The 141515-nt window shown below is 32.5% G+C and overlaps 10 protein-coding genes, 1 non-coding gene and 2 pseudogenes across 19 annotated transcripts in view; 3 read left to right on the forward strand and 10 right to left on the reverse strand.

Moving 5' to 3' along the window:
* LOC107913091 (uncharacterized) overlaps positions 1-1286 on the forward strand; it is a 3122-nt gene extending 1836 nt beyond the window's left edge. Inside the window, exon 2 of the mRNA XM_016841535.2 lies at positions 579-1286. Within this exon, the coding sequence (XP_016697024.1) occupies positions 579-1187 (609 nt within the window). The 3' untranslated portion in view covers positions 1188-1286. The remainder of the gene's footprint in view (positions 1-578) is intronic.
* A 24546-nt stretch (positions 1287-25832) lies between these two features.
* On the reverse strand, positions 25833-27338 carry LOC107911072 (toMV susceptible protein tm-1(GCR26)-like; annotated as a pseudogene).
* A 5117-nt stretch (positions 27339-32455) lies between these two features.
* On the reverse strand, positions 32456-33530 carry LOC107911353 (uncharacterized). Its single transcript, XM_016839203.2, has one exon. It carries the CDS (start codon positions 33330-33332, stop codon positions 32619-32621), a length of 714 nt encoding a protein of 237 aa, XP_016694692.1. The 5' UTR covers positions 33333-33530; the 3' UTR covers positions 32456-32618.
* A 23126-nt stretch (positions 33531-56656) lies between these two features.
* LOC107913090 (putative pentatricopeptide repeat-containing protein At3g47840) lies at positions 56657-59714 on the reverse strand. The gene has a single exon (XM_016841533.2). The coding sequence runs from the start codon at positions 59604-59606 to the stop codon at positions 57474-57476; it is 2133 nt and encodes a 710-aa protein (XP_016697022.1). The 5' UTR covers positions 59607-59714; the 3' UTR covers positions 56657-57473.
* A 661-nt stretch (positions 59715-60375) lies between these two features.
* Positions 60376-62545, reverse strand: LOC107913089 (mannan endo-1,4-beta-mannosidase 7). The gene is made up of 5 exons (XM_016841532.2): positions 61973-62545; positions 61669-61863; positions 61463-61585; positions 61123-61325; positions 60376-61038 (listed from the first exon to the last, which is right to left on the reverse strand). The coding sequence occupies exons 1-5, from the start codon at positions 62297-62299 to the stop codon at positions 60582-60584; spliced, it is 1305 nt and encodes a 434-aa protein (XP_016697021.1). The 5' UTR covers positions 62300-62545; the 3' UTR covers positions 60376-60581.
* A 4760-nt stretch (positions 62546-67305) lies between these two features.
* On the reverse strand, positions 67306-76703 carry LOC107913087 (auxilin-like protein 1). Of its 8 annotated transcripts, XM_041106496.1 has the most exons (12): positions 76058-76703; positions 71980-75361; positions 71826-71901; positions 71632-71702; positions 71489-71554; positions 71310-71399; positions 70891-71067; positions 69037-70785; positions 68744-68778; positions 68328-68439; positions 68063-68154; positions 67358-67595 (listed from the first exon to the last, which is right to left on the reverse strand). In XM_041106496.1, the coding sequence occupies exons 1-8, from the start codon at positions 76486-76488 to the stop codon at positions 70750-70752; spliced, it is 4329 nt and encodes a 1442-aa protein (XP_040962430.1). In that variant the 5' UTR covers positions 76489-76703; the 3' UTR covers positions 67358-67595; positions 68063-68154; positions 68328-68439; positions 68744-68778; positions 69037-70749. The 8 variants fall into 8 exon arrangements, with proteins under 8 accessions (XP_040962431.1, XP_040962428.1, XP_040962430.1 ...); XM_041106497.1 differs by lacking the exon at positions 68744-68778 and having other exon boundaries at positions 67306-67595; positions 70017-70785; XM_041106498.1 differs by lacking the exons at positions 68063-68154; positions 68744-68778 and having other exon boundaries at positions 69037-70318; positions 70697-70785; positions 71310-71389.
* A 6417-nt stretch (positions 76704-83120) lies between these two features.
* Positions 83121-87254, reverse strand: LOC107913086 (gamma carbonic anhydrase 1, mitochondrial). Its single transcript, XM_016841527.2, has 5 exons — positions 86941-87254; positions 86627-86770; positions 85581-85706; positions 85348-85499; positions 83121-83713 (listed from the first exon to the last, which is right to left on the reverse strand). The coding sequence occupies exons 1-5, from the start codon at positions 87053-87055 to the stop codon at positions 83435-83437; spliced, it is 816 nt and encodes a 271-aa protein (XP_016697016.1). The 5' UTR covers positions 87056-87254; the 3' UTR covers positions 83121-83434.
* Positions 87255-89926: 2672 nt separating this feature from the next.
* On the forward strand, positions 89927-90796 carry LOC121223160 (CENP-B homolog protein 2-like; annotated as a pseudogene).
* A 70-nt stretch (positions 90797-90866) lies between these two features.
* On the forward strand, positions 90867-91187 carry LOC107911071 (uncharacterized). The gene has a single exon (XM_041104247.1). It carries the CDS (start codon positions 90867-90869, stop codon positions 91185-91187), a length of 321 nt encoding a protein of 106 aa, XP_040960181.1.
* Positions 91188-99541: 8354 nt separating this feature from the next.
* LOC107913084 (putative glucose-6-phosphate 1-epimerase) lies at positions 99542-102551 on the reverse strand (the record flags this gene model as incomplete). Its single annotated transcript, XM_016841526.2, has 10 exons — positions 99542-99786; positions 100155-100236; positions 100320-100427; positions 100605-100702; positions 100958-101056; positions 101258-101395; positions 101665-101716; positions 101935-102048; positions 102232-102345; positions 102460-102551. Coding segments are annotated over 10 exons (963 nt in total), but the record flags the coding sequence as incomplete, so codon positions are not given.
* A 2998-nt stretch (positions 102552-105549) lies between these two features.
* LOC121223989 (small nucleolar RNA R71) lies at positions 105550-105656 on the reverse strand. The gene has a single exon (XR_005921453.1). It is a non-coding gene; the product is annotated as a small nucleolar RNA R71 (small nucleolar RNA).
* A 6807-nt stretch (positions 105657-112463) lies between these two features.
* LOC107911070 (laccase-11-like) lies at positions 112464-113183 on the reverse strand. The gene has a single exon (XM_016838963.1). The coding sequence runs from the start codon at positions 113181-113183 to the stop codon at positions 112464-112466; it is 720 nt and encodes a 239-aa protein (XP_016694452.1).
* Positions 113184-116529: 3346 nt separating this feature from the next.
* On the reverse strand, positions 116530-120792 carry LOC107913083 (U-box domain-containing protein 5). Of its 2 annotated transcripts, none has more exons than XM_016841525.2 (6): positions 119937-120792; positions 119710-119793; positions 119270-119411; positions 119010-119117; positions 117744-118906; positions 116530-117538 (listed from the first exon to the last, which is right to left on the reverse strand). In XM_016841525.2, the coding sequence occupies exons 3-6, from the start codon at positions 119405-119407 to the stop codon at positions 116779-116781; spliced, it is 2169 nt and encodes a 722-aa protein (XP_016697014.1). In that variant the 5' UTR covers positions 119408-119411; positions 119710-119793; positions 119937-120792; the 3' UTR covers positions 116530-116778. The 2 variants fall into 2 exon arrangements, with proteins under 2 accessions (XP_016697014.1, XP_016697013.1); XM_016841524.2 differs by having other exon boundaries at positions 119270-119455.
* Between the last annotated feature and the right edge of the window lie 20723 nt (positions 120793-141515).

The raw sequence follows: 141515 nt of genomic DNA on the forward strand, positions 1-141515 counted from the left end.
AATCCCTGATAAGTTACCAGTCAACTGTGGCCTCTCTCAAACCAGTTTGAAACAACTCATTCTTATTTTCATCAATCCAGTTACTGTTTTCCTGGCAAGAATTTCTGTTAACTCTTCTCCGACATCTCTCCCCATCCTTTTCAGCTCAAAACTAGCTAAGGCATAACCAAAACCTTTATTTTAAGCTTTTTGTACTATTTTCTCTAATGTTTTCAATAGTCTAACCTGATTTTTGTTGTGTTTGTTGGTGGAATGGAGTAGAGACTTATGTTTGGGCCATGGTTTTGTTTTTTTTGTTTGTTTGTTTGCCATATGTTTTCTAAATAATAGTTCAATTTGATGTTTTAAAACAAGAAAAAAAATCTTACCTTCTTATTGTTTTTTTTTAATTTAGCAAAAATATTTTCTTGGATTTATTTGCTTGTAGACTGTGTTGTGGTGTTTTTGAAAAAGTGTTAGACAGTATAAAACAAAGGTTGGATTCGGATATAAAAATCTTATGTTTGATCTGTTTAGAAAAAATTTTATTTATGAGGTTATTGATAATTGTTGTTATTAAATTATCATTTTAAATGTAGGTTGTGCTTGAAGCTCAAAAATTTCAAACTTCGGGCATTGATCCCGAATTCGAAGGGAAGTTGGATCAAATGTTCATGGGGATAGTTGCAACAGGTGATAAAGCATGGGCATCTTCTTCTGATACACTCCGGACTGATTTTTTTGAGGATGTTACCAACGAAATACCTGAAGAGAATGAAGAAGAAAATATGAGAAATGATGTTCACATTTTAAATGATATTCACATTTCAAATTATGTTCGAATTGATGGGAACGGTCAAAAAATAAAAAACCCTGAGATATCAAGTTCACATTTTAAAACTGGAAGAAAGAAATCCTCAAAGAAAATTGGAGGAGCTGCAAGATTGTCCAGTCAAATAGAAAAATTATGCAATGCAGCTGACAATATGAGTCAAGCCACATCTAGTTTGACTCCTGTTATGGATCCATATGGTATTCCACAAGCAGTTAAAGTGCTTGACAGCATGTCAGAAGAAGTTCCAGAAGCTAGTCCGCTATACTTTTTCACACTTAAATTATTACTCAATAAGGACAAGCGAATTATGTTTTTATCAATTAATCCCAAGATTAGAGCTTTGCGGCTTAAGTCAAAAATGGAGGATAGTTGAACATTTTCTGATCTTCTAGGGTTCAGAGATATCTATTATGTGACTAAACAACAATGCTAAACTAGTTTTATCAATAGTTATTTATGTTTGGTTTTTGGACATTGAATTTATGTTCTACTTATTTATGTGTAATTTAGTTTTATTAATAGTTGTTTATGTTTAGTCTTTGGATATTGAATTTATGTTCTACTTATTTATACTAAATTAGTTTTATCAATAGTTGTTTATTTATGATTTTGGATATAAAATTTATTTACAAGTGATGAGTATAGTTGAGAATTACAGCGGTGATGAAAATGATGATGAAAGGGAAAAGAAAGAGATTTTACAACACATGGAATGTTTTAATCGATTATTTGTTGCTGCATCTTCTTCCGTGCAATTATATTACGAGATGTATATATTGAGGCAACCATGCATGGATTCAAAACAGTCAAGTGAGACATGGATCTAAGAGATCCTCGACAGTCATGAATCACGTTATGTAATTAATTTTAGGATGTCTAAAATGGTATTCACAAGTTTGTTGAGAGTTTTGGAGACAAGATACAACTTGCAAACTTCAAGAAACATATCTTCTACTAAAATGTTGGGAATTTTTTTATACATCTTGGGCACCGGCGCAAAAGTTTCCCAATGTCGAGAAAGATTTAAGAGGTCTGGATCAACAATAAGTCGACACTTTGCAATTGTGCTTGAGAAAGTTTCAAGGATGGCCACTGATCTAATTGCACCCGAAGATCCTTTTTTTAGCTCAATACTCGAACAAATACGTAATGATTCTAGATATATGCCGCATTTTAAGGTAAAAATTTAATTTTATATTATTATATTTTAATATATTTGGTTGACTAAAAATATGCACGACAGTAATATAATTATTTGTTCAGGATTGCATTGGTGTAATTGATGGTACTCACATTGCCGCTATTCTTCGACCAAATGAACAAATTCCCTATATTGGAAGAAAATGTATCCCGACTCAAAATGTTATGGCAGTATGTGATTTTAATATGTGTTTTACCTTTGTCATGTCTGGATGGGAAGGATCGGCACATGACACTAGAACATTTCTTGATGTAATTCGAGATTCGAAATACAAATTTCCGCACCCACCAAATGGTTAGATTTTTTTATATGTGATTTTTTAAATAATAAAGTATAAGTTTTTTAATTTATAATTTTAATAAAGTAATATGATTAATTGTTTGTTATATTATGACTTGTAGGAAAATATTATCTTGTTGATTCTGGATATCCTCAAATGAAAGGTTATCTTGAACCATATAGAGGTCAGGGATATCATTTACCTGAATTTCGTAGAGGTAGACCGGTATCTGGTAAAGAAGAAGTATTCAATCATTCACATTCATCATTACGTAGCGTGATTGAACGAACTTTTGGTGTTTTGGAAAAAAATGGTACATTTTAAGGGATATGCCAAGTTATAGTTTTGAGAAGCAAACGATGATCGTTGTTGCTACAATGACGATACACAATTTTATCCGAAAACATGTCGGTCGAAATGATGCAGATTTTATGGAATACGAAGATATTAACTGGGCATATGAGAATATTATTGATTTAGAAAATGCGCATGGTCGAGAAAGTGATGATGACGACGACGACGATGATGATGGTGACGATGACGATGAATCAAACAATTCAAGTGGATTTGAAATGGAATTAACAAGAGATGCTATAGCATCTAGTTTAATGAATTCACTTTAAATTGTAAATGCTATTGACAAATTTTTAGTATTTATATTTGATATATAAATATTATCCCTTTTTAAAACTTTAATCCAAATATATGTAATATTTTAATTCATTAGGTTTATGTTTTTTATGTTATATTAGTATATAATATGAGTTATATATTCAAATATATTTTAAAATAAAATAATACAAATGTGTTAAAAGCATTAATTAAAAATAAAAAATAATTTTTATAATAATACAATCGTGTCAATATCTAATTACAAATATTTAATTTTTATATTTAAATATTTAAATATAGTTTATATATTATAATTAAATTTTATAAATAATTAATATTAATTACTTAGAAATATTTAAAATTAATATTATATATTAAAATATTAACAATAAGTTATAATAAATTATTTCTTTATATTTTTTCTAAAATATCATAATATTAACTAATTTGAACATTATTTAAATACATATTGTTACTTTATAATCTCATGTCTAAAATGGACATTTTATTCTTCAAAAGCACTTTTTGACAGCAATGCTAAACACTCAAATTTCTCAAAAGCACTTCTGAAAAGCACTTTTCAAAAGCAATAAAGAACTGGCCCTAAGAAAGGAAAAGAAATTGAAAAAGTGAAATAGAAATAGAAGAAAGTTAAGAAAAATAAATAATTAAAATTAGTAAAATAAAAGATGATAAAAGAAACAATTTTAATTTTTTTTGTTTAACTAAGCAGGGAAAGGAAAATGAATTGATTTTTTATAATTAGATTTTTTATAAAATAATAAAATATGTAAAAAAAAAGAAAAGAAAGAAAGATAGTTTACATTTTTAGTTTTCCTTTTATTTTCCTTTCACTAATTTTTTCTAATTTGGGTAAAGAAAATTCAAACATTTTAAGATAAAAGTAAGGAACGCTATACTTCCCTAGTTTTTCGAGAGTGTTCGCGCATTTGGTTCCATACAAAGAAGGAAGTCCTGAGTAAGATGCTTTTAAAAAAACGTCGGTTAGTACTCCTTATCAATTATGATAATCTGATTATTAGTGGTATTGAAAATTTTGGTTAATAACAGTTTGAAACATAGTTTCGTTCTAACTACTGTTGGAATTGAATCTAGGCAGAATTAGAGAGCTTGCACAATCAGTTCAAAGTGCAAGCGAGTCAAAGAGATAAGAAAAGAGAGAATCGACACGCGATATCTGTTAACGCAGTTTGGATTCCCCAATCATACCTCTACAAAGTCTCGCTCAGAGAATGATTTTATTCATCAATTATTTGGATCACCTATTGGCTTAAGCTCAATTTACCCTTACACAAAAAAGTAATTGCAACCCCAATATCGACTCTAATTGTATAAATCACTCTCCCCAAACATCTCACATTATATAATCTCTCTCCATAACAAATCCCTAGACGAGGGCGTGTCAAAGACACCCCACACGGCTGAAGAATAGTGTCGATCAATAACCTATTCATAGGCTATTCAACGTGATCAGTAAGCAATGTTTTGATAAGCTTGAAACACTCCTTTAAAGATTGATTTTATTCGTTAATTATCTTCAGTATTTTTCTCATAATAGCTTTCATAAACAAGTTTCCCAATTGCGTGAAATACTCCCTTGATTAAATTTGACGTACATCTCTAAAAAAATAACACTTTAATCACCAAGAGATAAAAAAACTTTCATACTTATCAAACCACCTCAAAGCATTCGATTGAGAGATTTAGTAATCAAGTCAGTTTATGTTTTTGTTTTGTCTAGTATACTATGTTCAAATGGACCAAATTCAACTTAATCAAAACTTATACAAGACCCAAAATGATGGCACAAGCAGAGAAACAAATTCATTTTAACGGTGTAATACCCAATTTTAGCCCGGGCTCACATATGAAAACATAATCTTCGAGGATATGCAATCTTAAATATGATATGCATTCTTAGATATGATATATGCAATCTTAGATATGATATGTAATCTTAGAAGACATGATTTTGTAATCTTAGAGATTTTATTTGTAGATACTCTTTAATCTTAGCCGATGATGTAATTAATCTGTACCGTTGGATTTGGGGAGACTCAAGTATAAACAGAGGCCTCTCCCTTCATTGTAAAGGAGGAAAAGAGGGAATCAATAAAAAAAGGGAGAACGATTGGCAGTTTTTTAAAGGTGGCATACTGTTTTTTTTCTTTTTCGATTATTTTTTTACTTATTTACGATTTTAAAAAAGGGAGAAGGTGATACCGCTGCGAATTTTATTTATTTATTTTATTTAGCCCTAATAAAGTGACGCGTTTCAAAGGATGGAGATATTTTCCCATTCGAGCCCTATGGGTTATTCGCACCTTTTTAATGTTTTACAATTAGTTTTTCTTATCTTTTTAGAATTAACCCTTTAATTTGCTTTCAATTTCAATTTAGCCCCGCTAGAACGACGCCGTTTTAGAGGAGAGGAGAAAATTTCCCTTCCAGCCCCTCTATGTAATTCGCGTGTTCAATTTAATCCTTTGAGTTTTATTTATTTGCAGATTTCCCCCAGATTTTTCATATTCAGTTCAATTTAGTTTTTTTTTCTTTTTTTAAAATTAATTAACTTCCATAATGTAATTATTTCTTTTATTTTTTAATTAGTTTTTATTTATATATATTTGTTGTTTTTATTTATTTATTTATTTATTTATTTTAAAACAAATATTTTTATATGTACGTATATTTATTTTTTAATATTGTAATTATTATTTAATATTTTTATATATATACTTTTTATGTATCCATTTATCTTCCTATATATATGTATATTTTCTATAATGTAATTATTATTATCATTATTTTTTATATGTGCATGTGTATATATATTTTTAACAAATGTTTTATTTCTATCCATATGGATATTTATTCTTTTTTTAAAAAAGGGGCTCAAATATATATATTTTTAAATACCTATTTTATATTCTATATATGTTTATCTATTTTTCTTTATATTCATAAATATTATGTATTGCATATATATATATACGTTCCATAACCCAAAAATTTATTTGTAAATCATATGCATATTTTAATCTTCATAATTTCTATATTCATATTATATATATTCTTTTCTTCATTTATTTGGTTGGCTTTCCTCCTTTCGTTAAATAATTGAGTTTACATTTAATATTTTGCATGTCATGGATTATTGTTATCGATTTTGTTTATTCATTTATTCATATTATTTCTATGCCATCGTAATATTTATTATTGCATTGTATATTTAATGTAGCATCACATCATTTTTCACTCGATTTCAAAATTTTCAAAATTGAGATAATGCTTGTATTTAGGATTTTCAAGGAAATTGAGCCCTAACGTATTGGGTTCCGATTTTCTTCGTTAAATCTAACAATCGAGCATTTCTCTTTAATCAAAAAAATAAGAACTCATTATTGGGAATTCAACACGTTGTGTCCTAACGTATTGGATGTGACGCATTGATTTCTCGAAATGAAGATTTTTCTAAAAAATAATAAAGGAAATATTCCGAGTTTGGGATTTTGGAGGAACTGTGCCCTAACGTATTGGGCCGCGATTTCTTAAATCTTGAATAAATGGACATTCTTTTAAATTTTCATTACACAAGTATTCTGGCCTAATTCATTTTTTAGGAAATTAGAATGTCGTGCCCTAACGCATTGGGTGTGGCATTTTCTTTCTCTGAAATGATAAGGGTCTTAATACGTAACGTTTAAGAGTTTTTGCTAAGGATTTTATTTTTCAAATTTTCGACATTAAGACATTAATTAATTAACTAGGTACCAATTTTTGGGCGTTACGAGGGTGCTAATCCTTCCTCGAACGTAACTGACTCCCGGATCCATTTTTCTAAAACTCGTAGACCAAAGCCGTTTTTTTAGGTGATCCAATCACACTTTAATAAAAGATTGGTGGCGACTCCCAATTTTCATTTTTTAAAGTCGACAACCTAAATTTTTTATTTTTCAAAAAAATGGTTTCGACAGCTTGGCGACTCCACTGGGGATTTTTTTTAAAAAAAATAAGAGAGTCGAGCCACAAAGTTGATTCATCATAAAAAAAGAGGTGTTGATTCACGTTCAGTTGCTAAATAGAAAGCTTGTCATAAGGAAATGGGTTTCTTGATAAAGTGGATGACAATATGGTTGTCTGAATATGGTCTAAGAACACATGATAAGAGAAGGATGATAATTTAATGGAGGACTACACGATTATGGCTAGTTGCCCAAAGATTTAAGATGACAAAGATTATTCGAGAGCCGCTGAACTTTCTTAAAGAGAAGCCAACGAGTATCACGAGGATAAGTGAGTAATGAGTTAAGGCCTGGATCGAGCAAAAAGGAGATAGAAGAGACGTCCTTTTTGAAAAGTTCGTGAGATTTATCTTAACGCTCGAATGAAGAAGAGGATCGAATGTCTTCGCCTATGAGGACAATTCCGTATAAATATTCATTTTATGTAAAGAGATTTGTCTTCTAGTAAAGTTCTCTAAATGGAATTGAATCAGAATCAACGTCTCTTTATGCATTCATTTTATGCATTCGCATTACATGATATCATAGCATTAAAGTCCACTAAAAGACTCTAATTGATATAAATCATTCCTTAGTTAATCTGGAAACCAACCAACCCACCACACACCGCTACGGTATTCGATCAAAAACTAGGGACATGGATCAAAGGATGGAAAGGTTAGAACAATTCCAAAAGGAAATGCAGGAGCAGCTTCAACAGCAAATGAATGTGCAGCAAAAAATGATAGACAAAATGATGGAATCTTAAAGGAGTATGATGACTCAGTTAACTCAATGGTTGAACAAGGGAACTGATAAAGGAAAAGGCTCTGTGCTCAATGTTGAAGAGGGAGACAATGAGGGACCTGTCTATCCTCCAAACTTTACCCACAGCAAGTTGAGATATACTCGCGTAGGTTCTCTGTTACCATTAATCCTCAGCAATTTCAGGACGACGCTGCAACGCTAATGAATCTTCAGGAAAGATCAGGCTCTAACCCCGGAGCCAACCTTGTTAATCCTGCTATCCCTAACTTCAATGAAACGGCTGGAAAGGAAAAAATGAATGGTGAATTGCCAAAACAGCTCGAAGAAAAGTATAAATGGCTGGAAGAAAATTTTAGAGCGATGGAAAATAATGAAAGCTATTATGGGGTTGATGCTAAAGAATTGAGCTTGGTTCCTGATTTAGTGCTCCCTTGCAAGTTCAAAATGCCTGAGTTTGAGAAGTATAATATAACTAGTAGCCCCGAAGCTCATATAACTATGTTTTGTAGGCGGATGACTGGGTATGACCAGCTGCTGATACATTGTTTCCAGAATAGCCTCGTAGGGGCAGCATCTAAATGGTACAATCAATTGAGCCGTACCATGATTGGTTCATGGAGGGATTTAACGCAAGCATTCATAAAACAATATAGTCATACGACAGATATGGTTCCTGATAGAATCACCTTACAGAATTTGGAAAAGAAATCAAATGAAAGCTTTAGGCAGTACGCACAGAGATGGAGGGAGGTCGTCGTCCTAGTTCAACCACCGCTCCTGGAAAGGGAAATGACAATGCTATTCATAAATACATTGAAAGCTCCGTTCATCACACATATGTTAGGGAGTGCCACAAAAAGCTTTTCTGACATAATCATGAATGGTGAAATGATTGAAAGTGCCATAAGGAGCGGAAAGATTGATGCTGGAGGAAATAACAGAAGGCAAGCCTCAAATGAAAAAGAAAATGAGGTGAATAGCGTGAACACGTACAGTAAATTGATTACTAATCAGCAGGGTTCATCAAGACAAGAATTATATGTGAAGCAAGGTACTGAAAAACTCCAGTTCACGCCAATTCCAATGTCATACAAGGACCTGTATCAAAGCTTATTCGATGCGCATGTTGTTTCACCTTTACATGTGAAACCTCCACAGCCTCCATATCCCAAATGGTACGACGCAAGTGCATAATGCGATTATCATGCGGGAATTACGGGACACTCTATAGAGAATTGCATTACCTTCAAAAAGCTAGTTGAAAAATTCATCAACATGGGTATTGTCAAGATGGATGGCTCATCTAGTACCCAGTCATGATTGAATGCAATATATGAAGGGGTGTCGAGAAATGTTCACGATGAAACAACTAAAGAAGAGACCTTGTCAGATTTTCGCCCTTATAAACTTGGGAGTGTTCTAAATAATTAGGCTGCAGAAGAAACCCTTGTAGTATTTAGAGATTATTCAGAGTAATGTTCAAAACACACTTGTTGCCTTCAGCCTAGAGGCAATAAGAATTCCTTTATGAAATATTATGAAATAGGCACATGTCTGAATATCGTTATTCTAATAAAATACATCTTTGCATTTATTTTTTTAAGCCAATATTCTTTCATTCTTTTCGAACAATTATACTTTCGTTCTTTTGAATCTTCTTCCATATTATTCTTTTATTTCATTCATAATTGTACAAATGATTATTCATACATTCTTTTGTATATTCTTTGTTACCTACTATGGTCCCCGAATATCAATGACATGAGTGATGCTGTTACGGACTCAGAAGTTCCTTTTGAGTGGGATTTATGTTTAGAGGGATCTCATGACTTTAAAGATGACATAGATTGTAGCCTATTTTCAGACTTGTTGAGGATGGTAGAACTGTTGGATCGCCGGCACCCTTATGGCGCAGCGAAAAATAAAAATCCGGCGATCCTAACCAGGGATCCATGTGTGAGGAACGAATCGGGGTGAAAGAGGTTGTGAAATTACCTAATGTTTATTCAGAGTAGACAGCAACACCTCAACAACGAGTAGTCTGATCTGCTGTCAAACCAAACCGCAATCTATCGTGATTCCGGCCTCTACGTAATCCACCCAGTTGACTACAAACGGAAGGAATTCCCAAAACAGTTTTGAGAGTTATTTTTCTTTGACGACTGCTAGACCCAAACAAAGAAAAACAGGATTATATATATCCTTTTGTTTTAGGGTTTTTTTTAAAATTAAATAAATATAATAATATTTTAATCCGAAAATTATAATTACATTAATTATAATATAATTTTGGTAAACCATATATTTATTTGAATTCTTATGCTAACCAAATTCATGTCCTCACTATACGTACAACAACCTTGTACATAATGTGTTAGAAATTTGATTACCGAATTAAATTAATTCTATAATTAATTTAATTCAAGCGACCCCAAAAACAATACCAACTATAGTTTATTCCGTTCATTTCAACTATAGGGTGTGACCCTGTAGGTTCTTGTAACGTTAGCAGTAACACTAGAACGATTCTAATGCTACGAACAATGAGTGGCATCTAGCAATGCATCATTGCTACCTAAGTCATAAGAGATCATGATTCAACATAACCTTTTTATGATTAACCTTTTATGCAATAATCCTTAAGTCCTTTATCTCTGGATTGGACACAAGTCATGGAATAGTCACACTTGCATTGTCCATTCCATGTTCCTTGATATCTTAAGCAAACTACGATATACAAATAAGTATGACATCTAATATCAACTTATTTGAGCATGGTCATGCATTTCTAGTCTCACTTAATCAAGTGGCCTAAGATATTACTCACATTATGTAGGAGGGGCTTATCCTATATCGACCAACCATATCCCTCTACATAGATTGTGGTATATCCAACATCAGCCTTTATAGAACAACCAGTTACGGTGTATGTTTGACTGTATCAAAATATACAACTCACGATGTTGGGATTATGATGATCTCAAGTCTAAGGATCATATAAATATTAATCATTATGAGTAATGTCATGACAATTACATAATAATCCAAGAAACATACTCATAACGGGTCAGTCCAATATGTTGTTCTCTAACACACATATTCATGTAATGATTCTGACATTTCATATCAATGACAACTCTTTATCATCAATCAACTACACGTTAGTCTTAATGCATTATCGTTGTCCTATCCAACAATAATACTTGATTAATGAACTTTTAAGAATAATCATATTATTCTCAGGACATTATTATAAAACAGTTTATTTATATACACAGAAAAGAAACTGAAATAATAATGGTAACGCCTTATATTAATAAACATGATAAATTAAGTATGTTATTACAACCATCTCATGATTGATCTTTGGGCATACTCTAACAATCTCCCACAGCACTAAGACCAATCACTTATATATCTAATACCAAGTGACTTAGTGTGACGATCATGCTTCTGCTGTGTTAGAGGCTTGGTCAAGGGATCAGCAATGTTATCATCTGTAGGTACTCTGCATATCTCTACATCCCCTAGATCGATAATATCTCGAATAAGATGGTAGCGCCTAAGTATATGTTTGGATTGCTGGTGAGATCTAGGTTCTTTAGCTTGTGCAATGGCTCCATTATTATCACATCGGAGTTCTATAGCATCTGATATGCTAGGCACAACCCCTAGTTCAGTAATGAACTTTTTGATCCAAACCGCTTCTTTTGCTGCATCACTGGCTGCAATATACTCAGCCTCTGTTGTAGAATCAGCTACTGTACTTTGCTTTGAACTCTTCCAGCTCACAGCACCACCATTAAGGCAAAACACAAAACCTGATTGTGATCGAGAATCGTCCTTATCGGTTTGGAAGCTAGCATCAGTGTAACCTTTTACACTTAACTCTTCCTCACCTCCATATAGTAGGAAAACATCCTTAGTTCTTCTCAAGTACTTAAGGATATTCTTGACTGTGGTCCAGTGACCTTCACCGGAATCTACTTGGTATCTGCTCGTCATGCTTAAGGCATATGAGACATCTGGACGGGTACATAACAGGGCATACATGATAGATCCAATAGCGGAAGCATATAGAATTTTACTCATTCGTTCTCTCTCCTGTGGAGTTGAAGGACACATTTCCTTTAAGAGTGAAATACCATGTCTCATAGGTAGGAATCCTCTCTTAGATTCTTCCATATTGAACCTTTTCAGTACTTTGTCTATGTATGTACTTTGGCTTAGACCTAGTAGTCGTTTTGATCTATATCTATAGATCTTTACTCCTAAGATGTAAGTTGCTTCGCCCAAGTCCTTCATAGAAAAACAACTTCCTAACCAAGTCTTACTAGACTGCAAGGTAGGTATGTCATTTCCTATGATAAGTATGTCATCCACATACATTACCAAGAATGTTATAGTGCTCCCACTAACTTTCTTGTAAACACATGGCTCATCTTCATTTTTGATAAAACCAAACTCTTTGATTGCATCATTAAAACGAAGATTCCAACTTCAAGAAGCTTACTTTAATCCATAAATGGATCTTTGTAGCTTACATATATTTCCAGCATCCTTTGGATTGACAAAACCTTCAGGTTGTGTCATGTACACATCCTCTTCAAGTTTCCCATTAAGGAAAGCTGTTTTAACGTCCATCTGCCAGATTTCATAGTCATGAAATGCAGCTATAGCTAGCAAGATCCTGATGGATTTAAACATAGCTACAGGAGAAAAGGTTTCATCATAGTCAACACCATGAACTTGGCGAAAACCTTTAGCGACTAATCGCCCCTTCTATGTTTGTACATTACCATCCATGTCGGTGTTCTTTTTGAAAACCCACTTGCACCCTATGGGCTTAACCCCTTCGAGTGGGTCAACCAAAGTCCATACTTGGTTTTCATACATGGAATCCATCTCAGATCTCATGGCTTCAAGCAATTTCTCAGAGTCTGGGCTCGTCACCGCTTCTTGATAAGTCCTAGGCTCATCTTGATCTATCAGTAGAACGTCACCATGCGTTGTAACGAGAAATCCATATCTCTCAGGTGCTTGGCATTCCCTTAAAGATCTACGCAGTGGTTGTGTTTCTACAGCAATTACTTGTTCCTCAACCCCTTGTGGAACTTGCTGTTGTTCTATCTCTAGTTCAGTGGTATTTTGCGATTCTCGAACTTCATCAAGTTCAATCTTTTTCCCACTTCTTTTTCTAGAAATAAATTCTCTCTCTAGGAAGACACCAGTCCGAGCAACAAGTATTTTGTTCTCAGTGGGATTAAAGAAATAATATCCTTTGGTTTCTTTTGGATACCCCACAAAAATACATTTTTCAGATTTGGGTTCAAGCTTAGTAGACGTCTGACGTTTAACATAAGCTTCGCAACCCTAAATTTTCATAAAAGACATACTGGGACGTTTCCCAGCCTATATCTCATATGGTGTCTTTTGAACCGATTTAGAGGGAACACGATTTAGTGTGAAAGCAGCTGTCTCAAGTGCATGTCCCCAAAAGAAAGTCGGCAGATCAGCATGACTCATCATGGATCGAACCATGTCTAACAAAGTTCGATTTCTTCTTTCAGAAACTCCATTCCATTGAGGAGTACCAGGAGGAGTAAGTTGTGAGACAATCCCACATTGCTTCAAAACATCATCAAACTCTAAGCTCATATACTCCCCACCTCGATCAGATCGAAGTGTCTTGATAGTTTTTCCTAGTTGATTTTGTACTTCATTTTTGAATTCCTTGAACTTTTCAAGGGATTCAGACTTATAGAGCATGAGATAGACATACCCATATCTACTGAAATCATCAGTGAAAGTGATGAAGTAATGAAATCCTCCTCTAGCCTGTATATTTATTGGCCCACATACATCAGAATGTATTAGGCCCAATAAATCACTAGCTCGTTCACTTTTACCAGTAAAAGGAGACTTAGTCATTTTTCCCAATAAGCAAGATTCACATATTTCAAATTGTTCAAAATAAATGAATCCAAGAAACCATCTTTATGGAGCTTGGATATGCGTTCCTCACTTATGTGGCCCAAACGACAATGCCATAGATAAGTTTGATTTGAGTAATTTATTTTTGATCTTTTAGTATTTATGTTGTAGATGGGATTCATTTGATCTAAAACATAGAGGCCATTATTCAATTGTGCCGAACCATAGAAAACATTATTGAGATAAAAGGAACAACAATTATTCTTAATAATTATCTCAAAACCAATTTTATCTAAACAAGAAATTGAAAAAATGTTTTTAGTCAAACTGGGCACATAATAACAATCCTCTAAACATAAACCAAGTCCACTATGCAAAGATAAATTATATGTTCCCACAGCTAATGCAGCAACTTTTGCTCCATTTCCAACTCGTAGGTCCACATCTCCTCTAGCCAAAGTCTTACTCCTTTGCAGTCCCTGTACAGAAGTACAAATGTGAGAATCACAACCAGTATCTAATACCCATGAACTAGTAGTTGATAAATTAATATCAATAACATAAATACCTGAAGCAGACGTTCTGCTTATTTTGGCCTTCTTGACTTCCTCAAGATAGATAGGGCAGTTCCTCTTCTAATGTCCAGTCACACCACAATGAAAACAGTTTCCTTCCTTAGCCACCCCTCATTTAGGTTTCAATGCAGCCTTTACTTTTCTAGGCTTGGGCCTAGCTTTGCCCTTGGGCTTTGCCTGAACTTTGGCCTTTCCCTTGCCCTTATTATTACGGACCATCAGTATAGGCTTGGGTCCAACATTTTTCATGTTGCCTTCAGCAGTTCGTAACATACTGAGCAACTGTGGCAGAGTCTTATCAATCTCATTCATATTAAAATTGAGGACAAACTGGCTGTAGCTATCCGGCAACGATTGCAGAATAACATCAATGGCCAACTCTTGGCTCAATGGAAACCTAAGCTTAGACAGGCTTTCAATATAGCCAATCATCTTAAGGACATGAGATCCCACTGGGCTTCCTTCAGCCAGCTTACATTAGAACAGGGCCTTAGAGATATCGAACCTCTTTTGCTGTGCTTGCCCCTGATAAAGTTCTTTCAGGTGCTCAATCATTTCATAAGCAACCATGTCCTCATGTTGCTTCTGAAGCTCAGGATTCATAGTGGCAAGCATAAGACATCTAACGTCTACCATGTCATCGAGATGCTTCCTGTAAGCATCTCTATCAGCCTTCGAGGCATTAGTGGGTGGCTCGTTAGGAACTGGTTGTTCAATGACATATAATTTCCGTTCTTGTTTGAGGACAATCCTCAAGTTACGAAACCAGTCAAGAAAATTTAAACCATTCAACTTGTCCTTCTCAAGGACCGATCGCAATGATAGTGTATTTGTGTTTGCAGCCATAATATATCTACAACAATGAAATTATGCGTGTGAAAATTTATCAAATTTATATTAATCATTAAAAGGACTTAATTAAATGATGCTCCTACTATTTTACTACAAAACTAATACCCTCATACGTTAGTTTCGGAAAGGCTTTCTTAAAAAGCATTTCAAGTGGGTTAAGGATCCATATTTCACCTCCTTTTAAGTCAGCTTTGGCTTTACTCTCAAGATTATGGTTATCTAGGTAAGCAACACTTGCTAATTACATCATATGTAACTCCTAAAGTTTGGTGAACAACTCTTATTCTAATCATCTTATGATTTATCCAAATTACTTGCCTCTAGGTTTCTAATCCTATTAGAATAACCTAGTCAAGTCATTCACCAATTTTAACCTGCGAATATCACTTGTTTATTTTTCGCGTTTAACCAAGATAAATACTAGTACTTCGCTTTAGCAGAACCTACACAGTATTGGTCGAGGCCTTAACGAGGGCAAAATTGGAAGGCTATGTTGACTTAATATTTTAATAGAGGGATTTTATTAAGATCGTTTCATCTCACCAATTATGATTTACATTAGTCCATTTAGCCATTTAATTGATCTCATCAATTAATGTGGTTCATTATTATCAAATTTTAACATGTTTAAAATTTGGCATGCTTTAGACATCCATAGCATCTCATACATGAATAAAGCAATAAATAAATGCAATAGTTATAGCCCATAAACTAAGGTGGCGCAACCCAAGCCAATGGGAGAACCAAAAGGAAACCTAAAGGTGTAAGCCAATTTTCAAGCTATCAGTCCACACTAGTTGGCCCATCTTCCATATCGGCTAGCCCACAGCAACTCTTGTAAATTACAATATGTAGAAACTCATTTTACATATGAGGGAGTAAGATGATAAGAGAAATACAAGAGAATAGTAGCAAGGCACGACACGCAGGCCGTATTTATAAAATTACAACCTTTTTTTATCAAATGGGCTGTTGGGCTATAACTATGCATTTCAAACACCGTGCATGTCAGAAATAGCATATACAAATAAACACTTTTGTTAAGGTGTATTAAAACATATCTTTTCAACTTTATGGCCCACCAAGTTTTATTTATTATATATAAAAAATACTTTAAGAAGATGGGGGCTGAGGCGGTGAAGGGAGCGGGCCTTCGGACCAGGGGTGCGGGGACGGAGCCCCTGCGGTACGAACCGTATACCCCATTCAAGTAAAACCTCACGATTTGATAAATTTTATCAACATAATCGTGTTTTCGAGATTTTAATCCCTGAGGTTTCATGCTGGAACAACCCTTGTTCTACTAACCAGTTAACTTTTACTGGAAACTGTCAACACCACCGTCGCACCATTATAGATCTGTTAACATTTAACTGTAATAACATAAAACCAAATAGGCCATAACATCATGATAAACATTTAATTCATTGTCAAAAGGAACGGTTATCAGGTTACTATTAAACGATTTAAACAGTCAAAATTTACTAAAATTAAAGCATGCATCTCATACAATTGCATCACCCAAGTATTTAAATCTGAGTCCGTATCACACAAGTGGCTCTGATACCACTGTTGGATCGCCGGCACCCCTATGGCGCAACGAAAAATAAAAATTCGATGATCCTAACCAGGGATCCATGTGTGAGGAACGAATCGGGGTGAAAGAGGTTGCGAAATTACCTAATGTTTATTCAGAGTAGACAGCAACACCTCAACAACGAGTAGTCTGATCTACTGTCGAACCAAACCGCAATCTATCGTGATTCCGGCCTCTACGTAATCCACCCAGTTGACTACGAACGGAAGGAATCCTCAAAACAGTTTTGAGAGTTATTTTTCTTTGACAACTGCTAGACCCAAACAAAGAAAAACAGGATTATATATATCCTTTTGTTTTAGGGTTTTTTTTTTAAATTAAATAAATATAATAATATTTTAATCCGAAAATTATAATTACATTAATTATAATATAATTTTGGTAAACCATATATTTATTTGAATTCTTATGCTAACCAAATTCATGTCCTCACTATACGTACAACAACTTTGTACATAATGTGTTAGAAATTTGATTACCGAATTAAATTAATTCTATAATTAATTTAATTCAAGCGACCCCAAAAACAATACCAACTATGGTTTATTCTGTTCATTTCAACTATAGGGTGTGACCCTGTAGGTTCTTGTAACGTTAGCAGTAACACTAGAACGATTCTAATGCTACGAACAATGAGTGGCATCTAGCAATGCATCATTGCTACCTAAGTCACAAGAGATCATGATTCGACATAACCTTTTTATGATTAACCTTTTATGCAATAATCCTTAAGTCCTTTATCTCTGGATTGGACACAAGTCATGGAATAGTCACACTTGCATTGTCCATTCCATGTTCCTTGACATCTTAAGCAGACTACGATATACAAATAAGTATGACATCTAATATCAACTTATTTGAGCATGGCCATGCATTTCTAGTCTCACTTAATCAAGTGGCCTAAGATATTACTCCTATTATGTAGGAGGGGCTTATCCTATATCGACCAACCATATCCTTCTACATAGATTGTGGTATATCCAACATCAGTCTTTATAGAACAACCAGTTACGGTGTACGTTTGACTGTATCAAAATATACAACTCACGATGTTGGGATTATGATGATCTCAAGTCTGAGGATCATATAAATATTAATCATTATGAGTAATTTCGTGACAATTACATAATAATCCAAGAAACATACTCATAACGGGTCAGTCTAATATTTTGTTCTCTAACACACATATTCATGTAATGATTCTGACATTTCATATCAATGACAACTCTTTATCATCAATCAACTACACGTTAGTCTTAATGCATTATCGTTGTCCTATCCAACAATAATACTTGATTAATGAACTTTTAAGAATAATCATATTATTCTCAGGACATTATTATAAAATAGTTTATTTATATACACAGAAAAGAAACTGAAATAATAATGGTAACGCCTTATATTAATAAACATGATAAATCAAGTATGTTATTACAACCATCTCATGATTGATCTTTGGGCATACTCTAACAAGAACATGAATGAAATCTTACCTCATGAGGAGACAATGGAGATTGCTACCTTAAGGGAACGTGCATAATCGAAGAAACGAAGCAGAACATTATTGAGTTACTTCAAAGAGTTCAAAGATGTCTTCGTATGGTCATATCAGGATATGCTTGGGTAAGCACTGACATTGTAATCTGAACAACAATACGATATCAAAAATTTACAGTATGTTCAAGATTAACATTATGAACGATGCATTTAGGATTCTTTACCGGGACAATGCCTTTTTCTTTGGCTGATCATGGTTTAGCCCGTCGAAGTCAAGTTGCCATTTCTCCGTTATTGGATTTCATCTTAATTAAAGGGGAAGATCCAAAGTTTTCGTCATAGTTAAATTTCGCCCCAAAAAGCTCTATGAAAGAAATTTGGTTCTGATCGAAAGGGATAACGAGGACTTGCCTAATCCTATGAGTTCAGATAAAAAAAAAAGGGGTCAAAATCAAATTATAAAAAAAGAGAAAAAAGAAAAAGAAAAAGTGATAAAAAGAAAAAGAAAAGGAAAATAGAAAGGCCAAAGTGAAAACCCGCAAAAGGCGCCTTGAGATCAAAGGGGATTTGAGTTGAAAACCCAGAAATGGAGGCTCAAATATTGATCGGAATGGGGCACGAAGTGATTAGAGCAACTCAAATTTTAACCAGATTGGGGCATGTGGCAATCTTGCTATACCTGAATTATCAGGAAAGAGTAGGCAACATCTTGAGGCATTGACAGAGTACTGTAGATCTCTCAAACACATGTCAAACTCAGAAGGGTCTTCAGAAAGTTTGTACAGAGAAGTTCAAGCTGCGATATCTGGGGCACCTCGTCTCCATACTATTTATTTTGAATTTTTTGTTCTTAGAATACTTCATTCTTTTCCAAGATACGCATTCTCAATCAATTTCTTTATCCTCCTTTACTATTTTTAATTATTTATTCCTTTCGAGCTATGCTCAGAGCTAACTTTATTCTTATCCATTGTTATGACCTTTTTCGCAAGCATGTTGCATTAGAATAATGAGTAATGGACTAATAAGACTTTCACAAGGGAAGTTTTGCATATTACTCTATAAGTTTCTAAATAATACAGGAGCCTGAAACATGACTATTATTTAGAACGCACCAGGTTTAAAGGTTGGAAATCTGAAAAGGAAGAGTCTAAACTAGGACTTTCTCTTAGGATTTTGTTGTCAAAAACATTGGTTGAACCAAATGATAAGATGTCAGGTTGGTGACAAAGCTAAAATAAATAAGCGAGCAATGATCACCAGGCAATAGGAAGAGGTTTTCTCGGAGAAGAAAGCCTTCTTTTGCACATGAGCCTTTGGTGCAACACCTTATGCATGGTGTAAAGGACCAAAGAACTTCATAGTCTATATCCTTGAATTGTGATAGGAGTGGATAGAGAAAAAGCCATATATTTATACCCTCGGGTTGCAGTGGGAGAATGATGGTACAAATTTTTACATCCTAGTGGATTAAACTTTAAAGTTTACAGTAAAGGCAATCTGACTAAATAGAAATGCCAGCTGAGCGAAGGCGTTATGGCCCGTTAGTGATAAAACCTTAATAAATGTCGAGCAATGATAACTTAAGCGATAAAGAAAGATCGCTGTAAAAAAATTGACATTCTGCATTCATGCAAACATCATTCATACATACCTAGTTAGGAGTATTTGACTCATTCTGATCATGACATCCTAATCACTAGGCATGATTAGGTTCATAAAATGAATTATACAGGTTATGTTCCCCAGAGAACAAACCGGTAAAACACTAAGCCTTGTCTCCCTGAGCAACAGCGGAGTAGGTTGAGGATCGTAGATCTTATCTCCCTAAGCAATAGTGGAGTAGATCGAGGACGGCAAATCTTATCTTTCCAAGATAGTGGGAAACAGATTTAAGCTACTAAGCCTTGTCTCCCTGAGCAGCAGCGGAGTAGGTTGAAGATTGTAGATCTTATCTCCCTAAGCAGTAGTGGAGAAGGTTGAAGACGACAAATCTTATCTTTCCAAGATAGTGAGAAGCAGATTTAAGCCACCAAGCCTTGTCTCCCTGAGCAGCAGCGGAGTAGGTTGAAGATTGTAGATCTTATCTCCCTAAGCAGTAGTGGAGAAGATTGAAGACGACAAATCTTATCTTTCCAAGATAGTGGGAAGCAGATTTAAGCCACCAAGCATTGTCTCCCTGAGCAGCAGCGGAGTAGGTTGAAGATTGTAGATCTTATCTCCCTAAGCAGTAGTGGAGCAGATCGAAAACGACAAATCATATCTTTCCAAGATAGTGGGAAGCAGATTTAAGCCACCAAGTCTTGTCTCTCTGAAGTTGCAGTGGAGCATATTAAAACTTTGGATCTTATCTCTCTGAAGTTGCAGAGAGCAGATCGTATCTAGTCTTATCTCCCTGAAGTTGCAGTGGAGCAGGTTAAGCCGATAATCCTATCTTCCTGAAGTTGCAGTGGAGTGGATTAAAACCTTGAATCTTATCTCTCTGAAGTTGCAGAGAGCAAATCACATCAAGTCTTATCTTCTTGAAGTTGCAGTGAGGCAGACTGAAGATGGCAAATCTTATCTCCTTGAAGTTGCAGTGGAGCAGGTTAAAGCCGATAATCCTATCTTCCTGAAGTTGCAGTGGAGTGGATTAAAACCTTAGATCTTATCTCTCTGAAGTTGCAGAGAGCAGATCGCATCTAGTATTATCTCTCTGAAGTTGCAGTGGAGCAGACTAAGTAATCAAGTTTTATCCTCTTGAAGTTGTAGTGAGGCAGACTGAAGATGGCGAATCTTATCTCCCTGAAGTTGTAGTGGGGCATACTAAATAAACAAATCCTGTCTCCCTGAAGTTGCAGTGGAACGGATTAAAACCATAGTTCTTATCTCTCTGAAGTTGCAGTAGAGTAGATCACATCGAGTCTTATCTCCCTGAAGTTGCAGTGGAGCAGACTCAAGAAAGCAAGCCTTATCCCCCTGAAATTGCAATGGGGCATACTAAATAAACAAATCTTGTCTCCCTAAGTTGTAGTGGAGTGGATTAGAGTGATGAATTTTATCTCTCTAAAATTACAGTTAAGCAGATTAAAAGTTACGAGTCACCAATCCTATCTCTCCGACATTGCGGTGGAGTGGATCGAGACATCAATTCCTATACCTCTGAAGATGCAGCAAGATGGATATGGCTGCTTGAAGAAGAAGAGTACTAAGATCCAGCGTGACCGGGCAAAAGTTGGCCATTTCTAAAGTTTTTGCTCCGTTCCTGTTACACGACAACGAGCAAAGAGGGGCAGCTGTAATACCCAATTTTAGCCCGGGCTCACATATGGAAACATAATCTTCGAGGATATGCAATCTTAGATATGATATGCATTCTTAGATATGATATATGCAATCTTAGATATGATATGTAATATTAGAAGATATGATTTTGTAATCTTAGAGATTTTATTTATAGATACCCTTTAATCTTAGTCGTTGATGTAATTGATCTGTACCGTTGGATTTGGGGAGGCTCAAGTATAAATAGAGGCCTCTCCCTTAATTATAAAGGAGGAAAAGAGAGAATCAATAAAAAAAGGGAGAACGATTGGCAGTTTTTTAAAGGTGGCTTACTGTTTTTTTCTTTTTCGATTATTTTTTTACTTATTTACGATTTTAAAAAAGGGAGAAGGTGATACCGTTGCGAATTTTACTTATTTATTTTATTTAGCCCTAATAAAGTGACGCGTTTCAAAGGATGGAGATATTTTCTCATTCGAGCCATATGGGTTATTCGCACCTTTTTAATGTTTTACAATTAGTTTTTCTTATCTTTTTAGAATTAGCCCTTTAATTTGCTTTCAATTTCAATTTAGCCTCGCTGGAACGACGCCGTTTTAGAGGAGAGGAGAAAATTTCCCTTCCAGCCCCTCTATGTAATTCGCGTGTTCAATTTAATCCTTTGAGTTTTATTTATTTGCAGATTTTCCCCCAGATTTTTCATATTCAGTTCAATTTAGTTTTTTTTTCTTTTTTTAAAATTAATTAACTTCCATAATGTAATTATTTCTTTTATTTTTTAATTAGTTTTTATATATATATTTGTTGTTTTTATATATATATTTATTTATTTAAAAAAATATTTTTATATGTACGTATATTTATTTTTTAATATTGTAATTATTATTTAATATTTTTATATATATATTTTTTATGTATCCATTTATCTTCCTATATATATGTATATTTTCTATAATGTAATTATTATTATCATTATTTTTTATATGTACATGTGTATATATATTTTTAACAAATGTTTTGTTTATATCCATATGGATATTTATTCTTTTTTTAAAAAAGGGGCTCAAATATATATATTTTTAAATACCTATTTTATATTCTATATATGTTTATCTATTTTTCTTTATATTCATAAATATTATGTATTACATATATGTATACGTTCCATAACCCAAAAATTTATTTGTAAATCATATGCATATTTTAATCTTCATAATTTCTATATTCATATTATATATATTCTTTTCTTCATTTATTTGGTTGGCTTTCCTCCTTTCGTTATATAATTGAGTTTACATTTAATATTTTGCATGTCATGGATTATTGTTATCGATTTTTTTTATTCATTTATTCATATTATTTCTATGCCATTGTAATATATTATTATTGCATTGTATATTTAATGTAGCATCACATCATTTTTCACTCGATTTCAAAATTTTCAAAATTGAGATAATGCTTGTATTTAGGATTTTCAAGGAAATTGAGCCCTAACGTATTGGGTTCCGATTTTCTTCGTTAAATCTAACAATCGAGCATTTCTCTTTAATCAAAAAAATAAGAACTCATTATTGGGAATTCAACACGTTGTGTCCTAACGTATTGGATGTGACGCATTGATTTCTCGAAATGAAGATTTTTTCTAAAAAATAATAAAGGAAATATTCCGAGTTTGGGATTTTGGAGGAACTGTGCCCTAACGTATTGGGTCGCGATTTCTTAAATCTTGAATAAATGGACATTCTTTTAAATTTTCATTACACAAGTATTCTGGCCTAATTTATTTTTAAGGAAATTAGAATGTCGTGCCCTAACGCATTGGGTGTGGCATTTTCTTTCTCTGAAATGATAAGGGTCTTAATACGTAATGTTTAAGAGTTTTTGCTAAGGATTTTATTTTTCAAATTTTCGACATTAAGACATTAATTAATTAACTAGGTACCAATTTTTGGGCGTTACGAGGGTGCTAATCCTTCCTCGAACATAACTGACTCCCGGATCCGTTTTTCTAAAACTCGTAGACCAAAGCCGTTTTTTTAGGTGATCCAATCACACTTTAATAAAATATTGGTGGCGACTCCCAATTTTCATTTTTTAAAGTCGACAACCTAAATTTTTTATTTTTCAAAAAAATGGTTTCGACAAACGGTACGTGAAATGAGTAGATAAAAACCCTCCAACACTATTTAATGCATGTGTTCCCATACATAAGAGGGAAGGCTTGGGAGGAATGGGAAGTTTTTGGATCCAATCCCATTTAAGCTGAGTTTGGTGACCATTTGAATCGAGAAATCCAAAGGTACGTAAGTAGATGGGTGGATTCAAGAGGACGAGGAGCAATTCCAAATGAGGTTATCTTCGCTATCATTAAAAATAGAATAAGTAATGGCTTTCATTGGTATTTAATCGTAATAAATCATTTGGGAAGCAATGAGGGACATTGTGAATTATTAATAAAAAGGTAAACCATACCTAAAGTTATTAAATTATTAGTAAATTTACGTTTTGGTTGTTTGACTTTAAAAAATTACAAAACGATTAAATTATTCGAAAGTTTTTATTTAAGTCAACAGGTTGTTAAAATAGCTACCATATGGCCTTCTTTGTCCTCACCACTTGCACTAATCAAAAGCTCTCATTTTCATTCTCTTCTACAATTCATCTTTTTTTTCTTTCAGGAAACAACTTTGAACATCACGAATCTGTGAATCAAAATCCAAACAATTTTTTCTCCAATCTCTGACACTGGCCGCTAAATTGACCTAGATCTAAAGTATGTTCTTCTACTTATCGTTGAGATATATGATCTTAACTCTTTCAAAATAAGCTAAAAGCAAATAGAAAAAAAAATCATTGCAATTAATTTAATTAATTAATTAACTTTATTTTCCATACCAAATAAAACCTAGAATTATTTTCTTCACTTCTTTACCCAAACAAATAGCACACAATGAATTTAATTAATTACAATAATTCATCTTTGTTTTTGGCTTAGCAGGGAGGATTCGAGATTATATAATGAAAAGAAATTTAAGTTTCATTGACAATTATTAGTATGAGCTATTTGAGTATAATTTAGAAACATAAAATAAAAATTTAAAATTTAGAAGGAGATTAAATTAATTAATTTCAATATTATAGTAACAAATCAGTTGACATTAATAAAAAATTTCAACAATTTATTTAATTGAGTTTGATGTTTTGCAATTTAAAATTTTAGGATTGAAAAAAAAAAAGAATTTAGAATTTTCGACAATGGAGTAAACAAATACGATTTGACAAATTTTTAATACATTATTTTAGTTTTTACCACTCTTTCACTTTAATCTTAATTTTTTAACCCGGATCAAGATATTAAAAAAGATCTTTTTCGGTGACCAAAATAAAAACGGGTGACAGAAATGAAAGTATAAACATTATATGGACATGATTTGGCATGTACAAGGTACTCACTATTAAGGATTTAACTCTTAATTGACTAAAATGAAAGCGTCTTAAAAATTGAGTGGCCAATTAAGGAATTTGCCCTTAAAATTAGAGTAAAAATGGTTGGAGGAAAGATTTTAACTCAAGTCACCCAAAAAAAAATCATTCATATATTTTACCAACAAACCAAATGAAATACTAAATTAAGTAAAAGCATATTATTTTAAAGGCTTTTTCAAAAATTACATCCTAAAAGCACGTTTTTGCCCCCCCTTAAATCTTCTCAAATTTGATTTAAACTTCAATTTTTCTTTTAAATCAGCATAATCGGATTCAAATAATTTTAATTTTTTATAAATTATAAATATATTTTTATTGTGATTATAATTATTAGTTTTACTATTTATACCATGACAAAGAAACCCCTAAAATTACGTTTAATAGAGCTGAAATGAGATTAAGCAAATTCAAATATTTTTAAAATTTTTAAAAGTTATAAATAATTTTTTTAGTCTCAACCAATCAAGTATATTAGAAAACGAATCATATTGGTGCCATGTGTATTAAAAAAGAAAAAATCATTTATTTCTTTTAATTTTTATTAGTTAAAAATAAGCTTTGTGGGTGAGATACCTAAAAAAAAATACCAAGATGAGTTACGGTTTCCAAGTTTAGGTACCAGTTAAGTCCAAAAAGAAAAATTTAGATGCTAAATAAGTATAAATTATTAAATTCAAGTACCTCCATGTATATTAACCCTTAATTATATACTAATATTAGTGTAAAATTCAAATAATTTCACACTTGCATACATTTTTGTATAATCCTCTCCGAGAATATATACTTACTGAGAGAGGAATGGATTTAGTCATTTGTAAACTTTTTGTTTTTGTTTTTTACATTAGAGCCTTCTCAGTATTTGTAAACTCTGTGCTTAGCCCCTTGTTTAGTTGTTTATCAAACTCATACCAACTTCAAACACTTAAACTAAAGATTTAAGAACTCTAGAAACAAATCAGACAAGTAACCCTTGATGCAATATACTGCATATTTACAAAACGCAGATGGAAAAGGCCATGAATCGCGGTTCATAACCCCGACGGCTCAAAAGGTCATGATCCTTATCTATGATTCTACGAACAGATCGCCATAAACGAGTCGACCAATGCGTTCGCAAACTCAGGGTCATTGATATGATAAGGATACATCTTTACCTATAAGTAGACACAATTTTCTAGCTTCATAAGGAAAAATTGTGATGCAACAACAGACATGATATATATAATGAACCACAATTTAGTCCCCTGTCTATCTTCGTTTATCTGAATCAGTCTCTGTAGTTCATTTAAAAGAGTACCAGTAGCCTCAGGATCATAGAAGGGCTTTCCTGAAGCATCCAATGCTGAAACACCCTTTAATTTGTGGCAGGCAAACACAGATCTTTGTTGAAGATTGTTCAGTTTATCTGCTATAAAGCCTGCAAATTTTTTGTTCTCGTCGACCGTTGTTCGCATGAGCGATATCTTCAATCACCCATCATTAACACGTACAAAACACATTAGGCAACAACAAACATGGACAATGCTAAAAAAGGTGGTATAAAGACTCATCATGATCACCTGAGCATTGTGGATGTGAATATTCCTTTGCTGAAAATTAGTAGGTACGGTATGTTTAAGTCCAAAGGTCACCATATCTAAGGCTCTGACACTGAGGACGAAAGGGATCTTCTTCTCTATAATAACATCGAAACAAGAGCTGTCACAAGGCACCACACCCCCAACTACATAATCTGCAACCTCTGTAGTTGTAATGTCCAAAACTCCCTAACACATGTGAAAAGAATTCACATTTTCAATGAAGATTTTTGGAAGCAAATAAATGATAGAGAAAGATATATAATATACCTGTATATACCCTTCTCTAACCAGTGATTCCATATCCTTTCCACCTACACCAGTGGCATGGAAAATGAGGGTTTCATAACCCTCCTTTTTTAACCTTTCATTCACGACATTAACACATGGTGTTGTGACCCCATACATGGTTATACCCACTGTTCCTTTTTTACCTTCATTACAAGACTCTTGGAACCTCTCAAGCCTTCCAATCACCATACCAGCGAAAGCAGCTCCAGCATTTGATAACACTACTCTGCTAACATTGTTGATCACACAGATATCCACGATTGATGGAAACAATACCAAATCTGATGTTTTAACGTAAGGTTCAATTTGGCCACTAGCTATAGTAGATACGATGATTTTCGGCACACCAAGAGGGAGAGACCAGAAAGGTGTTGATAACAAAGATGTGCCACCAGTGCCTCCAAGGCCAATAAGCTCCAGCAACAACACCATCAGCCTGAGCTTTCTTAATAAAATGTTGGAGGGCTTTGCTCATAACACCAACAGCTTTACCTCTATCATCTGGAAGCACAATGGGGTTTTGGCCAACTGATTCAGAATAGCATAGAAGAAGTTCAGGCCACATCTTTACAAAATTAGATAGAGCTGTATATTGGAGGGCTGGGCCGTACTCAAGTTCAGGCCATGCCCTTTTTTGAGTTGGGTTGATCCGGTCCATTAACCCCTTTTACTGTTTACAATAAAATAAAATATTTTTATTATTAAATTTAAATTTAAAAAATATTTATAATTATCTAAATAGCATTAACGTTTTTTTTACAAAATAAGTTTTTTTTTAAATATTTATAATTATCTAAATCGTATTTTGAACTAAATTATAATTAAGCTGGCTTGAAACAATAACACTGGGCGGGTTGGGTTTACTAAGTCTGACAGGTTACCTAACTCTTCAACGATTTTAAATCTGAATTCTTTTTCTGCAACTGGATTTTAATAGAAATAAATTGGATCATATTTCATCATATTTTTTTTTTGAGAAATTTATTTTTTTAATCATAATTTAGTTCAAAATGGATTAAAATAAAAAAAAAGTTTATAAGGGTCGAAATGAATATTTTTATTGTTTCTACTTCACAATCTTCAAATTGTTTGACATATAACATAAATGTTTCTTGATTTTAAGATCACTTTTCATATAACATAAACAATTGCATTAATTTTTTTGTTACTGTTTTGTTGCTAGTTACAAGTTAAGTTGTAACCACAAAAATAATTAAAAGAGTAAAGTAATAAAAATGTGCACGAGAGTTCATTACGTAACTCAGAACCGTTTATTTATCGTAGAGTCTTATCTAAAAAGTAATCCACTAAGATTCAATAATATAAGTAGTAGTGATTTAAGTTCAACTCACTCATAAAGTTAAACCTTACTCCTATACATGAAAATTGTTTATTTACCTAGTACTTTGCACTTACAACAAGTTCATCTTAATGAAACAAATAAGTACTCTCTTAATTCGTACATAAACAAATAAACTTCTTTAAAATAGGGAATCGTAGACTAGTACTTCCCTAGATAGTATGATCAAAAGACACCATCAAAATTATACTTCAATTGATCTTTAATAAGGTTTGAAATAAGAAAATATCTTCAGCATCTGAACTTACGTAAAAAGGTCTCTTTAAATATGATAATTAGATCATGCTAAAACACTTGGAAAGAACCCTGGTTTGTTTGAAAAACTCCATTAATTAAAAAGGCAATCACAATCTGATCTATTATTATTTAAAATCCTCAAAGAAAGATAAAAGGTTATTAATATGCTAACAAATATGACAAGTTGTATATGGTCCGTGTCGAAACTATTCTTTATTTACTTTTATTTTAAAAAATGAAAAATGGGAGTCGCCACCAATCTCTTTTTTATGATGTGTGATTGGGTCACCTCGTAAATTGGTCGCTTTAATAAACGGTTTGCTTTACTAAAACAAAGATTTTTCGTCTACAAAATTCACGAAACGGGTTCGAGAGTCGGTTATGCGCGAGGAAAGATTATCAGCCTCGCAACGCCTGAAATTGGTACCTAGTTGATTAATTAAAGTCTTAAGTGCCGAAAATTAAAAATTTGAAGAGATTAAAAATACGATCTTTTATTAAAACATCACTAAATTAATTTTTATGAAAAATGACTTATTTCAAGTTAGTCGAGAAGAAAGGATATCATGTCCCGTAAGTTAGGACGCAATGCCTTAAACCCTCGTAAACGAGAATAAGCACTAAAATTTTTATTTTTATTTACTTTGAAATAGATATTCAACTATCTCAGTTTTAGAAGGGAACCATATTCCGTAAGTTAAGAACACGACTTTTCTAATTCCAAAATAATGAACATGTGCCTTGGTTTAAAATTTTCCCTTTTTTATGCATCGCGCGGAAAAAACGAACATAACAGTTGAAGCGATATGCATTTTACTTATCCGGGCATAATTCAAAAATAGATAAAGATTTAAATATAATATGTGGTATAATGATGATAAAGTGATGTGGATAGGACATTTATATTAGAATAATAAATAAGGAGTAAATGGATAAATACCATGGTAGTGGTAAAGTGAAAACGGCAATGAAAAGAAAATCAATTTATGACATCACAACATAATAAATGGAGTAAAAAAATGAAAATGAGAAGTGGAGTAGTGTCCAATTCTAAATATTTAAAAGAAAGGGGATAATAGGTTGATGAATAGATGAAACAAATAACATTAAATTGAAGCATTTAAAGAGCAAAAGAACCAATAAATAAATAATTAAATAGATAAAATAATATTATATTTAAATGTTTTAAAAGTAAGAGAATGATAAATAAATAAAATAATATTACATTTAAACATTTAAAGGATAACAGAATAATGAGCAAACAAATAAATAAATAAATTTAGGTATTAAAGAGAATAATAAATATATAAAATAAATATAAATAATATTAACTTTAGGTATTAATATACAAATAATGAAATTAATCGCTGAATTATTAAAGTCTGGCAGAGAGAATAATTGCATGATTCTTGGGAGGAGCTCTTAGGAGAGCTAATGGTAGAACAACATGATTTGGCAACAACGGAGCTATATCTTCTCTTACCCAATTTACCCATCAATTTAATGCCTTGTTCATTGTTGATCGAGGAATGGATACTTGAATGTGATGTATTAGCTATTGTATTTTCAGATATTCCAATAATAATTGAATTATTATATGAAATGGGTTCAGAGCAAATGCAGATATTAATTTTTGGATTATTCAAATAAATTTAATACAAATTTGAATCCATTTGCACCCACATGGATGATATCCATTGATTTTGACTGCAGATTTTTTACTTTACAGAAAATGAGCACTTAAATTAATATGATTTTATCAAAGACTATAGGAAATGTTACAAGCAAATACAGACAAGATCCAACTTACCTAACCTTTATCACCAACCATTACAAAATGCGTATAAATTTCTCTGTTCTTTTATACTAATCATTTAATTGCTTTGCAACACCTGCATAAAGCTCCAATGGCACGCATGCTTTGGTTACGTATAGGGAATAGCAGAAATTTGAACCCATAATCTTACTATTATATGCATTGCTCTATAAATTCTCCTTGATTTCAGAGTATCTGGAAAGCGATGTTTATTTTTATTTATTTATTTATTGAATTGAAAAAAGGATACATATTTGCAAGACATATGGCATGAGACATAGTGTGGGCACAATCTCCTTTTTAAGGTTACTCTAATTGGTTTCTTGTCAACTACAACAAAGACAGAGTTGGAGAATTGAAGACATATTGTGTTCAAGCTTCCAAGCTTTTGGACAATTGAACTACATAATGCTATCTGTAAGGATATTTTGTCTCAAGCTCCCCTGCAGTTGTTAGCTCATGATTGCTTGCTATGGGGTATTCAAGCACCCTTTGAAATTTGTTCTGATTTTTGGGTGATGAGGCTTTGAATTTGATGCTCAAACTTGATTTTCTTTTCCTGCAAAAGTGTATATTTTGGGAAACATACATTTGTAGAAAATTTTCTCAGGGTGGTTTCAGATGTGTGCCATGTTTTTAACAAGCAAAGCAAAAATTGTGAAGCTTTTAAATATATGTTTGATCAATTACGATATAGAATTCAATCAGCATAGCAGACGAAGAATTAAACAGAACCAGACAAAACCCGTAACATATGGGGGACTAAGAACTTGTGGATGGTGAAATTCAAACTTAAACCTCTTCTGTTGTCAACTGTACTAAAACCTCATTAACATAGCGTGAAGAAACAAATAACTATATTGATCTACATTATCTGGATCAACAGCTCTGAACTTTAGGCATTGAAAGAAAGGAGAGGAAAAATGGAATTGATTCTCAAAATTGGTGGTAGTCACTTTCAGGAATAAATTGGGGAATAGAATGCCATCTCTTACAGTGATTAAAGCCTCCAATTAAATTATGGGGAAAAAGGCACCACATCATTATCCCTAAATCAAATAGATTTTGTGGCCCCTTCGGAGCTATCTTTTCAAAAAGTCTTAAACCTAATTTTTTTCTTCTCCATCTGCTTTCTTCCTTGAAATAATTAATTAAGTTAATATGAATAAGGGGTTGGAGAAGATAACCATAAGCTTTTATGGTCTATGATTGTTTCGGAATTACCAATGTGATGATTTAATTAAATAAATTATTAAAAATTATTGAAAATTAGATAAATTAATTTAATTGATCCGATTATCAGTTTAATTGATTTTTTGATCTAATTCATATTGATTCACAAGTTAAATGGTCTACTATTTTATACCAAATCGATACCTCAATCAATTGAGCTGGTAATTGACATTGTTATTTTAAAAATTAAAAATAGATAACTCGGTTGGTATTTGCATTGTTACTAGTGCAAAAAAATATAAGTTTAAGCATGTTAAAACACATTTATCCTCTTATTCAAAATTGAGAAAGATTATAAGTGTTTAATTTAATTCCATGCAATTTGAATTATTAAAGTGATCTTTTTCACATTTTTATATAGTTTTTAAATAAAAAAATTAAAATTAACATATCTAGAGAGTTTGAACCTGTGTTTAATCGATTTACAAACAAATTTTTTACCATTGTACTAATAATAATACTTAAGTAAACTTTTAAAAAAATTAACTTTAACATAAAATGTTTTCTGTCAACATGTGTATATAGATAATATTACTGATTGAGTTAGTGTCACAAATTAACTCGACACTGACTCACAGTTGATGACTACACCACAGTAAATAATTGTAGTGCATTTAATATTGTTAATATGGTGTATTTATGTGTTTGAATTTCATTTTACTTATAATTTAATCTAATTTTTATTTTAATATCGTACATATTTCATATGTTATTATGACCAATTAGTTTCAAATCATACGTTCTATTACTCATTGTATGATATTCTTAAACACATATTTTAAATTCGTAATTTCCACATGCACGTATGGATGATAGAATTTCTTATTAATAATGTTGTTCATTGAATTAGTGTCACCACTTTTTATTTTAATATTAAACATATTTCATATATTATTATAATTAATTATTTTCAAATTAGATATATTTATATTATTTTTAAACATGTATTTATTTATATATTAAGTACTAGAAATAAAAGAAATAAAAAAATAAAAAAATGGAAAAAACACTTACTAGTATTTGTTAACAAAAATGATGGTAGTTACCAGTTCCTCCATTCTCGTTGTATCACTGTACAGCATACCATAACCAGGCTATTAGCGTTTTTTTTTTAACAGATAAAAAGGAAAACAGTCCAGTAAATAGCCATTTTCCTATTTTTGGTGGTTAAACTTTTCTAAAAAGAAAACTCTATTTTTTCAAGCTTGGCTATGAAGAACAATAGACAGAGACTCTTCTCGGCGAAACCTCAACTGTTTAGCAATAAAGTCTTCGATCGCCCGTTGAAACTCTTCATTGCTCAAATCGTCTTCAGGAAATAATTTTTCGTCCATGTTTTCAATTTTTCGGCACTTCTTCTCGCTCTCCGATCGTCGTAATTCCTTTTTCACTTTCTCCCTTTCCAACTTCTCCGATTTACTTCTCCTATACACTCTCGGATTATCGGCTTCAAAGTCAGAGTCTGACTCTGGCTCCGGTTCTGGTTCCATGTCTTCGCACTTGCGAGTAGATGTGTTCACTTCAGAGATGATCTCCTTATCTTGATACACAATCTCTTCTTGAGACACCGATTTGGAGTAAGTGTCTGCGGTCTTGATGATTTCCTCGCAGACTTTGGAATCGGCATTGCGAACGACGGAGAAGATACCGGACTTAGCAATTAGAGTGATGATGATGACGTTACAGATGAGGAAAACGAAGAACGGACTGGCGATGATGCCGCCGAGTTTCAATACAAACTTGCCGGAGATTTTGACGGCAAAAGGCACGCGCTCGGCAGTCCACGCCAAAAACAGCAAAGCCGAAAGCACTTCAAAAATACGAAACACCTTTGCTATGCTTCGAAGACGATTGTATTTCCTCATCGCCTTAACTTTCTCTGTTTTCACGTTATGGAAATAAAAGGAATCCATAACAGCAACGTTTCCGAGGCATTCAACGGTGAAAAACCGATAGGAATTTGGAAAGTTTCAAAAGTTTCGTTTGGTTCTGTGGAAACTGGTTTTTAACTTCCCGGGAAAATAAATGTCGGATTTGAAAAAGGATGGAGAGAGGGGGTACGGTTTTGGAGTTGCAGAGTAAGAGCATTGAGGTTTTTCCTTCTTTTCAATCGTAGGGTAATTGCTATTATATAGACCGATGACATTATTTTTATTTTATTTTTAATAAGAATTTTGTTAATGGACGTCAATTTTGGGCAATTTACCAATAAAAGTTTTTTTTTCAAAAATTATCGAAATGGGCCCATTATTTAATTATTTACCGGAATGGTCCATTTTCCTCGAAATCGCATTCACGTCAGCGCGATGTCAGGGTACGCGCCAGGAAATTCTGTCTCGCGCTGACGTAGAAGCAAATCGCTCCCTCTAGAATGCGATTTGCTGCTGTGGGATAAACAGTTTATGTTTTTTAGCTTGGAAAACTTTGAAAGGCCATAACTTTTCGCTCGGTTGTCTGATTGAGACGATTTTTTTTATTTCGAATAAATTTTCGAGATCTACTCGCTGATAAATTGCCGAAGGCGGTTTGCCGCAGTTTTCATCGAAAAAGATCATTTTTTACCTTTAAATTTTGATTTTTTCGGTTTAAAATTGAATTTTGAAACATTCAAATCATTATTTTTCTTATTTATTTGAAGTAAACACCGATTTTTTTTACAGAATTGTTGCATTTATTTGAATCTTTTTTGTACTTGTTGCATTTATTTTTTTAATCAATTAACTGGGTAAAATACCAAAAAAAGCCCTATTTTTTTAAAATTTACTGAAATGGGCCAAGTTAATTGATTAAAAAAATAAATTCAACAAGTACAAAAAATATTCAAAATTATTACCAACAAGATTTGAACCAAGGTATTAAGGGAAAAGAGCAAGCATCTTAACCAACTAAACTAAACTAATTAATTGACATATTATAAAAATACTGCTATTATCTTAATTATATTACTTACGTTCTAATGATTTATCGGACTTATTTCATACACGTGTCAAATCAGAAAAAATAATACAACAATTTTGTAAAAAAAATCCGGTGTTTACTTCAAATAAATAAGGAAAATAATGATTTGAATGTTTCAAAATTTAATTTTAAACCGAAAAAATTAAAATTTAGAGGTAAAAAAGGATCTTTTTCGATGAAAACTGCGGCAAACCGCCTTCTGCTGTTTGTCAGCGAGTAGATCTCGAAAAGTTATTTGAAATAAAAAAAATCGTCTCAATCGGACAACCGAGCGAAAAGTTATGGCCTTTCAAAGTTTTCCAAGCTAAAAAACATAAACTGTTCATCTCACGTCAGCAAATTGCGTCCTAGAGGGAGCGATTTGCTTCCACGTCAGCAACTCGTGCTGACGTGGACGCGATTCTTGGCGTGTACCATGACATCGCGCTGACGTGGACGCGATTTCGCGGAAAATGAACCATTCCGGTAAATAATTAAATAATGGGCCCATTTCGGTAATTTTTGAAAAAAAAGTTTTTATTGGTAAATTACCCGTCAATTTTTTAAAGTTTAAGTACTACAAATATAAATATAAATATATATCTATTTAATTATATTATAAAACATACGAAAAACTGAACAAAAGGCCAACTAATTAGTAATTACTATTATTTACAGTGCATTACAATTCATAAAAAGACTATTAATGACTAGATTTGGTTAAAAAAATTATAATAATATATTATAAAAAATTGATATAAAATAAATGAGAATTTAATTAAAAATATGTTAAGATATTAAAATTTACGGGGTCTTTTTTATGTGTATTTTTCTAGATTATGCATAGAAAATAAAATGACAACTTAAATATAAAATAACAAATGTTCGGTTTTTTTATAAAAGAAATAAATGTTTTGTAATTTTTCAATTAAGTTGAGACTCAGATTAATGAACGACCAATTTAGACATAATCTATACGAATATTTAAAGTTTTAACTGAATTGGTGTCACTGTCAACCGAGTTTCAACTCAGTTATGAGTTTACTAAAAAAAAATTATATTTTACAAAAGGTAAATATAATACATACATATGATATGATTCGAACTCAAAACATTATAAACTTTACTCTTTCTCTTTTGATATAATGCCTAAAACTACTCACAATCTCTTTCCAACCTTTAATTAAGAGGACAAATGCACTTTAACATGCTCGAACTCACATCCTCCTATATTGACAACAAGATCAATACCAACTGAACCAGCATAAAATCTATTCTCTTAAATTGACAATCTCAGCAAAAAATCATATTTCATATTTATATTCTTTTTATAAATTTATTAAATAATTATTTTTACCAACATGGTCTGTAATAATTGTATAATATATGTTGTAATTTATTATTAAATACTACTATAAATAATAGGAGAGTTAAGCGAAACTTTTTCAACTTCGTAAAAAAAAAATTTAACAGGGGCTTAAAAACACTTTCGAACAAAATCATTTTAATAATATAATAGGTTTTCAAAATTTTTCTTTCTTTTTTTTTAAATAATACAATATTTTTTAAGATTTGATTTATAGCTAGATTACATGCCACAATGTGTTTATAAAAAAATATATTAAAATAAAATGTAGCTCTAGTTATAAAGGTAAAGATTATAACATGTTAAATTTAGACTTATAATTCTTTATACGTGTGAATTTTTTAAATTTATCAAAATATAAAAAAAAATCAATATCTTTAAAATAATATTTTATTACTTTATAAATAAAATGATTTTTTGGTAAATTTACATCTAAGTTTAGATCGATTAGTTGATGACACTATCTCAATTAACTTTTTAAATATTTATATATATACTTAAATTTAAATTTGATAGTTTTAATGCATCAAAGATAAGCCTAGAGAGAGGGATTTATTGAGATTAGCCTCTCTCTCTAGGCTTTTGTATTGTGTGATTTAAGTTTATATTTAGGTAAAATTCTGTCATAAGTTAATTTTTTAAATTTAAAATTTGATGTCTTAAAAAAATGCTAAAAAGTATTTTTTTTTTTAGTTTTTCAATTTAAAAAATTAATTTAATCATTGGGTAATATTTTATCAAGGATTAAGATTTATAAATAAAAAATTAGCAATAAAACTTTTTAAATACAAAAATTAAATTTGAAATTTCATTCAAATATGACTTAAAATTTATATTAGTACATGGAGAATCAAAGCTTTACTTGGAGTTATGATCTATATGTAAAATCTTTGGTTGAGTTGGTATCATGAGTTAATTGGAACACTCACTTAGTTGGAAAATGATTAAAAACAATTCTTTTACAAAATAATAATATGTCATACCAAAACGAGTCGATTAATTCGTCCAAATTTCATACCAACCTTCCGGATCATAATATGCTATATAGAATCTTTCACAATTGCAGTTTATGTTAAATCTCATTATCAAATTTTATATTCTAACACTGTCCAATACATTATAACATGCTATTATTACATATATCATGCATAACAAACAAAATCGAGTCTAAGTCGAGCTTACGAAAGCTCTAAAATTGACCTGGAAACAAACAGGGATCAAAATGTATCATTTTCAATAGATAAAGGTAATTATGCAAAACAGGGGTCACATGGTCATGTGTCCAGGACATGTAACAAACTGAGGTCGATTGAAACTTAAATGACCAAATCTACAGTACTCACACAGGTGTGCAACCAGCTCGTGTGAGAATCGAGAACTGTGTGGGTTCAATGTTTCCTAATTTCCAATGGACACACGACCGTGTCTATAATATGTCATTCTGTGCCTATCTTGTGTAAGACAAACCAAATGCTCAAATTATACATTTAAAGCCATTCAATCCTGCACAAAAGCATTCCAAAAACATGTCTAAATATTCATTCAACCAATATGCCACAATTGACACCTCAAACACAAAGATTACATAAAACTTTACAAGTCTTCCACATCATTCGAACAAAACATTTAACAAAACTTAAACACCTATCATATTGTCATCAAGCACAAGTATTATGTGCACATCATAACCATTAACATCCAAATGATACTTGTAATAGCCCATTTTTGCCCGGCCCATTCAAAATAAGACCAACCCAAAATCATTTGCACAGCCCAAATTAAATACAGTTAAACCCAATAAAACTTGGGCCAAGCTTAACCCAATTATAGGGCCCAATTGGCCTAAAGGTACAGAAACCCTAAGCAGCAGTTTGGCGCCACATGCCCCACATCGCAGCACGCCCCACGTCGTAGCAACCGCCCCTGGCGCAGCAACCACCCACGTTCAATAGCCCCGCACGTTGAGCACACCTCTCACAATGCTCGTACCTACAACAAAAAGAACCGAAAACAGCAAACAAATGGGGGGAAAGTTGTTGATTTTTATTTTTAGGCTATTAAAGCCAAAGAGAAATCTGTAAAAGGGGAGACGAATATTGTAAAGAAAATATTGAAGAAATACAAAAAAACAAAGAATCAAAAATAATTTTTGAAGGTGATCGGTTTTGTTTTGTTTTCTCTTTTCTTTTTTCTATTTTTTATTTTCTTCCTTGTTTCTTAAAACAAATAAACGAAAAAAGGAAGTAAAGGGGGGACTTACCGTCGCGAGCAGCGTTGGGGGATCTCTTCATTTCGTCGTCGGAACGAAAGGAAGGTGGAGCGACGGAGAGCAGAGATGGCAACAGCGCAATTGGAAATGGCAGAGGAGTTTGATTTTTAGGGTTTTAAGATGGGATTTTGTAGGGCTTAAAACGACGTCGTTTGGGGTCTGCAGTGACCCCCAAAATGACGTCGTACAGGCCATGCCCGTGTGCAACCCGATCTGACCCGGGGAGGATCCGCGCTTTTCTTCAAAGTGGGCCATTTGCGCAATTGGTCCCCCTGCTTTTACAGTGTTTTTAAATTATTTTTTATTTCTTTTAAATTTCGCAACATATTTTATTACTGTTTCAATTTGGTCCGTGTTGCTGCGCAGCGTTTCGGAAGATGGGGTTAATTTACCTTTGAATCCTCCTTCTGTTGCGCGCATTTTTATTTAATCCTTTTTAGTATTTTATATCTTTAAGTTCAGCCTTTTAATTCTGTTTATTTTACAGTTTGATCCCTAATTGATAGCTTTAGGTTTATTTTAGTTTTTTTTTATATTATCGATATTGTTATTGCATTATTATTATTATTATTATGTTATTTATTATTATTACATATATTTATGCGCATATGTATCTTATTATATGTATGTGTATATGTTTTAATTTTTTTTATTAATATATATATACATATCTTATATTTTATTACTATTTTATTTTCTTAGTTTTATATACATATATATACGTACTATATTTATATTTTATAATATTTATATAGTTTTTATATATTTTATAATCCAAATATATATACATTTTTTATAATATATATACGTACATTATTCAAAATTATTATAAATATTTTTTTTTCGCATGTTTCTTATATATAAACATATATATATTCATAATTTATTAACATATTTTATTTATTTTTATTTATTTTTATTTATTTCTATATATATATTTTTAGATACCTATACATATTTTTATATTTTATTTTTATAACTTTATTATATATGTTTTAATATATCCATATACATATTTGCAAAAATTCACTTATATATCATACTTATGTATATGCATATTTTGTAGATACATATACATGAATAATTTAAAGTACGTGTTTTACATTTTATCATACTTTTAAAGAAACATATATTTTGGTTTCCTCAAAGCATTAAAATTATCATATTTTATAAATTTTCAAAATATTTGGCATTTATGATTCTCGAGAAAAATTATGTCCTAACTTACTGGGTTGCAATTATTTTTCGACGAATTTAGAAAGCCAAGTATTTATTTTGGCAATAAGTTCACACAAATTTCAAATAAAAGCTTATTCTCGGGAATCCCAAAATATCGGGTCCTAACTTACTGGTCATGATATTTTGTCGTCTCGAAATAAGAATTTCTAAAACAAAAGGCCATATTCGACATTCGGGATTTTCGAGGAAATTAAGCCCTAACGTATTGGGTTCCGGTTTTCTTTATTAATCCTAAATAACCGAGAATATTCTTTATTCAAAGTGCATAAGTATAAAAATCATTTTCGGGAACTTAATTTGTGGTGTCCTAACGTATTGGGCATGACATATTGTTTTCTAGAAATGAAGATTTTCTTTAAAAGCTAAAAAGCGGTATCCAAAGTTCGGGGATTTTGAGAAATTGTACCCTAACGTATTGGGTCTCGATTTCTTTATCTAACTTGAACATTTAATTATCCTTTTTAGATTTCATCATTTGAGTTTTTAAAAAGAATCTTTTTAACCTTCGACACTAAGACACTAAATAATCAATTTGATACCGATTTTTGGGCGTTACGAGGGTGCTAACCCTTCCTCGTGCGTAACTGACTCCCGAAACTGTTTTCTCAAATTTCGTAGACCAAAATCGTTTTTAAGGTGAGCCGATCACACCTCAATCAAGGATCGGTGGCGACTCCAATTTTTATTTTTTAAAGTCGACAACTAAATTTTTGTTTTCAAAAAAAATGGTTTCGACAATACTTATACGTATTAAGATTTCTTGACATGAACCATTCAACCAATCTAAATTCCAAGCCATTCATAAGTTCAAGTATTACCTTTGAGCCTTCAAAACTTTTTCATTTTTATTAATGTTCATATATGCTTCGCATTATGCCCAAAACACATAAGACTCATATCCTTTCATGTAACAAAGGCATGATTCATTTAAACTAATTAGCATATTTACCTAACTACTAAATCCAATCACTATTATAACATTTCAAGCCTATTTATAATTTATTTATACTTAACCAAATACGCACCAATTCATATCACCATGAACCATTTCAAAACCTTTCTATCACCATACCAATATGCTCAAAATCTACCATTGAGTTCCATACCAATATTAAAATAGTGACTATTCCACTATTTTTCCTTTTCCACTAGTATCTATGAAATCTTGATCTAAAATATAAAATTACTAATTTATTAGCATATATTTCATTTCCAATCTATTTTACAATTAATATCCTTTTATTTTTTAAATTAATGAAATTACCCTAAACTTTTACATTTTTTGCAATTTAATCCCTTAATTAGTTAATCTATCAAATTAACTAATTTTCTTAAATCAATAATCTATCCAAATATTCTAGGCCCTCATACAGCCCCTAATAAATCTAAAATTCACTATCAAACCCTAATATTTTGACATTTTCTAAATTTAATCCTAAAATCAATATTTAACAAAAATCACTTTACAAAATCATCACACAACACAATCAAAGCTCCAAATCAATATTATTCATTAAAAGAATCCAATATTTCTCAATGGAAACTTTTAAAATTTTTAACAGAATCAAAAACGAAGGTATGAGTTAGCTGGACCTAGTTGCAACGATATCAAAAACATAAAAATTACAAGAAACGAGTAAGAATTGAACTCACATAGAAGCTCCTATGCTCAACTGATTCTCCAAGTTATTTCTATGGTGTTTCAGCAATGACAAAAGAAGAAAATGAAGAAGAAAACCTATTTCTTCTTACTTTATTTTGTTTTAATTTCAACTAAATTACAAGTTTGCCATTATAATTTTATTATTTTATCCTAATCCATCAATTTGTCGTCCCACTATATTATTTAGGGCTTAATTATCACTTAAGTCCTTCCTCAGTTAATAATTGCACCATTTCATCACCTAATTGCTATAATCAGTAAGTTTTGCACCTTTTTCAATTTAGTCATTTTTCTTTAATTAACTAACTAAACATTAATATTTCTTAACCAAATTTTAATACAACTATAATGACTATAAATATTCTAAAAATAATATTTATGAGTCGATACTACAGAAATTTGTGGTCCCAAAACCACTGTTCCATCACCACTTAAAATCGGGTTGTTACATTAATGATATATAAGTCAATATATCATAAATATGCAATAACTAAACTTAGTTTCAAGTCATAGAAATACAAACTGAAAGCTCGTATCACCCGTCGTCGACTCTCACCTTCCTTTTCCCTTTTGACAATCTTGTATCGTTTTTAGGTACAAATAATAATTCAGTAATGGTATAGTATCAAATTCTATTCAAATCACATTCAATTTCAAGTCATACATATTTTGCAAATTATTCAATTTAATCCTCTATCTCGATAATCAATCAAATTCATACTAATCGTATCTAGTCAATCATAATCAAATATCAATTCATAAAACATCTCAAATTGTAATTTATCATATTCAATTTATCAATCAATTTATCATTTTTTTATGATTTAGTCCATACCACACCTTTTTGTACTAAATTGTAAACAATTCAAATTACAACTACACAGAAACAATTTCATAATTCAAGAATATGTTACAATTATATATAACCATAGCCTATGAGCTCACCTTGTTAAAATAGTATACAAGTTGAAATTTTTGTCTTTTCCTCGATTATTTCTGATTTGGTCAAATTCCCGATCTATGCAATTATTCAATTCAATTTATCAATTTCAACCATCTTATTTCTTTCTATTATAAACATGTATCAGCTCAATTTCATTTTTTGAATGCTCCCTAATTTTTTCATTTTATTCAATTTAGTCCCTAAAATCGAAATAGTTATAGCTTTCGAACTTGAGCCTCGATTTTAAAACTGATCTCAATTTCATCCTTCTACAGTCGACTACTATCCATAGTTACAAAAATTTCATACCAATTTCAAAATATTTATACTTTAGCCCTTATATTCAAAACTAACAACTTTCTCTTTACAAACTAGTCACTTTTCATATCTAGACTTTAAATCTAACCATTTAACACGACAAGTTTCAAGATTTAACAATGAAAATATTTATAAACTTTAACCTTTTTAAAAATTAACATAGGTTAACTAAATTAAACTCCCAAGACCTCAAAAACATAAAAATTATAAAAAAAAGACTAAATTAAACTTACCAATTTAAACTTCCAATTTCAAAACCCTTAGACCGAAAGCTTCATTCTTTCATCTATGGTGGTTTGGTGCATGGGAAAAAAGAAGAGAAAATGCTTTCTCTTTCTTTCCACCACATTTGTTTTATTTTATATTTTATACATTATAACTTTAATTTATAAATTCTATATAATTATAAACTATAATCACCCTAACCGCCCACTTAAAATCCATAATGGTATATTTTTCATTTTTAACTTTGATTTTATTACTACCTAATCTTTTAGTAAATAGAAATCTAGAACAACTAATTTTTACCACTTTTATAATTTAGTCTCTGTACCTTAGTCATCAATTCAATGAAATTACCTATCCATGTAACACCCCTAACCCATATCCTTTGTCAGAACAGGGTTATGGAGCATTACCGGAGTTTACAAATTAAATAAATAGATATTTCATATAATATAAATTTTATGTCAGAAACCAATTGAAATCAAACATTTTGTCCCTTATACGAGCCCTCGGGGCCCAAAATATGCGTTAGAAGCAAGTCGAGACTAAATCGGGTACTCAAAGAATTTTTCTGAAAAATTAAAAAAATTTCAAAGTTTCAGGGGTCATACGAGTGTGTGGCCAAGCCATGTGACTCACACGGTCAGGAGACACGCCCATGTCTCAGGCTATGTGGGCATTCGAAATAGGTACACACGATCGTGTCCAGCCTATGTCCATACCCGTGTAACTCTCTGACTTGGGTCACACGGCCAAGTCACACGCCCGTGTGCTAGGCCGTGTGAGCATACTGGCTTGCATTCCTAAAAGATACAGGGGACACACGGCCGTGTCACCTGGTCGTGTGTCACACACGGCTGAGACACACGCCCGTGTCTCTACCCGTGTGAACGAAAATAGATCATTTTCTAAGCCACATTTCTCACCCATATTGACACCAACCTAGCCTCAACAAATTGTACATCAACAAGCCTTTACAAGACATTCAGCACAAGCTAAAATCAAGTCTTAAACATGTATTATCACCACATACAACTAATAAACCCTTAGGCACCTCAAATGATAAACTTAGAAAAATGTCAACCAAGTATCCAACCTTACCTAATTAGTTTATCTAACCAAGTTACTAAAGTTCACTATAACTCAATTATATACATACATATATCACTTATACTAACATCATAATCATACCTTAATTTCATACCGATATGTAAGTTGGTTATATAAACAAAATATTATTCATAATATTTACATAAGCTAAACTTTGACTAAGTTTGTACGAAAGCCTATACATGCCATATAAACCGTATTTAATGTTTCAAAAACTACCGAGATAAGCTGGATAGTGTGACTTGAGTGCTGATCCAATCATCCAACCTTCTTGAAAATCTACAAAAACATTAAACAATATAAATAAGCTTAATGAAGCTTACTAAGTTCGACGGGTTAAACAAAATCTTACCGAACCTACTATAACAAGTCAAATAAATAAAATCATTCATGTCAATTCTCTATCATTCACTATCAATTTCCTGTCATTCACAACTTCTATTGATAAAAACATCCGCATTCAAATCAATATAAAAATAAATAACACGTCTTTCAAATTCATTTAATAAATCACTTTACCGAAAAAATTTTCCATTCGAAGAACGACTTACGAATAAGAGTATATCGTGAACAGAAGCTCATAAGAGCTGGTCCATCTGAATATGCCAACAGAAGCTCGAAAGCTGAACAGAAGCTAAAAGCTGATACACCTAATTGCGCCAAACAAAAAGTTAAACACGAGAGTTTATAACAATGTTGAACCTCGGTTTATTTGGGTAAAATGCTTATATCTCCCTCCAATACCATCATACACCAAATTATGAATGTACTTAAATCTCGCGTTCAATTCAATCTGAATATCTAATTCAATATTATAATTCCAATAATAAAACCGAATATTGAGTTTAATATTATAATTCCAACAATAATTCATTTCCAACAATAGAATAAATAGATAATATCATTCATCAATTTATTCAAATGTTAAATTTTTAACCGTACGAACTTACCTGGATTGAATTGTAGTAATTGCAGAAGTTCAAGGGCTATTCTGCTATTCTTTGACTTCCCGGGCTAAAATTCTCACTAGTTCTTCCAAATACATCAAATTTGGCTGTAGCTCAATCTCATTATGAGAAATCACATGTGGAGGATTAGATCTGTACCGTCTCAGCATCGATACGTGAAACACATTATGGACTTTCTCTAGTTTAGAGGGCAAAGCTAATCTATAAGTTTTAGGGCCAATCCTTTCAACAATTTCATACGGTCCGATAAATCTTGGACGCAACTTTCCTTTCCTACCAAACCATAACACTTTCTTCCATAGAGAGACTTTTAAGAATACTCGATCACCAACAACAAATTCTATATCTTTTCTTTTCAAATCCGCATACGATTTCTGAAGATCAGATACAACTTTCAAATTGTCTCGAATAATCCAAACTTTATCCTTAGTTTCTCGGATCAAATCAACCCCTACCATTTTGGATTCACTCAACTCAGACCAATACACCGGTGTTTTACATTTTCTCCCGTAAAGAGCTTTAAATGGTGTCATTTTTATACTAGATTGATAACTATTATTATCTACAAATTCAGCTAACAGTAGATACTTTTCCCAGCTACCTTAAAATTCAAGTATACAACATCTCAACATATCTTCCAAAATCTAAATCACTCGTTCTGATTGCCCATCAATCTGAGGATGAAATGTTGTGCTGAAATTAAGCTTAATGCTTAGAGCCTCATGAAGTTTGCTCCAAAATCTTAATGTAAATCTCGGATCTCGATCTGAAATAATGAATATCGGAACTCCATGTAATCTCACAATCTCATATATATATGGTTCTGCTAATCTCTCAAGTGTAAAGTCTGTTCTGGTTGGAATAAAATGTGTCGATTTAGTCAATCTATCAACAATCACCCAGATTAAATCTTTCTTTTTCAGAGTTATAGGTAAGCCAGATACGAAATCCATCGTAACTCGCTCCCACTTCCATTCAGGAATCATAATAGGTTATAATAAACTCGTTGGTACCTGATGTTCTGCTTTCACCTGCTGACAAATCAAACATTTAGCTACAAATTTAAAAATTTTCCGTTTCATACCCGACCACCAATACATCTGTTTCAAATCAAAATACATCTTCGTGCTACCTGGGTGAATAGAGGACGTGCTACTGTGAGCTTTAGAAAGAATATCATTTTTCAAATCTAAATTACTCAGAACACAAATTCTATCGCAATAACGTAATGTACCACTAGTATCAACACTGTACTCGAAATTCAAATTACTCTGAACCATCTATCGTTTCAACACCAACTTTGGATCATCATCTTGCAATTCCTGACTTTCGTTGTAGAAACAAGGGTTTCGTTTTCAACTCCGCTAATATAGAACCGTCTTCATTAAGAGCTAAATGAGTATTCAACGCTCTGCAAACAATGATGACTTTCGACTAAGTGCATTAGCAACTACATTAGCCTTTCTTGGATGGTAATCAATAACCAGATCGTAATCTTTCAGTAATTCTAACCACCGTTTCTGTCTCAAATTTAATTCTTTCTGAGTCATCAAATACTTTAAACTTTTGTGATCTGTAAACACGTAACACTTCTCGCTGTATAAAAATGTCTCCAAATCTTCAAAGCAAATACATTCGTGGCCAACTCGAGATCATGTGTAGGATAATTCTTCTTATGCGACTTTAATTGTCGAAAAGCATAAGCTACTACTTTTCTTGACTGCATCAGTACACAACCCAAACCATTGAGAGATGCATCACTATAAACAACATACACTACTCTAGATTCAGGCTGAGTTAAGACTAGGGCTTCCGTCAACATTTTCCTCAGCTGATCAAAAATCTGTTGGCACTTATCGGTCCAAACAAACTCAACATTTTTCTATAATAATTTGGTCACCGGTGAAGTAATAATCGAATTTTTTTTAACAAAACGTTGATAGTAACCTGCTAAACCTAGAAAACTTCGCACTTTTGAGACATTTTTCAGAGTTTTCCAATTTATCATTGCAGAAACTTTGCTCAAATCAACTCGAATCCCATCAGCTAATACTATGTGACCCAAAAATCCAACCTTGCGAAGCAATAATTTACATTTACTAAATTTTGAGTGCAACTGCTTTTCTCTCAAAGTTTGTAGGACGATCCTCAGATGTTGTGCATGCTCGGATTCTGTCTTGGAATAGATTAATATATCGTCAATAAACACAACAACAAATCTATTCAAATGAGGTTGAAAAATCCGATTCATTAAATCTATAAAAGCAGCAGGGGTATTAGTTAAACCAAATGGCATTACCAGAAACTCGTAGTGACCGCAACGAGTTCTGAAAGCAATCTTTGGCACATCACAATCTTTAACCTTTAATTGATAATATTCAGATCTGAGATATATATTCGAGAACGCTGCGACACCTTTCAATTGATCAAACAAATCGCCGATACGTGGAAAAGGGTATTTATTTTTTATTGTGACTCTGTTCAATTGTCTGTAGTCTATACACAATTTCAAAGAACTGTCTTTCTTTTTCACAAACAAAACAGGTGCACCTCAGGGAGGCATGCTTGGTCGAATAAATCCTCGATCTAATAACTCTTGTAATTGTGCTTTCAATTCTTTTAGTTCAACTGGTGTCTTGCGGTACAGTGATATTGATATTGGTGCAATTCTAGGAATCAAATCAATCACAAACTCAACTTCACAATCAGGAGGTAAACCCGACAATTCTTCAGGAAAAATATCAACGAACTCATTAACAACTAGTAACTGATTTAACTTCGGTTCTGAATCTCGAGTATCAATGATATATGCTAGAAATGCTTCGTTACCTTTTCGCATCAATCTCTGAGTAGAAAAAGCCGAAATAATTCTAACGACATCTTTCGAATCCTCAGACTCAACTGAAATCATCTCTCCTGTTTGACATTTCAAATCGATCCGTTTCTGTCTATAGTTTACCACAGCATCATGTAAAGATAACCAATCCATACCTAGAATAACATCAAATTCCCGAAAGGGTAACAACATCAAATCAGCAGGGAATCCACAGCCCTTAATTTTCAGTGGACAATTACAACAGATTAAATTAACTATCACACATTGACCTAGTGGGTTAGTAACTTAAATATCATAATCAATAGATTCAACAGACAACTTCTTTTCTGTTACTAATGCAGTGCAAATATAAGAATGAGTTGACCCAGGGTCAATCAATACATACATAGTAACATCAAAGAGATAGAATATACCAATAATCACATCTAGAGCAGTAGCTTCCTCTCTAGCTCGAATGACGTAGGTATGAGCAGGTGCTTTAACCTCTAATCGAACAACAGTGTCCATCATTCACGAATGAGTAGTCCCAGTAGCACTATTCTGGCTCAAACGTCTACTTTTCTGAGAGGTGGACATTTGATTTTCTTTCTGATCTTCATCCTCTTTTGGCAATTTAGGATAATTACGAATAAAATGATCAGTTGATCCATATCTATAATAGGCTCTCGTTTTACCTTTGCACTCACCAAGGTGATATTTCCCATAATATTTACATTTGGACTTCGGAGCATTTTGTACACTACCCACACTATCAGTCGGTCTAGTAAATACTCTGAAATCATGTTGAATCGTCTTATTTTTATTCTAACATTCAGGCACTGAGGTAGCTCGGCTAAAATCATCTTTAGATTTTTCATCGGTGATGCTAAAAATGACTTGGAAGAACCTCTCTTGTGAAATTCTCGATTTTGCCTATCCCATTGTATCTTACGGTTGTACACTTCTTCCATTTTCTCTACACGATCAGACAAGACAACAAGTTCTCATATTTCATTACCTCCAATCATCATTCGAATTTCATCGTTCAAACCATCTTCAAACCGAATACACATTTTTTTCAGTAAGCACAATTTCTCAAACATATTTACTAAGATATACAAATTTTCTCTCATATTCAGCAACCGATCTATTTTCCTGACGTAACTCAAAAAATTCTCACTTTTTCTTGTCCAAATACCTTTTTTCCGACATATTTCTTTTTAAACTCAGTTTGGAAAAATTCCTAGAAAATTTTCTCCTTCGGTACCATAGCTACTATCGTCGACCACCAACTATAGCTTCCTCTTTTAATAATGAAACAACACATCTAAGAAAGTCATCAAGGGAGCAAGCTATTTCTTCAAAAGCCTGTAATATATTTTGAAACCAGTACTCGGCTTTAACCAGATCATCCTCTGATCTACCCCGAAATTCTTCAACACTACACTTTCTAAGTTTCTCGATTGGAATACGTTTATTAGGTTCAATCACTGGAGGAGGTGGAGGTGCAACCAGAGGTACAACATGTGGTACAATAGAGGATAGATGTTGTTAAGTCGGATTTTTTTCTTGCATAAACTCACTGAACCATTGGTTCATATACCCAAAGAACATATTTTTAAGTTCACGTTCCTGAGCTGAAGGAATCGAGACATTTTTACTCGTCCTATGTTCAGAAGTCGGTACTTTACTGTTAACCTCATCATTGTCAGCACGTTCAGATCTGTTTGACATCTTTACAATTTATAAGAAAACAAATGTTAGATCGAATCATACACATCACACTATCACAAATTTATATAGCATGTATTTCTAGACATTTCACACGCTACGTTCAGTCCGAGAATCAATTAAACTATAGCTCTGATACCAGTAAATGTAACAATATAAAAAACATAAAAAAATTACAAGAAACAGGTAAGAATTGAACTCACATGAAGTAAAAATATGAAAAACCAACTTAAAGCTCTTTCCCTATGTCAGTTTTGGCTAAAAATTGAAGAAGAAATGCCTAGAGAACTTTAAAATTCAATTTGTGTGTTTTAATTTCACATAAATTACCATTTTGACATTCAACGGCTTTATTTTATTATTTTCTCTTCTTATGCTGCCTCATCTTTTAATTTAGGTTTATTTATTACTTAAGTCATTCCTCATTTATTAATCAAACCATTTAATCACTTAATTATTATAATTAGCAAATTTTGTATCTTTTTCAATTTAGTCCTTTTTAATGAATTAATTATCGAAACGTTAAAATTTTTCAACGAAACTTTAATAATACCTTAATGATACTCCGTCAATATTTATAAAAATATTTTAGTCCCAGTTTATAGAAACAAGGTCCCGATACCTCACTTTCTAAAACCACTTGACCTAGTGTCTTACCACTCGAACCTAATAAATCATTCTAAAACATAAATTACCAATTTAAAAAGCTTTTTTAAAACCATATTTGGCTCATGAATATTATTATTTAATATTTATGATCTTACTCGCAGAATTTGGTGGCATCAAATCACTGTTTCCGACACCACTGAAAAATTCAGGTTGTTACAATCCAAAATTTGATTCATCTATGTAATACCTCCGTAAACATTTAATAAAAATATTTTTGGGCTTGTTTTATAGAAATAAGGTCTCAATACCTCATTTTCTAATACCATTGACTTTAGGCTCAATACACTTTTATCTTAACTAACCATCCAAATAACAAATTTGTCAGACCAAAATTCAAATTGGGCCGAATCTGGTGATGTCACATTGTAACACCCCTTACCCGTATTCTACGTTGGAATAGGGTACGAGGCATTACCAAAATAAATACACTTATAAACATATTAAACCGAGTTATAAAATTTCATCCAAATTAAAAACTTTCAAATTATTATCTTCGAGTCGCTAATTAGGGTTTACGAGGCCCAATACATACCCATTCATATGCTCAATATATTCGTTAAATCAATCCAATATTAAAGGATCCACTTTAAGTCAGAATCAATATTACTCATAATCATAAATCTTTTCATGTTATTTTCATATATCACTAACTGAACTTTGAATGTCAATTTACGAATATGTAATTCACTAACACATTCTGGTATATACAATGTTTAATTGATGAAATCATTTAATTGAGCTAAATTTCATATTCACTCCAAATTTTCTTCTATATCCATAAATGCTTTCATTTACCATTTACCTAACCAATTTCTCGAACCAAGCTATCACACAACAATAATACATCACCTGTGCTTCATGAATTCAATGTTCGAATCTTATCATCATCAAATGCATGTCATTCGAATACTTAAAGTTTATTCAAGCATATATTATTACGTTTCATATACCAAGCATATGCCAAAATTACGAATACGCAATTATTTTATTTGTCATTTATTTAACTAGCAAATTAATCTCAAAATTCAAAACATTCCATTACTTAAGATATGCCATAAAACACTCCTTTAACATAAACTAGCACCATGGCCGAATTTTCAGTATGCTATTTATTCCCCTTTTTCCGAATCACATAGCAAAATATTACAAATATGTATATATTTGAATACTATAATTATGCATCAACTTACCAACATGAGTTAATTCATGAGCCACTCATGACATCATTTCATGCCAAATATACCACACGCATATGCTATGAAACTTTATTTTCTCTCATGAGCTTACCATGACCAGTAATGCACCAATATAAGCATCACTCCTATTTCGACATTTATCAATTATAATCAGACATTTAACCAATTATACACAATTCATTCATATACTTTATTGTCCTCCTCCTCCTCTCCATCCCACATCCTTTATGTATATAACATGCTTAAATAGCATTATACATAATTTCACTATTCACTTATATTTAAATTCAAAGCTGTCTAGTCGAGTTATAGTCACTAAATTATTTTTATCCGGAGCTACAGAGCTCCAAATTAAGTTCTACTAATTTTCCCCAAAACTAGACTCACATATCTTCTTACCATAAAATTTTTAGAATTTTTTGCTTAGCCAATTAGTACAGTTTATTCTTTAAAGTCACCACTATTTCACTGCTCAACATCTCTGACCTCTCTTCACTAAAAATGAATTACATTGTACAGAATTCAGATGATATTTCTGTTTATTTCCTTTGAAAATAGACTCATTAAGGATTCTAAGCATATAAATTATAACTCATAACTATTTTTGTACAATTTTTAATTATTTTCCAAAGTCAGAACAGGGGATTCCAAAATCAATCCGACCCTGCCTCACTAAAATTCAAATATCTCAAAATATATAACTCTTTTGCTTGCTCTATTTCTTTTATGTAAAAATAGACTCATTAGGCTTTCATTTTATATCTTATTCACTCTCTAATTAAATTTCCACCATTTTTGGTGAATTTTCAAAGTCACACTATTGTTACTGTCCAAAATTGTTTTGTTGCTAATTTTACTTTTTCGTAATTTCACTTTTCACTTTCAATCATTATTCAATTCAATTCCACACATATATTCATCATTCAGTCACACTTAACCGTTACATGATCTCATGTATTTTCACTTAGTCAATTTCCCGATGAACATTTAGGAATAATAACAGTTACAAGATGGATTCAGCACACAACAACCACCCTTTGTAATCAATGATATCCGGTGGGATCAGCACATAGCAACCACCTTATAATTAATGATACCGGTTCACATAGTAGCCTGCACATAGTACTACACACGTGATTGAAGCTATCCAGTACGCATAGTAGCCTACACATAGTACTACACATGCAACCTATCATTCTGGTACACGTAGTAGCCTGCACATAGTACTACACACGTGACCATCACTTTCACTTTCACATAGAGGCCTACACACAGTCCATGCCACACATGTGATCATTTCTGTCGCTTCATTCGTATCCCTTTTATTCCGAATGTTCAATCAGGAAATTTCTCACTTTTTCTCATTTTTTCCTTTTTCACTAATAAAAGTCAATTCATTGTCTTTCTTGACTTATAATAACACATTTAACTTATTTAACACTCACATTATTCAATCCAATCCAAAAATCACATTTTGGTTACATTTTTGCCCCTAAAATTTCACAAAATTATGATTTTGCCCCTAGGCTCAGAAATTAAACTTTATTCCTTTTTCTTATGTTTTATGACATGCTGAACATTTTTCCCTTCTATGGCAACATCAAATTCTCACTCTAACACTTATTTATGAACATTAGGTATTTTTACCGATTATGTCAATTTACTCGTTTTCACTTAAAATCGGTTAGGAAAAGTTATTTAACATAATTTCAAGCTTCATATTCTATCATAAAACATCAAAATAAACACATTTCACCTATAGTTATTTTTCCAAATATGAACCCTAGGTTAAATTATTGCTAGAATAAGCTAAATCAAGTTACCGGGACTCTAAAAACGTAAAGAACATTAAAAACGGGGCTTGGAATCACTTACTATGGAGCTTGGAAGCTTGAAAACCCTAACTATGGCTTCCCCCTTGCTATTTTCGTTCACCATGGAGAAGATAACACCATTTTTCCATCTTTTTCCCATTTTATTTCTTTTTATTACCAAATGACTAAAATGCCCTTACTTAAAAAAATCTATTTCACTAATTCTATGCCCATTTTTGTCCATCAATTAACTAATGGTCTAATTACCACATAAGGACCTCCAATTTAAAGTTTCATAGAAATTGGACACCTCTAACATATAGAACCCAACTTTTGCAGTTTTTACGATTTAGTTCTTTTGACTAAATTGAGTGCCCAAACGTCAAAATTTTAGAACGAAATTTTCACGAAATTTTTTCGTGAAATTGTAGACCATAAAAATATAATAATAATTATATTTTTCCTCGTCGAATTTGTGGTCTCGAAACCACTGTTCCGACTAGGCCCAAAATTGAGCTGTTACAATTATAATTAAATTGTAAATATTAATTAATAACATATACAGATTCGATCATCGAAGAACGGGATTCTGAAACTACCATTTCTGACACCACTGACTTTCATATCGTTATAGTTATTGTCAAATCCGATTGCTTAAGAGTTATCCAGATACTTCAAGAAAGCTTGAGTTAAACTTGGGATGTGTTAATAATCGTAGGGGATATAATTTTAATTTCTGCGAATATTTAATCCATTTAATTCAACCATGTACTTAGAATCGAGAATAAAGTGCTTAACTGGGTGATAAAGCAAATCGTGAATGGCTCTTTCCCCCTTAGCTTAGTTGAGACGGTTACTATTATAACAAGTAAGAGGATTTAAATTCGAATATGTTTAAGTATGTATTATCCTCTAATTTAAATATTTGAAAGATTATCCTCCAATTTTTTACATAGTTATTTGAGTCCATAGTTATTTGAGTTTCAAGTATTATTTTCAAGTATTATTTGAGTTTCAAATAACTATGTAAAAAATTGGAAAATATTTTCTTTTACATACCCACATGGTGTCATATAATCTAATAGTAGTGTGATGTTGTAGTGTCTTTTACGTGCCTTCCAACCAATGAAACACGATTGATTATTTGATTTATGGCAGCATTACAAGTTCAATTCCTTTTTTTGGAGAAGGTGAATTAGTGACCATGTCCGTACATACCATCACAGACCATAACCAGTCAGCAATCACGTGGCCGATCACTGAACTTAAGAGAGAAAAAAAAAAAAGGAAACCCAGCCATGGCCATTACTGCACATTTCAATCTCCTTCTTTATAAGAAGAAAAAAAAAGGACTCTTGTTTTGACAAGTCTGGTTCTGGGTGTCTTTGGAACTTGAAATAGAGAAGACGTGATTGTCAGACACGCGATCATGTTGTGCGTGCCCTTCCCCCTTTTTTCTCTCTGTGTTTTTTCTTTCTCGTTTTAAATGATTTGTTGTGTCTCAGTTGCCGATGATGATTTCTGTACATTTTATGCAAACAGACGTCTGTTATTATTGCCATCGATTTGGCCACTTCTTTTGCAAATAAGTGCAACGACTTTCATATGCTTTTGTTAAGTTACACATCCCATAAAGATTTCTGGTTCATAGTTGCATGATTAAACTTTGAAAAAGGAAAAAAACACTTGAACCCGAGTTTTGACCCGGCTTAACAATGGCATGCACGTGAGAAACAACTATCACATTGCTTATATGCAAATATATATCTGATTGAATCCTGCTGGTGTTTTAATATTATGGACTTTTTCACAGAGTAGCGTTAATTTTACTGTGGTTTTCCTATCAAAAGAAGGGGTGAAGATGATTTGAACTTTGTTAGAGAACTTTCTTTTCAACCATTATTATTATTTTTAATTGGTGATTCTTAAGCTTTGGAATTCAGAAACTTTATTATTTTATAAAAAAATTAATTACCAACGTTACCAATCACTCATGCAGAAGTACTTGAAAGTAAAAATTTTAAGCAATGAGTGGCAGGCTGGCTCTCTGTTCTACTCTGCAGCAGTTGTGAATCAAAGTCGATGGAAATCCCTCCTTTCCCTTTCACTGACCCACTATCCCTTTCTCTTCTTCTCTGAGACTGATACCCTGAGAGGGTCCCCTGATAGATACCTCCCTAATCCCTAGTGTTTCAGCCTCCCCGAAGACTGTGGTATTTGCTCTCTACACTTGGCAAAATCCCTTATCTGATTAGGACACCCCCACTTTCCCTCTACAACCTATCCAAATCATTGCCTGTTTTTTCACCAGCTTGACCCCAAAGGCCAAAACCCATAGACCAAATTACCTTTGCCAAACTGACCTTTGTGTTCAATGTTCATTGGTAAGTTGGAGAGTGGGGTAAGCAATTGTCGGGCAATTAAACTTATATTTCACCTGGGTTTGGCTAAGTTTTGTGTTTATCTTAGCAAACTTACAAAAACCCAAAGTGTCATTGATCTTGTTGATAAGATATCTGCATTCTAACTTGAAGTGAACTTGGGAAACTCTCGGGGGCATTCAAGCAGCTCAAAGCTAGACTATCTAATCCTAGAGGTCTAAGTCTAACTTCAATTTGTCGAAGAGGCAAGGGAAAAACTCTTGAAATATATAAAAGAGAGAAAAAAAAAATCCCATTTTAATTATGTGAGGTGAGGCTTGGTTGATATTGCAGGAGCCCCCACCTGGATAAGTTCCTACTTCACTATTTGGAGAAAACATTAAATTTTATTAGAACTTATTTGGAAATTTTATGAATAAATGGTTTTGAAGAGAGAGATTTGGTAAAAATGGAGGACCAGGGTGACTCAATTGCAATGAGTTATCTTATTTTGATTTTCATATCTTTTAAATATTTGTATATGATACATAAGTATGAAATAATTGACATTACCAAAACAAATATAATGATTAAAAAAAATTGAATATATTTGTGTTAGACTTACACATGAATTTAAATAATATATCAATTAAAATATTATTGATACACGAATGGAAAGGTGATAGAGATGGATAATTCACACACGAATGGAAAGGTGATAGAGATGGATAATTCACTTTGTTTAGAATAGAACGAAGAGTTGTCAAATAGGGTGGTCATATAAGTAGATTACTTAAGTTTCACGTTAGGGTCTAAGCCTTATATATTTATTGTCTCTAGTTTCGAACTGTCATGTGTTAACCTATTATTAACGGGCTAGGGATAAGTGCTCTTAGGCTTAGGTAAAATGACGCTATAAAATAATAGTTGAAATCTGATACAGCGGTTAATGAGTTGGTGTTGGGCAAATTGCAAACTGACAGGCTCTTACGAGTATCCTCGAAAATCTATTTGTACTGTTCGGGGACTTAACCGTCCAGGCAACCACCGAGAAGTGTAATAATAGATCTATAGTAAGATATTTGAATCAGATAATCCTCAAAGAATTGTTTCATACAGTTGGCAGACAAAGTCATAGTTCATAGTATTATATTCCTCTCCACCAGACCCTTGATTTCAAACAAGAATAGAATTTCTTTTTCCAATGTTTACCCTGAATTTATTCCATGTTTCCTATGTATATTACTTCTATTTCGAAACAGAATAATTCAACATAAATCTAGATTATTATCACAAAAGCTTGAAGAGATAGGGAAGATAGACAACATACAAAAGGGGTAAAGAGGATGATTCAATGGTGGAAAATTGTCTCCATGGAACCTGCAGTCAATTCAAGGTTCATTAACGATTTTCAAGATGATGATCTCTAAAATGGTTTTGATTCAAAAGATGAAAGCCTTTTTTTCTAATAACATAATAGAGTCTATCTTGCCTGTAAAGACCTAGAGAATATTTGTAAAGGGTGATGAAGGCATCTTCACTTTAAGTTTAAAACTTGATGCCTAAAACTTTAGCTTCTTTAGTGACATGGATTCTGTGGACTGAAATCTGTTCTACATAAAAGATGAAAATGACATCTTTTCTTTCCATTAAGAAAACAATTCAGCAATCCAGGAATTTTTCCACACTGTTCCATGAAATCCATAAGTAGCACTAACCAAATCCTTAAATTTATACTAGAATATTACACATCCATGACATGAATGAATAAAAAAGAGAAAATAAAAAATATATATTTAAAATGTTACTTATGATGAAAAACTTGTGAACATTTTCTTAAAAAATAAATAAGTTATCTGATGATATTCCATGGATTGATGGAAGAAGAATCCTCACATAAACCTTTCTCAAATGAATTTCAAATTCTTGGCTAGATACCAGGTGAACTCTGAAGGCCTTAAGTGTCCAAGAAATAAACATTTTCACTGCTTTTGCTTGGCTTGGAGCAAAGGGAAGGGCAAATGTTGCTTGAATTAGAGCAACATTTCTGAAGATCCCATGAGTTTTAAGAAATGCAGACTGCCATCACTTGCAAAATGTTTGTAATATACCCTCTGACCCCAATATCAATGATTATCTTGTGCAAACTGTAAGCAGCTTATTTCATGATTTAAGTCACATATAGAGATGTCATCTCATTTTAACCATGAAATTTGTTCAAGCACCAGCAGCACTATCTTGCATGATCTGTTGGATCTGCTCCATGCCCTCAACTTCATAACTTCATCTGCGCAAAAATCAAGTACTAATGGTTGTATGATGTCATTTGTTAATTACTGATTAGAACCTTGCTGCCGTTAAATTCAGCATTCAATCGGGAGAAAGAGGCCAAAACCTGCATGAAGCAATGAAATTGAATCTTCATTTCGTGCTAGTCCTCTAGATCTAGAAGAGAACCTAACTCCTGGACAGAAATATCCACTCTAGAAGCTAGTAAATCCAACATGCCATATATTTCTTCACCCTCAGGGTAAGATCGTTCACCAGCAACAAATGCAGAAACCCGATCCTTAACCTTAATCCAGGACCATCCCGGCTCCTTCATGACCCCTTTTGTCCTCATCATCTTCCTAACATCTGCTGCTTCTCTCCATTTTCCTTTGGCGGAATAAATATTAGCAAGGGTGATATGAGTCCCTGCACAATTCGGATCCATTTCAAGAAGCTTCTCTGCAGCACGTTCTCCACAATCAACATTGCCTTGGACTCTACATGCTCTAAGAAGTGTTGACCAAACAACATCATCTCTATGAAATGGCATGCTTTTAATCATTTCCTCTGCTTCAGTTAGTCGCCCAGCTCGGCAGAGTAGATCGATCATACAGCCATAATGTTCTTTTGAAGGTCTTATTTGGTACTCACTACTCATTAAATTGAAGTAGTGGAAACCAAGATCAGCTAGTCCTGCATGACTACAAGCAGTAAGGAGACCAATGAAGGTCACCGAGTCTGGTTTCAAACCAACCTTGGAAAGCATCTTGAACAAATTAATAGTTTCATGTATATATCCATGATCAGCGTATCCATTAATCATGGCTGTCCATGTGACAATATTATAATTCTCAGCCTCGTTGAAGACTTTTTCAGCATCTTTAATACACCCACATTTTGAGTACATATTAACTAAAGCACTCTGTATCATTTCCTCTTGTTCTAACCCAATGGAAAGAACGTGAGCATGAAGCTGCCTCCCTTGCTCCAGAATCGCCATATTTCCGCAGACACTCAGCACACTAGCAAAAGCGAATTGTGTCGGCTTTGGCCCTTCCTTTCTCATCCACGACAAATGCTCAAAAGCTTCTTCCCCATAGCCTCCCTGAGAATACACTGCAATTATAGTGCTCCAGGAAATGGTATCCCTTCTTGACATTCCATGGAACACCATTGCAGCAGAAGATATCTGTCCACATTTCGAATACATGGTCATGAGGGAGTTAGCGACTGATAAAGTATCTGCAAGACCGATACGCAAAACATGGGCATGTAATTGCTCACCCCAACTAATTCTCACAAGACCAGAACAACTGGCAATAACAGCAGCGAAAGTAAACTCATTTGGACTCACACCTGCTTCTTGCATCCTTGTAAACGCCTCAATGGCATTCACATCTTCTCTCATCTGAACATAAGTCGTTATAATAGATGTCCATGAAACCACATCCCGTGAATTCATTTTGTCAAACAAACGCAAACCATAATCTAATTTGCCACATTTGTTATACATAGTAGAAAGAGAATTAGCCACATATGAAGTATCATTAAAACCTCTCTTTACAGTATGAGTATGAATCTCCCTACCAAAATTCAAAGCACCTAAACAAGCACAAGCCTTCAACACAATAGCTAATGTATAAGAATCATATTCCACTCCAGATTTTCTCATTTCAGATAAGTAAACCAAACCCTTCTTATAATACCCACCATGAACAAGCCCTGTAATGATAGCGGTCCATGAAACCACGCTTTTTATAGGCATCTCATCAAACACTTTGATCCCCAGCTCAATTTTGCCAAATTTTGCGTACATATCTAAAAGGGCACTCCCCGCGAAAACTGAGTTAATAAAACCAGATTTAACTAAATAGCCATGCAGCAATTCTCCATAATTCAAATTAAATTCCAGTGCACAAGCTTTGAGTGCAATGCTAAGACAGAAGGGGTCCATGGAAAGCCCGGGTGAGACCCACATTTTGGAGAACAAAAGTAATGCTTCACTTGATTTCATGGCCCTGACGTAACCAGAAATTATGATTGTCCATGAAACTTCGTCTCTTTGAGGCATTACGTCGAACATTTGACGAGCTTCGTGGAGATCACCCGTTTTGACTAAATTTTTTAAAAGAGAGTTGAGTTCGAGCATGTTTATAGCGTTGGGAACATGTTGTTTGCGAAAGGAGTTGATTGAGGTTGTTTGTGAAACAAGGATGTCTTTGTTTCCAATGAAAGCAATGTTTGGAACTGTACATAGTTTTCTGAGATTGTGAGCTCTGATCGTTGATACCATGTTTCTGTCGGAAGAAGTGGCAAAGCAGGCATGACCCAATAAAGCTTGAAGTGTTGTGTGAGGTATACTTGGACCAATGACGGAACCTAGCCCATAACTATTAGGCTAGAGATATGCATGTATCCTAGAATTTTAAGTGGTTAAATTATGGGTTTTCTCCGCCTATTATAATCAAATTTCACTTTTAAATTTATATTATTACCTTCATTAATTAATACGTTAAAGTTTATCAATGAAAAACTTGATAACTATGTGATATTTTTTAAAGAAATAAGTAACTCATGGTATTAACGTCAACTTTTTTAATATATACATATATGAAACCCAAGTTATTGGGCTTTAGCTGTTTAATTTGTATATTTTGAGTTTCCTCTGTAATGCAGATTGGTTTTCTGTTTAATATATCTCACATCTATTATCAAAGGTATTATCAAAGGAATTATGTACAAGTTTTAGTTAATACTAGTTTCAAATTCTATCTTTCAATAAGAAGGGTGTATGTAGTAGAGACAACAAGAAGAGCCTTGACCCCCTTTTAGATGGACTCCTTTTAATTATGAAGTTTTCAATCTAAGTCATTTTTATACAAACTTTTTAATTATGATGTTTGATCAACTATATCAAATAAATAACATCTTATTTTCAGCCATAAACAACCACTCAATTTCATAAAGAAGAACTAGCATAAGCCTTGGAGATTAATGAATGTGTTCTTTGAGTTTGGCATTGAAATGAAAAGGAAGAACGCCAATGAACACCGGTTGCTATATATTTTCAAATCGTGTGTTCTATATAGTAAGACCTGGTATATATGATGAAACACAAATTACAATACCCAATGCTTAGCTCTAAAGTCTACTCTCCTGGAGGAACAAACCATTCATCACTAAGAGAGTAAACCCTTTTCCATAACCCTCACAAACTTGAAGCAAACCAGTACTGCAGTTCAATAGTAAAAATGCTGCATTTTTTTTTTCAGTTTCCAATGTGCCCGCCCCTGTTTCTACCATGCCATCCACCCCTTCTCTTGGCCCTTGCCCTCTTCCATCGCTGCACATTTCTCCTTCGAGTAAATATCTTACGGATTTGGTCCAGCTTGTGAGATTGTTGGGCAATCACATTAGCTGTTGACGACCTCTCACTCAATATTATCTCATATCCATCCCTGAAAGACTCCATTCCTCCGGCTAGAAGTTGCCAAAACAGCCCACCAGATGCCGGTCCTCCTGTTTTAGCCGACCAGTATATTTTGTTGTAGACGATGTTGAACAGTTGGTCCCTCTGGTAAGTGTTGAAACCAGGGTCTTTCCACGATTTCCCGAATTCGGCAAGGAGTATCGGCTTACGGAGGATGATTCTCGCGTCTCGGATGTGTGCATCGAGCCAGTTGTTCAAGAAAGAGAGCTGATATTGTTCACTTGAACTGGATAACCTGCTCATGCAACAATGAAGAATCTACATCAAGGCTTTTTCACATTTTTTTTAATAACAACTGGGTTTAATTTTCATTAAGTACCATTGGTCAGGGTATGAGTGGACTGTGGCAAAATCAATGCCAGGAATCTGATTATTTGCAATGAAATCTGTTCCAATATCCAAGCTAGGATTGAGCCTCTTCTTCTGAGGAGTTGATTGTCCATAAAATCCTTCTAAACCAGCTTCCAGCAAGTGGTTTCTGTCTATGGATTTAACATGAGAAGCCATTTCCATTATCCAGGCCTATCAAAATAAAAGCATCATTAAATGAGTGACCTGGATTTAGAATCAATCAATCAAATCTCAAAAGAAAGTTTTTAGCTTAAAAGCAACAGGTTTTAAGATAAAAATCAAATCCAGATATGGAAGATTGTCAAAACCTGAATAGTTCTTCCAGAAGGATCTGATGTACATCTAGGCTCATTCATCAGCTCCCAGGCCATTATTGTTGGGTCATCTTTGTAGTGCATTCCAGTAAAGCTATTATATCTGTTGAGAACAGTCTGCCAAAACAAAAGTATGTCATATATACATATATATATATCAGGTATTGACAAGGAAAATATTGACTCATTTCTTAGCTTACCTTTACATGATTCTTATAGTAGCCCTTAACAACAGGGTTTCTGAAGAAATCATCATCAGAAGTAAGGTACTGGCCTTGGCTTCTTGCCCAGTTTACATATTGTTTCTTTCCTCCAAAGCTTTCATAGTTATTAGCTAAGCTGAGGATGAGCTTGATTCTGTACTTTCTTGCCTCAGCTATCACAAAATCCAATCCCTTTTAAAAGCATTCCAAAATGAAAAAAGACCCAAATCATCAGCTTTAAAAATTGTAAAGATTAATATGTAAACTAAGTTATATAGAAGGAGATCTGCATAAATGGTACCTTAAACATCTGTTCATTGTAGGAACCTGGGGCATACTGTAATGGTCTATAACCACCATCACTGAAAGCCCAAGTTCTAGCCACAGTGAGACCATGAGCTGCTGCTTCACGAAATGCAGTTGAGACTTTGGGCCTCTGAGAAGGATCAGAGCCCACATACATCAACCAGTAGGCATTGAAACCGTTTGCAAAGTAAGGGTTGCCGTTCAAAAAGAAATGAACCCTTCGGGTTCTTACAAAATCATCCCCTGCTTCAACATGGACAGTAAGAAGGTTCTGGTTGAACAAAACAGCAAGAAGAAAACCCAAAGCCAAATGTAGTTTCATTTTATGCGAATCTCTCGGTTTCTGTTTTCTCAGTGAAGGGGATTTTTGTATAGTAGAAATCGATGAAAGGGTGGTGTTTAAAACCTGCAGAAAAGAAGATGAGGCTGTTGGAGCAGTTTTGTCTTCATATAACTGTCAAAAGCTCATGAAAAGTAAAAATATCCACAGTAACTGCCAATGTCCCTCTAAGGTTAATTCCTTTGCTGTCTTGTAAAGGAAAACATGGCATCCCTTATTTCACTGTGTAGCCTTTCAAGCTTATATCAGTTGTCCCTTAATCACATGATCATGCATGTAAACACATGGGAAACAAGTGGGGTCGAAAGAAAGGTTTCAAGATATGATCAATGTTAATGTTACATATAAGTAAATTAAAATTTTTAATGTATATTTTTAGAGGATTTTGACGCATATTAAAGCGATCATTCGATGGCAAATGCAAATGAAGGGAAGAGGCTCTTCTTTATGTTTCCTTAAACCTGCCTAACCTAATCCAACAAACCAGGACCGTGCACATGGGGTACTTTGGGAACAGATACGGTCAAAAAGAGTATCAAGCTGCTGTTTGGGGGTCAAATTGAGAGGCTCCAGGGCTTGTGGTTGGTTTCTCTTCCATGGAAAACCTACCAAAAGGTTATGTAGAGGGGCTTCCCACTGTATCTAAACGTACAGATCTTTTAGAATTTAGATTGAATGGAAATGTCTGTACTGAACCACCACGCGGCATGTGAGAGTTTCCATCTTTTGCATGACCCACCAACCAAACCAATTATTTCCTTTTAGGATAAGGTTTTAACACTTAGTGGACTGCATGTGCGATGCTCCATCAAATTCAACCACTCAGCACTATACCTTTTGATTGAACCTATTTTTAACTCTCGTCTACCTACACTATCACTTCTCAGTTAACTCTATTGTCTGTTTGTAACTTTGGGCTAAACGACAGGCTTAGCTTTCAACACTGTAGTGAAACCTGGATAGTATACTTTTTCTTTGTACGTAGAAATAGATTTGTTGAACCGACAGATTTATGGGGTCATCTTACAGCAATTAATGAAGTTCAATTTTAGACCCAAAAGCATTGGCGTAACCTACGGATCTATGGCCTTTTGCCGACATGATCTTGCTGCCATATCTACCAAGTGAAGGGTGCAGGCAGAGATTCCAACCACCGCTTTAAGTGAAAACCAGTTCTACGAATGCATACCACGTAAGGTTAGTGATATAATTATAGAATAAAACCCTTTCCAGGCTTTTTACCTTTAAATTACCCTTTTGGACCCACCATGGCCCCTACTCATCAATTTTCTTACTCACACCGACAAGCCAAAGCCAATTTATCTTTTTAATTTCTTTTTCACTCCTGTAAACAAAGCTTCAGATGTAGCGTATCCAAGGTTAGGCCTTTGTTCCCTTATTTAATAGAGTTTGGATAATAATAGTAATTAATAATAATAATTTAAAAATAATAATTTTACTTGATATAAACAAACTTGAATTAAACAAATATAAGATAAACCCGTAAGTTTGCTCATCATTAACACTTTAATGATTTAAATTTAAAATTTTTTAAACTCGTAACAACCTAAGTTCGAGAATCTAAGATAAAAAAAATTCAAGCCCGAAATATTCCGAGCCTAAAATAAATCATATCCAAAACCCAAACCTCCTCCCTTGAATTTATAACTAAACCTAAATTAATAATTATTATAATTAGTTAATTACATGTTAATATTTAAAATTAAAAAAATATTTAAGATTGAAGTGGTTACAAGTGTTCCATAGGGTGTAATAAAATATTTTTAAAAATAAATGTATAGAAAAATATGAGACATAATAATTTTTTAACTCTTCTTGTGGAGTTAAAAAATATACTGCTAGTGTATCAAATACTAACATTTAAATTAAAAATAAAATGAGATAAATAAATGATAATTATTTAATTTATGAATTTGTATTTATAAATATTATATAATTAAATTAAAAATTTATTAATAATAATAAAAAGTAATTAAGAAATATTTAGGTTAAATTATAGATTAGAATAAATTTAAAAACATTAATTATGAATTTAAAATACTTTTAATACAATCATGATATATAATAAATATGCAAAATTAGTAATTATTTAAATTTAATGATTATATCAAATATAAAATGATATGATAATAAAGTTCATATGATATGATAATTATGACACAATTGTACAAATTTGATTGTTAGTACAAATATCCAAACGTTAAGCCATCCAAATCGAGCACACAAGCAAGAGTGACATCCAAAATTTTTTTAATAAATTAATTAGATTTGGGTTAATTCTACAAATTTAATTATTTAATGTTTATGATGGATATTCCATTTATTTGGATTTTAGTTTTAGAGAGAGAATTTTAGTATAAGTATAATATATTTAAGTGTGAAGTCGAGTATAAATTTTTAAGGTAACACATTTTAATAGATTTTATTGACACAAAAATTTAATTTAATTGAATTGATATGCTTAAATTAACTTGGTTTGAACAATTAAATTAGTTTTAATCGATTTTTGTTTACCTATAGAAGTATAAATTAAAGAAATGTTTTTTTTAATCTTCAAATTTGAAATGTAAAAATAGAAATAATTTAATGGTTAATATTGGGTACAGTGACAGTATATATATTTTTATTTCATAAGTAACTTTAAAAAATTGTCATGTGTCTATTTTTAAGATTTAATTTTTTAACATTTTAATATACTTCTATAAGATACTTGTCAACTCACCTACTTCTGAAGTTTAGAAACTCAATTGATAATATACCAAATATTTTCTCTCAATCCACCCAAATTTCACCTATTTGCCACCTCTATTTTTTACCCTACAAAGGTTAATTTTTTTATAAGGATAAATTCTACTCGATGTGACTAAATTATTAGTAAGCTTATAATTTGATCACTCAACTTATAGCTGTCCATGGGCCGGGCCGGGCAGGGCCCGAAAAAAATTTTCGGCCTGACTCTTAGGCCCAGGCCTGGCCCGGGAAAAAAAGAGTAAGCCCGAGCCCGGCCCGGCCCGGCCCGATTTTTAATAAACACAAAAAATAATATTTTAAAAATAAAAAAAATAAAAATAAAAATATTTTTAAAGTATTTTAAAATTAAAAAATAAAAATAAAAAATATATTTATTATATTCGGGCCAGGCCGGGCTGGGCCCGGGCCAAAAAAGTTGAGCCCGAGCCCAAGCCCGACCCATTTTTTAAATGGGCCTCGTTTTTTTGCCCAAGCCCATATTTCGGGCCTATATTTTTACCCGAACCCTCCTATATTTCGGGCGAGCTGCCCGGCCCATGGACAGGTCTAACTCAACTTCAAAACATTATAAATTAGTTATTAAACTATTCAAAAGTTATAAGTTGATTACTTGTTAAGTTCCTAATGGGCATTAAATGTAAGGATAGGTAAATTTACAATATAGTCACTCAACTATTAATAAATTTACAATTTAGTTGCTCTCAACATAATTTAATATTTTTTATTGAAATAATTAAATAAAATATGCTATACCAAATTAGTATCCTAGGGTTTTCTTTTAATTTTCCCCTTTGAAGTACCCACGAAAAGTTGAGTTATATAATGAAATAGAAAGTTATTTTATTACAAGCCCATCTAAAAAAATGATGATAAAAGTGATGTGAAGAAGCAAATCAGTCAACAAGATAAAACCTATATTGTCAGCCAATTTTGTTATTTTTGTATATAATATTTTTTATTGGTTTAGTTGATAGAATTTAATAATCTTTTTCTTTAGTTTAGAGGATCAAAATAACTTATAACACCTTTTTATTTAATTGTTTCAATTAAAAATATTAAATTAAGTAGTTTGTTTCTTATTTTTTGTTTTGCTCAACGTTAATGTCAGCCTTTGGATATTTTTGTTGTCTTCACAAGTTGTAATGAACAGATGACAATGCCTATCATTCGCTGAAACTCCACCGGCCACCAGTGGGTGTTCTTGGAAAGTGGGTGACTCTTCGTTAACTTTTTAATCTATTTCTGTTTTAAGGCTATTTTAGAATAATAAATGATTTCACGTGTCGATTTGGGCCTGTATTGTCTTAAGTTTTATATGTTTTATTTTTGTTTATTTTTCCATTGTTTAATAAGTTTTCAGTTTTAGAAGCTTTTGTTTGCTCTTGAAGCACATTTTTTAGTCTTGCTTATGCATGTAATCTTAGTTTTATAAGTGATTTTAGGGATGATTTTGCTGTCGTCCTCTCTAGTTTGGTGAATGCTCGCCACTTTGGATCATCCGAGGCTAATTTCCTTATCGTATTAAGTGCTTGCAATCACTCTAGATATGTCGTGTTTGAGTGAATTATGTCAAGAATTGTATGGTTCTATTTATTGAATGAATTAATGAATTTACCTTTAAAAAATGATTAAATTATGTCAAGAATTATCAAATTATAAATATACTAATAGTTGAGTGATCAAATTGTAAATTTACTTGTCCTACATCTAACATCCATTTGGAACTTAACGAGCCAATGACCAACTGATAACTTTCAAAGAGCTTAATTACTAATTTTTCATTTTCTGAAGTTAAATGAGTAATGTGTAAACTTGAGTTACCTTAAGGGTCTGTTTGATTGGCAGTAAAATATTTTCCGTAAAATGATTTCTGGAAAGTGTTTTACTTTTCTGTAAAATGATTTACTGGAAAATATTTTCCGGTGTTTGATTGAATCTGTGTAAAATATTTTCTGCTGTTTGACAGATTTCCTGAAATTATTTTTCGGAAAAGTTATTTTTTACATATATTAATATATATTAATAAATTTTTATATTTTAAATTATTTTTACATATATTGCAATGATTTATTTATAATAATACTCAATTATTAAGCTACAATATTGATCGTTATAAATTGAAAACAACTAATATCAAATAAATTATTTGTAATTGTGTTAAAAAAACAAAAAACAAGGATTGAATAATTATAAATTAGCTTCGAAATCACAATGAATACTAGAAATTAATAATATTACCCAAATGCATGATTAGTAGTACACCACCTATACTGAATAGATATGTGCAATATACTGAGTACCAATACATTAAGAATTAATATCAATTGAAAGCAGTTGAACAAATTTATATATATCAACTGAAAGCAAATTATTAGAATACGAAATGGCAATATTCACATATTCTAAAGCTTCTATCAAGCTTTGGATGTGAGCTAATGGTTTCTTCAGCTGCAAAAACCCCAATCCTCCTGAGCTGAAGTTCCAAGATTTTCCTAGCTATCATGCTCTGCAGACATATATTAGCATGGTTATGGAAGTAAAGAACAGACACAGTGTGGTAAACAAGAATAATATGTAATTACATGCATGTGTGCATACACCTCTCCTTGAGTATGTATCTGTCTCAGAGAGAAAGATCTATATTGCAACTTAAACAACAAAAGAAACATAGATACGAAAAGATAGTCCTCATACATCAAATTCTAAACTTAAAAGAGTCATTGATTTACAATAAGCAATTTCAGATGTCAGAAACATCCATCTAGTATATATAATAATAGGTGGAATTCATTCTAGCACTTAAAATATTTCTTATGACATATCATGTATTACTCATAGGCGTAACAACCATAGCACTCCCTGAATAAAGGTAACTCTTGAGGTTAAAACAGGAGAGTTGAAATTGCCACAGCAGGTAAGCATTAAGCATAAATTTGCTGCTACCCGAAAAGAAAATATTTGCTACATGTTTACCACTATAGACAAAGCCAAAATGTGAAATATATCTCCACTATAGACAAAATGTCTGCTTCATGTTCTAAAAGCACTTATCATCATCTACAGACCTGTTTTGCCATACAACAATGTATATCAATATACAGGTTGCAGGAATTAGTACAATATATGTACAATATATGTACAATATATGAGAAAAAAATGATCGTTTAAAACGAGAAATAAGCAAACCAATCCATGATTTGCAAAAGTAAATACTAATCAGCAAAGAGCAGTTACGAACCAACTACTATTGGTGATATGATAGCCAATGCACCGGGCTTTATCATCTCCCTCAAAGATGCCGATGCTACAATAGCAACATAGCGACCATAATCTGGTTCCTCCTTGTAGTCCTGCAGCCAGAATAATTGAATTCAACGTCACTTTCATTACTTCAATTGAAAAAAATGCACAACTTTAAACAACAGTAGATAGATGAAGTTCCTACTCTTGTGTTCAATCCTACTTCATTTGTCGAACCTCAGCAATTGAACAAAATAAAAAATAAAATACTAACAAATATGCAGAAACCTCTAACAATCAAAACTGAAATTAGAAATAACTGAAATAAAAACTCAATCAAAGAAAAAAAAGATCAAGAAAGTAGAAAACAGAAAACCCTAGAGCTTCCAATGAAGAATGTGAGTAGAAATCTACCTTCGATGAATCGCGAGAAGAGGTGACGAACAAGGCTGTAATTTTTTAGCAAGCTAATTAGATGGTTTAAAATTAGGGACACGATTAAACATATTAGGGAAGAAGATCTAGAAAACCTAAGACCAAAATCTATTCATGCAGAAGCATTTTGCTTGACACCTTTGCAACAAATTAACAAGATCCTTCAATATAAAACATAGAGAAGGAAAAATAGCAGAGAAAAGGAGGAAAGGCACACCTAAGAAAAAATCACGATCAACAAAAATAATAGACAGAGAAAAGAAGAACAGAACCTGTTGATAACCCAAGAAGAAGAAGCACACCGATGAGGAGGAGAGGCTGACGTTGATGGACGGAGAGGAAATGAGGAGGAAATGAAATGAGAAGGAAATGAGAGGTTGAAGTTGTGTTTTTCGGAAAATGTCTTACGGAAAAAAAATCTGTAAGACATTTTACGCAAAGAAGGGGAGATTTTCCCGTATTTTGAAGTTGCTTTTCCAGAAAATCAATTCCTTTGGTCAATCAAACACCGTAAAAGAGGGAAAATATTTTCCAGAAAATGAAATACTGCAATCAAACAGACCCTAAGTGTAATTTACCCTTATAAACAAAACAAACAATTTGGAAAAATAAGTCATGGAATGGAATCAATGGATAAGGAGTAAAAGAATATGGGCCTAGAAAAAGCCCAAACTAATTCAGCAAGCATTGACTTTTTGTTCAAGTATAAAAAAAGAAGGGATCTTAACTTTTTTATGGAAGTCTTAACGTTCTAGATTGCATCTCTTTTATTTATTAAATTAATTATCCAAAAAATATTCATTATTTGTAGCCACTCATTATACAATCTTAATGTTGTTGCCTTGCCTTTCTAGATTCTATCCAAATTCACTAAATTCTGTTACTATCATTTTTCCCCCATTCAAAAGCTCAGTATTATTGTACTTTGAAAGTGAGATTTGTAAAAAAAGAAAGAAAAGAAATTGTAATTAATGCATTAATTTCATTTTAATTCAATAAAAAATTTGGGAAAACTAGAGTTGACTGTTGAAATAACCCATATATGGAACTGCAAAAATCAATGGAAGCTTAACTACATATTGAATCAACTAATGTAAAATCAAAATACTAGTTGACGGCCATGCTACAAATTCTGGGTTTGATTGTGTTATTTGCAAACAAAATAGAACACTTGATCATTTGTAGTACATGACAGGCATATTAGCATTCATGTCCCACATCCCTCCTTCCTTCAGATACTCTATATACCTACCAAATTCTGGTTTTGCTGTTGGTTTCTTCTTACGACGAACATCGAAGAGGCTGAAAAGTGGGTGAATAATACTCTTGGACTTGGAAGTAACCTTTTTGTTAGTCGATGAAGAGGATTCCACTCGATGATTCTCTGGCAAGGCCAATATTTCAGAAGTAAACTTTCTTGATAAACCAAAAACTCTGGCAGGCACGCTTCGAGCCCTCTTCAACTGTGCTTCGAACTGGCCGGTGCTCGTAACATCCTCATCAACTTCAAGCAACCGTTCATAGCCAAGATGGCTTCTTCTTGTGCTGAAAGCTCTAAGCATGGCCATGGAGTGATGAGATTGAAGAGGGATAAGCTTGGCTAGTTTGTAAATATAGGCAAATGGGGTAGGTGACAATTGTTGACAATGAATTATAAAATATATAGCTTTTTCACCATTTTCATTGTTAGGTGGGGCTTTCCAAGAACATGTGAACTGCAGAAATCCTTTCACAAATTGACATTTATTGATGCAATGAAGAATTTGAATTCTATTGAATAATATTATTCATAGAAAGGGGCTGCCTAATTTATGTATTTTATTAGATATCAAAATAAACATAACAATCACGTTTTCCATGTATATTTATGTTTTGTGGCTTACATAGTTACACGTAGTAGTAGAAATATAAAATAGATATGGGGATATTTACCTTGCTGACAGGGTAAATTTACATAAACATAGTGAATTCATATAAAAACTGATCTACCGCTCTTCTGAGTTGAATTTGTTCCAAGCTTCCTGACATCAAGAAGCAACAAAAAGGTTAGCTTACAACATACTATCGGTGTCCTTGATTTCTAAAAGCTCCCATCAGTCCCCAAAGTGTCACACGAGTAAACAGACCTTTAGAAGATCGAAGACTTTTTCACAAATGTACTTCTGCTGAATACTTGCACCCCGTTGCTGTAATTTGTCGGGATGAACGCAAAGAGTGGCTTTCCTGTAAGCTTTCTTTACAGCAGCTGAAGTTATGACTTCAGTTAGCGGAATAGGATGCCAACCACTGTCAGGGCCAAGGATCTGTGATCAAGAAAGTTCTTAGGTTTTAAATAAATAGAGCTGTAAATTGTGAAAACTAAAGATAGGATGTCAAGTCAAGATAGGGCACCAAACTACATTAGCAACAAGAAAAATAGATAGATCAATAATTCGAATGAAAACTGAAGATGGTAACCTAGGCATCAAGCCAATAAAATGCCTTGGTAAATAAAGGAATTGATGATAAATGCTCGGCTGAAAAGATATTGGATGCTATAACATACATATTGTAAAGTTGAAAGCAAGGCACGCAGGTTCCCTTCTTTCCCACTAGACCACCTCTTGACATCAGCATCCAGAATTTCTGCTAATCGCTGCAAAGTGCAAAAGTTAAACAAGACAGTGGACAATGCAAAGATCTGTAATCATGAGATATATCACAGGCCTGGACAACGGAAAATACATTTCTTTCTGCTTGCTCTCTTTGAGCAAGAAGATCACGCATACTCTTTTCTTCAAGAGCTTTTGCCTGCAATTAGAAAAACTTCATGTTATTCTGCTATGCATATATAAGCATTAGAAATTTTGTGAAAGAAGAAATCATACCGCACGCTCAGCCGTTCGTTGATATCTCTCCATTCTAGCTTTACACCTCTGAGCTGGTTCTCCTTCAACCCCTTCATACACAAAAAGGAACTTATTCATTATCAGAAAAGCAAACTAAAATGTTTTCTCTTTAACTGATTTTATAAAGCAGTGTGTCAAAAGGATCCAGCTAATAATTAAAAAATAAAAACTACCACTATATGCAGAGGCATAAGGGACTTGTAAACCACCAAAAGTGTTGGCGCTCTGAAATTGCTGATCTTGTAGATCCTGCGAATTAAGGTCCACTTAATTGCTGCCTCAGACCATGGAATTCATTAAAAAAATACAAATTAAGGACAATCTTACAGAGGATGAAGAGCTTGTTCTCATTCCACTGTTTCTAGAAGTGGAAAACTTATGTGACATAGACCGTTCTACTCGCTCTCTTGCCTCAAAAGCAGCCCTTTCAGCCATCGCTTTTTCCACAGCACGCTCTCGAGCCTCTGCAGTTGCCCTCTCCACAGCAGCACGTTCTGCTCTGAGTCTGGCCTCCATAGAAGACTTCTCCCTAGCTTCTGCACATGCCTTCTCTAATCTGTCATGTGCCTCTGCCATTGCTCTTTGACGAGCTTCTGCAGTTGCTCTTTCTAGAGCAGCCCTTTCTGCCTTCTCATGAGCTTCAAGAACCGTTCTGTCAATAGCCATCCTATCTTTTTCCCTTTCCCTCTCCCTCTCTCTTTCTTCTATTGTTCTAAGACGTTCATTTTCCAGTGCTCTTTCTCTTTTCAGCCTTTCAACCTCCTCTTCAGGTGTAAGGCTGTCGTCAATATTCTTGTCTTTACTTTCTATGCTCTGGCTTATCTTAACTTGATGAAAGGTTCCGTGAATGCTTCCTTTAGCTATCACAGATGCCTTAGCAGCTTCTGATTTCCTTCCAGTTTCAAAAGACTCTTTCACCGCTTGAGCTGATACATACTCATCCTTGTCTTCTTCTAGATGTGAGGGAACCTGGGCCTCCTTGATATTCCTTGCTCTCTCCCTCCATTCATAAGCAAATTTCAACCCCTGCTTGTCACTTTCAGAGTCTCTTCCAGGGGCATTGTTAATATTCTTAGCATTTCTTTGTCCTATGCCAATTCTAGCTTCACCAGCTTTCTTCACGCTCTCATCTTCAGGACACAGGATGGAGATATCATCCTTTCTAAACTGGTTAACTTCAAATTCCAAGTCAGAAGGTGACATTCCTGATGCTTTGAACTTCCCATCAACATCCCCTTTCCCCATTGCTTCTGGATTCTTTTCACTGCATCTAAATACAGTCTCCATCTTTCCATTTTCTAAAAGAATGAACTCTTCAGTTTCTTCCAGCTCATCACAGTTTTGATCATCATTATTTCTAAGCAATTGATTTTCCTGATGTTTCTTGCTATAATCCAGTTTATTTAGCACATCAAATGCCCCATGATGCTCTACCTCCACATGCTGAAGAGTTCCTTGAGCAATTTTCTGTTTCTTCCAGCTTTCATCTCTTTCAATTTGCTGGTACACATAGCTTTCTCCCTTCAATTCTTCAATTTCTTCCTGCTCAACTACTTTTTGTTTCAGTCGATCTTCTGTATCTGGGACCTCTTTCGCTTGTTTGCTGTAATCTTTTTGCTTGATTGCCTCCTCTAGCATTTTCTCAATGTTTTCGTTTTCACAAGCTGCTTTGAGCCCTTTGTCAATTGCTTCTTTTTCATAAGCCTCTTTTAGTCTATTCACTGTTTCCTCCTTTAGTTGTCTCTCATCCTTTCCTTGCTCAGTAACCTTCTTTGCTTTTTTGTTAGTTTCATCTTTCTTACTGGCCTCTCTTTGTTTATTCACTGTATCTTCCTCTTCAAGAGCATTTCTCATTCCACTTTCATTTTCTTCCTGCAAATGTGCTTGTTTTAGTCTTTTCTCATTCTCTAGCTGTTCAAGAGCCATTCTCCATATCTCACTTTCATCTAGCTCACACACCTCCTTCTCTTTCTTCTCCTTTTCTTCTCGTTCACAAGTTTCCTTCAATTTCTTCTCTTTTTCTTCCTGGTCAACACCCTCTCTCAACCTCTTCTCAGGCTCTGTTTTTACAAGAACCTCTTTGTGCTTTGTCTCGGTTCTTTCTTGCCCAAAACTCTCCGTCCAGCTTTTCTTCTCATCTTCCCTTTCTTGACGCTTGTGGACTCTTTTCAGATTTTCATTACTTTTACCAGTTTCTTTCTCCTGCCGTCCATTCTCTTTCTGTTCCACGGCCAGCCCAACTTCAAGTTCATTGTCTTTTTGTTGAGCATATACCCCTTTCTCACATTTTCCTAATTCATCAGCTCTAGTTGATTGCTCACAATTTTCCAAAGGATTCCGCGCTGTTATAAATTGCCCATTCTCCTCTAGTTCAGTGACATTTTGAGCTGCTTTTACTTTTTTCTCCTGCTCTTTATGCCTGCAAGCTTCTTTAGCTGGTTTCGTTATTGCAGGGAACTCCCCTCTTCCATGACTTTCTTTAGCTGTTTTCATATCTTTCTCAGCTTTCTCTAGTTCATGGTCTTCCCTGACAGCTTCTACTTTCATACCACTTTTTAGTTGATGCTCCAATTCTCTGATGCTCGCCTTTTTGGCTTTATGCCGAAGCTCATGAGATTTCGTACACTGGACCAAAACCTCCTCATTGTTTGTCTGCTTGAAACCCATTCTTGACTTATCAGTTCTAAAAAATTCAGAAGATCGAGTTGCTTCCTGCCATTCATCAGTTCCATTAAACTCTTGAGTTGATAGGGAATCCTTCCCGTGCACCTCAACTGCAAATCTTTTGGGCACATTACAGAGTTTTTTGCCTTCTAGTGACTCAAGTACCTGGCTTTTCAGAGCTTTTTGACTTTCCTCTCTAACAGGTATTTTCATGCCACTGTCCTCTTTTCCGCAAATGCCCTCTGCTCTCTCATCTTTTATATCTCTGGACCCATCAACAGCCTTACCGACCCTTTCCTTCTTAACTTTTCCATCAGATTTTGAGCCTAGTTTTGTAGAGCTTTTGATGCCATCCCTCTTCCTATCCAGTACTTCTTTCGCGTTCTTCAGCTTTACTTGAGCTTTGTCCATAGCTTCTTTCACAGCAGAGGCAGAGGACACAGCAGCTGAGCTCACATCTACCTCAACATCTAAGAAAGGAGGTGAGCTATCACCCAATCTCCCTCCAGAAGGATCATATTGACAGCCACCACTTTTGACATTGACAGGTGGCGGAGGTCTAGAGGGAGGTGGCACATGTAACGGCACCGTTCTTAGGTTGATATCTGAAATTGTTACAAACATCTCTTTAGAACAAGTGCCATTTCTTCCGCATTCTCTTTGGGTCAAATCGTTTGTAAATATTGGTTCACCAGTAGTCCGGCTAGAAGGATGGGACGCAATTCTTCTAAGCTGTTTTTTCTTTGTAATTCCCCTAGTGATCGCAAAATCAATATCATCAGTCACATGCAATGGTGGATTCTTATTGTCTGCCTTTTGCAAGGGAGTTTCAATTATACAAGCATATTCAGGATCAGCATGCAGCCAAGCAACCTGCCTAACCCCATTTGACATGCCCCCGTTGCTTCTAAGATTAGCCTTATGATATGATATATTGAATCCCATACTGCTATTAACTGGCTCGTAACAACCTCCATCGGAGACGTACTGATATTTTCCAGAACGATCTGATCCTCCTGAAAGAGACTCAGTTTCTGCCTGCATCCTATGAGAGGAAACAAATGGATATCTATCATCAAAATTTACGCCTTTTTACATTGAAAAATCAGTCATGGAATCTCAAAACATAACATATCCAGAAGTTTTACATAGAACACATAGAATCAATGTGTGTTTATGTGCCTCAGCTCTGCCGAAAGCCCAAGAACAGGCGGTGGGTTCATAGGCCAATGGGTACATCAAAAAGCCACGTATTGTGTTCTCACAGCTCCGTTTCAGGCACTTGGGCTCTCGACAAGCCGAGGTACATCAACAATGTGCATCAATTCTTGTTCGAGATAATGTTGATTCAAACACCAAAAGAACGGGTCTACACTTCAGCGAAGAATAAAAAATCCAGAATCCAAGAACTACAGGTACATAAACTCATTCAAAATAGCTCCCCATAACAAGTAACCAAACTACGAAACTCATCTACGTTAAGATTTCATTAAGACGAAAGTTCATTCTGTTAAAGCCCGCAGACAAAAACATTAAAGTTTAATTACTAAAAAATATGAATAGAATTCAAAACTTTACACCGCAGCGGCTATCATATTTATTTTCCTAAGCAGTAACCACCAAAGAAAGAAAAAAGAAACCAATATTTGCTCATTTCTAGTTGTAAAATTAGCATAAAGCTAAAACTAAGATAAAAAAAGAAGAAGATATTAGAACATTAAAAAAGAAGTAATGAGCATACCAAGCTTCTTCTGATGAATCACCATCCAGATCATGACTATCATCACCACCATTGGCTGATCTCATCAGCTCCTCGTACGAAGCAACGAATTCCAAGCCGTCAAATCCACCGAAAACGTCGCCGTAGTCAAACCTGGGGTCCCGTACATCAAACATCACCTCGACACCGTCGTCTACCGGCGGAAGATCCAATACCGGAATCGACGCGCCACGAGACGCGTGGAATCCGCTGAAAATTTCGGTATAGTCCTCGGGCCTCGGCGACAAAGCCGGGCCACTACATGTACCGAAACTCAGCGGACCACCAAAAACGTCGTCGTACATGGTTTTGCTGGAGAAGTTGGTGGCCGCATTGCAAGAAGTTGTTCGTTTGGTGAGTGTAGCTTGAGCAAAATCCCTGTTTGGTTTCCGAGAATGCGAGGGATTTTCCATGAAAATGAAAGTTTCAAGGTTTCTCTCACCGAGAGAGTTTCGTTTTTATTTTGCTTAAAGCAATATATTATTTACAAGAGCCACTGGCAGACTGAAGCGAGTGTCGGAGGGACAACGATGGAAAAGGAAATAATAAAAACAATTTGTATGAAATGACCAAAAATGTCTTCGGATAAATATATTTAAATTACCTAACCTTTTTACCTCTATTAGAAAAATCAACCAAATCAAGTTACGGAAATAGGCCGTTTAATAGAGGTAAAAGTGCCGGGTTTTTTTTTTTTTTTATAAAAATGGTTGATTTTTGGAAGCGTTTCTTTTATTATCCAGTAGTTGGAAGCATTTTCTCCTGCGTTATGTTAAGATTTTTAGGGTTTTCAATGTATTAAGATTTAGGGTTAAGATTTTAAAGTTTAGGATTTAGGGTTTTAAATTGATTAAAATTTTAATATAATAATTGTAATTATTGAATTCAATATTTAAAATATTCGTATTTACACTAATCATATGTGGTCGCCTATATCGAGCACTTCGTTTAAGTTGTTAACCAATAGCTTATTGCGTCGCAAATCAAAAGGTCAATCGACGTTGACTTGAATCCACGACAACATGGATATTCAGGACAAGTCAAACCAACATAGGAAAATGCAAACTAAAAAACAAATATCAATTCCATTGTAATATATAAACGCGCGATTCTGTTAAATGATAACAAATATCAGGTTTCATTTAGTGAAATAGTAACAAATATTCCTCTAAAAACATAATAATAAAAATTATCGATACAATATAAACATTCGATACAACGATAAAATTAATCAGTCCAGATGTCGGTCAAAATTTGTGCCACATCGGGGTGGTCGACGGTTGCGGGCTAGATTCCTTCTTGGTTCAGCCTCCGGGTGGGGTTGTGGTCTCGATAGCTCCTTTTTTTACCTTCGATTGATTGCAATCCTTTCATTCTCGATTGTCATTGTGCATTCTCCGGTTTAAGAATAGGTGGTTGGGAAGATGACCCAACTTGGTAGATTAAAGATCCCGAAGGTGTTTGCGTCACAAACGACAAATGAGCATAACTATGTTGAGTCTCATACACTGATGGAATAATGAATAGACTCTCCATCAGTGCCTAAAACATAGATGTATACATCATCATCGGCATCGTCGCCGGCGGAGGTGTCGATGGCATAAGCATGTAATACATCGGGGACAAATGTATTACATTCCAATCTGACATAGGACTAGAAGCAGAAAAATGTGGGGCAATATATGGTGCTTGTGTGAAGATGATAGAGTTAGAATACGCTTCAGAATAAGATGGTACAACTGACTAATGGGTGGTGTGGGTATCGGTTCTACGGTCATCGATGCCGGTTCTTGCGTAGGCGTTGATGATTGACTGGCCTCGCCAGCCCTTGGATTTAAAGGGGGCCATCGTGGCCTACTTATATGGGGATTCCGACACCTCGCCTCTTCTCCATACAAATATGACTTGTCATGGATCCTAAACTATGACATGTACTCCGGATCGCATGCTAACTCCGGAATGATAACAGGTTCGCGAGTAGGTAAAAAATCATACTGATTATTTCACATGTAGATATGTTAGAAGTGGAGTACTCGCTAATTCCCATCCAACTATCGCAAGTTGATAGGATGCAGATCATCAAGGTCTTGGGGTGCCACGGGAACCGATTGTTGGAATCCGAATTGCGGCAACACTCTATCGATCTTGTGCATCTCAATGGTAGCGTACACTACCAATGGGACCTTTATGTGCCAAATGTTGAAATTCACGAAGAATTCCTCGGAAATGACTTCTCGAATTGTTACATCCTCGTATGGTATCCATTCAAACTATATTAATGTGTTAAAAACATTAGTTATATATATACACTACTAAATATACTATAAAAAGTAAAATTTAAAATTTTAATTTTATATAATTTTTAATTTTATTTATATATTATAAAATTTCAGAATTTTTTAAAAATATATATAATTTTTAAAAACATATTTTAAATTAATTTATTTTATATTTTTAAAAATTTTATTTCAAATTTTAGAATTTTTCTTTTTTTTTTTGGAATAGCTTGTTATAAATAATTACATGACAATAGCTATATATGCATTTTTTATGTGATATGTCACACTAAGGGTGTAAAAGAGACCCTGGTACTCGCAATCTACTCAAGTTCAATTCAAAAAAATGAACTCAATTAGATAATTATCGAGTCAAGCTCAAGCTCGAGCTATCGATCAAGCCGAACTTGAGCTTAATAATACTTGACTCAAATGGCTCTCGGACCTTATTGAGCTTTTATATTATTAAATTACATTATTACCCTTAATATATATTATTAACCTTAAAATTAATTATTGAGCCAAGCTCAAGTTCGAGCTTAAGTACAAAAATTGGTGAACAAGCTTAATTGAGCTCAAACTTGTGTAGCTTGATTATATCTCTAGTCGAGCTCGAACTTAAAAATAGATGCTTGATTGAACTCGAATCAAATATCGAACTCCAAATTTTGAGTTAAATTTAAGTTTAGCAGTATTTGAACTCGGCTCAATTACACCCATATATCACACATGATTGAGCGACATTACTATTTGCCATTGTTAACTAACCACTAATACCGTGATGCAATAAAAAAAATTGCTACTTTTAATAAAAAGAATTTCAATAAACAAAAAAAATACTAAGTTAAACAAATATAATTTAAGGGTGAATTATGTTTAAGCCTATTATTTATTACTATTAATCAATTTTAAATTGCTTTGTTTTATCTGTTTGAATTAAGATTTAATCATTTTAATTGCATTGAAGAAGACGATGAAGAAAGAAAATTTAAAATCTATGATAAAAATTTATGTTTAAGAACAAAAAAAGTTGCAATGAAACAAGAATTAAGGAGTGAAATCAGCTAAAATCAGTAGCATTAAATAAAGGTCATCAAGCAACATGCACACACCTCTGGTGGGAGCTTGGGAAAGGAAGTGAAAGTGAGTGTAGATTTTGCAGCATAAAGGAAACGGAGTCTCCATGTGTTGTCAACATGCAAAACAAGGTTTAGCCTTGGTTGCACTTGCATCCATGTATGCAACCCTGGTTCCAAGCGGTCCAGGGTTTTAGTACGTAGCCCCACTTTTCATTACTCTCCCCCTGGGGTTTTGGACCACCATCAATAATATGGTCATCTGTTTTGGTTCCAGTCTCTTCATGCATTCATAATAACCACACCATTTCATTAGACAGCTTCATGCAAGCTGTATTGGAATAATGCTTCTATCTATTGCTTATAAATTACTAGTTTAGTGATACATTAAAGTTACATTTCGTACTAATGTTATTTTTTACACATATTTTAGTATATAAGTTAGTAATTCTATTAGTAATATTTAGTCACTTCTATGACTTATTTTTAGTGAAGAGAGGGTAATTTTTTTGTTCATTTAAAGATGTCTTAATTCTTATAAGATTTTTTAAGTTTAAAATTGTACCTCTTATATTATTACATTAGACGAAAGTTCCCTTATAAGTTGATGTGTCCGGGAGTGGAACTGTGTAATTGATTTGTTGAGATAAAAAAGAAAAGTAGAATTATTGGAGAGTTGAAATACCGAGTGCGGGTCGGGGACCCTTCAATCACCTCAGTCATATATACACCAATTACCAATACGACCATAACATAGAGGATGCGTAGCTCTGGGGCCTCATGTTTGCCACTTTTTCATCAATTTATACCTATGCACTGCTCAAAACTAACTCATCATTCTTGCACTTAAATTTGTCTCGTTTTGCTTAATCATGTAACATCTCTTAATGGTTACACATCAAGAAGCCTGACCAGTTAATGCAAAAACATGGTCAATTACCGACTATCAGCCCAACATAAACCATGTATGAAGCAGTTTAGACCAACTTTATTTCAGCATTCAAGTGGCTATAATTGGAACCAACTTGATTTGGTTCGATTATTGTTAGCCTGTTTAAAAGGATTGGAGTTGAAGGTTGAAGTTTTACTTATTTCATTCAACATCTCCACCAAATAAAAAAAGAAGAAAAGAATTGATTTGAAAGAAGAGTAAAGTCATACGAATGGAAATTGCTTGGTAAAGAAACAAAACACAGTGGAATCGGTCCCACACATCAGAGTTGCTGAGTGGTTGATATGGAGCAGGTTTGGTTTCGGAACCAAAAATATCAGAAGGAACTACTGGTCTTACAAGTTTCGCCATAGGTTTGGCAATTGTTTAGAGAGAAAGGGAAGGGAACCCAACAACCAGGACCAAAGACAGATTATGGGATCAATGTCGTTATTAGGGTTAATACACAACAATTATCAATAAAAGTAGGTTCTGTTGGTTGGATGATTTGTAAGATGAATATGATGTTTGTTATGAGTTCAGGTAAAAAGCTATAGAGTTGGCCATCCATATTCGTCTCCGAAGCCTTTTTTTGGTTTAAGAAACATTCCTGATGGACCATTTCTATGACTTTTTTTTTTGGGTGCAACCATTATGGGTTTTCATACCCTTTTCTTCAGCTTATTAATTACTACTTCAAATTTCATTTTCTTATTTTATCTTTTTTTTTTCTCGAGATCAAACCGATTAGACCAGTTGTATCGGGAACCAATCAGAATATCAATCCGGAGAAAGAGATTCGACTTTTTTCTTGTTCAATATATATTTTTTATTTTTTTGTAAATTTTTAATAATTTATTTAATCAATCAAATTAATTGATCGAACCGATTGGTTTGGGAACAAATGACCTAACCGGTGATCTGGGTACAAAAATATTACTTTTCCTTTTAAACGTGTTTAACCTATCATTTAATTTTAAATTAGATCACAATATCAACATTGTATTATTTAAATTCTTCCATCTTCCTGGTTATTAATTTAGACAATAAATTTCTATTCAAATATGTCATGGGACATATTTAAAACACATGAATTAAATTGTAAATGTATATATACTTACCTAATGGACAAATTAGATCTCATATATTTAAAGACAATATCATTAAAATTTAAGAGACTATTTTTTTCTTCTTTTTTAACATGTCGGTCCAAGCTATCCAAATAGTAAATAGAACATATTTTAAATATCTTCCATGAAATATATAAACTAAAATTTAACTCTTAACTAATAAAATAATCTGATTGATACGATATTAATATTTTAAAGAATCAATTAAAATATTTAAATTTTGTGATAAAGTTTAAAAGTTGGGCTATAATTTCAACAACTTCTCGTTGAATTAACCTTAATTATTACTTTCATAAATTAAGAAAAGTAGTAGTAATTACTACTATAAAGTAGGGAAGTAGACACAAGTAGTATATATTTTGCTTTAGCTAGAAGCAAACTAATGCTAATGGAGAAATACGGTAAGCACTGCTGTTTGAATTGGATTCTACCAATGATGGAACCAGTCAAGAGGTTAATCTAGAATGATTTTGAATAGTTTAGATCGGAAATCAATACAAATGGATAAAAACGATTAAAAAATTAATTGAATCTGTTAAACCGATTGAATCAAAATTTTTAAACTGAACTAATTATCTAATCAATTCAATTATAAATCCGATTTAAAAATAAAAAATGAACACAAAATCAGAAGGATGGGATGATTAAGTAAAGTGGGTCAAATAATTTAGACATTAGGGTACAAATAATTGAACAAATGATTTTAGCATGCAGATGCAATTAATTAGAATTTGTTTTCACCGACTTTTGAGGAAGAAGCTTCACTTTTATTAACCATATAGTGGAGGTATTGGGTATTAGGAAGAGCCCATTATGATTTATGAACATCAATAGTGGATTTTGAGTGAAATGGGTGGCTGTGGTGCAATTATGCACATCTTTTACCAACCAATAAGGACGGTCTTTCTTTGCCTTGCCTTGCCTTGGCTGATAAGGTTTTAAAACTGAGGTACATTTCTAGGGAGAAATTATTATATAAAAATAATCAGTCAAATCATATCATTATAATCACATTTATAAAAAAAAAAGAAAAAAGAGTCAATCATTCGTTATACATAATTAAATGATAGAAAAGATTTTTAAAAATGATTGACATTTTTTATAAATGTAAATCTGTGATAATATCACCCAACTAATGAGGGTGGGATGCGTTATTAAATGTGCACCGGCCTTCATTTATCTCCATAATCGTGCTTCGCCCCATCTGCAAAATTTTGCTTCACCATCGGCTTTAAAATGCAAGGCTTTTGTTATTTGTTAGGGTGTGCATTGCATTGTGAATGATATTTCCTTTCTAATAATCAGAGTCAGAGAAGAGTTGCTTGAGATCGAATTCAAACTTTCATCTCTCTGTTGTTAGCTGCATTGTGAATGATATTGTTTTCCTTATTTATTCTCTTTTCAAGCAGGAAGGAATGAAATTCAAAATTTTGGAGATTAATCAACCCTATACTTGCAAATTACAGATACCGCATTAAAAAAATCGTCAAACACATACATATTAACCTAAAAATAATATTGGGTTTTGAAAATAATTTTTTTTTTATTTTACCAAGCAATGAAGAATCACCTCTGAATTTTAAAAATCCCTCTGCATCTTTGGGAACCTCAAACACCAGTTTGCAGCATAACTGGAAACAACTACCTGCACGTTCTTATTGGCAGTAAACATGATCAAAGCAATTGAGCTCAAATACAAATACATAAGACACCACCTTGGATGACTTGGAACATCCAGAGATTAGTTTGCAAAATGAAGTTCGACTTCTAAATAGCCAAAACGGATGATAAGGTTAGCCGAATGAGTGTGCTCTATAATTCAATTTTCAACACCTCAGCCAGCACCAACAAAATTATTGCAACTGAAATGCAGCCATTCTCAGCTGATTACAAAATATCCAGTAACATTGAATCTCAAAAAAAAAAAAAAAATTGAATTACCACTCCTAAGCAGCTTTTGGCGCTTTATCTGGTATAATGTTATCTGGAAGGATAAGCTCAGAAGGTGTCTCACGAACAACCCCAAGCATTGAATCATATTCCTCATCACGGCGTGCAAATTTCTTGCGGAGCATCGTCTCTAACTCAATTTCATCAAAGCTCTTTGCATTTTCTGCTGCATGAACTTGCGCCAAATTGGTATAATTGAGAGCCGACTGAGAAATGAAGGTCATCTCTTCTTCTGTTAGCTTTCTTAGGAACTTGGCAGGGTTACCTCCCCAAACCTGTATTTGTAAAGGAAAATATATGTTAACAAGTTTAGAACATCCTTTATAACGTTTGCTTTTTGAGCTAAAAGTTGATCCAATTCATCTCCCCCCATGTTAATCTAAAAATTTTAACTCTGAGAGGACCACAAGCAAAGCCACCACCAAGGTTTTCTTGTCTAATAAGTGCTAAAACTAACATGTTTTAACCTCATTTTTAATGGGTTTTTGGATATTCGATGTTAATTATGAGTTTTATACTCCTAATCTTTTAAATTTATTATTTAATGTTTAATAGAGCACTTGGAAGCAGAAGGAGCAAAAACCGAAGCGTCGGAGCAAGTTGTAGGATCCACACGGGCTGAACCATTTTACACAACCGTGTGACCCACACGGGCGTGTGGATTTCGCGGAATTGCGCACAGAACAGTGAAAAATCACGATTTTTGAGTTTTTTGGGCCTTCTAAGATGTATATATGACAAAAATAAGAAGAAGAGAGCCATTAGAGAATACTCAAGAAAACAACTCGAAAAACACCATTGAAGCCGACTTTGAAGTAGATTTCCGTCAATATTGAAGATTCTCAATTGATATCTTAGAAAAATATCATGAGTTTCTTTGTTTCTTTCAATTATACCATATTTTGGATGTTTTTATTTTCAAGCATGAACTAATTTTTTAAATACTTAGGGGAGATGAACCATATGATGAATTTTGTCGTTTGATTTTTATTTTACACAATAAATACTTAATTCTTGTTCTCAATTATGTGTGCTTAATTCTTGGTTTGATATTTCTAGAGTATTGGTCCATGTTTGATGTGCTTAAATCGAAGGTTGAATAGAACCTATTTAAAAGTAGATCTTGCGTAATTGAGTGGAGTTGCATGCAATCTTATAGGGAAATCCATAGTACGAATTAATGCAATAATAAGGGTTTTAATTAGAAAAAAATTTCAATTAATTAACCTAAAGTCAATTGCTCTTATGCTCGATGAGATGTAGATAATTTAGAGATTTCTGCGGATCAAGATACTAAATAAAGAATTTGTGTAATTTAGATTGATAGTGATAGATGAAATCTAGGTGAATTCTTTCCTGGATATTATTTTACTTCTTAGTTGTTAATCAATTACTTTTGTGTTTTATTATTTATTGTGTTTGTTAGTTAATAATTTAGTTAATTTTAGTTTTAATCAAACACTCGAATTATTCGGTTAAATGATAGAAAGACGATATTACTAGTATTTTTAGTCTTCGTGGGAACAATATCTTTACTCACCATAGCTATACTATTAATTGATAGGTGCATTTGCTTTAATTTTGTGACACATCATTGTCAAAGCTTGACAATGGCGGGTTTCCTCACTCCACATTCATAGTAGCTGATATGAGAATGCACGTTGGCTCAAGCTTCAACTTTCGAAAGTGGTAAACCTTACTAGTTATGACTACACTCTCTAGCTTTTAGCAAATGAATCATATTTATTGCTCAATGTTGTCTTCAGTACTATCATATCTATTTTTACTTATTTCATATATCTTTGAACTATAAAATTTGCATCTAACAAGAAAGTTATGATATTAAATAGAATCTATAAGATTTAAATCAAGATTAACACCTAAATGTCAATGAAGAAGTGCCACTAACCTCTCCACACGGAATCCTAGTGTTCTGCCTCACAAGAGCTCCGGCAGCAACCATGGCATGCTTCTCAACATAAACACCATCTAATAGGGTAGCCCCCATACCAACAAATGCTTCATCCTCAACAGTACATCCGTGTAAAACAGCACTATGACCTGTCCAGTTTTTATCGGTAATTACTTTTTCATGATACTAAAACCACAGAAAAGTACCACTTTCAAGGATGGATCACTCACCGACAGTAACATTACTTCCAATAATCGTTGGTAAAACCTTCCCGCTTAAGTTAGATTTTGCAACATGAACAAGGGAGTTATCTTGGATATTTGTTCCAGACCCAATACTGATGCTATTGACATCACCTACACACATCAAAAGTCAGATTCAGAAAAGGAAATCCAGGATGGACTTATAGCATGGCACAACACACAGAGATGAGGGAGAGGAAGGACTCATAAAGTTCCTTAAGAAAGAAACTGAGGAGTTTTACATCGATCTCATTTTTCAATAGAACACCATAAAATGGATGGATCAATGAGAGATCATGAATTTTGAAGTATCTTATCCTGTGATATTCATATTTTTATTTGTCATAGAAGTAACACAATCCAACACGTACTGAGTTAAAGGCTTACAGCTTATGCGATTTTAGTAAAAACAATAGATGAACTTTGCTATTTTGCTATTAATCATACAGAATACAGTTTAACTACAAGTTTCTAACCAACCCCAGCTCCGTCATTAAATAATCCTTAGTTTTGCCCTTATGCCACAAGATGTCATAATTTTAACAAAAGGATTAAGAACTAAGATCATCATATCATACTAACACGTTCATTACAGTCATTGGTATCATGGTGATCATCTCATCTATGTGCTAAAACATATCCTTTCGCCTAACCACATAATTGCTTCCAAACATCAGCAGTGTTTGGGACATCAGAAGTTTTTTCAAATGCCATGATGGATATTGATTGTAAAAAGGTCCCATCTTTGAGACAAGAAGTGCAATTTATGATTAAAATACCAAACAACATTTGCTGCATGCTTGATACAGAATACCAAACAAACATCCTTAGCTTCATTTTCCTAAGGCAATAATGATTGTAACCATGCATTCGGAACTTTGGTTTCAGAAATTAAATTAATTATTAATCAACGAACAAAACTAGTTCAACTATAAAATCCTCAAACCCTAAACTTCCAAAAAAAAAGTTACCTGATTTACAACATAAATGCGTTTAACACTCATCAGCTAATTAAAAAAAATGAGACTACTTACCTCTCAAAACACAGCCATACCAGATAGAAGAACTCCGTCCAACCTGAACATCGCCGATGACAGAAGCGCTAGGTGCAACAAAGGCATCTCTATCAACAATTGGAGCTTTGTCGAATACGTTCATCAACGTCCGATGCCTCGACACTGAAACAAACCAAATCCGAAAAAATTGATCAAAGTCTACTCCTTTTCGATTTAAGAAGTAATTTTCTTAAAATTATAAAATCGCAGTTGAAAATGAAGCATATATTCGTCGAGAAATCGATCAAATTATAAAATTGAATGAAGGGGGAGTTAGGTTTTAGGGCACCCACGCTGTTCTTGGAAGTAGTAATTGCCTTGGAGGCGACATCCAAGGCGATCGAGGGCTTGGCCGGTTTCTCGGATCCAGAATCCAACCGTGTAGATTGCTTTCCCCAATGTTCCCATCTTCTTATCCTTATTCTACTTCAGATAAACGGAGATAATTGTTTTCTCTTGAAGATCTGAGAGAAATCTTTTTTTTTCCTCAGCTCAGAAAGTAAAAAGCTTTGAAGTGGAGAAAAATGGAGAGAGAACTACCCCCCGTGTCCAGCAACCATCCTCTCCTTCCCTACGGCTAATTGTATTACAGTATATCATTTGCCTCAATTATTTTCTGCCACGTGTGTTTCCGCTTTGACACATTGGAACGCCGTCGTATTGACTACTTTCCTTTTTCTTTAAATTTTTACTATTACCCTTTCAATGCCTATATTTCTCTCCAATACTAAGGGCAAGATCTTCATTGCTTTTAAAAAGTGTTTTTGAAAAGTGCTGTGGAAAAATATTTTTGAGAAGTACTTTTGAAAAGTGATTTAAAATTTGAGTGTTTAGCATTGCGGTCAAAAAGTACTTTTGAGAAATAAAATATTTATTTTAAACATGTTATTATCAAGTAACAAATATGCATTTAAATAATATTTAAATTAGTTAATATTATTATATTTTAGTAAGAATATAAAAAATTATTATAACTTGTTGTTAATATTTTAATATATGAAATATAAATTTTAAATATTTTTAAGCAATAAATATTAATTATTTATAAAATTTAATTAGAATATATAAACTATATTTTAAATATTTAAATATAACCATTAAATATTTGTAATTAGTATTTTAAAAATATTTTTTTTATTTTTAATTAATGATTTTAACACATTTGTAATTAAGCACCAAGAAAAAAAAGGAAAGTACTATGTTATTGGAGGGGTGAAAAAATATTTAAGCACCAAAAGTGCTTTTGGAAGAGAAAAGCTAAAATTTTTAGCTTCTCATTCTCAGAAGTGCTTTTCAAAAGCACTTTTGAAAAATTAAAAATTTTAGCCAAAAGCAGCTTGTTCTGCACAGTTTTTCTTCCAAAAGTACTTTTGGAGTCAGAAGTGTTTTTTTAAGCAATGAAGAACTGGCCCTAAACCAAATATCAACTTAAACTAAACTATGGCTACATAAACTTAATAAAAATTGATACAAAAATTAAATGTGGTTATAGTTAAAATAATAAAATTAAAATAGATAAAATTATGATTTTTTTTTTTGTTTAAACATGTTCATAGATCAAGTTATCTTACTTAAAATTTAGGAGGGTTGGAGAAAAAATAATAACATTAAAAAATAAGTTTAGACAAAAAAAATTGAGCCCATTTAAAATATGAGTTGCGCTTAAGCTTGAGCATTCAAGACCCAAGCTCAACCTGACATGTTATTAAAATTTTAATATATCATATTATTTTATATATTATGAAATTTATAACAAATAAAAATTAAATCTATAATAATATATAATACTATAATTTAAACATTAAAAAATGTTAAGATATTTATATATATAATTTTAGTAAATGAAAAGTATTAAATTAAAATAATATAAAAACTTTTCAAAAAAAATATGAACAAAGTTAAAATAGATTTGAATTATCAATTTATAAATATGTGCCAACTTAAATAATTTTAGGCACATATTTTGGGGTGAGCTTGGGCAAACATTAAGTGTTAGTATTATGCTTAAACTCGACTTGAACTCGGCTTAGCTCATAAACACAATTACTTTGGTTCAAATATCACATTTCTCATTTATATACATATATTTTTAAAAAATATATCAAAATATAAGAAATGTAAATGCCTTCAAAATAATATTTATTACGTATAAATAAAAAAAACATTTGGTAATTTCTTAACTAAGTTGGAATTGATAAAAAGTTTCTTGTTGAATGATCACATCGAAATACCAATTTTTATTACTCATATAAACAGAGATGAAGTTAGAAAAAAAAAATTGAACTAGAATTAAATTATATATTTTTACGATAGTAAAAATATAATTTCATCATTTTAATAATTTATATCTTTATAATTTTCAAAAAAATAAATAAAATTTTTATCAATTTTAGAGGGTCAAAGTACAATTTTATTATTATGAATTTAAAATTTTATAAATTATACGTAAACCTAAATAGAAATTTTTCCCTTTCGCAACTGCATATAAATTCTTCACTCTTTTCTTATTATTTCTAAGTCATATTTTTTTATAGTCTTTAACTTTCTCGTGTCCTAAGAGGGCAAAATGATCCAACATGTTTCATATCTATAACATCTATAATCCATAACATAGTTAAAAAGAGAATACAATAAAATCTCTATAAAATAATATTTGGGGATCCGAAAAAATTATTATTTTATCGAGGTTATTAGTTTAACGATAAATGAATATTTTATTAATTTAGAGAATATTTCATATTTTATGCATGAGTTTTTTTTTTATCAAAATTCAATATGCATGTAGGTGCAATGAATCAAAGTTAATTGGATCATGTAACAAAAAAAAAGGTTAATAATTAGTTCATGTAACCAAACAGAAAAAAGAGATAATGGTTTCAAAATCCAATATGTATATATTTATTAGATAGATTAAAAAATTTATTATAAATAAACATACATACATATCAAAATATTGTAATTCATATAATCTTTTCCTCCATGGCTTCCCATTTGAAAGATGTAAAAAAGTCTACATTGACAGATGAGATGAGAAAAGTATTATGTGAGTACAAAAATGAGCATCCCTCTTCAAGTCAAAAAGATTTGCAACAATGAATTCAACAAACATTTGATCTCTCTGTGAGCCAATCAATAATATCAAATACTCTTAAAAGATCATCTGAATATTTGTCAAAAGAGATAAAGAATAACAATGTTAAAATGCACAAATCAGCCAAATATCCAGAAATAGAGAATGTATTGTATGAGTGGTTTCTCCAATATCAAGAGAAAGTAAACATGACTGGAGAAATGATTCAAACTAAAGCAAAAGAGTTTCTGCAAAAAATGTATGGTGATTCAAATTCCAAATTTAACTTCTCAATTGGTTGGCTAGAACGATTCAAGGCAAGACATGGGATTAAGTCTTATAGAAGATTTGGTGAAAGCGATTCAGTTGTTATGGAGAATATTGAAGATGTTTTACCTCAAATAAGAGCTAAATTGGAAATTTTTGATTGGGAGGATATCTATAATATGGATGAAACAGACTTATTTTATCGTTTGCAAGCAGATCATTCACTGGGTACAAAGCAATTAGAAGGACGAAAAAAGGACAAGGAAAGACTTACTGTTGTGGTTTGTTGCAATGGGGATGGTTCAGATAAAGTGCCTCTTTGGGTTATTAGTAAGTTTGCTAATCCTAAATGCTTTAAACATGTGAATATTGACAATCTCAACTATCATTATTGAGCCAACAAAAAAGCATGGATAACTGGATTACTTTTTCAAGATTTTGTTTGCTGGTTTGATGCTAGAATGATTGGTAGAGATGTGTTGCTTATAGTAGAAAATTGCCCAGCCCATCCCAATGTTATTGAAGGCTTGAGAAACGTTGAATTATTCTTTTTGCCTCCAAATTCAACATAAAAAATTCAACCATGTGATGTTGGAATTATTAGAGTAGTTAAGATTTATTATCGGCGTCGCTTTTATTCTAGCATCTTAGAAGGTTACGAGATAGGAGAAATAAATCCTGAAAAGATTAATGTATTAGATGCAAACCATTTTATTAATGTTGCTTGGAATATTGATGTGAAGCCTACAACTATTGCAAATTATTTCCGACATTGCAAAATTTGATCCGAGGAGGATATGCCTCTCGAATAAGAAATTAGTGATGATGAAGGAATTCATAAATTAAAAGAAGTAAATTTCTGATTTACACTATAGAAATGCCATGAATGTTGAGCAAATTTTGAATTATCCAAGTGAAAATGAATCTTTGATGGAGTCACCTACGGATGAAGAAATTATTCAAGGAGTAATGGATGTGCCAGCTGATGACGAGCAATATTCAGATGATAGTAATGTTTTATCACATGTTTCTCCAAAAGAGACTTTTCTAGCTGTGGATACCTTGAAGAATTATTTAATACAACACGAGAAGAATATACCAGATTTGGTTTATGCCCTTCTAAAAGTTAAAGATGAAATTGTATTTGATTCACATGCAAAGAAGAAGCAGTTAGCTATTGATGCATATTTTAGCAAAGAATAAAATTGAGAAAAATAAGAATTGTCTAGAAAGCACTTTAGTTTTATGTATTGTATATAAAATTTTCAGTATATTTAATGAATTATTATTTTATATTTTCGTTAGGCCCTTAAGGATTTTTCCAAAAATTATTATATTATACATTTAGCTAGGTTATTATTTTATTCTCTTGGCCCAAGTCGGGACTGAAAAAACTTATTACTTAATCGAGATTATTAATTTATCAAATATTCATTTATCGAGGTTTTGCTGTACACTAATTACTGTAGCAAGTACTGTAGAAGTAAGGCCTTTAAAAATCGACACATAACCTTTCCTTCATTCTTTTTTATCTCTTGGTTGGGTAGCTAGGTGAGAGAATGAGTGACACGTGTTATTGTTTTTTATATAATGTTTAGAATCTTTCATAGCAACCGCTTTAGTGTACTTAAACTCACATTTATGTTGATAATAATGTCGATGTCAATCGAGTTAAGACTCGATTGACATACGTGTTTTTTTTCCTCACTCGGTTGTATGGGAATTGTGGGAAGATAAAGCGAAATGAAAAGAAGAGAACGAAAAGGAAAAAAAAAAGGGAAAATTGCGAAAAAGATAAATAGAAAAGGAAAAGCAATATGTTTTTTGTTAATTTTATTTTTTAATATTACAAATTTACGAATAGTTTTTTATATAATATTGGACCATGACAGACTGATAAGATTTGAATTTGTATAAAATGAATGTATATAATAATTTAAGTATCTTTCCATATAAGTCAATACAATAATTTTACTTCAATACTTTTTCGTGCATTTTAATACATTTATATATTTTGTGTTATGATTATTTTTTATTATATTTTAATTATATCATTTATGTTATATTTATGGTGTATTCAATTCATTAAATGGAATTCTTTTAATTATTATTCAATTTAGAGAAACTTTGTGTTGATCATGTATAAAAAAATTTGTGTTGATCTTTCTAAGTTTAACATAATTTTTTATGTATTAATGATTTATTTTATATAGATTTTTGTAAAGTTTATATATTGATGTAACATCACTTCTTTTCTGTGTCATATCATGTTGTTGATATAATAATATAGCAAAGAAGAGATATATAGGCGAGAGTGGTGGTTGTCATAAAAGTTAACTCAACTGAGGCAGAGGTTATAAAAAGTGGAGGCATGGAGAGTAAGGTTGAGAGCTGGAGGTAAGTTGATCGAGTATAGGATTGGTATCTTTTTAGAATCAATCATTTTTTCATCAGTTTTGGAGGTATTTATAGGTGGGGTCTCATGTAAAGTGATATTAACATGTTGGATTTGCTATCTAGTTATTAAAGAATATATGAGGCGGATGTTTTATATGGGACGAGAATGTCTGTGATGAGACAAATTTTGCCATTCATTCTGATTTGATGGTATAGAGCTGTTGAATCCATGTGATGTTTAGTGATCAACGACATCACATTTCCAATGAAAGCTTGACACCTTGTTTGGTTGGGTGTAATGAATTAGCCATTACACCCCGAATCGGTGGCCCCACTGAATACAGCGTTTGGTTCGCTGTTTTCCCTAATACGGGCCTAATCCGTTGCGGACGAATTCCGCATTTTGGCTGCTTCACCACCGATTTCTAATCCATTGCAAAAGCAAAGATTAGGTAATCGATGTCTCATTTACCCTCCTCTTGCCGAAATCGACTCCAGCCGACCCTCTCCCTCCCAACATCAACAGAAGGTGCCGGCGAACCAAACCTCTACCCACTCCCGATTTCAGCTTTTCATCCTTCTTCGACTCGACGGTGTCAGATCTCTGGACGGCCTGAATCAGTAATCTCCGCCTCTGAGTAACCTATTTCTTTCCTCTCTGCATGCGATTGTTTCAGTTCTTGCCGGTTATGGTTTTTTTTTCATTGTTTGTTTGTTTGTCCTGAATTACAGGTTCTTTACTCCAGCAGTTCTTCATCGGTCTCCTCTCCGATTTCCTCATTACAGGTTAGTTTCCCCCTATTGCATGTGGCTATACAATTGTTTGCAGTGGCTGTATAATTTATTTGCAGTGGCTCCATCTGCTTGATCAGTCAGAAATGAAAACAAAGGACTATGAATACTCATGTCCTGTTTGGATTTGTAGGCTTTTTGAGATTTTTGTTGAACAGAAACACTCTGATATTCTGTCATGGCTACTGCAATTTAACATGCATATAATGAGCTCTAAAATGACAGCATAGTCCTGGTTGCCATAAAATTTCTCGGTGGTTGTTTTCAAAATGAATCTAAACTAGACAAAGATTCCAACATATATATCTTGAGCAAGTACCAAAAAAAGAGATCATCTTTAAAACTGACTTGACTACTTCAACTTTGAATGCTTTGAAATGTTTGCTCACTGATAAATGTTTGAAATGGTGCTGTTAATTTGGTACTGTTAACTTTGAATGCTTTGAAATGTTTGAAATGGTGCTGTTAATTTGGTACTGTTAACTTTGAATGCTTTGAAATGTTTGAAATGGTGCTATTACTCTTCAACTTTGAATGCTTTGAAATGTTTGCTCACTGATAAATGTTTGAAATGGTGCTGTTAATTTGGTACTGTTAACTTTGAATGCTTTGAAATGTTTGAAATAGTGTTGTTACTACTTCAACTTTGAATGCTTTGAAATGTTTGCTCACTGATAAATGTTTGAAATGGTGCTGTTAATTTGGTACTGTTAACTTTGAATGCTTTGAAATGTTTGAAATGGTGCTGTTAATTTGGTACTGTTAACTTTGAATGCTTTGAAATGTTTGAAATGAATTAACACCCAAGTACATTTACTGCTAATTTGATCTCCAAGTTGGTGTGGAATTATGAAACTAAGAGAGTTTTTTCCTATATGTTGCTTTTACGTTTCACTCTTTTTGAAATATTTAGCTGATAAGGTCTCCTTCCACTGTATTTGCTTTTGGCCATATATGAGAAACCAAGAAAACCCTTTCTTATTCGGCTATATATATATTGAAGTGAAAATAAAGCCATGACCTGTACCTCCAGTTGATGGCACCCAAGAAAGATAAATTACCCAAAACTTTCTTCATTACCAAATCTCTCATCTTACTTTTAAAAGTTTTAAATTATCTGTCAAACTTATAATCTGTCAACGCATGGTTCGGATTCCATACCCGAGAATCAAATTGGGTTGGTTGAATCCCATGTCCTAGAGATTCCATAGACATACGTCAATTATAGTTCTTCGAGGGTTGGCAACACATTTGTAGTTTTCTTACACTATTCCATTCACCGAGAGTTAATATCCACACATAATAATAAGAATCCATTCGCATCACATATATACACCCACTACATTTAAAGAAAACTATCTAAATAAAATTTTATCACTTACTTCGAATGAATTTCTCAATATTATTGTTGCTTTTTAACATGTCTTCACAACAATCACTAGCAAGGAACCCTTTGGAAATTGTCACCTAAAACTTTGAGTTTGATTTTCAAAATCCACTCTTGTATCTTACCTTAACATTTATGAGAAAAATTCGATTCAACTTGAAAAAATTAATTTTTTTTTATTTTGAGTTAACTGAATTAAATTATTCAATTTTTTTTGAGTTAATTCGAAAAAAGTAATTTGATTTTTTGAGTTCGATTCAAGCTAAATTTAAAACTTTAGTACCAATTCTTGTATTAATATCAATTATGATAAAAATATAACGATTTTGATACTTTCAAAGATCTCATTCAAATTTAAACATTATTAAAATAAATTGCAAGCTCAAATAAAAATTTTATTTATGTTATTTAAGGTATATTAAAATATAATTAAAATCATTTTGATTATATAATATTTTTAATTGAAATATAATTAAAATCATTTTGATTATATAATATTAATATAAAACTATACATTTAAATCCAAAATATAAATAAAACATGGCATAACAATTAAAATTTAATATTAATAGAAAAACATATTTAATATTATATTTATTATTTAAATTTTTGTCCATAATATTTTTAACTGTGTGTTATAAATTATTGTTTGGGTGATTGATAAAGAAATGAAATTAAACCCTAAACGATATCATTTAATAGATACTTTTTTGCTTCGTGTGTTCTAAATTTGTGGTGTTTTTTTATATTGTGTAATTGCAACTTCAATTCTTTGATAGTGTGTTCTAATTTTAATGTGTTGCAATAATGGCTCGTCTGCATTTAATTGCACAAAATGTGAGGCGTAAAAGAATTGGTATTGCAATTACAGTATGGTTGGAAATCTGTAGAATTGCGATTTGGTTCTTATTTAGAATGGGTGTCAGCCTTAGCCTACATACTTATAGACCAAGGATTAGGTCCTATACCTTAGATTTTTATGCAAAATGGGATTATGTGAAAAGGCTTGTATATGCTAGTGACGAGACTTGTATTGAACAAGTTAGGATGAATAGAACTGCCTTTTTTAAACTATGTGAGATGTTAGAATCGATAGAGGGATTGAAGTCGTCAAGAAACATGCTTGTTGATGAGCAAGTAGCCATGTTTTTACATATCATCTCCCATCACCTGAAAAATCGAGTTATTAAGCATCACTTTAGAAGGTCCGGGGAAGCTATTAGCAGAGTGTTTCATGGTGTTTTAGATGCTGTCATACGCTTACAATATGTCTTATTTAAAAAGCCGGAGCCAATTACAGCCGATTCTTCTGACACAAGGTGGAAATGGTTTAAGGTATTAGACTGAGTTTTATATATAGCTTGTACAACATTTAGTTGACTTAGATTTAAATTAGTATTCTAACTCAAGGTTTTATATCATGTGATATAAAATTGCTTAGGTGCTCTTGATGGAACCCACATCAAGATTAGGGTGCCAACAGTTGATAAACCTAGATATCGAACGCGAAAAGGTGACATAGCAACAAATATGCTAGGTATTTGTACACCTGAGATGCAATTTGTTTATGTTCTTCCTGGTTGGGAAGGTTCAGTTGCCGATGGACGGGTGCTTCGAGATGCCATTAGTAGAAGACATGGACTAAAAGTTCCTTATGGTAAAGTGTATAGTTAGAGGAATTGTGAGGGATTATTCATTAAGATCAAACTTTGTGTGCTGAATTAATCATTTTTAAAAAAAAATTATTTTATAGGTTGTTATTATCTAGTTGATGCTGGATACACAAATTGTGAGAGATTTCTTGCACCATTTAGAGGACAGCGATATCATCTGAACGAGTGGCGTCAGGGTTATCAGCCAAGTTCTCCGCAAGAGTTTTTTAATATGAAACATGCCTCAGCACGTAATATTATTGAAAGATGCTTTGGCTTATTAAAACTTAGATGGGGAATACTTAGGAGTCCATCGTTTTATCTTGTAAGGGTCCACAATAGAATTATTATTGCATGTTGTTTGCTCCATAATTTTATTCGAATACATATGAGTATTGATCCCATTGAAGCGGAGGTGGGAGAAGGATTACCTACTAATGTGGTGGATGACGATGAACCGAATATCACAAATATTCATCCATCGGATGCTTGGGCTACTTTGAGGATGGAACTAGCGCACCAAATGTTCGATGAATGGTAAGCATCTAGAAATTAGTTAGGTTTAGGGACAAATTGAGTTTGAATTGATTTGTTGATGTTACTTTAGGTATCTAGTTTATGAAACTTTGGTGATGTTTGATTAAAATTCTGTATTGTACTAAACTTTGTTGAATTATAATTTAATTATCTTTTCATTCAGGATGTGTTATAAATTTAAATTTATATCAAACTAACGATATAATATTATAAACTGTTCACCTTTTGATTCATGATATTAAAAATAGTAAATAATGTTAATTTGTTTTTTTTTCTTAAGATAAATATGTCAGGTGTTCCACAATCACATGCTTCTTCTCAAGCTTCTCGAGGAAGCAAAAGAAAATGGGTTCCAGAAGAAGATGCAGCCTTGGTTTCTTGCATGGTGGATTTGCACAATGTAGGAACATTTAATGCTGATACCGAGTTCAAAGCCAGTTATTTGAACGAGCTAGAGAAAATGCTAGAAAAGGCTTTACCAAGAGCAATGTTGAAGGCGAAACCAAATATTGAATCTCGGATTAGGTGCCTAAAAAGGGAATGGTCAGTCGTCTATGACATGCTTAATGGCCAAAACAATAGCGGCTTTGGTTGGGACGAGCATAGGCAGCTCGTTGTTGCTGAAGATGCAGTTTGGGAATCCTATGTAAAGGTAAAATGTATTTCAAGTATTTATTTGTTTTTTTACAAAACTTATAACTAATATGATTTCCTCATTTTTTTTAGAGTCACAAAGAAGCCTCTCATTTCAGACATCGTTCTTTTCCTTACTACAACCAGCTTACTGCCATATACGCAAGAGATCGAGCGACTGGGAAAGACGCTCAAACAGCTGCTGATGTTCTTGAAGAAATACATGCTGAGGATGTACGTACTACAGATATGAATGAAGAGAGAAACACATTCTATAACTGCGAAGCTGACGTCTCTTTAGACGACATGGATGTTTCTGGTACAGATCCGCGAGGAGATAGAGACCAAGGGGGTTCCTCATCTTCAAACAAGAGAAAGAAGAAATCTGATGCTCGTGATAATGTGTATTCTTCATTTGATGAGGCTGCCACTTTGTTGGGGGAAAAAATCCAGGCCGTTGGCGATCAAATCAGTAGGAGTATTGCCTCCGAGGTGGTAGTTCAGCAGAAGTCTGAAGAACATCAAAAGATGGAAGAGAAAGCTTCAAATTTATATTCAGCGTTATGGTTAATTGAAGGTTTAACCGATGATCAGCAGTATGATGCTTTGAGTAAAATTCCCGATCATCCAACTCAAATGATCATTTTCTTTAGTTTACCTTCTGTTGCCCGATTGGAATGGGTCAGAATATTTCTTTCTCACCATTAAATATCAATGTTCAAACTTTTTGATGTTGTAAAACTATATGACATATGGATTATGATGTACAATTTCATTTTCATCTAACCTTTTCTTAATATAAGTTAATTATGTTTATGCAGAATATAATTCTCAAGTTATATATTGATTTTAGTAAATTCATATAAGAACATTTTATTATTAAGAATTTTATGAAATTATATATCACTATTAAATTATATTTAATATTAATTATTTTAAATTGTATAAATTCATATAAGAAAATTTATTATCAAGAATTTTATGAAATTATATATTATTATTAAATTATATGTAATAATTATTATTTAAATTATACAAATTCATAAAATATAATTTATTAGTTATAATTATTTTAAATTTTATTAAATCATATATTTTAATTATAATATATTTAATATTAATTATTTCAAATTTTCTTTTATAGTATCATATATTATGATTTGAGTAAATTCATATAAGAATATTAATTATTAAGAATTTTATTAAATTATATATTTTAATTATAATATATTTAATAATAATTATGTTTAAATATGATTAAATTATTTATTATTGATATTAATAATCTTATTAAAATTTAAATAACAATAACAATAATAATTTACCAAAACAAATTTCTGCTAATTATTAAGAATTTTATTAAATTATATATTTTAATTATAATATATTTAATAATAATTATGTTTAAATATGATTAAATTATTTATTATTGATAATAATAATCTTATTAAAATTTAAATAAGAATAACAATAATCATTTACCAAAACAAATTTATGCTAAGAGTATTCTAGTCATTTTAGTTTTTTCCATTATGTTATTACACCTCTATTCCATTCAACCAAACACAAGATTACTATTACACCTCTATTCCATTACATTCAACCAAACAGTTGATTTGCTATTACACCTCTATTCCATTACACCTCTAATCCAATACAGCGAACCAAACGTGCCCTGAAAGTTTGGGCACGGAATAGCTTGCGCTTGGCCAGATGGTTGTGTCAAAAGATAGGGTTTATGAATGACTTCCCGAGTTGCTGTGAATTGAGTTGCTGCTCAAGTGTCCTTCCGACGTGCCACGGGGTATAGCACATGCTATTTGTATACGATTTTAACTATTTCTTACCGTATTTTATCATATGTCAATTTATTTCATGTTTTTACATAAAATTTTAAGTTCAATAATAATTATTTAATAAACTTAAACTTAAATTTATTTATAAATATTATTTAAATTCCCTTGCGTAGCTGGATGAAAATCCTAGTTTATTTAAAATAGCTTGAGTATGTAATATATTAAACTTGTTCAAATGATTAACCTGTTTTTGATGACTGTCACATGAAGAAAAAGTCATTTGCTTTTATATATGCAAAGCACATTTTAGATCCATTAAAGGGTAAAATGATCAAACAAAGAAAAACCTGGCGAGATCAACAGTGAGAAAAGAAAAACAACACTACAATATCATCAACTCATTTATTAATACAGAAACTTCAGCATGAAGCTACTATGCTTTGCTAAATAGAAGCCAAAATCTTTTGCCTCCAAAAAAACAAAAGAAGGGACTGCTCTTATTCCATTTACTTTGGAAACTGTACAATCTATGCTCAAGGAATTCAGGCAATGCTGAGGTGTTGTTTAGCTATCCAAGACTGTTCGGGCTCGAGCTGGATGGTTCCAATCTGAGTGACCATTAATAAAAATGAAAAACATCAATGTGGGAATAAGCAGTAGCTTAAAAATGGTTTCAATCACTTGATATGATTATTTTGGATGCATTGACTGAACCCTTAACAATGTTACTCAAGGGTAAGCATTGGATACAGGTATATGTTCAATTTTTCGAAGTTCATTTTTGATATATTTCAAGTATCTTTGGAAGGGTATGTCCCCACAGCCAAGTCCGAATTTGAATCGGGCAGGGGAATTTCAAGCAAAATGAAGAGTCTGAGCGGTGCAGCTTATTAACAAGCCAAAAAAGTTGAATCATGAATATAACCCATCACCCACTAAGTTTATCAAGTTACTGTTGAAGAAAGTGTGTAAGTACCTTAGCATTTTCAACACAAACAAAATCTTTGTAACATGCTTCCATCTGCAGATGTGGGTTCCATAGTACAGCATCTGACCAACTGCAAGGGCAAAGTAGAAAGATGAGGAAAATATTTTGACTTGCTTCTAATAAAACAGAGATGCGAGACGTGGATTCACTTACTTTGTATTCCTGATGGATATTACATCACCTAAGCCATTATCGAGGTGCACTTCATTAGGAGCATCAAGGTAAATGCAATCTACAAATCCAGGAAAAGTGATGGCATCCCTGAGTTGTGAATATAACAGTTAGAAAGTGCAGGAAATTTTTTCTCACGAGTACCTTTAAGACTAGTATTCTCAAATAAGTTGCGAAAAGTAGAAATATAAAGATGATAAGAGTTGAAAATTTGTACTCGAGTTATCCTCCACTAATAGTTCTGTGCACAATGCACTGATGACTGACCTTTCCTCCCTACCCTCAATCGGATTCTTAGGATCAGGATCTTTATTCAGAGTTTTGCAACCTTTCAAACCTTTCACGGATACCCCTGTTATGGATGCCTGCATCAAAATGTCTTAACATCAATGTCTAACTAGCTTCATTCAAGTTTAAATGCCATATAACTCAATTATAAGACATAAGACGTAATATACATGTGTAGATGTGTATGTCGTTTTCATTTTCCCTTGCCAATAATAAGTTCTTTTTTCTTTCATTATCACCAAAAATAAATCTCCATTCTTATACAAGGAAAATGTCAATTTGGAAATGTTAGAGAAACTGCATTTATCAACCACAGAATTATAAGTACTTACACGAAAATACGAATGCAAGGCAGTGCTGAATGTAAATGGCTTGTTGTCTGTGTTTGTTACTTTTAGTTCGGTGGAAAGGCTCTTTGTATTTAGAACAACCTGAAGAAACAAAATGAAACAAAGTGCCAATTTAATCAGTAAACATGACTTACAATTGCATGGATTAATCAACATACCTACTCTGGACGATTCCAGTTACCTTTAAACTAATGCATAAATTAGCAAAGAAATTACTGTTGTCATAACTCATAAGCATAATATCATTGCCCTGCCCATACTGGCAAGTAATCGATAACGGACCTTATATCTAGCCTGAAAACCGAAATCCCACATGGCTCGGCTGTAAGGACTATCTTTTAGCTCAAGAGTTACATTCGGGTTGCCTTCCACGTTTTCAGACTCCACAAGGGACCAATCCATATTCCTTGCAAATCCATGCTGTGAATCACATGAACATTTACACAGCCAGGAATAACATTAGTTTCGATCATTCCTTTTCATTTTTCTGGATGGTCTTTTGCAGGCATAAACTAATGATGATAACAATCAGTCCTCTAGTATCAATTCTCGAAAGGATATTAACCAGGCCTCACAAACCACTTTAAATGGCTCATGAGAAACCAAAGGAACTAAATATGAAATGCAGCATAATTTAATGAAAGCAACTAGAGGTTTTTAGAATTTTGAACAAGAATTCGAAGGCATACCTGCTGCATTATACCAGGTCCAAACTGTGGGAAACAATGTGGAATACCTCCACTATCCAAATAAAAAAAATACAGTTAGTATCTGGGTAATTTACCATTTTTCATCTGTTATTAACATGTTTCTAAATTTTGGAAATGAAGTGGTTTAAGATCAATTTCTAGCCAAAAGACACAACCATAATCTACTTCTTTAATCAGCTAAATTCTAGCAAGCTTTACCAATGGCTTATTAGAAATCACAATAAGTAGAGTGAGGGATGGAGAATCAACCTGATTGGCTTCTTCTTGTCAAATACAGCATCAGGCCGTACAAATAGAAGGTCTCTCCCACTTGGAACTTTCCAAGATGTAATGCAACCACCAAATAGATAAATCTCAGCTTCACTAAAACACCCAAAAACAAAGACAGATAAAATTTCTTTCAGACCCGAATCAATGAAAAAAGGAAAAAAATTAGACCCATCAATTAAACCAGCAAGGGAGTTGAATAAATTTGGAAAAGACCTAGAAAAGAAAATCTTGCAAAAAGTGCGTCATTTTTTCAAAATTTGAAGATTTGAACATTACCTGCCATGATCAGAAGTGAGGAGAAGCTTGGGTAAATTGCCTTCCCCTTGTGTTACTGTGACCCCCAAAGCAACAGCATCCTGGTTTGAAGCTGCAACAGCCATGCCTGAGTAACTGCAGAAGAATATGAAGCAATTGGATTCAAAGTTTTAGGAGCTATCCAAGTACTAGAGTTAAACTGGACATTGCTTGTTGCCTTTGAAAACATGAGAGAAAACGGGAACTAACCGCTTGGTGGGGCGTAGATTAGGAGAATTTAAGGAAGGGACAAAAATTTCATCGAAACCATCGCCATTTTCTTCGATTATTAAGCAGAAGGGTCAATGCCAAATGTGAAAGTGAAATGGATGTAACGAGCAAGCGAGTCTCTTTAAAACCAACGATTCAGGACGAGGTTAAAGCTTTGGCCTTCGATCAAATTTTTTTTTTGTGGTTATATCATGTTCGAAGATATTATTCGCATATGCTCCCCTTATTCAGTTTTTTTATATTCATTGAGACCAACATGATAAATAAAAATAAAAAGTAAAAACTCATTTCACCTTTAAAAAAATTATTTTAGCTGTTGTTTTAATTTTCGTTTATTTATATTTTTATTAAATCACTTTAAAATATATAAAAGAAATTAATATTTTTTAACTTTGTTAATGTAACATATACATAAGATAACAACTAAGAATTTAAATAATTTTTTAAAATTTTAAAAATTAAAAAATATATTTTTAAAAATTAAAAATATTAAAATTATTGTAATAAATGTATAAATTATAAAAAAATATTTTTAAAATTTTAAAAATTAATTAAATGCTGACATGTCATCCACATGATAACTCACATGTATGTCACGTCAGTAAAATTAACAATTATTAATTTTTTTATCCATTTTGAGATGATTTGTGATAATACTCTAGAATAACGTATTTTTATGTATTAATTATGTATTTATTCTGAGTATGATCCTGCTAATTTGAGCTATTTATGATCGTTTATCTCATAGGAACTAAATTTGAGGCAAAAGCAAAATTAAGGGCCAAAAGCGTGAATTTAGAGATAAAATGGGTCAATGTGCGACACAAGAAAAAGTTGGTGCCAAAAGTGTAAGCATGGAGGACACAAGGGTTGAAATGCAAAAAGAATAGATTTTATTCTATTAAACTCTTTTTTAATTATATTAGGATAATTAATATTGAGATAATTACTAAAGATTATTTTTAGGATTTTATTTTATTTATCTTTATTTATCTTCAAATAAATGTATTTATCTTTTAGGAATTTAAGTAGGATTAGACTATCTCCCCTAGCACTATAAATAGGGGGTGAAGTGACTCAAAAGAGATCGATCTTTTTCGGTAAACACTCTCTCCCCAAAAGTCTAGACTTTTGTTCTTCTCATATTTCCTTTTAATAAAATCTCTATTTTTGTTATATTTATTTTCTTTTCCACCACAATCATGAGCCACTAAACCCAACTAGCCGAAGGTTGTCGATATTCCTCAAAAAGGGTTCTTGAGGCTTAGAATCCGTACTTAGCCTTCTAAATGAGTATTTATCGTTTCTTCGCACTACAGGGCTAACGCTTCCGTCCATGTCCCTTAAGAAATAAGCTTTTCAACGTATGCAAAGGCGGCCGCTTTGTATGTTTTGGGAAGGTTGCACAGTCGGTTCGTTAGCTTACTGCGTCAGAGGTTGGCGAGCCCAAGAGACAAAATGGAGTGGGATTCGCCATTGAGAAGCGTTGATCTAGCATAAGACAATCCCACAGAAGCGATTGTTGGCTAGAGTCAGGTTCCACCAAATCGTAAGTCTAAATCCTTGGTTGGTGGTCGTAGGCGTCCTCTTCCACTATAACTGGCTTATTCAGTTTAGGAAGGATCATCTAAAACCGAGGATTGAACCCAAGGCGAAACGAGACAACTGGAGGCTGGAATCTTCCATAAGAATTTCCTTTCTCTCAACTTTATTTTTAATTTCTCTAATTTTCGATTCAATATTCTTAAATCTGTTTTTATTTTATTTTTCGTTTTCAGATCCAAAAATTTAATTTTGTTATTTTTTTATTTTATTTTTTTCAGGAACGCAAGTTTTTTTGGGCAAGATTCTGCTTGGGATTTCACGGAACAAGATATTTTGTAAGTCTAGTCCCTCAGGATTTGACCATACTTCCTTTTTACTATTCTTTTTCATTATTTATTAGGGATAGGATATTTTTGGTGCTTTCAACGACCGCATCAAATTTTGGCGCCGTTGCCGGGGACTGGCAACTAGAGGTGTTCATGGGCCGGGCCCAGAAAAAAATTTTAGCTCGCCTCCTAGGCCCAGGCCTGGTCCAGCCCGAAATATGGGCCTGAGATTTTGTCCAGGCCCGGCCCGGGAATAAAATCCTAAGCCTGAGCCCAGCCCGGCTCGCCCTATTTTTTAATAAACACTAAAAAATAATTTTAAAAATAAACAAATAAAAATAAAAGTATTTTAAAAATAAAAATAAAAAATATATTTTTTTTAAATTCCGGCCGGGCCGGGCCCGAGCCAAAAAATTGGTGCCCGAGGCCCGGTCCATTTTCTAAACAGGCCTCATTTTTTTGCCCAAACCCATATTTCGGGCCTATATTTTTACTCGAACCCTCCCGCCCGGTCCATGGACACCTTTACTGGCAACGTACTAATCTTTTTTTTTTGTTTCTTATGACTAGATTTGCTCCAAGTACTCTTACGTTCGATTCAGAAATTGAGAAGACTACTAGAGCCAATCGCAAGGAAACAAAGTTACGGAAAAAGCAGTCAGCGGTGGTTGGAACTCAAAGTAACCCACCGCTAGAAATCGAAGTCGACGACGAAGCTAAGTCTAGGGTTAACGAAAACTCTACTTGAACACTTGAAAGCAAAAAAGTAGAAGTCTACTCACCAGAAGAAGTGTTTAACGCTAGAGTTAACGAAAACCCGAATCTAGCACACCAACCAATGGCTCAAACGATTCGGCAATTGGCCGAAGCTTCGACAGAACAACCGCCATTGTGCATCGCGTATCCTACTATAGATACTGATTTTGAGTTGAAGTCAGGTTTAATCTAGTTACTGCCAACTTTTCGTGGGTTGCAAAATGAAAATCCCCACAAGCATCTGAAAGAGTTTTATATGGTTTGTCTTAGCATGAAACCTCAAGGGGTAACTGAGGATCGTATTAAATTGCGTGCTTTCCCCTTCTCCCTAGCAGATTCCGCTAAGGAATGGTTATTTTATTTACCCCCTGAATCTATTACAACTTGGGCTGATCTATCTCGTTTATTTCTGAACAGGTTTTTTCCAGCGTCTCGAGCAGCTGAGCTAAGAAGAGAGATCATTGGAATAAGGCAAAAGGAAGCTGAGTCCCTTTACGATTATTGGGAGTGGTTTAAGAAGTTGTGTGCAAGCTGCCCACAACATAGTATAACAGAACAATCTCTCCTCCATTACTTTTACGAAGGTTTGAAGCCCATGGAGATGAATATGGTAGACGCCGCTAGTGGAGGAGCATTGGTCAATATGACTCCCCAACAAGCGAGAGACTTGATCTCCACGATGGCTGCAAATTCTCAGCAATTCTGAGCCAATACTGAACCCCCTAGAAGGGTTCACCAGTTAAGTAATTCAACCTTAGAAGATAAAGTTGATAGACTTACTAATATGATGAACTCTCTTATTGCAGAAAAAGCGAAAACAGCCCGATTATGTGGAATATGTGCTACACCTGATCATGCAACTGATGCATGTCTCAATTTGTATGATGATACCATGGCCCATCTGGATGCTGTGGAAAATTTTCCTGGGCCGCCACAAAGGCAATACGACCCCTACGCTAATACTTACAACCCAGGGTGGATGGATCATCCTAACTTAAGTTATGGGGCCAATCCACGAAATAACTAGCCATACCAAAATCGGTTTCCACAATAGCTGCAAGGTTTAGGTAATTTTCTAGAAACCATGGTCAATAAGTTGGCAGCTAATGTTCTTGATTTTCAACAACAAACTCTTAATTTCCAAAAAGAGATGAAGGATTTCCAACAAAAAACGGAGGCATCCATCAGAGAGTTGACCACATCGATCAAGAAATTAACTTCTCAAGGGAAGCTACCGTCACAAACAGAACCAAACCCTAGACAAAATGCAAATACAGTGATGTTACGAAGCGAAAAGATACTGGAACCGATTCCTGACAAGAATCTTAGACAAGAAATCGCCCAAAAAAAACCCGAGAAAGATGAACATATCAGACTCAAGCTTCCATTGCCTAAAATTCAAGCTCTATTTCCAGAACGATTCAACTAGTGTCGAAGAGGAAAAGAGGACAAGGAAATCATCGAAACATTTAGGAATGTTGAGATCAACATTCCGTTGTTGGACGTCATCAAGCAAATACCGCGGTATGCTAAATTTCTTAAAGAGCTTTGCACCAACAAGCAAAAATTAACAGGTAATGAAAAGGTGAATGTTGGTGAGAATGTATCCACAGTGTTACAACGAAAAATGTCGGGAAAATGCAAGGATAGGGGCATGTTTGCAATACCATGCAAAATAGGCCATCTAGAAATTAAGAAGGCTAGGTGTGATATAGGGGCTTCTATAAATGTAATGCCATATTCTATTTATAACTCACTTAACGCGGGTTTTTTTACAAAAACAGGTGTTATCATTCAAATGGTGGACAGGTCTGTTGTGCATCCAGAAGGAGTCCTTGAGGGTGTTCTAGTAAAAGTTAACGAGCTTATTTTCCTTACAGATTTTTATGTGATCAAAATGGAAGAGGATAACACTCCTGGATCTTCAGATCTCCTGCTGGGTCGACCGTTCCGTAGTACAGCTAGTACTAAAATCGACGTTCGAAGTGGAACTCTCACGATGAATTTTGATGGGGAGATCGTAAATTTTAATGTCTACAATGCCATTAGTCATCCAAGCGAAATCTTGAGCGTAAATCGTATCGACATAATTGACTCTTTAGTGGAAGAGAATTTTGAGTCAATTTATGGAGATAATTCTGAACTTGATGAATTTGAATTTGTTAATGAGTTATTATCTCCAAATACTAAACTGTTACCTTCTGTTTTACAGGCACCAGAGTTGGAGGCAAGGAAATTAGACGTCCAAGAGTTAGAAGAAATTCGCAATGATGCTTACGAGAGTGCTCACATTTATAAAGACAAGACAAAGTTGTTTCACGATAAGAGAATAGCTCAGAAGAATTTTTCGGTAGGACAAAAAGTTTTACTTTATAACTCCGTGTTAAAGTGATTCCTAGGTAAGCTTCGATCATGATGGCAAAGACCTTTTATTGTTACTAAAGTGTTCACACATGGAGCGATTGAAATAAAGAATGAAGAATCTGGAAAGCGGTTTGTAGTCAATGGCCAGCAGTTGAAGCCGTCTTATGAGAGTTTTTAAGCCCACACGGTTGAGAAAATCCATTTGAAACCACCATAGAATCAATAACGGCATCAAGTTAATGACGTTAAACAAGCGCTTGTTGGGAGGCAACCCAATTTTTATTTTTATTATTTATTTATTTTTCTTTCTTACTTTATTTTATTTTATTATTTATTACTTATTTGGATGTTAATAAATTTTTCTTTTTTTGCCTAGATAAAACAGAGCGAAATGCGAAGAAAATCATTGAGCAACGCTTAGAGCGCATTGAGGCTCGACTTGAAACCTTTGGCCAGTAACTGACCGAGCTTATTGCAATCATATGCGATCGACAGTAACAACACGGGGAGTTTTTCTAAACTTTTCTACCTATTTATTTCTTTTCGTCCACATTGAGGACAATGTGCTTTCAGTAGGGGAAGGAACTCTTTGTTATTACTATCATTTTCTGCTGTGATTTTGGTTGTTGCTATGATTATTTTTGGCTGGTGTTAATGCTTGAGGCTCCATTTTGTCCATATTTGTTTTTTTTAGAACCTCCTGCCTCTTTTCATGCCCAAGATTTTTACCAAGAATTGCCCACTGTTTGACCTACAAGCATGATTCTTGTTTTTTAAGGAAATTACAGATTTTCATAATTGATGCCATTTCCACTGTTTTATTCTTATTAGGCTAAAAATAATTGTGATTCATAGAGTTAACTTTATCTTACTTTTCGTAAAATTGATCAAGTTTAATACTAAGTGAACACTTAATATGTTTGCATGCTAAAATATGTTGATGACTATTAAGGTAATTACTGAAACTTATTTTTGACACTTGATTTTTTTTTCTCTAAAGTCCTCATAAAAAAAGTTATTATTAAAATGTCGTTTAATGTTTTTGTGGTTATGAGTGCAGCTTAAAAACGTGACTGACTGAGTAACCGGGGTAGGGTGCTTGGGTTGTCATCCTATTTCGCGTCAAAAGGTTGTGTGACATGTTAGGTAAAACTCCGCTAATCGGAATTAATTTTTAAGAACATGTTGGACTAAGTAACCGGGGTGGGGTGCTTGGCTGTCATCTCTCTTCGCGTCAAAAGGTTCGATGTGTTCTTAAGAAAAAATTATAATAAATTAGGAGTCTGCTGGGCTGAGTAACCGGGGTGGGGTGCTTGGCTGTCATCTCTCTTCGCGTCAAAAGGTTCAGTATATTCCTAAAGCATAATAATAAAAAAAGAAGAAAAAAAAAGAAAAAAATATAATTTGGGGACTAAAGGAGGAAACAAATAGGGTGTCTTGGTAGGTTTGGTAATTTACCTAATTTTCATTAAATAATTCAAGTTGATTCTAATTTTTGTGTGTATTAATTGGAAAACTTTTTCTGTTTTACTTAAAGCAAGCTTAGGGTTTTTTTTTTATTTTTCATATGTATTTTTGACTGATTTTTATAAAACTTTGGAGTGATATTTCTTTTATGGCAGAATCTAACTTTCACAGTAGATAGGAATCATACTTGAGGGCAAGCATGGGCTAAGTAGGGGGAATTTGATAACACTCTAGAATAACGTATTTTTATATATTAATTATGTATTTATTCTGAGTATGATCCTGCTAATTTGAGCTATTTATGATCTTTTATCTCATAGGAACTAAATTTGAGGCAAAAGCAAAATTAAGGGCTAAAAGCGTGAATTTGGAGATAAAATGAGCCAATGTGCGACACAAGGAAAAGTTGGTGCCAAAAGTGCAAGCATGGAGGACACAAGGGTTGAAATGCAAAAAGAAGAGATTTTATTCTATTAAACTCTTTTTTAATTATATTAGGATAATTAATATTGAGAGAATTATTAAGGATTATTTTTAGGATTTTATTTTATTTATCTTTATTTATCTTCAGTTAAATGTATTTATCTTTTAGGAATTTAAGTAGGATTAGACTATCTCCCCTAGCACTATAAATAAGGGGGTGAAGTGACTCAAAAGAGATCGATCTTTTTCGGTAAACACTCTCTCCCCAAAAGTCTAGGCTTTTGTTCTTATCATATTTCCTTTTAATAAAATCTCTATTTTTGTTATATTTATTTTCTTTTCCACCACAACCATGAGCCACTAAACCCAACTAGCCGAAGGTTGTCGATATTCCTCAAAAAGGGTTCTTGAGGCTTAGAATCCGTACTTAGCCTTCTAAATGAGTATTCATCGTTTCTTCGCACTACGGGGCTAACGCTTCCGTCCATGTCCCTTAAGAAGTAAGTTTTTCAACGTATGCAAAGGCGTCCGCTTTGTATGTTTTGGGAAGGTTGCACAGTCGGTTCGTTAGCTTACTGCGTCAGAGGTTGGCGAGCCCAAGAGAAAAAATGGAGTGAGATTCGCCATTGAGAAACGTTGATCTAGCATAAGACAATCCCACAGAAGCGATTGTTAGCTAGAGTCAGGTTCCACCAAATCGTAAGTCTAAATCCTTGGTTGGTGGTCGTAGGCGTCCTATTCCACTATAACTGGCTTATTCAATTTAAGAAGGATCATCTAAAACCAAGGATTGAACCCAAGGCGGAACGAGACAACTGGAGGCTGGAATCTCCCATAAGAATTTCCTTTCTCTCAACTCTATTTTTAATTTCTCTAATTTTCGATTCAATATTCTTAAATCTGTTTTTATTTTATTTTTCGTTTTCAAATCCAAACATTTAATTCTGTTATTTTTTTATTTTATTTTTTTTCAGGAACCCAAGTTTTCTTTGGCAAGATTCTGCTTAGGATTTCACGGAACACAATATTTTGCAAGTCCAGTCCCTGAAGATTTGACCCTACTTCCCTTTTACTATTCTTTTTCATTATTTATTAGGGATATGATATTTTTGGTGCTTTCAACGACCGCATCAATTTGACAAAAAAATGCAAGTTCAAGGGCTAAATAAGATAAAAAAAATTAAATGAATGGCTAAAATAACTTTTTTGTAAAGTTGGAGGGTCAAAGAAGTTATTATGTCAAATAAAAACTCCATGTAAAACACAACATATCATAGATAGAGCTGTTCGGGCAATCTACTCAGCTGATAGGTTTGGCTCAACTTGGATTGAACTTGGACAAAGTTTTTGTATCTCTAGCCAATTTGATCCTATCCAAGTTCAATTTAAATAATGTAAAAATTAATTTAATTTTAATTATAAATATATATTTATTATTTTATTAATTTTAAATAGTAAAACAAATGTTTTATACAAGTCGAGTAAGCTTAAAAACAAGGATGAAACTAAAAAATATTTTTAGGGGGCTGAAATTAAATTGTAACTTTTATGATAGTAAAAATGTAATTTCACTATTTTAATAGTCTATATCTTTATAATTTTTAAAGGATTAAATTAAAATTTTATAATTTTAAGAGAACAAAATGTAAATTAAACTTTATTAATTTAAAATTTTTAAAAAAAATTAAATGATTTTTTTTTCATTTTAAGGTCACAGGCACCCGTGTGAACCCCTAATTACGCCCCTGCTTGAAAACAAGCTTAAAATTAAATTTACTCTTTAGCCAATATATGGCTCCACTTATGGAACTCTAGTTACGAACTAATAATTTAGCTAACAACTATTTTCAATTAATGACGCAAGCCATTTTTTTTTCCTTTTCAATGTTTCATGCAACTACTCAACACATTCATGGAACTTTTTTTTTTGTAGTATCAAGAGGAGTACATTTCTTTTCCTTAAATTAGAATGATTTGTTTCGCGTTCTGTTGATTATTTATTTGTATTAAATTATAAAATAAAAAAATTAGAATGTTAAAATATGTTATAATTCTGTGTACACTTCGTACATTTATAATTTAGTTCCTCTATTTTTATTTTCAGGAATACAGTTTTCTATTTTTACCATCCTTCAAATTATTCTATTAAATTCTTTTATGTGACTTTTTGAAAATAAAAAAAAATCACTTGATAATCATGCAACAATAAAAATAATGCTAAAAATACTTGTTAATTCTTTTTTCTTAAAAACACTTATTCGAATCATGAGGATAATTTTTCTTTCTTGTTAGAATCAACATTTTGATTGAAATAGTTAACAACATTAACCATTTAGACTAACTAATTACATTATAAAAGTAGATGGACTAAATTATGTAAAAGAATTGAAGTATATAGATTACATATCAAGTTTCAACATAGTTTAGAGGCTAAAATTGAAAATTGACCATGGTATAATGATTAAAAAAAAGGGGCGACACAAACTTAAAAAGACATAGGAAACCAAGTGTCAGTCTTTAAGACTCTTATGATACTCAAACTATATATAATTACATAATGTTTTAACCGAAAAGTTGATTATATTGACTATTTGGACTAATTAATAACATTATAAAAATACAGAGACCAAATTATGTTAAAAATTAAAGTATATAGATTAAATTTCAAATTTAAGCATATTAGAGGGACTAACACTTAAATTTAACATTTTTTTGCAAAATGCAAAATGCAAAATGCAAAAAGAGGTTGGGTGTGCCACGTGTAAGAACTGCTTTTATATATAGATATATAAATTTGGTTCCTCAAGACATGTCCTTCAATACATATATATTGAGAAATACATTTCACACACAAGCTTGCTTCCTTTTTTTGTTGTACATTGACAAACATTTTCAAACAGATAACAAGGTGGCAAATCCTTGGATGGAGGCTGAATTGATTGATCAGCTCCTGTTCCATCTTCAACTACAAATGCCATTTTCAGTCCCCACCCAGTGTCAAGCTCCAAATGACAGTGCATAAACCATACACCTAAACCGGCAAAATAAATTCAAAATCAAACTCAACCCTATGATTACCTATTTAATTAATCAAACCATGTTCTATGCTAACATTATTAGTAACTGGATTGTCTGCTCTAAACCGAATGGCGGTCCAACCCCCAGTAGAATACCAACAGTGTTTCTTTCAATCGGATCAACCAGGTTGAACTTCGATGGGTCCTTGACGGGATCGAAATTTCCGATCCCGGTTCCAATGACGAAGAAGTTACAGCCATGGAGATGGAATGGATGTGATTCAACTTTTAGGAGATTGGTGTCTTGTAACGCTAACTCAACCGTGGAATTGAAGGCAAACTTGCTTAGCCTTGTCCCATGTGCAGTGCCAAGGTCGGCAGTAAGGGGTGCACCAGTGTCGTTGAATGGCTTAGGAGGTTTGTCTGGGAAATCTATCCTAAAACCCCTTTTCGTATTGAAGTAATGAGCTTGGAGAAGTCCCATTTTGGGCATCACGAAGGAGATATTGTTCAATGAAGCTAATAGTCTCGTTCCTTTTACGCATGTCGTGCACAGATCTTTACCGAAACCGACTGTGTAGAAGAGTTTTCTATCAACTTTAAGGGGCACAATTGCAGGGAACTTAGCTGAGTTTAAGCTCCTTAGCTTTTTGTTGTAGCTCAAAGCGAAATCGGTGTCGTTGGAAGCCGGTAATTGGGGACGTGTAGGAAGAACAATGTTGGGAATTCCTTTGTATTGGAGTATTGCTGTTGCTGTTTTGTTCTCAACTGGAAGTGGTGCATCCGTGAAAGGCCTAGCAGCCATGAAATATCTGCCGGCCAACCAGTTGGCTCGTACTAGGACGTTGGTCTTTTCCCCGGTGCGATCAGGATAGCTTAAGTCATAAACGGCTTCGTATAAACCGCATCAACCTCGACTAACATCACGTTATGACCCGAAATCGCAAAGAAAAGGTCATCATTAAGGGCAGCATTGATGATTCTTAGCAGGTATGTCTTCCCTGATTCAACCTCCATTGCAAATGTATCTGTAAACATCATCAATAAACAACAAATTAAGTATAAGTTTTATTTTAATCTCAAATTCCCACCATATATATGGTTTAAAGTGAAAATGGTACCAATGAATGGACATGTGGTTTGTGACATTGACGATAACTCTGTCTCCTTCTCTAGCATAGATTGTAGGCCCTGGAAACCTCCCATTTACAGTTACTGCTGGCTTTGCATGGCACAGTCTGCTAATGTTCTTCACTAAGATCTGTTTAAAACACATCATTGAAATTCAACAGCTAAAGGAATTAGAAGATCATGAGAATTTAATAAATTGAATTTTCATTTCAGATTTGACTCACATTGAACTGGTACTTCTTTACAGCAGCTTCTACTGGGAACGAAATGAATGCAAGGAACCCGACAAGAAAAAAGAGACCATCTGGAAAATAAAGCCATTTGTCGAGGTGGAAAACTTGTAATAATAACTTCTTTTTTTTGTCCGGATGAGACATGAAGGTGTATTTATATAAAGCATGAGAAAAGGTAAGTTATGGCAGTTTGTTAATGTAGATGATTACCTAGAAATTACAAAGGAGTTCCAGGGAAGCCGGTATAAATTTTTAGGGATGGAATGAAATTTTATTTTTTTATAATCTATAATTAATTTAAAAATTTAAAGACTTAAATAATAATTTTTTATTTTAGAGGTGTGCCTTGCGAAACTCCCAAAATTCGCCTCTGAGGAGTTGTCATACTTAACTTAAACATTTTAAAGAAAGACCATTAATTGGCGTAGGGACTGAGATTGCTACAACTAAAAGAGTATTATTATTTAAATTATGGATTTATATTTAATGCAATAATAAATTAGGTAGTGCCATGTGTTAAAGTTAATAAATTATTAAAAAATATTATATGTATTTGATATTAAGAGTTTTAATTTAGAGAGAATATTTGATGCACTCTCAGGGCATAACATAACATATCATCATTAAGTAAAATAAAAATAGTGGAGAATTTATAAATAAATACTAATAAATTTAAACATAACGAAATAATAATTAATTATAAATAAATACTAAAACTCAAGACCTCGAGACTCGAAATCCTATATTATAAAACTCTAAATTTGAGACCTTAGACCCTAAACTCAAGATCTTAAACCCGAGAACTATTAATATCTATTTATAATAGTTATGTTTAATGTTTAATTATGTTTAGACAAAATTATTAGTATTTATTTATAAGTCTTCTATATATTTTTGTTTAATTTAACGATGATGTGTCATGTTATTATTTATTAATAGTGCATGAAACTTATGCACTGACAATGCATCAAATATTATTCTTTTAGTTTAAGGATACTTCATATTATGGGTGAGCAAAATTTAAAAAAATCGAGAAAAAAATTTAAAATTTGAATTATTCGAATCAAGTTAATTGAATCAACTCGATTTTTTTTCGAATTTCAAGTTTGAATCAAATTGAGTTTCCGAATTCAAATAAATCGACTATCAAATTATATTATATTATTATTTAGTCTAATTATTTTCCATACAATTCCATTCGATTGAACAATTAGCTCTGCTTCATATTCTTGAGGAGGAATATATAAAATTTATAGATAAACACAATAAACACGTCTTTTTATTAATCAGCTGCTTGTTCTTTGGTAACATCAGAGTTAAGGTTTTTACCATGGTTTGAAGCATTAGAAGAATTACAATTTTGCAAGGCTTACTTCTAAGCATTTTGTAGCATTTGTTTGCAAGGCCAGTTTGATTATTTGAAGGACATATATCATTTAGAGAAACTTTGTATTGCTTGTAGCCAAACCATTTCTCAAAATAGTAAAAGGAAAGTAGTGGAATGAGATAGAAGCTTGTAATAGTACTTCAATCCACGTGACACAGCTGCTATCTATGTTAATCAGATTCAAGCACGAGTGTAAGATATACGTCCGCGTTCCATATAAGTAATGTTTGATTTTTTCATGTATTTGAAAGCTAATTATATCCTCATAACATGAGTATTGGATACATATACTTTAAGAAAAATAAAGAGTTATGAGTGCATAAGTTGTTGTTGCTGTCAAATCTCATACCGTTGATACGAGTATAGAATATAATTATTTCAAGAAATATAAAAAGTTAAAAAGAGTAATATAAACCGTTATTATTGTCATATCTGTCACGAGGTTAGAACTTTAGTTTCACAATCAGTGCAGCTTTAGGCAATTTATATTTTTTCAAATTCGTCTAGTCAATCTAACTCTTGCGAGGTGAGAATTCTCAATAGAAATTCTTCAAGACACTGCAAATAAAGCGGAAGCAACTCAAAGATAAAAGAGTAACGAAAGATAAAAAAGTCACAAGACAACAAAATCACGTCAAGTGTTTGAGTGAATGCTTTCAATAGTATTCAATTATTATGAATAATTACATTTGAGTGATTACAAATAAGGAAAAACTTCTATTTGTAATTAAACTCGTTCAGATCAAACAATACAATTTATTCTACATCGACGGTTAAGATTAAAACATGTTTACAATTTGAGATTCTTAAAAGGAATTTACATGATCTTTTAGGATTACAAAATAAAATCTTATCAGATTACATATATTCTAAGATCATTTTTTATATTTACCAAGCTAGTCCTAATTTTCTTTAAGTACTTTATTGGGCCACCAATACTTCAAGTAGATGAACTTCTCCGCATATTTCACGAATCAGACTAGTTCAAGTGGGTCAAATGAGTCCCATTTAATCAATTGACTTTCATGAACACTCTTTGTACGTTAGTCACGGATTTTAATCCCCAGCCAGTAAAAAATTTGCCTCTTAAATGAGTTACACCAATAGTCACATGGCTATGTTGCCAAAGCTGCACATGTACTTGGGGGTAAAAACGTGAGAAAGAGCTAGCGGCTAAAGCATGGAAGCATGTCATTACAAGAAGACATTTTGGAATAGGCCAACGATACTAATCCAAGTTTGTTTAAGAAGGCAACAGATTTTCGGTTGAACCGATGATTTTGGTCTTTTGCTAAAAGTAGGTGTCTTTTGGTCTGTTTTCCTACAGATCACTGTATCTATGTTGGAAAGGACAGTTAACATATTGTGGGAAACGAAGGTACAGAGAAAAACTCCAACTGTTGCCAAAAACTATATACATTTAAAAAAAAAATCTTACAATCAGATGACAGCAGATACCTCTTACATATGATCAAATCTAAGAAACTATATCATGAAAATCAATGTCGGAGTCAGACAAATTCAATAACCAACTAACCGCCTTTAGCTACAATATGATGATATTGGCGACACATCCCGGTAAGCAAGCCCCCTACCAGGCAAAATATTTGTCAATACCAAAGTCAATTGAGAGCAGAAAAATCCATGTTTCATTTCTTCTTTTTTGTTGGGATGGATTTTGAGAACATGGGCAATTTCACTCCAAACAGTGCCTTGTGAGACTTCTTGTCTTTGGCATTGTCATTAGCATCTTCGGGTGCTACATTGTCGGATTGAAAGCATTCTTTTCGTTCACCATCATAGTTGGCATCTCTTAGTAGCCGTAGCAATTCCACTGCGCTTGCCTTCCCTTTTTCACTCCCATTAACGGATACATCGAAAAGGGCGGGGAATATATCACTCTCATCCTTCACTAACTGACAATATTCAACACATTGCGAGCACAACGAAAGGAGAATACCCAAGGCATGCTCTTGATCCTCGTGACTGTTGGTCTCGAGTAATATAGCAACAGAACCAATGCATCCAGGAGTTTGAGCGATTGAAGCCCTGGCCGCTTCGTTACTGCACAAATTTCGCAATACCACCATACAGTGCCTTGCGAGAGTGGTGTCTTGTAAGAATGGAGCCAATTTTGGGATGCACTCCAAACGCTCCAAATTGGAACAAATATCGGGGCTTGAGGACAGATTGCGCAAAGTTTTAATGGCTCGTTCTGGGAAATCTGTGATATTCAAGTCAAGAATATTTAAAAGGGAAACAAGAGCACCAGATGCAGCAATCTTGGATTTACAACTGCTATGGCAAGACAATACTTCCATGGAATCGAGAACCTCTCGAGTTACTTCAGAGTCGAGGAACAATGATAGCAGACTATATACATCTTCATTTAGGTATCTTATGCCATTTCTGCAAGAAGCTCACAAAGCAATGAAAAAAATAAGCCCCTCTATTCAAGTAAAGGATAGCAGAAACTAACAAATCATGCTTTAAAGGATCGAAATGACATGCAATTCTTCAAAGAAAAACGAAAAAGGAAACACGCAAAATAATGACCTTTCACATGATAAAACATGATACAAGAACTGCTGCAACACATGCTTGAACATATTACCTGTTTTTGCGAAGAAAGGTCGATAACAACTGAAATCCAGCTCTCTGTGCTCTTACATCCTGTAAATCATGACCGCTGCTCAAAAACTTAACGAGAGGCTCGATGAAGTTCTCGAGTGACAGAGAAAAACAAGCTAGCTCATCACATTCCAAATGATTTTTCATATCTTCAACTATCTTATATTGTGCTTCCCAATCAAGTTCAAGAAGGCTAGATAGAGACTCCAAATCCATCTTACTTTTGTTGCTGGGAGATTGATATCGGCAAAGATCATCACTGTTCTGCTCTGGTACCAAACTTAAGCCATCTCCATTCTTTTTACTGGAAGTATAACTAGCATCTAAAGATCCAAGCGATATATTGCTGATGTCCACTGGAAAGCGCAGATCATTTATATAACTGCCAAAACTAGCTATGGAAGTGGAAGAAGTTTCCAACAAGTGAGACACATCAGGTTGGCTGCTTGGGTCCTGAATGGTGATCCCATACTCCAAACACCATTTTAATATTATATCCTTCATGGTAGAATTTGGAGTAAATGACAGATGGGCCAGTTTCACTCCGGTTTTTGGGCACGTATCATTACCATCATCGAGCCACTTCTGGATCCAAATCCTCTCAAATGTTTGTCCAGAAGCAATGATAACAGGATCATACATCAATCTTGAAGATATGGGGCATTTAAATTCCTCAGGAAGAGTAGCAATACTTGACTTATCAGCAAGAACATCATGTTGCTTATACTCCACATGAGATTCCGCATTAACCGAGTGAGTATGCATACAATTAGTACTAGGGTTGTTACTTGCAAACGCTCCTTCATTCCGATCAGTCTTGTCGTCTGTTTGCTCTTTGATAATAAGGTTCGAATACTTCCTCAGCAGATACAAAAGACATCTCAAGATATATTTCTTTTGTTGGTCAGAGTCACTGACTTTTTCCAGCAACTTCCTAATAGATCTCCTCTCCGTTAAGATTTCTTTTGAAGACGTAAAATGAAGTTGTGATGCTGCAGTTTGAAGAGCTTTAATTTCAGCACAGTCCATTGCATCCGGCTCTGCAACTCCCCCCAGGAGCAATTCTCTTACAACCTTCCCGATCTCTTCTTCAGATTTATCAGGGATAAAATTTGCAGCTCGTAGATCATCAATAATTTGAGAGATCTGCAATAATATTTCAATGTCAGCATGAACAAAGAACATGACCCTAACTAGCACCACAAAGAAGGGTGAATATAAGCTTAATAGGACAAGTGATTTGACAAACCTCGACCGCCAACATAACTGGAACCATGTTCTGAATTTGGCATAAACCTTGTTCCAACAAGTTTTTTGATTTTTGAAACCTTGAAACTAGGACATCCGTTGTTATTACCTGAAAGTAATTGCAGAGAACTATCAACCAAAAAGTATCAAGTTGACCAATCAAAAAGTTCAACTCTCTAGAAGACTATTTAGCATCAGATTGTCATAAAAAACTGGCCTTCGAAGAGCCAGGTCATAAACTCAAAGGGAAAAAAAACGCACCAGATAGAGTTTACTGGATTCGCTGCAGTACTGGAGAAGCAACTTTGCTCTGTCAATTGCACTGATGAGTGAGCATAGTGCAGTTATTCCCGAACTGCATCGAGGTCGAGCAGCTTCGATTTCTGGGAATATCCTCATAATCCTATCAACCAACTTCCTCAATTCAGTGCACATCACGTGATGCACCTACAAACATAGTGTCGGCAGTGCAATAAGTAAAACATACTCATATGAGATGAATATCAAACACCTTAAAAGCAAACATGGGTACAATGATATGATCCTCTACGTTTAAGCAAATATATGTTTTCTTACACAGTAACAATTAATCTGCACAGGAATAGATGAATTGTATAAGATCTATTTTCAAGCTATACTTTAACCCCAAAAATTCCATGTTGAATCAGAAAAAGAAAACCACACTCAGTAATTACTTGTACCTTAAAGGGACTGGGATGGCATGGAGTCTCCACTACTTGGGCAGCATCGATCCCCATTAAGAGATAGTATACTGATTAAAGAAACTGAACAACAAGTAGTTAAACAGATCAGAAACTGCTTAAGATAATCATATATAGTTTTTCAAATATTAAACTGTAAAAGATGGAAAGGGGTTTTATTTCTTTCATTAGGATGTGAGTTTTTTTTTTTTTTAAGAAAAACTCACCTAGTGATGGAGAAAATGGAGCACTGATGAAGAGAAGCTTTTTTTCTTTTTCTTTTGGTTATTTGTATGTAGCCACACCAAATATACAGAAGTTGAACCACAACAAGAGGCAAATACACTTTATTTAGCAAAAAAACCACTTAAAATTAAAGAGGTAAGCACTTCAGAGAAGAAATCATTGCAGCCACCACAGAAACAGTGACTCACGCTTGAAAAACAGTCAGAACCACCTCTTAATTTTGTCAAACCACAGATGAGCAAGGTGAAAAGGAAACAATAATTCAAAGAAAAAAAAATCTCCCAACACTCAAAGAACCATGTTAACAGCCATAGGTGAATATATTGTAAAAGAAGAATCTTGAAAGGGAGGACAATTCCACAAATGAGAACTCTTGTTATAACCCAACAAACGAAAGAGAGTCAAATTCAGCTTTAGAGCCCTCTTAGACAAGGCAAGCAAGAAAAATAAAAGAAACCTTTACATCAGGAAAGTAACAGTTGCCTGGGGGAGGGGGAACAGGACATGGAAATGCTTATGAATGAATGAGAAATTATCCTAAAAGAAAGTTTCTTCCTTTTTTGTTTTTATTTTTTAGACATTATGATCAAAGGAATCAACTACTTTCCCCCACCTATATTATTATAATTGCTTGTACTATTAAAATAACAATTTAATGTATAAATTTAAAAATGATCTATCAATTGTACAGATAGATGAAATTCATGAATAAAAAAAATTCGAATAGGGTTCTGGAAGAAGAATTGCTTTTACGATAATCAAGATAAGGATAAAACAAAAACAAAATGGTCAAAGGGATCATTTTCTCCGGTCTCTAGACCAGGTTCTTCTTCCTCTGGTTAAGCTTTAAGACAACGTTTACGACAGTCACAGGACTGCTATCCCACTTGCCTATGATTCTGTGATGATTTTGTGACCCTTGATGCTTCATTGCATTGAATCAACGGTGATTAAGGTTTAAGCAGTAGTTCGTGTATTGACCAATGCTAGGCTGATATATCTATGTGCGGTCTACGCAGTCACTCTTGAATGGTAATAATTCAAAAAAGTCAACAAAGTTCAAAAGTAGATAAAAACCCCAAAGCTGTATATCTCAACTACTGATTTTATTCATGAGATTCAGATACCCAATTTTTATTTTTATTTTTAAATACATAAAAAATTGAACTACTAATTTATTTGTGGATTAAATTCTACTATTAACTTTATTTAGTTAAGTTTTGTTATTCCCAAAACCTGATGAGGCAAATGTATTATCATATATATAATGTAATGTTAGTTTGTTATTTCCATATATCAGTCACTAAAAATCCACTTGATAGATTAACAAATGTCTTATGTATCAAGGCTGAAATTTCAAAGATCAAAAATTACAAAGGCTTAGAATGATCCAATTAGAAAATATGGACTGAATCTACAACTGTACACATAGTACAAGGCTAGTAATTAAATTTAATTGAATGGATTTAGCTGTTACTATCAGGATCAAGATTAAAATTTTAAAATCTAAAAAATAAAGGGACTAAATAGATAAATTTTATAAAATATAAGGACTAATAGCAGAATTCAACATTCTGTTTTTAGTTTTTTTGTCAGAGCCTATTTGGCGTTTTCTAAATTCGAGTGGTCAGTTAAAAGCAATGGGTATCTGATAAAAAAGCGCAAGTTTGATGTGATTCATGGGACCTACTTGAAAGCCAAGCCAAGCCAAGCCGGCGCACACACAAGGGGAGCTGTATTCTTCCCTATTTTTTTTCTTTTTAAATCCAAAAAAGTTAAAAAGCCCAATTCAGGCCCAGCACAAGAATTTGACAGTGTCAATATTATTATGGCGCAGGTGTCGAAGGTACGATGATTCTTTTTTGTTTTTCTTATCATAATCGTGCAATGTATCAACTTTTATTTATGATGTAGTAACCGTCAGGTATTTAACCTTTATATGCAAAAAGAAAATAAGTATTAAAAACGTGCATATCTTGTATTCGTTGACCAAATTTTAGCTATATTCGACTACAATTTTCTTATTTATTTATATAATAAAAACTTTCACAATATTGACAAATTTTAATAATTTTCTAGACGTAATAATTACATTCTTTTGTAATACAAGATAATTAAAATAAAGTGTAATTATAATTAGTAATGATAAAGAATTGTAATTCTCTAGACGTGTTTGGCTGATAAAATGTAATTATATCCTAATTTTCTATATCATATTTGATAGTACAAATTGTAATTACATAATTACATAATTTATATTATTAAAAATATTAATTACTGTAAAAAATTATTAGTATCGTAAAAATAATTTTTAACCAAGTAACAAAAAGTAAAATCAAATCATCATATTTATTATGTTAGTCTAAAAAAAGTAGATTCTACCTACGAAGAGTACAAAGATCTCCTTCCTTTGTGTAGTGTTTGAAGTATATGGATCATTTTAATTCTACCTACGAAGTTATAAAATATGCAACATGCTACTACGATCCACCTTTTTTATGTTATATTAAGGTGATGTTGTTAAAATGAGAAATATTTTTTATTTTTAAAAAAATATTTTCTCAACCACATTCGAAGCCCTTGATTGTGTCAAATTAAAGAGTTCTCGAATTGTTTATGGTGCTTGTGTTTGACACCATTTTCTCAAATGGTGTCATACCCTACTATATGATGTAAGAAAACACTTTCTATTTGCATAGTTAGCATCCACATTATAATATTTAGGTTTACAGTTCAAATAATTTGCTTTAATTATAAATACTTATATAAGCTTAATTTAGAAAAGAATTTATACTAAGATATATCCTTTTTCATAATACATAAATTAAGTCAAAATAATAAATAATATTTAACCTTTATAAAAAGAGTTTTTATAAATTGTCCAAAACTTTCTTAACACTTATAAATAATATATATTTCCCTTACTTTTAATTTTTTTTATAAACAAATTATGATAAGTATATTATTTTTATAATATATAACATTAACATATAAATAAGTTATGTTCATACTTGGTCATAAATTTTTATATATAAATATATTATAAAACTTTTATAACATGTAAATTAATTTTTTTACCATAAATTTAAATAATATTTTTTTATAATTTTCTAAAATACACAATATTTTTATAATATATTTTTTCAAGATTTACAATATAATTTTTTTTGTCATAACTATCCCAAACATTCATACATGTCATGTTTATAATATACTTGTAACACCCCTAACCCACATCTATCGCCAGAATAGTTTCGGAGCATTACCGATCAAACAGACATAATTTCAAAACACAATCAAACGTATCCAAAACATGTCATAACAATCATCCTAAGTGCCTAACCAATGTACCCTCATAGGTACCACAATTATATCAATAAAACATATCAATAGAACATCATTCAAATCCAACTTGTAAACATGCCAAATTTAATCTATTTTACCTATTTCATGTTCATTTAAACATTAACTAACATGCCATAATATGACCTCAAACGTAAACACATACTTATATATATAACCAACCAATATTAACTTATAATCTTATTTACAATCAATCCACAAAATGACTAATAATTAGACACCTTTGGTATATGCCGACACAAAAAGGATAAACATCACCACGTTTGAGTTCGGGACCGTTATTGGAAGTTGAATCGGCGATCAAAATTAAGTACCTAACCTGCGCACGGAAAACAAAACCGTACACTGAGTAAAACTCGGTGGTATTTCTATAATCCGAATATAAAAAAATGAATCACAAATATACAATCTAAATATTTCAATAACCATATCACATTTCATTTGTTTCACAATATCTCAATTATCATATTTGCTATATAAATAGCTTTTCACAATTTAATACACATATCATTTAAATAATAATTTTGTTCATTCCATATCCAATTCATGAATTCACAATTCATGTGCCTCAATCCATATTTCAATTCACTGTCCCATTTTCATTTCACATACAATATCATCTAACATCAATCATAATGCAATTTCGATTAATTATCCCTATTAACACAACTCGGACTCGGACAAATACACGGATCCAACCAAAACACACCAGTTTGGCACCCAGTGTCTCATAGACTCGAAGTCGAAGAAATCCCTGAACTCTTCCAATCCTATGGCATGCCATCTATATCCGACTAAGCCCGATACAGTTAATAGGGTTCCAATTCACTTTTCAAATACAACCAATATTTATTTCAATTCAAATAATCAATATATTCAATATATATACCAATTCAATCAATATAAATTCCATAAATTCATCACTTACTAAATCAATCCATTTCAATTGCAAAAAACAATAATTCTCACCTCAACACTTACCATATACATTAAATTGAATTATAACTATTAAAAACTAAATTCAGATTATAGAAATACAAACCAGAAATTTCGAGCTATTCCTCGTCGACTTTATTTTTCCCCTTTTTAGTCGAGAGTTCCGGTACGACGTTAGCTACAGAATTAAAATAATTAAAATTTATCAATACAATACAATTTAAATTCCATATTAAATATTTCAACTTTTTACTCAACATTTGTCTAAATTCCAATTTAGTCCCTAAACCGAGACTAACTTTAATTCTTCACATTTAATTCTTTATTTTCATGCAAATTCCACTTTAGACTAAATTGAACTCCCTATTTTCACATAAATTCCTAAATTTCAAAATTTTCACAATTTAGTCCCTATTACTCAAAATTTACAATTTATTCTACAATTCAGTACTTTTTCATTTCTAACTTAGAAATCTATCAATTTAATCCCTACTACTCAAATTATTCAACATTGTCAACATTTAAAAACTCAATAATTTCTAAAATTTCAACATAGATCGGGTAGTATTTAATATCGGGATTCTAAAAACATAAAAATTATAAGAAAAAGAACTAAATTGACTAACCAATTGAACTTGAAACCTTAAAACCCTAGTTTCTCCTTTCTTTCTTTCTTTCATTTCTTTTCTCCCTGTTTCGTTTTCTGCTTTGTTCTTTTTATTATTTTTCTTTTCTTTATTTATTTCATTTACTTATTATATTTACTTTATTATTATATTATATATATTTACTTAAATATTAGTTAATACATATTTTATTAATATATACATATGTATATTATTTTTACACATGTAATCACTATTACCATCCACTTGTTGAAATAAAGCTTAATTGCTTATTTAGTCCCTTTACTTTTCTTTAATCTATAATTTAACTTTCATCTTTTTTGCATTTTAGTCCTTATACCTAATTACTCTTAATTCATGCAAATTCACCTAACTAAAACTTAATTAACTACACAACTAACTTCGTAAATATTTATTATTTACGAATCCGTTTTACAAAAATGGAGTCTCGAAAATAAATTTTTCGACACCCATGACTATCGGGTCGTTACAATACTTTTATAACTTGTATAAAACATTTCTTTAAAATTAGATTTAGGTGTAAATTGTCTGTGTAATTACTCCAATTCCCAGCCTCCCCTAAGAATTAGAAAGTGCATTTGGGATGCTCCAATTACACTAAATTTGATGAGACCCACCAACTATAATAGTTATCCAAATATACCACAATTATGTAATTACAAACAATTACACTCAAATCCAATTGTTAAGTGATTTTCCAAACGCTATCAAATATTTAAAGGAAAGGTATTTATTAAAAAAAATAACAGAAAGTAAATTAAATAAATTACATCTTAAATAAATTATATTACGTAAGTCTCTAAACTATTATGTAAGTTTTGTAATACATAACTAAAAGGAAGTGAAAGAAATGAACTAAAGTTTTTAAAAAAAAAGAATTGAAGGTTTTATAATAATTAATAAAATTTCATGTTAATGAAGTAGTTGGAAAGAGAATTAGTCACTATTAAATATTAAAATTATCCTATCATTTTTAATAAAATCTAAAAGTACTCCTATTCATACTTTTAAATGATATTGAATAGTTTATTTAAAAGAAAATTCATTTATTTATTCCATAAATGAGAATATATAATTTAAGAAAAAATTAATAAATACCTATCGTAGAAGGTGAAGGACAAATTTCATCAACACAACAAAAGTTTCAACTTTAGCATCGAATGAACATTATGACATGTTGAAATTGGCTTTATCACAACTCAAGCACGACATATTTAAAGTGATTCCAAGTGTTGGAAATATACTACTACAAAATGAAATAGTTAGCACTGACAATATAAATAAATTAAGCATAAATAAATAAAATAATCATTGTACCGTGGAAGAACCACTATCTTAAAAGCCAACCCGCCCTGATCGATGTAATCCTGTAGTGGACATCGCCCCCCCAAGATTAACACAATACTTCAATATTCATACACCCGAATAAATAAGGTGGAACACAATTGGTATTGCTCTTCCCAAGAGTATTTGGAAAAGTAAGATGAAAACTAAACCTGAAAGCTTAGTCAAAAATTTGACCGAAAAAGTTTTTTGAGCAGAAAATAGGCGAGCTAAGAAAGACAGAAAAGAGATTGTTGTTTGCTTGTTATTGTGGAAAAATAAGATGAATGAATTGAAAATGGTAAAATAACAGTGTCAATTTCTAAAAATAGCAAAGGATTTTCCTTAACTGAAAATATTCTGCAACAACCAAAAGATTTTCTGCAATTGAAAAAATATCTTGAAAAACAAAAAAAAATTGATAAAAGGAACATAAATTTAATTAAAAAAGAAACAAGTGCAATATGTGTCGTAGACCTGTTAACACAGACGCGGACCGAGTGGGGCAGCGACACACGTATGTTGGGCCTTTAGCCCCAAGTTACTCAATGAATGTAAGAGGCAAAGCTATATTTAAATCCCTTTAGAAGCATTTTTTCAACCAATGGGGGATTATCCAGTTTGCATTACCAATATTCCTCCATTAATTCAAAAGAATTAGAAATTTTGTAAACATGAGAAAAGATAAAACGTGAGAAAAGCAATAGTAGAATTAACCGCTTAAGTACTAGTATCTTGTGAATTTGAACTAGTACGTAGTGAAATGAGTGGTTCTTCTCTTTAACAAGTGAATGAATCTTGAACTTGTTAAGATTGGGATTAACTCATGACACACGACTAATCTCAGATCCAATTTATGTTCCACGATAGATCAACAAGTTTTAGCAATACACCTCGGGATGATGGTAAGTGCTCTAGAAAGACTGCCCAATATCTTTCATAGAAGATGGCTAGTTCTTCGCACTTACACTGGTGATTTCATCAAGTCTATCTCAATATAGATTATCCGAATCAAGATTATGAAATCATTAAGATCATTTATTAAGCTCATCCTATCATATTTTAATTCGGTGAATTCATCATGTCTGTCTCAATAAGACCACCCAAATTTTGGGATATGAACTCATTAAGAATAAGAAATTCAACCTCACATGTCAATGAATTCATCAAGCCTGTCTCAATAAGAACACCCAAACCCTGAGATATGAATTCATAAAAAGTAAGAATTCAACCTTATGCATGTATATCGTTTTCCATAGGGATAGGTAAAATGTACACTATGAGTCTTTTCATGGTTCCATTTGACCACATTGAATTCCTCAACTACTGGGCTTAAGACCCATCCCTCTTGACAAATCGAAAACCATTTTCCTACTTAACTCTTTGATTAGTGGATTAACTAGGTTCCTTTCAAATATCATGTACTCCAAAGCAAGTACTCCATTCTTTATTAAATGTCTTACAAATTCGTGTCTTATTCGAATATGCTTTTTCTTACCATTGTAAGCTTGGCTCTTAGCAACGCAAATTGCGTCTTGTGAGTTATATAATAGAGATACGGGAGGTGTTAGTTTCTCCTATAAAAGAATCTCTGCAAGTAGATTCCTAAACCACTCGGCCTCTTGCCTGGCTAAGTCCAAAGCTATAAACTTTGATTCTATTGTGGAACGAGCTATACGCGTCTATTTAGCAAACTTCCAAGAAATAGTTGTTCCACCCAAAATAAAGACATACCCACTTGTAGAGCTAACTTTATTATTATTAGTTACCCAGTTTGCATCACAAAATCCCTCTACGACTGCAGGGTATTCGGAAAATTCCAATTCCCAAAATAATGTACCTTTAATGTATTTAAGCAACCGCTTTAGAGCATTCCAATACTCTTTGCTAGGATTATGAGTATATCTACTTATTCTACAGACTGCATAAGCAATATCAAGTTTAATGTAGTTCATTAAGAACATAAGGCTTCCAATAATTTTAGCATACTCTGATTGAGAAACATTATTTCCTTTATCATTTATCAATTGTATGCTAGAATCAAAAGGAGTCTTCACTAAGATTACATCAAAGCTATTAAACTTCTTTAACACTTTCTCTATACACTAAGATTGATTCAAAGCAAATCCCTCTCTGATTTGGTAACCTTAACTCCTAAGATTACATCTACCTCTCCTAAATCAATCATATCAAACTTGGTAGATAAGAAATTATGGGTTTTTTAATGGTTTCTCTGTTAGTGCTGAAAATTAACAATAAAACCAAAACTAAGAACAGTCTTATGAAATTTCTCATACTATTGTTTTGGAGCTTGTTTGAGACCATGCAAAGATTTTTTAAGTTTCTAAACTTTATGTTCCATACTAAGTGCCACAAATCCTAAAGATTGCTCTATGTAAATCTCCTCGTCCAAATCACCATTCAAGAAAGTTGCCTTCACATCCATCTAATGTAGCAGCAAATTGTGAATGGAAGCTAAAGTAAACAAAACAAGAATGGTTGAGATCTTAGTCACAAGATAGTCTGTATAAAAATAATCTACTCCAAATTTTCGAGTGAACCCTTTTACAACTAGTCTTATGTAACTGATCATATGTATGTAACTCATGTGCTTTGATATAAGTGGAGGCTTATGCTCTAAAGATGATCTAGCCCATAGCCAATATGTTGGGTACATGACTTGTGTATGACATGACTTTTGTAAAGAGTATATAATAAGGAGTTTTCAATCATGGTACTTCTTGTAAACTGACTCCATCATTAAGTAAATTGTGAATTATTGGAACGATTCTTCTGGACATAATTGCAATTACTCGAGCATAATTGTATATGTCCAATTGGTCCATCTGCTACTTCAAAAAAAACTCAATCAAACTGCATTTGAATCAGAAAAAAATTTATGACTTTGGAAATAATCTAATTAAGTCGATTTATTCGATGTGGAATTAAATTTGTCAGTCGTGATACTTGTTCAACTAGAAATTTTGATTAAAGAATTTTCTTGAAAAATTAATTTGGAAAATCTTAGTGATTTTTAGAAAAATTAATTTTAATAAAGTAAAATTAAATTAATCAAATTAATTAAAATTAATATGATATTTTTAGAAATTAATTTTCAAGTCAAACAATTGGCTCAATCGGTAATTGAACTTGAAAATTGAGCTCAAGAACCCAAAACTAGGATCGAGACCCAAAAGCTGATTGAATCGGGCTTGGTATATGAAACTGGGCCGACGATCTAATAGGTGGTTGGATCGAACCGATCGAGTCATCACTAGGCCCAAACCGAATCGGCTCAAGTGCCGTGAGGGTGTCATACCTACGATGGCACCACCAAACACGATGGGTGGCTCTTCAACAGTTGAGCAGTGTAGGAATCACACTCCTACTCGGACTTTATCGAGTAATTTAATTTAAGATTAACTATTTCAAAAATAATATTATTTTAATAAATTTAATATTAAATTTAATTTAATACTTATCCTAATAATATTTTATTAATTTAATATTAAAGTTATTAAGTTTAATCATAGTTGAACTCTCTAAACTCTCCCTTATATAAAAAAAGTCATTGGTCATTATTTATCACACTTGAATTTAAGAGAAAGTTGTAGAAAGAAAATTCTCTAAAGAAATTATTTTAAAAAATTTCTAAAGATATTTTTCATATTTATAACTTGACCTCAAAGTTTAGAAAATTTTCAAATTTGCCCCATTGATAATTTGGTGAATTTTTTTTTGATTTGAAGCGAGCCCACACTCGGCAAACGTGAGTTTGAGGATAGTGAAGAAGACTACTCGATCGAAGCGTTCATCCTAAACAAATCAAAATGTACGATTTTGATTAAATGTTTATTACTTTAGATATCACAATCAAGTTCTTATTTTTGGAAAAAAAATTTAAAAATTATGGTTTTACCCTTAAACTTATTTTTTGTTGCGTTTTCCAAACCTATTTTTCCAACACAATAGACTCACTTATCAAGTCTAAATCACTAGTCTTAGTTACAAAGGAAGTAAAGAAATCAGGTTTGAAACTAGTGACAATCCTTTGTCTTTTTCTCCTTCTAAGTTCAACATCACTATTAAGAACATCTTTATTATGTGTACTTGAAGGAGAAATATTCTCATCTAACTGTATATCAGTACTTATGCTATATTTCTTTAAAGGAAACACATTCTCAAAGAAAATATCGTCTCTAAATTCACATATGGAATAATCATGCGAAGACATAAAGCTTTAAACAACATTATTTAAAGCATACCCAATAATTACAACATCAACAATTTTAGATTCGATAGTGCTCTTTTTAAAAGCAAACAAGCTTACTTTTGCTAAGCTCCCCCACACTTTCAAGTATTGAGATTAGGGGCATAACCTTTCCACAATTCATATAGGGTACAGTCGAATTTTTCATGAAGTACTCTATATATTAAGAATACGGTTTATAGAAAGTACGACCTCCCCCCACATATTGTTAGGTAAACCAGAACTTAGTAGTAAGTCATTCATTATTTCTTTTAAACTTTTGTTTTTCCTTTTAGTTATGTCATTCTGTTGTGGGAAATAAGGAGCAGAAAATTCATGTATAATGTTGTCTTTCTTACAAACCTCTTAAAGGAAATTAGTGTCATATTCTCTACCTCTATTGGATCTAAAACGTTTGATTCTCCTATCAAATTAGTTTTCTACTTCTTCTTGATAAAGAATAAAAGTTTTATCAGCTTCATCTTTTGATTTTAGAAGATAAACCTTTGTATATCTAGAGTAGTCATCTATAAAGGTGATATAGTAGTCTTTTCATTCTTACTCTCCGTGTTTTTAAAGCCTACTAGCTTAGTATGAACTAACTTTAAAAGTTCAATCTTCTTATCAATAAAAGTTTTTAAGGAAAGTCTAGTATGTTTGGCTTCAACACAAATTCCGCATTTATTAAAGTTATTATCTGTATTACCCCCTACTTGTATTCGCCGCCGAAATAGGGTATGAGGCATTACTAGATTTTACTGAATAATTTTTTGTTATTACAAGTTAAATACTATTCATTTATCGAAACATGTCATGACGTCCCTTCGATAGGCCTCCGAAGCCCAAAACATACATCGGGACCAAACCAGGATTAAATCAAAACCATAAGAAATTTTTCGCAAAATTCTAAAGTTTTTTTTTGAACTCAATATAACCCCTTTATAAATATCTAATCTTCCCTGCAATTTTAAACCGAGACCAATCCAACACAACCAATCCATTTCAACATATTTTGAAGATAGATTTAACATATTCATAAGATAACCTCATCACATACCAAAACCAAAATTTGTTAGCCATACCATTGGCTAACCATACATTCATTTCACATTAACATTTACTTTACTAGCTTATACATGCCATTGATTTCCAAAATAAAGTTTCTTTATATACCAAGATCTTGAGGTTGATAGTGTGATGCGTCTCCGACCAAATCCAACCTCCGAGCTCTTAACACTACAATACAGGGGAAAAGGAAACAGGGTAAGCACTTTGTGCTTAGTAAGCTCATGTAACAAGAATTATACCTAACTAATATTTTCAATACAATGCAATAAACATTCATACATCCATTCAATGCATTATTCCCTTAACATGCACAAACTCAACATTCAAGTTAGTTCAATAATTTTCATGTATCAATAATATATATACCATGATTGATGAGCTCATCAATACCATGATTTCCATTTCCTTGTTATTTTTCCATATTTATCCCGTTGAATTTCTCGGAATTTCGATGGATTTTCAGAGGTACACTTTAGTGTACAAATCCGGGTCCGTCAATTCATATTCATGTACGCACATTTCCATTTCAGAGAGCACACTCCCGCGAACCTCATCCTTACAGCGGGATTACCAGTCCAGACTAAATCCCCTGTAATATAAACTCATAGAGTATTATCGGGATTACTAGTCCAGACTAAATCCCCTGCAATGACGATTACTCTAATGAGCTTGGATCTGAATTATCAGTCCAGGCTAAATTCAGACCCTAATTCGGATTACCCGTCCGGGCTAAATCCATTTTCCACATATTCTTCGAGAGGGCTATATCAGGATAGGATCACCCGTCCGGGCTAGATCCTTTTTACCGTCAATTCCTTTTCAGAGATCCATCGAATTTTCCTTCCATTCAACCAGGATTTCTTCCCCTTTTTATCAAATATATCAATGTTTCATCAATTTTCATACAATTAACATTCAAATCATATTCACATCAATAACAAACATTTCAAGCAGTTAAGAATATAATTCAAGTTACACGAACTTACCTCAATACTTGTTCGTAAACAAAAATCTACTAATCCCGAACTTTTTTTTTCCTCGATCTAGCTTCGTATTTAAATTTTTTGGTGCAAAAATTATGAAGTACCAGCTTGAATAAACCCTTAAGACGTTTTTGGCTGATGATAATGAAGAAAATATGAAGAGAATTCTAGATATTCCAATTTGGTCCTATTTTTATGTTAGTAAAATTTGTTATTTTCCCATTTTACCCTTATTTCACCAATTCTCCTGATTTTTCTCGGCTTATGCCACCCAAAATATCTCCTTTTGGGCTTATTTGCAATTTATGTCCCTTCTCATACAATTGAGTTATTTAATCCTTCTAGTAACTTTTACATCCTTTTTAATTTAGTCCTTTTCACTTAATTAACTACCCAAACGTAGAAATTTTCTAACAAAATTTTAATACCATATTACTAACACTTCATAAATGTTTATAAAAATATTTCTGACTCAATTTTACGAGATCAAAGTCTTGATACCTTGTTTTTACCTAATTTCTTCAATAATTTCTTTTTTTTAACTAACCACTAAATCAGTAAAATTTTTCTATCGATATTTTCATACGATTTTCCTATCATATCAATATTCATGCAAAAATATTAAAATAAATTTCTCTTTAAATTAGATTTGTGGTTACGAAACCACTGTTCCGATAACCTTGAATTTAGGCCATTACATAATCTAGATTAAAGAGTATATTCATATTTATGAGTTTTTTTAAAGAATGAACATTCACATGACCTAATCTAGCATGCCACATATCAAGGGATTCAACAATATAAGCAGAAATGGTGCATTTATTATTATTAAACATAGTCTCAATCAGAAATAAACCTCCACTTAGGTAATATTGCCCAACATAATCTCAATTATGAGAAAGTACAAGTTTATCGGATTCAGAGACTAATTCAGCAATCCACTACTAATCAAATTTCTACACAAGGCAGGTATATAAAGAACATTATTCAATGCTAATTTTTCCTTAAGTAAGTTTGAGTAAGATCATTGTAACACCCCAAACCCGGCCTAAACATTAGGGTCGAATCTGGTGATGTCACATTGTAACACCTCTTACCCGTATTCTACGCTGGAATAGGGTACGAGGCATTACCAGAATAAATACAGTTATAAACATATTAAACCGAGTTATAAAATTTCATCCAAATTAAAAACTTTCAAATTATTATCTTTGAGTCGCTAATTAGGGTTTACGAGGCCCAATACATACCTATTCATATGCTCAATATATCCGTTAAATCAATCCAATATTGAAGGATCCACTTTAAGTCAGAATCAATATTAATCACAATCATAAATCTTTTCATGTTATTTTCATATATCACTAACTAAACTTTGAATGTCAATTGATGAAATCATTTAATTGAGCTAAATTTCATATTCACTCCAAATTTTATTCTATATCCATAAATGCTTTCACTTACCATTTACCTAACAAATTTCTCGAACCAAGCTATCACACAACAATAATACATCACCTGTGCTTCATGAATTCAATGTTCGAATCTTACCACCATCAAATCCATGTCATTCGAATACTTAAAGTTTATTCAAGCATATATTATTACGTTTCATATACCAAGCATATGTCAAAATTACGAATACATAATCAATTCATTTGTCATTTATTTGACTAGCAAATTAATCTCAAAATTCATAACATTCCATTACTTAAGATATGCCATAAAACACTCCTTTAACATAAACTAACACCATGGCCGAATTTTCAGTATGCTATTTATTCCCCTTTTTTCGAATCACATAGCAAAATATTACAAATATGTATATATTTGAATATTATAATTATGCATCAACTTACCAACATGATTTAATTCATGAGCCACTCATGACATCATTTCATGCCAAATATACCACACGCATATGCTATGAAACTTTATTTTCTCTCATGAGCTTTCCATGACCAGTAATGCACCAATATAAGCATCACTCCTATTTCAACATTTATCGATTATAATCAGACATTTAACCAATTATACACAATTCATTCATATACTTTATTGTCCTCCTCCTCCTCTTCCTCCTCTTCATCTCACATCCTTTATGTATATAACATGCTTAAATAGCATTATACATAATTTCACTATTCACTTATATTTAAATTCAAAGTTGTCTACTCGAGTTACAGTCACTAAATTATTTTTATTTGGATCTACAGAGCTCCAAATTAAGTTTTGTTAATTTTCCCAAAATTTAGACTCACATATCTTCTTACTATAAAATTTTTAAAATTTTTGGCTTAGCCAATTAGTAAAGTTAATTCTTTAAAGTCAACCCTGTTTCACTGCTCAACATCTCTAACCTCTCTTCACTAAAAATGAATTATCTCATTGTACAGAATTCAGATGATATTTCCGTTTATTTCCTTTGAAAATAGACTCATTAAGAATTCTAAGCATATAAATTATAACTCATAATTATTTTTTTCCAATTTTTAATTATTTTCCAAATCTAGAATAGGAGATTCCAAAATCAATCCGACCCTACCTCACTAAAATTCAAATATCTCAAAATATATAACTCTTTTGCTTTTTCTGTTTCTTTTATGTAAAAATAGACTCATTAAGATTTCATTTAATATCTTATTCACTCTCTAATTAAATTTCCACCATTTTTTGTGATTTTTAAAAGTCACACTATTGTTACTGTCCAAAACTATTTTGTTGCTAATTTTACTTTTTCATAATTTCACTTTTTCACTTTCAATCATTATTGAATTCAATTCCACACATATATTCATCATTCAATCACATTTAATCGTTACATGATCTCATGTATTTTTACTTAGTCAATTTCCCGATGAACACTTCGAAATAATAATAGATACACGGTGGATTCAGCACACAACAACCACCCTTTGTAATCAATGATATCCGGTAGGATCAGCACGTAACAACCACCTTATAATTAATGATACCGGTTCACATAGTAGCCTGTACATAATACTACACATGTGACCATCACTATCCGATACACGTAGTAGCCTGCACATAGTACTACACACGTGATTAAAGCTATCCGGTACGCATAGTAGCCTGCACATAGTACACACATGCGACCTATCATTCTGGTACACGTAGTAGCCTGCACATAGTACTACACACGTGACCATCACTTTCACTTTCACATAGTGGCCTACACACAGTCCATGCCACACGTGATCATTTCTGTGACTTCATTTGTATCCCTTTTTATTCCGAATGTTCAATCGGGAAATTTCTCTTTTTCTCATTTTTTCTTTTTTCACTAATCAAAGTCAATTCCTTGTCTTTCTTGACTTATAATAACACATTTAGCTTATTTAACACTAAAATTATTCAACCCAGTCCAAAAATCACATTTGAAAAATTACATTTTTGCCCCTAAAGTTTCACAAAATTACGATTTTTCCCCTAGGCTCAGAAATTAAAATTTATTCCTTTTTCTTATGTTTTATGACATGCTGAACATTTTTCACTTATTTATGAACATTAGGTATTTTTATCGATTATGTCAATTTACTTGTTTTCACTTAAAATCGGCTAGCAAAAGTTATTTAACATAATTTCAAGCTTCATGTTCTACCATAAAACATCAAAATAAACATATTTCACCTATGGGTATTTTTACAAATATGAACCCTAGATTAAATTATTGCTAGAATAAGCTAAATCAAGTTATCGAGACTCCAAAAATGTAAAGAACATTAAAAACGGGGCTTGGAATCACTTACTGTGGAGCTTGCAAGCTTGAAAACCCTAAATATGGCTTCCCCCTTGCTGATTTCGTTCACCATGGAGAAGATGGACAAATTTTTAGCTATTTTGGCCTTTTTAATTCTTTTAATTACTAAATGACCAAAATGCCCCCAACTTAAAAATTTCCTATTTCACTTATCTCTTGTCCATTTTTGTCCAACAAGTTAACCAATGGTCTAATTACCATTTAAGGACCTCCAATTTAAAATTTCATAACAATTAGACACTTTTAACATGTAGAACTCAACTTTTGCACTTTTTACAATTTAGTCCTTTTGGCTAAATTGAGTGCCCAAACGTCAAAATTTTAGAACGAAATTTTCACGAAATCATTTTTTGAAATCGTAGACCATAAAAATATAATGAAAATAATTTTTTTTCTCGTCGAATTTGTGGTCCCGAAACCATTATTTCGACTAGCCCAAAATTCGGGTTGTTACAATCATTCCTTTATCGAGTAATTTTAGACTGCTAGAATTACCCATGTGGACTTGTTCACCTTCATCTACACTTTCAAACTCGGTGAACATTTCTTTGTTGGCTTAGAAGTGTTTGGAAGCGCCTTTGTCTACAACCCACTCGACATTGTTCTCAACTAGGTTTACTTCACAAACCATAATTGCTATTATCTTATTTGGATTTTCGACTAGATGTGCTTGTGGTTTGTTTTCATTTTGGCGGTCCGAGTGTTGATAGCATTGGTATGCTTTGTGTCCAACTTTGCCACACACGTAGCAATTCACAGAGTTGTTGGATTTATCCTTTCTTAGTTTCTTGAAGTTGACAACCTTCTTGTTTTGGAGTTTTTCATTTTTCTTTGAATTTTTAGTGCCTTTTAACCTGTTAAACTTGGGACTAGAACCAGATTCTACAAGGTTAGATTTTAAATGAAATCCACTTAAAGTAAGTAAAGTATTATCTTTAAGATGATTGGCTTCCTCAATCTTCATGTGGGAAATCATTTTCTTCAAAGAAATGTCCCGCTTCCAATGATTTAGGAGATTGCGGTGGTCGAACCAAGACTTTGGCAAGTTTTCAATTAGAACGTTTTCTTGAAGAATTTCACACATCTTCATCCCTTTAGCTAGGATGTCGAAAACTAACTTCTCGTAAGCATGTACTTGATCCATTATTGGCTTATCATCCGTCATTTGGAACTTGGAAAACTCTCCAATGACATAATTCTTAACCCTAGCATTATCAGCTTCATACTTTTTCTTCAAGGTATCCTAAATAGACTTGGTTGACTTATTCTTGACAAATAGGTCGAAGAGGTTATTAGCCATGTGACGTCTTACTATTATGTTGTCCTTGTCATACTTGGATTTCGTTGTGAAATCGATGTCCGAGTCTCCAAAAACGGTAGCAGAATCTCTAGCTTCTTTAGTGACAGGTGGATTGAAGAGGACATAGTCAACTTTAAGATGCTCGAAAAATATAACCATCCTTTGAGTCCAACATCGATTGTTGGTTCCGTCAATAGGCTCGAGCTTGAAGAGATTAAGAATGTACTTGTTCATCATGATAGACATGTTTAAACAATAGTAGAATTTTGCTTCTAAATTGTTGGAAATATACTACCGCAAAATGGAATAGTTAGCACTGATAGGATAAATAAATTGAGCGTAAAATAAATAAAATAATCATAGTGTCGTGAAAGAACCACTGCCTTAAAAAAAATCTGCCCTAATCGATGTAAACGTGTAGTGGATGTCGCCCCCAAGATTAACATAGTACTTCAATATCCGTACACCCGAATAAAGAAGGTAGAATAGAACTGGTATTGCTCTTCTCAAAAGTATTCGAAAATTTTTCTAAACAGAAAACAAGCGAGCTAATAAAGGCAGAGAAAAGATTGTTGTTTTCTTGTTGTGGAAAAATGAGAAGAATGACCTACTATTTATACTATTTTTTAAATGTGCAAAATGATAAAATAGCAGTGTCAATTTCCAAAAACAGCAGAGTATTTTCCTCAATCGCAAATATTCTATAACAACCAAAAGATTTTCTACAACTAAAAAAATATCTTGAAAAATAAAAAAATATTTCTGAAAAAAGGAGCAAAACTTTTATTCAAAAAGAATGTTAATACGGTCCAAGTCGAGCAGTAGTGGCGTACGCATGTTGGGCCTTTAACCCCAATTTACTCAATGAAGGTAAGAGACAATGCTATATTTAAATCCCCTTAGAAGTCATTTCTCAACCAATATGAAATTACCCACTTTGCATTATCAACACCAACTACTTAATACAATAAGAAAATCAACCTCGGATGGTCAAAAGTGGAGGGCAAAAAATCGACAAAAGAATCGAACATCCACTAAATTGAAAAGAACGATGACAGAACCAGCCTAAAATCACTTGCAAAAGCAAGACTACATACATAAACAAGACTAAAAAAATATGCTACAAGAGCACACAAAAAATTCTAAAAGTGAAGACTTGTTAAATAATAATAATAAAAAAACAAAAAAATATAAAACTTAAGACAACAAGGGTCGAAAACGACTTGTAAAATCATTTATTATTCTGAAATACTCTCAAAACATAAACAAATTAAGAAATCAACAAAAAATCTACTTTCCAAAAGAAATTTCAATGACAACAAGCACTGTCATCTGTCCCAATTTGAAAAGACAACAAAAATACCCAAAAATAAAAATACAATTTAAAAAGAGACAAAGCACATAAAAAAATAATTTTATATAATATAAAAGATATCATTACAAGTATTAATATAAATAATTTAGGTCAATTCATACTTAACTAACATATCATATACTTTCCACATTCATATTTGTTACGATAAAGAAAAACCATTTCTCAATGTAAGTTTTTAAGGAAAAAGGGTTAGGTTAAAATCAAATATATATATTTTTAATAAAAACATAAATAGCTATAATATGAGGTATTTAAAGTGTATTGTCTCAAACCTAAAGTCAGAAATTTACACCTATGAAATTTACACCTATGAAAGTTGGTAGTTTCTCAAAGGGGCGGTTAGGAAAGCGGATTTTAGTTTTTAGAAAAACATCACCCAAATCATATTTATTTAATGTTTACTTAATCCATCTTGACTAACAACCGAGACTACCGACAGTAATGAACATAAAAGACGATGTTTGACTAAGTTGGCCGGCTATTCTAACTCCAAATTTTGTTCAGATTTGGGTACCCCGGACTTCTAGAATCTTGCGGTTGTTGCAATTTATATCACTTCTTATTTTATTATTATTATAAAGATTTTCCACTCTTAAATCTTACAATTTAATGAACCCAAAGTGGCTTTTTAAAATTTTCGTTCAATTTTACAATTATAATAAAAAAAACCAAATTTTTAACCTATATTTTTTTTGTAGTTTTTATTAATTTGGTTATTTAACAGAAAAACTAAAATCTTTATATTTTAAATAAAATATCCTAAAAATGTACAATTTTTTTTCAAAAGTTACAAAAATATGAAAAATAGAAACTCTTTAAAATTCAAAAGAATTTTTTTTTAAAAAGTCATCTAAAAAGCTCATAAAGTTATAAAATATAAGAAATTAAAAAAATGATATTTACTTCTTGAATATTAATAATATCACTCTAAAGTTTGAGTCATTCATTCAATACATATCAAAATTGGATATAAATAAGTATTTTGAAAATTGAATTGAACAAACATCTCAAACTTTGGAGAGAACTTATTACAATTTAAGCATATAATTTTTTTGAACTTTTGGAAATTTTTATAATTTCATGCTTTTTTTTATTTTTAAATGAATTGTTATTAAAAAAATTATAATTTTTATGTACTTTTAAAGAAGACCAAAGTAGCAAAATTAATAAATATTGAGGGCTAAAAGGTTATGACTAAATTTGAAAAGAAAGCAAATTTTAAAAAATATTTAGAGTTCTTGGGCCAATTTCTGGGATATTTATTGAAATAAGTCAATTTTGGAGAGAAACAGAAAACGCGTCTTGCAGGGCGCACTCTCTAACTTTTTGACACATTAGTTTTTTGGCAGATAGCTAAATGTTAGTGGTTTTGTCTTTGAGTCCCGAGTTCAATTTCTCTCCTACTCACATCTGTATTTTATTTCATGTTGCTTCAAGCTCTACTTTTATTTTTAATTATTTTTTTAATATATTAGCTCCTTTGGTTAGATGGTTATTTAATAGTGAATCTCAAGCTCAATTCTTTTTCTATACACATTTATATTTCATGTTGTTTCAAGCTTTTTATTTATTTTTAATTAATAAATATATTGTTTTCAAGATTTTTTTAATTTTTAATTCATCTTTTTAATTAATAACTCTTTTATTTATAAAATAAAATAATTATTGTCAAATATCATTATTTTTAGTAAATATAATTTTTATATGGGTAATATTTATTTTTCAATCCATATCATGAGTGTAGTAAATTTTAATATTATATATTTTTGTATGTGTATTTGAAATGATTATTTGAAATATTTCACATATAAACATAATGATATTTCAAATAATTAATTGAAATATTTCACATAAAAATATTTGAAATACCATACCCACAATGTAGATGAAAAAACAATTATATTTGAAATATTTTACATATAAAAATAATAATGATCTTTGAAATAATTATATGATTTTATAATATTAGAAATCACCATACTCACAATATAGGTGAAGAAAATAAATGTTTAACATATAGATATTATATATAAAGAAAAATATATCAAAAAAATTAGTTGATATTTTTTAAAAATAATATATATTTAACATAATGATAAATATCAATTTTATCAAAAATATATTTTTATTATATAATTGTCAATAATTATTTGATTGTATAAATAAAAGGGTTATTTAATTAAAAAGATGAATTAAAATTAAAAAAAACTTGAAAATAATATATTTATTAATTAAAAATAAAAAAGCTTAAAACAACATGAATAAAAAATACAAATGTGCTTGGAAGAAGAATCAAACTTGAGACTCAAGGATAAAATTACTATTAATTTACTATCTAACCAAATGAGCTAATATATTAAAAAAATTAATTAAAAATAAAATAAAGTTTGAAACAAATGAAATAAAAATACAAATGTGCAAATGAGCTAATATATTAGAAAGTTAGAAAGTGTGCCCTCTAGGATACATTTACGTTTCTCTCTTCAAAATCGGTTTATTTGCTTAAATATCCTAGAAATCGACTAAAAACTCTAA

This window comes from Gossypium hirsutum, chromosome D11, assembly GCF_007990345.1.
Source record: "Gossypium hirsutum isolate 1008001.06 chromosome D11, Gossypium_hirsutum_v2.1, whole genome shotgun sequence".
Lineage (NCBI taxonomy): Eukaryota > Viridiplantae > Streptophyta > Magnoliopsida > Malvales > Malvaceae > Gossypium > Gossypium hirsutum.

Excerpts from the sequence above, each read along its gene's own strand:
- LOC107913090 (XM_016841533.2), bottom strand. The coding sequence starts at position 59,606 with ATGGTATCAACGATCAGAGCTCACAATCTCAGAAAACTATGTACAGTT.
- LOC107913089 (XM_016841532.2), bottom strand. The coding sequence starts at position 62,299 with ATGAAACTACATTTGGCTTTGGGTTTTCTTCTTGCTGTTTTGTTCAAC. Across the intron at positions 61,586-61,668 it reads ACTATAAGAATCATGTAAAG|ACTGTTCTCAACAGATATAA; the intron begins GTAAGCTAAGAA and ends TTGTTTTGGCAG. Across the intron at positions 61,039-61,122 it reads CACTCATACCCTGACCAATG|GTTATCCAGTTCAAGTGAAC; the intron begins GTACTTAATGAA and ends TTGCATGAGCAG.
- LOC107911353 (XM_016839203.2), bottom strand. The coding sequence starts at position 33,332 with ATGGATTCCTTTTATTTCCATAACGTGAAAACAGAGAAAGTTAAGGCG.
- LOC107913086 (XM_016841527.2), bottom strand. The coding sequence starts at position 87,055 with ATGGGAACATTGGGGAAAGCAATCTACACGGTTGGATTCTGGATCCGA. Across the intron at positions 86,771-86,940 it reads TTACTACTTCCAAGAACAGC|TGTCGAGGCATCGGACGTTG; the intron begins GTGGGTGCCCTA and ends GGTTTGTTTCAG. Across the intron at positions 85,500-85,580 it reads TGGAAGTAATGTTACTGTCG|GTCATAGTGCTGTTTTACAC; the intron begins GTGAGTGATCCA and ends AAAACTGGACAG.
- LOC107913083 (XM_016841524.2), bottom strand. The coding sequence starts at position 119,766 with ATGGGGATCGATGCTGCCCAAGTAGTGGAGACTCCATGCCATCCCAGT. Across the intron at positions 119,118-119,269 it reads AATCCAGTAAACTCTATCTG|GTAATAACAACGGATGTCCT; the intron begins GTGCGTTTTTTT and ends AATTACTTTCAG. Across the intron at positions 118,907-119,009 it reads CAGTTATGTTGGCGGTCGAG|ATCTCTCAAATTATTGATGA; the intron begins GTTTGTCAAATC and ends ATATTATTGCAG.
- LOC107913087 (XM_041106494.1), bottom strand. The coding sequence starts at position 76,488 with ATGGAAAATCCCTCGCATTCTCGGAAACCAAACAGGGATTTTGCTCAA. Across the intron at positions 75,362-76,057 it reads GATTCATCAGAAGAAGCTTG|GATGCAGGCAGAAACTGAGT; the intron begins GTATGCTCATTA and ends TTCCTCTCATAG. Across the intron at positions 71,703-71,825 it reads TTATGCCTCTGCATATAGTG|GGGTTGAAGGAGAACCAGCT; the intron begins GTAGTTTTTATT and ends TTGTGTATGAAG.
- LOC107911071 (XM_041104247.1), top strand. The coding sequence starts at position 90,867 with ATGAATGTTGAGCAAATTTTGAATTATCCAAGTGAAAATGAATCTTTG.
- LOC107911070 (XM_016838963.1), bottom strand. The coding sequence starts at position 113,183 with ATGGCTGCTAGGCCTTTCACGGATGCACCACTTCCAGTTGAGAACAAA.